This window comes from Lagenorhynchus albirostris, chromosome 7 (genome assembly GCF_949774975.1).
Source record: "Lagenorhynchus albirostris chromosome 7, mLagAlb1.1, whole genome shotgun sequence".
NCBI lineage: Eukaryota > Metazoa > Chordata > Mammalia > Artiodactyla > Delphinidae > Lagenorhynchus > Lagenorhynchus albirostris.
This window is the reverse complement of record NC_083101.1, coordinates 12682844-12789576: the sequence shown is the minus strand read 5'-3', so window position 1 is coordinate 12789576 and position 106733 is coordinate 12682844. Positions and strand designations below refer to the sequence as shown.

At 51.2% G+C, this 106733-nt stretch overlaps 3 protein-coding genes and 1 long non-coding RNA gene across 11 annotated transcripts; 1 reads left to right on the top strand and 3 right to left on the bottom strand.

Annotated features, from left to right (window-relative positions):
* Positions 1–22548: 22548 nt before the first annotated feature.
* Positions 22549–37077, bottom strand: NDUFA8 (NADH:ubiquinone oxidoreductase subunit A8). Its single transcript, XM_060154431.1, has 4 exons — positions 36921–37077; positions 30900–31063; positions 26767–26932; positions 22549–22867 (listed from the first exon to the last, which is right to left on the bottom strand). The coding sequence occupies exons 1-4, from the start codon at positions 37071–37073 to the stop codon at positions 22730–22732; spliced, it is 621 nt and encodes a 206-aa protein (XP_060010414.1). The 5' UTR covers positions 37074–37077; the 3' UTR covers positions 22549–22729.
* Positions 37078–37243: 166 nt separating this feature from the next.
* On the top strand, positions 37244–70664 carry MORN5 (MORN repeat containing 5). The gene is made up of 5 exons (XM_060154430.1): positions 37244–37312; positions 40978–41125; positions 42749–42860; positions 46761–46892; positions 70477–70664. The coding sequence occupies exons 1-5, from the start codon at positions 37266–37268 to the stop codon at positions 70554–70556; spliced, it is 519 nt and encodes a 172-aa protein (XP_060010413.1). The 5' UTR covers positions 37244–37265; the 3' UTR covers positions 70557–70664.
* On the bottom strand, positions 70475–98364 carry LHX6 (LIM homeobox 6). Of its 8 annotated transcripts, XM_060154422.1 has the most exons (11): positions 97590–97768; positions 96367–96519; positions 95793–95975; positions 95316–95437; positions 86218–86438; positions 83956–84056; positions 83644–83739; positions 83252–83426; positions 79359–79454; positions 71937–71979; positions 70475–70519 (listed from the first exon to the last, which is right to left on the bottom strand). In XM_060154422.1, exons 1-11 carry the CDS (start codon positions 97671–97673, stop codon positions 70498–70500), a joined length of 1296 nt encoding a protein of 431 aa, XP_060010405.1. In that variant the 5' UTR covers positions 97674–97768; the 3' UTR covers positions 70475–70497. The 8 variants fall into 8 exon arrangements, with proteins under 8 accessions (XP_060010405.1, XP_060010410.1, XP_060010406.1 ...); XM_060154427.1 differs by lacking the exons at positions 70475–70519; positions 71937–71979; positions 97590–97768 and adding exons at positions 74524–75170; positions 98298–98364 and having other exon boundaries at positions 96367–96438; XM_060154423.1 differs by lacking the exons at positions 70475–70519; positions 71937–71979 and adding an exon at positions 74524–75170 and having other exon boundaries at positions 79351–79454.
* On the bottom strand, positions 72926–74480 carry LOC132522761 (uncharacterized). Its single transcript, XR_009541323.1, has 2 exons — positions 74112–74480; positions 72926–74035 (listed from the first exon to the last, which is right to left on the bottom strand). It is a non-coding gene; the product is annotated as an uncharacterized LOC132522761 (long non-coding RNA).
* Positions 98365–106733: the final 8369 nt, after the last annotated feature.

Below are 106733 nucleotides of genomic sequence, written 5' to 3'. Positions count from 1 at the left end.
ACTACATGGGAAAATGCTTACAAATCACTTCTTTAGAACCACCCTAGGAATTCCCTGGTTCCTAAGACTTGGTGCTTTCACTGCTGGGGCCCAAGTTAGAGCCCTGGTGGGGGAACTAAGATCCCACAAGCCATGTGGTGTGGCAAAAAAAAAAAAAAAAAAAGAACAGCAGGACTTCCCTGGCAGCGCAGTGGTTAAGAATCCGCCTACCAATGCAGGGGACACGGGTTCGAGCCCTGGTCCAGGAAGATCCCACGCCCGTGTGACGCCCGTGCATCACAACTACTGAGCCTGCGCTCTAGAGCCTTTGAGCCACAACTACTGAGCCCACGTGCCACACGTACTGAAGCCCGTGCGTCTAGAGCCCGTGCTCCACAGCAAAGAGAAGCCACCGCAATGAGAAGCCCGTGCACCACAACAGAGTAGCCCCCGCTCGCCGCAACTAGAGAAAGCCCACGCGCAGCAACGAAGACCCAACGCAGTGAAAAATAAATAAATAAATAAATAAAAGAACAGCCATAGACACAAAAGAAGCATTCAAAATGTTAGCTATTACTGTTTTTATCATTGTTTGCTAATGTTAGTGTCAGGCAATGCTGACCCCATATTCTCCCTCACACACGGTAGCAGAAACAGTCACAGCTGAGTTATGCCGCCCTTTAGATGGGGTATGGGCTCTTCCGTTATCCACAGCTCCTGGCACCACAAACCCCAGGCTGAGGCCCTTAAAAGGGCAACACTGTATAGGGGCCTGACTCCTGGTTGCCAAGAGACTTTGGGTGGTCACTCTGTCTGTCTGGGCCACAGTTTCCTCTTTTATAAACAGAAGCACAGAACCTTGAAAACTGAAAGAAGCCAGACACAGAAGGCCACACGTCATATGGTGCCCTTGGAGTGAAATGTCCTGGAAAGGCAAATCCACAGAAGACAGTTAGATGAGTGACTGCCAAGGGCTGGGGGAAGGGGAGTGACTGTTATGGACAGAGGGTTTCTCACGGGGTGATGAAAATGTTCTGAAACTAGACAGTGATGGTTGCACAACTCTGTGGATACACTAAAAAGCACTGAACTGTGTACTTTAAAATGGTGAGTTTTATGGTAGGCGAATTCTATCTCAATTTTTAAAATTCCCAAATGGGAGTGCCAGTACTCACCTGAGGTTTGATGGGATCAAATGAGAAATGGCTGCAAAGCGCCACCCCAAAGTGGGTTCCCAGAGAAGGGACATTCCAAGCACGCTGGCCACAGCTAGCTTGGCCCCCTTCTTGGAACTGGGGAAGCTTCTGGTCTTTTGCCTGGGTTTCTTCCCTCCTAGAACTCTCTGTGGCCAGGATCTGGCTGGACTCCTTGTACCTCTGGGGGCCAAGGCCAAGGCCAGGGCTGGCTCTGGTCAAGGACTATGTTTAGGGCAGGACTGGATGGCTTCCCTGCAGGTCACAGCTGCCCTAGTGCCCCGAGGAGGCCCCACTCCATGGTGAACTCAGGCACCCCCTAATGCCTCCTGCCCTCACTGCACTGGGGCTGGGGCTGTTCATTTCCTGTATGGGAGCCTGGGACCTCACAACCTTACCCCAGGGCATGGCCTGGCCCTTCTCATATCCCCCATCTCTCTGCAGAGGCCAGAGTTGCCGAGGGATGAGGGCTCAGCCCTAATGCTGCATGACCCCATCCACAGGTCAGGAGGCCCCAGCTCACCCTCAGCCCCTGGGTACCTGACCAGCTCAGGCCCAGCTCCCACCAGGCCTGGTGGCTGCTAGGTGTAGGTCAAGCTTTGTACCTCCTCCGCCTCCTCCAGAATCTTCTACGTGTGCCATGACTCTCTGGACCTGAAGGCATTTGTCTACATCACCCAAGATGGCGTCCAAGACATCCTCCATCGCCATGTCTTCCAGCCCAAGAAAAAGGTGAAGCTCCCTCCCCCAGGCCTTTACAGACCGACCAATGTCCACACTTTCATGTTCACTGATCTAGGCCTGTGTGCGTGTCTGCACACGCACGCGTGTGGCCAAGCGATTTACACTTGCTTCCACCTGAGGGGCTGTGCTCATGCCTCCCTGCCCCCACGTCGGTACACATGGTCTGTTCTGTGTGTGCGGAGCCCACGGCACAGCAGTGAGGACCGGCACCCACCGCGCCTGGAGGACCAGACAGTGACCCACCATGGATGGAACAGATGCCCAAAGACACAACTCCAGCACCACCATCACCAGCAAGGCCAGCGTTGCCACCAGACTCCAGGGACCCCAGATCCTGGAGGGCCCAGATAAACTGTTGGCTTCAGCTCCCTCAAGGTACTCAAGGCTGCCCCCGCAGGTGTGCAGGGACAGGTAGGAGGCTGCGCACGGGCGGGTGATGTATCAGAATAGGGATAAGGATGTACTTCTGGTCTGAATAGTCTCTAGCTCACACCCCTCCTACCTGAGCCTACCCCAGCACCTGCCTCTCTCCTCTCTTTGGGGCTCCCGCCGTGGCCCCAGCCCTGCAGGTCTGGTTCCAGCAGCAGCAGATGCAGAAGGCTGAGGTTTGGGTGAGAGTGGCTAGTGGGCACATGAGCTGGGTGGGTGCGTGCCATCCCGCTGGCTCAGGCCTGACTGGCCGCGGCCCCTGAGATGCAGTTCCTTGAGGCTCAGCTAGGCACCAAGACAGTGGCCTGCAGGGAGGCCCACGCTCGTGGGTCTTTGCTATGCCGACCTTGCACACACTCTCGTGGCTCGGTCAGGCCAGCACTCTGTGTCCCGCTCACATTCTGGTAATGCCCAACCGCCCCACTTTGCAGGGAAAGAAACTGAGACCCAGGGAGCCCAAGATCACCCCGCAGGATCTGGAAATGCTGTCCTTAGACGCAGAATGCTGGGCCAAGGCATGACCTGTTCTCATGCTGCCCCCTCGTGGTCATAGGAGGGACTGCCGCCAGGCGTTCAGCCACTCAGCTACCCCCTGCAACGGGTCCATAGATGTATTGGTCTACTTTTCTCCCTCCCAGGCCAGCTCCCCTCAACCCCTGCCCTGAGGTACCATCCACGCCCTACTTCTCAGTGTGGAGGAGCTTCAAGGTGAAAGGGCCCTCGAGTTTCCCCATCCCAGGCTGGCTCCCTTGGGCAGGGACCCCTGGAGGGGCGACCAGCTCTTTGTTGCTGAGTGAACGTTGCACCTGTGCCCACGTGACGGCCCTGCTGCCATGTCCGGGGCACGTCCTCAGTCCTCACCCCCTTGCCTTCTCTGATCACACTCTCTTGAATTCTCTCTCCTTTGCCCTGATGAAGAGAGACCCTCCTGCTTTTTCCCCCACCTCCCAGACTCTTCCCTCTCAGATCTTGTGGGCCTCTTGCTCCCCTCTGTCCCTGATGTTCCCTGAGCCTCCGACCTCCCAGCTCTTGCCTGGACTTGGAGCTGGATCACTTAGCAGGCAGGCAGGTAGGCAGATGGCCTCAGGGTGCCGTCAGACCAGCAGCGCCATAAAAGGAAGACCAGGAGGAAAATGTCTGTTTCTATGAACCCATCCATCTGGTGATGATGACAATTTTATAATACATGTAAGTGTTATGTTGTACAATTTACCATCCTTCTTTTTGACTAACGAACGGAGGTAGGGTGATGGCCCCGTCTGGGTGACCTCATCTATTTGTTACTTTATACCAGCTGTCAATAACCTTCCAATTCCTAGGATGTCACCAGACCTGATTCCAACTGCCTCCTGGATATCTTCCCCAAATGTCACCTGGGCTCTCGGGCTCCCCAGATCCCAATCGTTCTCATCACCTCTCCCCTAACCCACCGCCCAGCACTGATAACCACCAAGGTGACTCCACCATCACGCTCACCTCCTCCGGCTCTCTCCCACCATGGCCAATCCCTCACCAAAACCCATTTGATTCAGTCTCCTTAACAGCTCTGGAATTGCATCCTTCTCACCACCCCACTGCCGCCCCTGCCCTGGCCCAGGCCACCGCTGCACCTCCCAGCTGGCTCTCCCACCCCCAGCCTCTTCTCGTTAGCTGGCTCTCACATGCCCATCTGATCGTGTCGCTTCCTTGTCTGAGCCTGTCCCCAGATCCCTGATACCCCCCAAATAAAGTCCATGCTCCTAAGACTGGCCTTGAAGGTCCCCAAGAGGTAGCCCTGTGACTTCATGTCCCACCACCCGTGATCTCACATTGCTGCTCCGGGTGCTGAGAAGTTCTCAAAGTTTAATGGCTACTGAATAACTGAATGGGAGGGTGTTCAGACTGGGTGAGGGTGGGAGAAGGCTGGACATGTCATCCCAAGCTGGTGATGACTTCCAAAGTTGTCCACTCTGCCACTAGGGCCACCGTAAGGCCACCAATCTGCAGGTGGCTCCAGCTCAGCTTGTATACCTCCCACAATGGGGAACTCGCTCCCTCTCGCCATCACTGGACAGGCCCTATGTTAGCAAGTTCCGCTCCTGGATAGGGGTGGGGAACCAGAACTGAAAAAACCCTCATCCTCAGGGACACTTAAGTGCTTTTTCCTCCCTGGGAGTCCCAGTACCTTGGGTCTGGGTGCCCCCGATTATGGCTCAGCTGTGGCTCTAGGAAGCCGATCTGGGCCTGACAGAGAGATTATCAGAATGGCCACCAGAGGGCGGTGCTACCCCATACACGGCCCCTGGGACCAGCCTATCTCCGTGTGTCAGATGGTGTGGGTTTTTCAGGGAGTGTGTGTGCGCGTGTGGTGTGTGTGTGTGTGTGTGTGTGTGTGTGTGTGTGTGTGAGAGAGAGTGAGTGTGTTACTTTGTGTGTCTCTGAGGGGGTTGTTTGTCCAGGCCAGTTTGTATGCGGTTGTCCATTTTTGCTCACATCTGGGTCCCCCAATTCCCACCCCAGAAAAGAGCGTGTTTGTCACTGCAGGGGGCCCAGGAAAGGACAGCAAGGAGCACAGCCTCACCCTGTGCAGTCCTCACCCTCTGAAAAGCCCCCGCCACCATCACCATCATCATGAGACTCACTGGCCACACCTGGGCCTCAGGCACTTGTCAACAAGGGCAATGACCCTAGTCAGTGAGAAGGGTAAACGTGCCTGTTGCTGGCTTGAGGCCCAGGGCTTTGAGACACAGCGGATCCTGGCCTGTGGGGCCCATGTGGGCCCAGAGCTCCCCAGGCCCTCCCTCCTAGCCTCACATCCACTCCTGCCCGCTAACACCCTACAAGGATGAGTGACTATATGTCCATATTACAGAGGAGGTATGTTAGTTTGGTCGGCCCTGAACTGGGCACTAGGGTACCAGGAAGACCCAGCCCCGGTCCCCAGGACTCACAAGTCAGGCACCTGGAGAATGACATATGAGTACCCCTGCCCACTGCCATAACAGAGGGACATGCCTGGAAACGAGGGTACCCAGGGGAGGAAGCTGTCCCGTTGCCTAGGGTGGCGGGGAGAAGGAAGACTTCTTAGGACCATACTTGGGATGGGTCTTGGAGGACAAGACAGTGTGTCAGCAAGAGAACAGCATGTGCAAAGGCACTGAGGTGTGACAGCAGAGCCTGGCTGGGCTAGGTGCCTGGACTGCAGATCGTGTGCAGGTGATACTCTGGGGGAAGCACGCAGCACAGAGACGAACCTTCCTCCCAAGCAGGCCGGTTTTGGAGACTGACCAAGCCAGCCCATCCTCAAAGCCAAGGCCGAGTGGGCTCCACTTCATACCTCCAGGGCCTCCACAGAGCAGACAGGTCCCCCTAACTGCCCCCATTGTTCCCAAGGACCCAGGAACCCTGGGAATTTCTGCAGCTGAAGGGGGAAGAGTGACAGGGCTGAAAAAAGTCCATGGGATTCGCGCACACGGAGTTAGAGGCTTAGACAGAGTCCAAGAAAGTGTGTCGGGCGCACGGCGAAGGAAGAGAGAAGAGAGGCAGAGACTCAGGGAGAGAGAAATAGAGATGGGTAGAGAGAAGAGGAGAGACTGAGAGACGGGGAGACAGAGGAAGGCAGGGAGAGGACAGAGAGAGGGGTGCAAGGAGGAGGGGGCAGGGCGAACTTTCTGGGCCTCCCTCCTCGTGCCTCCGGGGCGGGCGCGCGTGGCCGGCAATCAGGCCGGCAGGAGGCAGGTGGTCGGGGCAGACAATGGCGCAGAGGAGTGCGGAACCTGGGACTAAATTTGGCGCCGCCTTTGCAGGGCGCGGGGCCGCCCGTTCATCTCGATGCAAAGGAGACACGAAATGAATATGCAGCGCGGGCTGTAATTGGGCCGCCGTGGCCGCCGCCGCCGCCGCCGCACTATAATTTTCCAAACAGGATCTTGCAATCAGGGCCTTATTCATTAGCGCATAAACAATTTTGTTTCTCGGCACTCGAGCCTGTCAATCACGCGGAGAGGGAACATCTTGGCCGGAGGCGCGGGCCCCCGCACGCACTCCCACGCGCGCCCCCTCGAGCGGCACCACGTGGCTTTGTGCCCGGAGGCCCTAGGGTGCTGGAGTTGGAGGGCACGGAGCCCACTGCGGAGTCCCCGGCCCGGCAGATTGGGGAGTGGGCGGTGAGGGAGAGCATGGGTTTGGGGAGCCCATCGCCCCGGGTTCGAATCCTGTCCTCCCAGCCTCTGCTTGCTCCCCTGAGGAGGCGCTAACTGTACCCCGCACAACAAGATGGGGCGTCAGTTGAGAGAAAGGATGCCTAGTGCTTTGGATGCTGAGGCTGGAGGTGCTGGGGAGTGCCGAGGGAGGGGCCGCTGAGCTCCTTTTTTTAAAGAGGGGATCAGGGGCCCACAGAAGGCTCCTTATCGCCCCAGGCCCCACCCAGAGTGGGCTCCTGTGACAGTGTGTCTCTGAGGATTCAAAGCGCTTCTCCAAAGAGCTGGCCACCGCCCTGGGCTCACCCACAACGGGGCCTGCGTGCCTGTATGAACTTGCACGCGCCTGGGTTTGCGGGCCCCAGGGCACGCGGGATTCTGCAAGTCAGCGTGTGACTGTACGGGCTTCGCGCCTGTGCGGTTGGGTCTGTGTGTGTGTGTATGAGCGTGTGTGTACAGGTCCATCCGCAGATACACCTGCATGAGTGCGACGGGCTGTGGTCGTGTACGTGGTTGCTTGGCTCCCTGTGAGACCGTGGAGCTGAGTGTGTCTGCCCAGCGATGGCTAAGTGACAGGGACTGAGTGTGGCTGTGTGGCTGAGGGGAGGCTGTGTGTGTAGAGCTGTGTGACACTTGTGTGTGTGTCTGTCTGTCTGTCTGTGGATGGGCCCTTTGGGGCCGGGTGACCTGGCAGGATAGTGTGTGGGGGTGGCCCAAGCACAGGGTGGGGTCTCTTTCTTTCAGGACAGATGACAACTTCTGTCTGTCCCCTCCTCCCTGGCCACCCCTCCATCAGCTCCACTTCCCCTGCACAGTGGGCCAGGGTGCCCAGACCGGGGAGAAGGCAGCTTCTGCCTTCCTGGAAGCCCCTGTGGAACTGGGGGTTCACCTGCTCAGCCCCCAATGCCTCCCTCAGGCAGTTCTGAGACTCAGCCTCTGCTGCTCCCTCCACCGGGAGAACCCCAAGGCCTCCAGAATTTCAGGTCCAAAGCGCTAATCAGCTCAGCTTTACATAGGTAACGGCATGTCGGAGCTGGACAGACGCGTTGCATTGATGGAGAAACAGAGACCCGGGACAGGAAATGGAAAAGAGACAGCAGGCCGCAGAGATGTCCCACCCGCCACTCGCCACTCCACCCCCACCCCCTCCTCTTCTGCACACAAAGAATCTGAGGATGTGCCGGCAGCCAACTGACAGGCCATCAGTCTGCGTAGACACCCTCTTCACAGCTCTAGACCCGGCACCCGGATACCACCCCACCCACTGGTCACCCCCGCGCCAGGCCAGGAAGGGAGGCGGCCGGGGAAGGGGCAGCGGGGAAGGCACGAAGTCAGGAAGCCCGGAGGAACAGTCTTCAACCTGCGGATCCGGCCGCACCCTCCCTGCAGCCTCCCTGCTCCTGTGTGTCTTGCTGCAGGGCTGACCCCAGTCCGCGGGGACCTGGGCTCTCCGTGAGGCAGCTGCCGTGAGCGGCTCTCGGGGACAGCCAATGGGCACCTCGGTGTGCTGGGCAGTGGCCAGAGGCAGTGGCTTTGAATGAGGAGGCCAAGGTTTAAAGTCCAGCCCTGCGGCTTCCTGGCTGGGAGACCTCGGGCAACGCGCCAAGCCTTCCTGTGCCTCGGTTTCCTCATCTCTAAAGAAGAGTTATTTAACCTCCTCGGCATCCACCTGGCACTTGGTGCTCAGTAAACGACAGGGTGAAGGAGAGCTCAGAGGAGAAGACCCCTTGGACCAGACTCATCCCCGGAGTCCCCATGCCAGACTCATTTCAGAGCTTTCACTTGTGGAACCCCTGCCAGGCCCCCAGCTGCTGAAGGCAACCCAGGCAGGGTGTCTAAGCGAAACTCAAACGCGTTGGTCTTTTTTGAAAAACCGTCCCTCTCAAAGCCCTGGTGACCATTATTTGGGACCATGTGTTTTCAGGGCCATTGTGTGGTCTCATCCTGGAGGACAGGCTACTCTGTTCGTGTATGGAGGCAGAACCCAAAGACACTTGAGGGTCAAAGTCTCTTCCCCAAGGTCACCAGCTGGTAAAGGAGGAGTCCAGCCTTGAACCCACTAAGAGCAATGCTTGTCCATCCCTGCTGCTGCCTGGGTACGAGATGGACCTTCAGGCTGGGGACATCCAGGCTGGCCCCAGCCCAGCCTCTGGAGCCAGCAGGTCAGCAGTGGTCACCAGTCACTATCACTTTGGCCAGGTTGCTGGACAAAGTATGACCCAGAAAGAAGACGGCCTGAATGCAGGTTCATCAGGAAATACTGGTTCCGAGGTCCAGGGCATCAGAGCTCAGGTGGTTGGGGGAGAGGGATCAAGGAGGAGGGAGAGGAAGCACATCTCCAGGGAGGTGTAGAGCCCAGAGGCCTGGGTTTCCTTGGGGAAGTCCCTCCGTAGACACCACCTATACCTCCACCTCCTCCCCCCTGGGTCTTGACTTGCATCTATGACTTGCATCAAGGTGACCCATGCAACACGGGCCCAGGGGAAAGGGCTCGGAGGGTTCCTAGCTTACTACTCCGTGCCCGTCTCACTCATTCTAGCCCTGGCACCTAGCCCAATGCCTCACATATAGTAAGTGCTCAATAAAATTCTGTCACGTGAGCCAGTGAGTGAGAAGGGCTGAACCCAAAGAAAGCAACAGAAAAAGGCTGGGAAGGGCTTCCCTGGTGGCGCAGTGGTTGAGAGTCTGCCTGCCGATGCAGGGGACACGGGTTCGTGCCCCGGTCCGGGAAGATCTCACATGCCGCCGAGCGGCTAGGCCCGTGAGCCATGGCCGCTGAGCCTGTGCGTCCGGAGCCTGTGCTCCGCAACGGGAGAGGCCACAACAGTGAGAGGCCCGCGTACCGCAAAAAAAAAAGAAAAAAGAAAAAGACTGGGCATTGACCTCTGTGGTTCCCTCCTCCCCGCCCCAGCCCCAATCAGCTGGTGTCCCCGGAGGTGCCTCTACAGACTCAGCCCCACCCAGAACCTCACTTCCAGTGGGTGGGCTCCAGGACCCAGAGCTGTGCTGTCCAAGGCAGTAGCCACTGGCCACATATGGCTACTGAGCTCTTGACAAGTGGCTAGTCCAAACTGCGGTGCGCTGTCAGCGTGGAACACACACCGGTTTTCAAAGACTTTATACCAGAAAAGAACATCAAATATCTCATGAATATTTTTTATATTGAAAACTTGTTGAAATGATAATATTGTGGAAATATTGAAACAACTTCACCTTTTCCTTTGGGAACGTGTTATTAGAACATTTAAAGTGACATACGTGGCCCACACGTGTGGCCTGTGTTGTATTTCTGTTGCGAAGCAGTGGTCTGGAAGAGGCTGCAGGTCCCAGCCCCAGAGGAGTCAGGGGCAGACCCCAGACGTTCAGTTACTGTGACCCTAAGTCTCCCAGGGCTCTCGGGCCAGTGCATAGCATGTGGGATCTACCTCAGTTTCCCCATCTGGTGCTCCAGGTTTCTGTGGCCCCAGCATCCTGCATCCCATGTGGAATCATGCCACGGTCTCATTCCTGAGCTAGAACAGCACTTGCATGGGCCGCACCCACCAACTCAGAAGGGGTCTCAGGTATACGGCTACCAACTGACCAACTCAACCTTAACCCAGCCAACCCTTTTAGCTTTTACATCTCTCTGAGTTCTTATACTTCTCTCCATCCCTCTGCCACTCCTCCTGTCCAGATCCCCATTCATTCATTCATTCATTCAGCCAGTGTTTACTGAGCATCTATGTACCAGGCGCTTTTCTTGGTGCTCGATATATATCAGTGAACAAAGCGGATAAACCTCTCTGCTCTTGGGAGCTGACACCCTAGTGGGAAGACGGACAGTAAAGAACAGACATTGTAAATAAGTAAATGGTATGTGTTAGAAAGTATAAATGCTAATTTAAAAAAATAGAGTCAGTAAGGAGGATCAGCCTCCACATTGCTCTCCCTGGCTTTCTTCTTGCCCCTTGACTCATCCTCCATGGGCTGCTGGAGGGATCTCGGGCCCAACCGTGCTACTTTCTGGCTGCCAAGCCCTCTCTGGCTCCCCAGTACCTCCAGGTGAAGGTCCAAGCTCCCTAGCAGGCATGCAAAGCCCCACGTGGCCTGGCCCTGCCAACCTCATCCTCCCCCAGCCGCTCACTGGCGTGCTCTCTAGAGCCTCCCTGTCGTTCCCTCTGCCAAGAGATCCTTCCCAGATTTCTCTGTTCCTCTGCTCGTTCTCATCACTAGAGGCTCCACTCACTGCCAGGAAGGTTTGCAGTCGGCCACACGTGGGTCTCGGCATCCTAGGCCCGTGCGTGTGCTACGGCTACACGCCTGCTGCTGCCATGGCTCACGTGCATGTGTGGATTCTATGTGAGCAGACATGCCACATGCCCATGTGTCCTCCCCCTCAGAGAGGCCCAGCGGGGTCAGGGGCTTCCCAGGTATGTCTCGACTTCCCAAAGCCTCAGCGGGAACAAGCCCTGCAATTCAGGAAGTTGCCATGGCAACCGACGGGCCCTCGTGCCATCTTCTGCAATCAGTGCTGGGACCTGGCCCCCCGCTGGGCTTCCTGGAGATTTGTTCCCTATGACAGGAGGCTAGGGAGGGGGCTCCTAACCCGCCTTCCTCTCTTCTCCTGTCCTCCCCTCCCCCACCCCCAGGGTGGCAGGGCTGCCAGGACGGGACAGAGAGGATTTGAGAAAGGGCTCCCCTGAACTGGAAGCAGGGACTGGAATTCTGGTCTCAAATAAGCCACTGGTCCCTTATGTGATCCTTCCTTTCTCTACACCTCTGTCTCTTCATCCGTGAGATGCCTCCCTTACAGGGTCTCTGTGGGGTTTGGGGCAATAATATGGCACATGTTAGGTGCTCAACTAATGCTGTTATCAAAATTAAAGGTCTAAAACAACCCCTCGCCTTTCAAGGTGCTTCCTATCTGTTGGTTCACAGCAGCCCCTGAGGAGGGTTTTTAATGTCTGTTTCACAGAAGAGGAGCCTGAGGTCAGAGTGGTGGAGCGGAGGGCCAAAGTCACCAGGCTCAGCTGGATGGGGCAGGTCAGGAATGCTGGGGATTCCCAGCAGAAAGGCTCTCTGGGAGGGATGGGGCCCGGGACCATCCTTTCTCTGCCAGCACAAACAGGTGACCCTGCCTTACCTCTACTTCCTGACAAGAGCCCGGCTCTCATCTCCTGGGCTGCTGCTGGGGAGTAAAGCGAGGCCTCTCCGATCCCAGAACCCTGCTCAGTGGACAGAACCCTGAGGCAGGAGGCCTGGGTTCCAGTACTGACTGGCCCTGTGACCTCAGAAGAGAGGGAGTCTCTTGTCATCTCTGGGCCTCATTTAACAGGTGCTCTAGATTGTAAGATGAACTAGATGACCCCAAGGGCACGTCCCACTCATACAGCCTGTGGTTTCCATTCTATAGCAAGACGAGCTCAAGGGACCTTGCAACCCTGGGCAACACTGACCGGTGAGTTTGCCAAATGCCAGGCACAGACCTCCCTGACCAACCGAGGGGCCTGGCTTCACACACACTCCAGGAAAGTCAGGTAACAGAACAGCGTCTTTGTCCTCCCAGCTCCACCAGGGCCTCGAGTTTCTTAATTAGGAGGCTGCAGTGTCTGTTGCTCCATTTCACTCCAATTCCTGCCAGAGAAGTCACTGAAGTGAGGGAAAAGGCACCACGCGCTTGCCCCATGCCCCTTTTACGCCCATGACCCCGTTTTATTCCCACAACCACTCTGCAAAGTAGGTCTTACTGCGTGCATTTCACGGGTGAGGCGACAGAGGCTCAGAGAGGTGGAGTGACTTACTCAAGGTCACACGGCCAGGAAGTAGCAGAACTGGCATTTGAACCCAGGCCCATCTGATTCCAGAGCCCAGTAGAAAGACCATCCTCGATGTCCACTCTACTCGGCTGCCTCGTCCCTCTCTCAGTGACAGCTCTGCTCCCTAGAACTCTTCTTCCTCCTCTTTCTGGGGCCCCTGGTGCTGCCCACAGCACCCCTTCCTCCTCATCCAGGCAGGAAAGATGCTTAGACTCAGAATTCCAGAGCATCAGGGATGAAAGAGCCCTTTGAGGTGAACCACACCCTACCTGACCAGTTCTGCCTCCATACGATGGGGAAACTGAGGCCCTGTGAGGCAGAGCCAGGCCTGGACCCAGAATTAAAGGCACAGACTCCTATCCCGCAGGGGGTGTGGTGGAAGATGTCCCGTCCAGCAGGACTCAGGGGCATTGGTGGAGCTCTGGGGATGCCGCCTAAGGCAGGCGGGTCTGCTGGTCGGGGCTTGAAGGGTTTGGATTTGGATTAACAGAGAGCGGAGGGAGCCTGCCCGACACGAGGGTGGGGGCTGGGCGTCCTGGCTGAGCTGAGGGGTCAGGCAGCCTTGGCCAGGCTCCCACCTCCAGCCCCAGGGCCAGCGCACGAGGTGGAGCTGAAACATTCAAGCAGCTTCCTCTCCTTTGTTGGGAGTGATGTCGCCCATTTCCTGGATGTCCAAGAACCGGCTTCAAACAATAGCGCTGTCAGGAAGCCAGGAAGGGGCTGCTGCCCTGTGCCTGGCCCTGCCCCATCCCTCCCCACCTCCTGAGACCTGGCCGGGCCATCCTTTATGCTTATCTCTGGGAGTCTTATGCCTCACTCTGTCACCAGCCGGCTGTGTTTCTTGGGGCCAGTCACCTAACTTCTCTGGGCCTCAGCTCCCCATCTAAAACTTGGGGATCCGATGCTCACCCAGCAGAACTAGCACACAGGTCAGACGAGGTAGTAACGATGGTAGTGGGAGCTGCAGTAGCAGCGAATACACTGTACCGAGACAGTACTGCAGGAAGTGCTCGGTACTTAGTAGGCATTTGAAAATGTGACTTTGGCTCTGAATCCCGGACACGGTCGACTCACATTCTTCAAGCCTACTGAGTGCCAAGCATTTCCGTGGGCCTTATCTGGGTACCATGTGTGAAGACCTACAGTTTTGGAGTCAGACAAAATTACGTTTAAATCCCAGTTCTGCCAATGATGGGCTGTGTGACCTGGGACAACATCGTGGCCTTTCTGAGCTCCAGTTTCTTCTGAAATAAAGGAAAATAGGAATAAACAAACAAAGTAAATAGCAATAACAAGAATCCCTATTTTGTGGCATCAAATGAGGAATAAATAGGCCAACAGATGTCAAGCACTGGGCACAGTGCCTGGCAGAGTAGACAGACACCCAGTAGATGTTAGCTCCTGTTCCTACTGGTGCCACCATGGGCCTCCCCATCTCCTCCTGTGTTCGCTCACATTGCTGCCCCTGCCTACGAGCCCTTCCTCTCTGCTGTCCACACCTCCGGCTCTGCACAACTCTTTAGCATCCAGTTGCCACCCCACAGGTAGTCCAGGGCGGGGACATCAGAAGTCTAGGCTCCATCCTAACTTTGCCCTGAGCTCTTCCCTTCTGCAGGCCTCAGTTTCCCCATCTGTAAGGTAAAGGGAAATTGGTCTCTAAGCTCCTCCCGATTCTGATGCTCTGGGAGGTGGCCCAGCATCCCAGCTCCATTCCCGGCACTGGACCTGACACTGAGTTGGAGCCCAGACCTGGCGTCCCCCGTTCACCAGCAGGCTGGACTCCTCCGCAGGAGATGAAAGCCACACAACTGGTTCAAGCTGTTTGCAGGCCTGGGAGCTGGGTAGGCGCTTCTGTCCAGGAACATGGCTTTTTCATTAGCGCCATCGTCCGCCCATTAGCCCAAAGCTGACTCACAGGGAACGCGGCGCAGGGGGCTGGTTTCAGTGGGCGCTGTGTTCCCTCAGCCCTCCTCCTCCTGTTCTAGGAAACCTCAGCTCCACTGCCTGTCCAGCTTGCCCCACAGCCCACGGCCGGGTGCACCTGTCAACTTGAGAGGGTCACGTTCACTGCGCACCGACATGGCGCCAGGGGAAGCACAGTCATCTTGTCACCCAACCAACGAAACCACCCCAGAAGAGAAGCACTGTTGTCATCCGCAGTTCTCAGAGAAGTGACGTGTGTCTCTCTGTCCCACTAGGAGTGAACCATCTCGTTAGTCACCAGACTCTAGAGCAGCCTTTGGGATCCTGTTTGTCAAGTAAGCGTAGAGCAGTGTGGCCTTGGGCAAGTCACTTCCCTCTGCATTTTCTCTCCTGTCCCTAGTCAGACCTCCATTTCCCATCGTCCGATTCACCCACTCCAAGCTGACAGCTCAGAGTGGAGGAGAGCAAAGACTCCGGGTTCTGGAGCCCATCAGGCCCAGGTTGTAATTCTGCTTCTGTCAGAGATAAAATAGCAATCTTCCTGGGCCAATGGAGAGCCTCTTCATCTTTTTACTGGCTGCCAGGACTGCAATGTGGGGGTCTACTGCATCTCATTCAACTGCCCTGCTACTACTGATGTAGGCCGTTCCTCTCTCTCTGTCCATTTCTACAAGCAATGCCATAGTGAACATCCTTGTATACATCTTACAATACTTGAATCAACACTTCTGTAGTACGAATGTTTACAGGTGTGGAATAGTACACACACTTTATATTTTGATCCTCCAAGCATAATATATCAATGTACCAGTTTATACTCCTACGGGATCAGTAGGACAGTACCCATCTCCTCACATCTGGATCAATTCTTTTTTTTTTTTAATTCTTATTTTATTTTATTTTATTTATTTATTTATGGTGGAGTTGGGTCTTTGTTGCTGGGTGTGGGCTTTCTCTAGTTGCGGCGAGCGGGGGCTACTCTTTGTTGTGGTGTGCCGGCTTCTCATTGCGGTGGCTTCTCTTGTTGCCGAGCACGGGCTCTAGACATGCGGGCTTCAGTAGTTGTGGCTCACCGGCTCTAGAGCGCAGGCTCAGTAGTTGCGGCACACAGGCTTAGGTGCTCCGCAGCATATGGGATCTTCCCGGACCAGGGATCAAACCCATGTCCCCTGCAGTGGCAGGTGGATTCTTAACCACTGCGCCACCAGGGAAGCCCTGGGTCAATTCTTGACATCATCAACCTTTTACATTTTTGCTAATAAAATGGCATCTCACTGTGGCTTTAATGTGCATTGTTCTGCCTATTAGGGAGGTTAAACATCTTTTCACAGTTGATTGGCCATTCTGATGTTTTCTTCTGCAAACTGCCTGTTCACGAATTTTGCAGAGGTTTCTATTAGGGTGTCTGTCTCCCAACCACTCTTTGACTCCGTGCTCCCTGTTTATCCCAGTCCTGCCCTTTTGGCATCCGATGCTCAGGTCCCCTCTCGTACTCCAAGTGCTGCTGTCTATTTCCACAGGTGAGCTGTGCCCCCAGGCCCTCCACGCAGCCAGCCTCCGTGTCAGCCAGCCTGAACCCACGACGGCAGAGGGCTTCAGACTGGGCTTGGCCCAATCAGAAGGCAGTTCAAGTAGAAGATGATCTCCAAAGGTTTCCTCCTTTAACTTTTAAGACCAAAGCCTTCTTTTTTTTTTTTTTTTTAATAAATTTATTTATTTATGGCTGCGTTGGGTCTTCGTTGCTGCGCGCAGCCTTTCTCTAGTTGTGATGAGCGGGGGCTACTCTTCGTTGCGGTGCGCGGGCTTCTCTTGTTGCGGAGCATGGGCTCTACACACTTGGGCTTCAGTAGTTGTGGCTCACGGGCTTAGGTGCTCCGCAGCATGTGGGATCTTCCCAGACCAGGGATCGAAGCCGTGCCCCCTGCATTGGCAGGCGGATTCTTAACCACTGCGCCACCAGGGAAGTCCCAAGATCAAAGCCTTCTTAATCATCCTCTGAACAAACTCAGCCTCAATTAACAAGAAAGCTACATGAAACAATTTCGAAGTGGATGACAAAACCCCGGAATCTCTTCTGTATTGTGTCCTTCAAAAGGCAGAGTGGGTGATCTATTTAAAACCAAGGCCTGAAATGCCCTTCTCATTTTAATGATATGTCCAGAATGAACTGCCCAGGGGATTAGATCTACCTCAAGAAAATCACCAAAACGCCACCATCTCCCCCAACAAATTGGCTAGCGGAGAAACTGCGTTTTATGTAATTCTTGGTATGGAAAAGAGCCCAGATACCATCTTAGTCTGTGACTTCATTTCATAGCTAAAGAAACTGGCTCAGAGGGGCAAGTGTTTTGCCAAGATCACACAGCAAGGCCAGAGGTAGCACGGGAGCGGCACCGCGGGCACCTCCTCCAACTAGCTTGCTGCCCATCACACTGAGAGGGAAGAAAAGAGGCCAAGGGATTTTCTTGAAAGTTCTTTGGTTTGAGGTCACCACTGGGAAGCTCAGCTTCTTGGAACCCAGCAACATAAAGGTACTGCATGTTCCACAGACAATAAAACACACATAAAGCCTGTACCTCAAACTACTGTCACATCACGTAATACCCTAGTTTCAGGTGGCAAGTGAAAGAAACATTATCATCATTTTCTTTTGAGCTTCAACTCTTCCACCAGAGCAGCAGAATTGATTAAAACACGGCTTCCAGAAAGGGCATCCTGCTTAATTTGCTTTCAACCCTCAAATTAAAGGCATACCGGCACGCAATTATCATTCTTATTACCATAGCCTAACCTGACCTTTTATGGCTCTTCCTCCCTTTAGTTCACAGACAGCACTTTTTACTGCCACCGTGACAGGGATTGCTGGGCTCTTTTTGAAAAATAAAAACAAAAAAAACAGAGCATTCCCTTCTTTCTCCAGTGGCGCTAATCATTGTGGCAGAACCCTGAGCCTCTCTTGGAATACAGAATGCCCTCCTGTTTACTCTACATAGAGGGGTACACGGTTAAGGAGTAACTAGGCTACTCCCTTTCAGAGAGGCCAATGGCTGTGCACCATTCATTCAGCAATCGGGCACTGACGATCTGCCAGGAGATTTGCCTGAAGGGGTAGCTGCGGTGTTAAACAAGATGGACTTCTCGCTCCCAAAGAGCACAGCAGCTGAAGTGCAGGAGATGCGCCCGACACAGAGGGAGATGTGAGTCACTCTGGAGGGACCTGAGGGACGCTTCCCCAAGGAGGCACGTTTGAGCTGTGTCTTGAGGGAAAGGTGCACCGAGGAGAGGTGGAGGAGGACTCTGGGGCAGAGCACACAGCAGGAGGAAAGGCGCAAGATGTCTGAGAAGGCGCGGATCCAGTGTGTGGCAGGGATGATGGTGGGAGACGAAGCTGGAGAGCTCTGAGTCAGACTCTGGAATGACCGGCTGTCACGCTGAGGAGTGTGGACTTTCTGCAGCAGACTGTGGAGACACCGAGGACAGGGACTGTCCCCGGCATGTTAAAGGTTGAGGTAGGAAGCTGCAACTGCATTGCGCTGGTACCCACAAAACCACACTGCGGGCAGACTGTTCCTGAAGCGCACAGAGCCCTGTCCTGCCTCAGGGGTTTGCTCCTGTGGTTCCCTGAGGCTGGGACACGCTTCCATCAGCCCTCTAACTGGCTGTTCCTTGAGGGGGAAGCTCAAATGCCACTTCCTCTGAGAGACCCTCCATGGCCTCTCTTTCTAAGTATATCCTCACCCTCCAGCTACTCGTTGTCACACTGACCCTTCACACTGTTTACCTGTTTATTGCCTCCCCCCTGGAATGGAAGCCCCATGACATCAGGGCCCGTCTGTCTTGCTCATCATTCCTGCCTAGAATGGTAAGTAGCACGAAGCAAGACGTCAAACATTTGCCGAATGAATTAAAGAATTAATGAATGTATTTCCAGGTTCTAGCTGCAAATACCCCTTCCCTCCCATTGAAGAAAGTATGGTTGAGCATAAGTGAGCAGGTGCGATATTATTGATTACAAAATCTGTATGCCCATGCCACACCGCACACCAGTGAAACCGGAAGATCTGGGGGTGGGATCTGAACATCAGTATTTAAAGGTCTCCAGGTGATTCCAATGTACATCCAAGGGTAAGATTCAATGACCCTGAAGAATAAGAGTGTGGCCTTGGAACCAGACAACCCACATGTGTTTCTCAGATCTACCACCCAGATCTACTCCTCAGATAAAGTCTGGGGTCCCCTCTCCCTCATCTCTTGACTCTGTTCTAATTTATTTTTGTTAAGCAAATACATTTATGAATTTTAGTATCTTAGTAAAATTACCCGTGACACATGTGACAAATGCTCAAGACACAAAGAGATGTCACAACCCCGAACAGAGACTTCCTATGTGGTAGAAGCAACTGGTATATTTAAAGCCGAAGTATGCCCTGATCCATTTCAGAGCATAAGAGTACATCTTTGATTATACCAAAGAGCATTTCAGCTAGGACCTGATGCCTACAAAGGGGGCAATTTAATCTCAAAGATTTACTCCTGGGCTTCCCTGGTGGCGCAGTGGTGGAGAGTCCACCTGCCGATGCAGGGGACACGGGTTCGTGACCCGGTCCGGGAAGATCCCACATGCCGCGGAGCGGCTGGGCCCGTGAGCCACGGCCGCTGAGCCTGCGCGTCCGGAGCCTGTGCTCCGCAACGGGAGAGGCCACAACAGTGAGAGGCCCGCGTACCGCAAAAAAAAAAAAAAAAAAAGATTTACTCCTATCTCTACATAATTAATGTGTTGGTTTGTTGCTCTATAGCAAGGAGGGGGGTTGGAAGTTCTTCAGAAAGATAAACATGGGGTATAGTTTAATCATTTTCTGATGTCTTCCATGTATTGGGCACTAGAATATAGACATATAAATAAGACAGAAGGCCAGATCTTACAGTACTAAGACCAGGGGAAACAAGATAACACCCAGTGCCATGACAAGCATTACTCAAATAGAGTGCTGTGACAATTGCTACCATTTGCCAGCACTGTACAAAGCATTTCATGTGTAAACCTCATTAAATCCTCAGAGCCATCCCAGGATGTAGGTACTATCATTGTTCCCCCCATTTTACAGATGAGGAAAAGAAAGTACAGAAAGGTTAAGTAACTTGCCTGGGGTCACACAGCTATGAAACAACAGAGCCTGGATTCAGATCCAGACAGCCCAACTCCAGAGTCCTTGTGCTTAACCCTCATGCCATACTGTGTCATGGGAACAAAGGGGCAGGAAAGAGCACTTGTGGCTGTAGGAAGGGACGTTTCCTGGGGAAGACAGCATTAGTGTTTGCCTTGAGAGATGGGTCGACTTTCAAGAGGCAGAGATGGGGGCAGGATTGTTTCCCAGCAAGTGGATGGTGGCGGCATTAGTGAAGAGTTGGAAGTTGGAAAACACTCTTGAGGGATGGCATTTGGGCGACTGTAGGGTCTGTGACAAGGAGTCAGATACTGGTACAGGAAATGGGCCAGGCTGAGGGCAGATCACAGCGTGTCAGGATGCCGGTAAGGATCTGGGCTTTAGTTAACAGCCATTCAGGGGCCACTGAAGGTTTTCGAGGGGCAGAGGCACGGCAGCAAGTTGGGGCGTGGTCTGGATGGCGAGATGGCGGTGGGAGACCAGTTAGGCAGTGGTGTTGATAATCCAAGCAAGGGGAACAAAACCAGGCTAGGACAGTGACAGTTGAGATAAAAGAGGAAGTAACAGACGTGAAAGGTTATAGAAGGAACTCAACAGGACTTGCTGTGGGACTGGAACACGGAGAGCAGTGCGCGGGAGTCACGGGAGCATCTCATGTTTTGACACTGGAAGGATGGAGACGCCATTCCCTCCGATAGGGAAGACAGGAACAGGCCTGGCGGAGGAAAGGGGACAGATAACTTTCCTTTGGGAATGTGAGGAGTCAGCCTCATTATTCTTAAGCCAAACCAGCAGGAAGACTTTCTATTATTTGACGCCCTGCTCAGAGATTCTTCGCACCGACTGCTTTCAAATTGTGCTGTGACCTTTTTACCTACTGAAATTGTGAACCCGTCTGGGGTGAGAGATTTTAGGAATTCTGTCTTTACTTAAGACTCTTCAGTCCTAGAAGGCTATGATGTGGTGTGATTCCATCAAGAACACAGGAAAGCCAAAGTGAATTTCTTCGTTCAAGGAATTCAAAGCAAGGAGGAGGCAAGGCAAGAACTTCTGTCCAACTTGGGCAAAAGTTAAAACATCCTAGAGTCAAATTTGAAGCCATTAACAGTTCAAGACTTGTTGCTCTGATTCTAAAGAAGTGAATTAACTTCCAGGGAGGGCCTGGCGCTAGACACTGCAGCCAGATAGATTAATCATAGATCCTGCGCTCAGATACGGTGGTTTATTCCCTCATTACCCAAAGTGTGGTCCACGGACCAGCAACATCAGCACCAACAACTTACTAGAAATCTCAGATGTCACTCCAGACCTATCGAATTAGAATCATTTAATAAGACCTCAGGTGATGTGTATGCATCAAAACAAAGGAAGACTAAGGGCTTTGGAATCAGGCGTATCTGGGTTTAAATCTCAGCCACGTACCTACTAGCACTTAACCTCTTGGACCTGCTTCAATCAATTAGGGGCCCTAGACCTTGGTTTCCACCTTAGAGCAACCTGGGGAGCTTTCAAAACCTCCACGGCCTGGCCATAGTGCAGACAAATTACATCAGAATCTCTCCGGGGTAGGATCCCAACATCAGTATTTCAGGGCCTCCCAGTAATTCCAACGTGCAGACAAGACTGAGAACCACTGATGACTCTGAAGGACAAGGATGCGGCCATTGGAACCAGACGATTTTCATTTGTATCCCACATCCACTATTTCATATAGGAAGGAGGAATGGGGCTTCTTAACCTCTCCCTAGGCGTTAGCTCCTCCACCTGTGAAATGACATATCAGAAACTCTTTCAAAGGGCTCTGAGCATTGAAGGGGTTGACACATGTAAAGCACTGGGCACAAGGCACAGGGCTCAATGAATATTTGTTATTACTGATGCAAGTCCCAGCTTCCTTTGCAGAAAGAACCTAGGAAGCAACACATAGTCTGAGGTTATCATAAGAACAAATCTGCAGGCCTGCTTGTACTTTCCCCACCAGGGATGACTTCCAATGACTGGGCCCGCAAGGGGTTAACGGGTGTTGCCTTAGCTGTTTTAAAAATTTAAGAATCTATTCTTTTTCTTCTGAAATTGGAGAATAAGGCAACGGTGGCTGGCAAGCTTTTGCAGACGAGTAAGGTTTACCCAAAATGCTCCCAAATGAGGGGTCAGAACTGGGTGGGGGGGAAGGCTCATCTTCCAATGCTTTTGTGTTCTGTCCTAACACTTTGGGCAACAGACTAATGCCTCACTGCAATCTCCCCACTTCGAGTGTCTAGGAGTTGGAAAGGCCTTTATAAAGACTCCATACAACTCTGCTTTCCAGGGCTCTGCAAATGGGAAAGCAAGGCCCAGGGAGCTGAGACTTACGCAGGGTCATATGCAATATAAGGCCACGACCAGAAGGTGTAAAGTGACCCCCAGTCAGATGGAGAGGAAATAGCCTAGTAGTGAAAAAGGAATTGAATGAAAGGGAAAAGAAAGACATAACAGTGCTTTGAACCAAAGGGCTTTATAAATACTTGCGGCTTTAACCTGCCCAGGAGGTAGATAAGCACGTTCCCTTTAGTTTGTCCTCAAATTCAACCTCTCACAAGAGGTTAAGAAACACACCCAAGGCTGGAACTGACACTCAGACCTCCCGACTTCCTGGCTTTGGAGCTGGGAGCTCAGTCTCCAACTCCCTTGTCTATCAGGAAAAACATCTGGGTTATAATGCTTGAGGATGGGATATCAAGGGGAAGTGGTGGAAGTTTGGTTCTTTAAGAAACTTTGAGCGAGACTGCAGAAGACCACGCCAGGAGCCCCGCCCATGGCCTGAGTCACGAGGCTCGTGTTTCTGTACTTCTCCTATCCTGGATGCTTCCCTTGTGTGACCTTCAGGGAACTCTATTTGTCAGAGAGGTTGGATGGGAAGAAAGAAAGTTGAGACTTCAAAATGTGTGAACCCACACTGGCCCCGAGGCGCTGTCTCAGGTAACAAAGGCTTTCCTTTACACAGCCATTTGTCTGTGATCCCACACGGCTCCCCTGCCACACTGGCAAATGCCTACTTGAAGCAAAGAGAACGGAACAGGCAGGACCACAAGCAGAAAAAGCAAGGGGAAGTCATCTTTAAAGGCCAAAAGGTTATATAAAACATAATAAAATACAACTGTTTCCTTTAAAATTTTTAATGGGCAGGAAACGGTATAGAATAACTGCCAAGTCACATAAATTAATGTTTTTGTTAATGTTTGTGATTCTGGAAAGAGCCCTCTATCGGCTGATGAAACTACAGGAGAGTTTTCATCACCGCTGCCTGGGTGCATGACTGGGTGTGGGCCACGGACCCATCTTCACATGGTCCAGAAAAAGAGGCGGCTGCCATGTCTGGCGGGCTTCAGATCTCCTTCCGTCTCAGGGCTGGGCTCTGGCCTTGCTCTTGAGTCATAGGGATTCTCTGGTAAAGGCCGATCTGTTTTCACTTTGGTGACCTGCAGCGGGTAAAAGAGGAGAAGCAGAGCTGAGGGGCAGGTGGAGAAGCTGTGAGCATGAACCCACCTCCTGGGGTCTCCTCTCCGCCCTGGCTGCCTCAGTCACTCCCCATCCATAGAGCCCTAGCAAATCACACTTACCCTGAATAAACATCGAAGAAGGCCTACTTTGTGTCATTCCACATGGAAGAAGTTAGGGGTACGGAAGAGAGCACGATTCACACTGTCCTCATTGAAGGAGTCAGCCCGGAAAAGCACCCAGGCCTTCCTAAGCGGGTCACGGTGACCGAGAGACGAATGAGCGCTAGGACAGCAAGGCCTCCTCCACACGGCCACGGTCCTCGGCCTGGCTCTGAGGGGGCAACGTTTACTTTCCTCTTGAAGGGTGAGCAGGAGCCAACCAGGAAGATTGGAGAGGAAAAGACCTTCCAGGAAGCCCACAGTGCACACCGAGACAGGGACGCGGCCTTGGGGCAGCCGAAGCACGGGCCGCGCGCAGAGCGCAGGGAGAGGCGGCCCCTCACCAAGCACATCCTGTTGTTAGACGTGACGCCAAGCGCGTTACTCCAGTTCACTCTCACACTCCTCGGAGGTCAACCTGCAGGTTCACTGGGACCCCCCAGCTAACGGTGGATGGACCTGAAGTGAGATCTGCCTGCTCCGAAGCCCGTGCTCTCACAGAATGCTCGACACTGAGATATGGAAGCCAGGTGATGAACGACACACAAAGATGCTTGAATTTTAACCCAAGGGCAACAGGTGCCACTGGAGCAGGGAAGTAACTTACTCACGTCTGCAGGCCAGGCCGGAAGGAGCAGACGCTAGACGGGGGCGCTGAGCCAATGGGCCAGGCGAGAGAGGGAGCCAACTGGGGTCCCAGGGAGAGAGGAGGATGGCGTTTTACACCCACTGAAACCCACAGAAGTCTCCATCAGAAACCCAGCAGAAATTGTTCTCATTTTAAAGGTGAGGAAACAGGCCCAGAGAGGCAGAAAGACAGAAGGCCGTGGTTATCAGTAGTCTTGTTATCTGGTGGCCTCCTAAGCCACTCCACATACTGTGACCAGATCAGTCTTCCCAGATGTACAAATGCAAACACCATCTATTGTGAACAGAGCTTTCATGGACACAGTCACATAATTCTTATTATAACCACCCTCTGAGGCATAATTATCTCGAGTTCACGGAAGAGGAGCAGAGATGGCTGGCTTGTCTAAGATCAAGACACAGCAAATGTCAAGAGTTGGAGCTGGAACCCCAGTCTTCTGACTACAAGTCCAGAATAGTTTTTTATTTGCTTTTAAAACAGTTTTCTCATCTCTCTGCTATAATTAGAGATCACTAATGGTTCCTTACTGCTTGACAGAGTATTCCAAATGCCTCCAGCTGGCATCTGAAGCTCCTTTAAGGAATTCAAGATGTCTATGCAATAAATCTAGAAAAAATAAAAGGACCCCTTTAAAGGACAAATTACTGGGGAAAGGACAATAAAGCAACTTCCTCTTCTGCACCACACTCAAAACAGAAAAGGAGCAGAAGCATGTGGTCAAACTAATTACTAGGTAAATGACCTTGGGCACCTGACTTAACCTTCAATTTCCTATCTGTAAAACGGAGCTAGTAGTAGCTCCTAGGGTTATTAGAGTAATATACATGAAGCACCTGATGTATGGAACAGGTGCTCCATTAGTTATTTTCAATATTAATATTATTAGGACAATGGAATTATGGGTGAGAGAGAGCAATCCTGCCTAGGAGAGCCAGAAACTTCAAAGACAGACCTGACACCTGAGCTGAGACTGGACGAGTGAGTATGAATTCACTGGGGGCAAACGGGAGGGAAGCGCAAGCCAGTGGAACCAGAATGCACAAGTGAATGACGCTAAAATGGAGGCTTTGTGCAGCCAATTATGACCCTTCTTAGAAAGAGACTGAATACTGAACTTAAGTATAACTAACGCTGAGAATCCTCTTAAGGAAATACACTTTTGAAGAGAGTTCAGATAACAGTACGTTTTCCTTTTATAGGTTTTTAAAAATGTTATTACGAAGATTCAGGAATAAAAATGCTTTCTTAACAACATGATTTGTAAATTCTCCTTTCGTGAGACAGAAATGAGAAACGGTAGTTTTCTCGATTCTATGTAAAAGTTCCACCACTTTCCAGCTTAGAATTATCAACTATTGAAAATAATCTGTTCATCTGGAATTAAAATATACACACTACTATATACATAAAATAAATAACCAACAAGGACCTACTGTATAGCACAAGGAACTATACTCAGTATCTTGTAATAACCTATAATGAAGTGAATGTAAAAAATATATATATATGTGTATATATATACACATATATATATCTCTGAATCACTTTACTGTACACCTGAAAGTAACACAACATTGTAAATCAACTATATTTCAATAATTTTTTTTTTTTTTTTTGCGGTACGCGGGCCTCTCACTGTTGTGGCCTCTCCCGTTGCGGAGCACAGGCTCCGGACGCGCAGGCTCAGCGACCATGGCTCACGGGCCTAGCCACTCCGCGGCATGTGGGATCTTCCCGGACGGGGGCATGAACCCGTGTCCCCTGCGTCGGCAGGTGGACTCCCAACCACTGCGCCACCAGGGAAGCCCAATAAAAATTTATTTTAAATAAAAATAAATAAAATAATGTGTTTGGTGCAGCAAAGAAGATATCCGAAGTAAAGATATGCCAGATACACACACAAAAAAATTGCTTAACCATTCCTCTACTTATGGCAAAAAGCTTAAGAACCAACTATCCACAGATGCCACACACAAAGGGAGGGAACGAACATTAACTGTGGACCTATGTGCCAGGTGCTATGCTGGGGATTCACACAGGCTCCGTAGCTTAATCCTCACAGAAAAACAGGAATTAAGACTGGTCCCATCTTATAAATGGGGTAGGATAGGAAATGTTAAGAAATCTGCTTAAGGACCCACAGCAATTAAGTCAGGAAACTACCATTCAAATCCACTCTCAGTCTCCATTCAAACCAGAGTTCTTCCCTCCATGCCTTGCTACCTATGCTTCCCAGAGGGCATGGAGGGTGACAATGCTTAAGCAGCCAGGGATGGGTCAGATCACAAAGGGCTGTGGCGAGTCAGGATATGCAGGGGATGCTTTGTTTTGCAAGCAAATAGGAGTCCCCTTGAAAAGTTTTTTTTTTTTAAAGGAAAGTGATATTTGACTTATTTTCCACACAGATCACGCCTATAGTGATCCATCCTCCCCTCCCAGAAATGCATGTAGCCCAGTTAAGAACTCCTGTCCAGGAAGTGGGGGACAGTGAGGGGATTCAAAACAATATTCCAGGAGATGCTACAGGGATTGAGGACTGGATAAAGGAAGAAAGAGTGCAAAGTGAAGAAACAAGACATTCAGGTTTCTCCCTCTGAGGGTTCAACAGATGGTGGTGTCACAACTGAGACAGGAAATATGGGAGAAAGAACAGAAAAACAAGCTTTTTAAACTATAGGCATTACTTTTTTTTTTTTTAATCTCAGGTATGTTCCTGAAAAATGTGGCATCACCTCAAACCTATTTCCCCACAATAAACTCAATGTTTTCAACTGACGGTGCCCCTAACATCTTGTTTATCCTCATCTACTCCCTTCTGTTCTTGAGTTAGCTAATTAATCCAAAACTAATCTGCACATGCTGGGCGAGCTATTTAAAGGAACACTTCTATTAAATAAACTCCCTCTGGACTGTGTATAACCACTCCCTAATGAAGCTGACTGGTCAGTCTGGATTTCTCACATCAAAAGAGAGAGAGAGAGAGAGAGAGAGAGAGAGAGAGAGAGAGGGAGGGAGGGAGGGAGGGAGGGAGGGAGGGAGGGAGGGAGGGAGCAGCAGGAAACTGTGTTACCTTTGACAGCTCCCCCAAGTCGGGTCGCACCCAGCCCAGTTTGTCCAACACACACTCGTCAAACTTCGCCTGCTGTTTGCGACACCGACGAAATAACTGCAAGCCGGAGTAATCGATGCAGGTCCAGTATTCTGTAAAAGGCTCTGAACAGTGCTGCTTTATCTGCCTGGAAAAGAGGGCTTGATCAGGGGCAGCTCTTTGCAAAACGATGAAAAACAAAAAAGTGGGGAAAAATTTGGTGCAGACCTCATACACACAGCCTTGCTTTTTGAAAGGTACGGGAGTACGCTTACCTCACTTACAAGACCACTTGGAGAGCCTCAGGCTGAGAAACAATATGTAAAAAAAGATTTCTGAGGAATAAGACCTAATTTCTTTGTGTAGCAAAAACAAATGAATAGAAATGTCAAAAGACTGTGGTCTAAGGCGTATATATTTCACTTAGAACTCCTCACTTGGGACCTATTTATTCTTCTTAGATCCAATCTAAAGATTACCCACTTCGCAAATTTAGAAGAGAAGGAGGCACACTCAGAGATGGGCATGCTGACAGAAGTCAGAGGTGACATTGACAAAGGAGGAGACAGACTATAAAAAGCAAATTCACAAACTAACAAGGATCTTCTGATCCTGGGGCCGATCAGCATAGAGGCAACCTGCCCTACACGCCTCCAAAGCTCAAAAGACTTCATTCTATTCAGGCACTGAACAAGAACAGAGATTAATCCTTGTCATTAGGAAGAAAGTTAAATTATATTTGCTCTCTGTTAAGAAGCAACATAGCATATAATTCATTTTGTGGTAACCAGAAATGGCTGAAGAAAAACTAACTTTTGTGTATAAAAGGGATAAGCCTCCATTATTTTGCGAAATTCCCCTTCTCTCACCATTCAGCTTTGCTAGTAATCAAATAAATGCAAAGTCAAACGAGAATAAAATACTGGTATTTTATGTTAAAGCCATATTTGAGGCAGTGGAAGAAGCGTGGAGCACCTCCTTCCCCCGGTGGAATAATAATGAAGTATTTGCTTGTCACACTCCAAGAATCTAGCTACACTCAACACAGGAATCGTATTTAACACGTCTCGGGAAGAACCTCGGAGGTGGCCGAAGGAAATACATAAAGAAAAACTGGCTTTCCATTCCTGCTCGGTTCCCCTCCTGGGAGGCAACCAAGGGGCACCAGTTTCTTATACCTTTGCAGGTATTTTTTTTGCGGTACGCGGGCCTCTCACTGTTGTGACCTCTCCCGTTGCGGAGCACAGGCTCCGGACGGACACGCAGGCTCAGCGGCCATGGTTCACGGGCCCAGCCGCTCCGCGGCATGTGGGATCTTCCCAGACCGGGGCACGAACCCGCGTCCCCTGCAACGGCAGGCGGACTCTCAACCACTGTGCCACCAGGGAAACCCCCTTTGCAGGTATTTTGAGTATAGCCTTGGGGGTGATGGGATGTGTTAAGAGGAAGGAAGAAGGAATGTCAAAGCCTCGGGAGCTTTTCTGGGTTACCTCTAGCCTCAACGACCTGCATTTCTACGGTACACAAAACTGCACCCCCCTAGCTTCGACTTAAGAATCGCGATGGTGGTGAGCAACCGTGTCCAGTTGGAGTTTTGGACTCCTCCAATATGCTGCAGCGGAAGAAAGGCTGCAAACCATCACTCTGGTACTTAGGTCTATGTTCTGGGCTCTGTTACCCTGGCACCCACACTAATAGACAATTACCTACTAGTGCTTACAGCAAGCTAGTTCAGCACCTCAGGAGCTTGTGAAATCCAAACATTTCCCACTTAAACATGCTCCCTCTGAGTCAAAGGAAAAATACTTTGCCAAAGTTCTCTTAGAAAATAAAAAAATTTTAAAGGAACACACATTCCACCTTATTAGCAATCAAATCAATGCAAATTCAAGCAAGAGTAAAACACCACTTTGTACCTATCAAGTATTTAAATAATATGCAATGCTGGAGACGGATACCAGGATACAGGCTGAGGACAGCATAAACTGACCCAACTTCCAACTGTAATTCAAGAGCCATAAATCATGTTCAAAGCCTTTTAAAGAATAATCTCACTGCTGGGAAATTTATGCCAAGGAATTAATTATAAAATGAAAATGATCTCTACACAAATGTAATCACTGCAGATTTATCCAAAACAATCAATAATGATGTTTAATAACAAAATTATGGCTGGTTTATCTACTGATGGAATATTACACAGCCATGAAAAATGATGATCATGAAGACAGAGCAACTTGAAAGAATGTTTCCAATAGTTTCAAGTGAAAAAATGAATTTTCAAATGTACACACACCATGACTTTAAGCACAAAAATATCTCTGCGTGTGGACAAAGACAGCAGAAGCAAGAAAGAAGGAAAGCAGCTATTGTGTGAAGCAATTTTTTTTTCCTCTAGCGTCATTGTAAGGTTTTGCCTAGCCAGCAGTCATTCTCTATTCTTCTGGAACATCCTTCAAATTTTCCTTTGGGGAACAACCCCTCCCTATCGCTCGGCAATGTGATTTAGATGAATCTAAGTCTACTCCCCACTTTAGGCCTGACCACTCACAGCATTTTATCTCCTGAAACACAACTGATTCAAAGATATGCACATGAAGTTGACCAGCCAGGCCAATGAGACTCAGTCCAGGGACCACTGCTCATGCTACTGGGTGGCACTCTTTGTCTGGGTCTGCTAAGCAAGGAGCACAGCAGCTTGGACTGGCTGGTGGCCATTGCTGCTAAAGCAAGGAGAGGGTCTCTTTGAAAATGAATTTGACAGAGAAAGCAGGACTAAGAAACTGGCGGTGGGGGATAAGAGGTGAAGCCAAAAGATACCAAGTAGGTGTGAAATTATTTAAGCCCTTGAATCCAGTCCTGCCAGTCCTATTTCTGGACTTTACAGTGACATGAGCCAATTCCCTCTGAGTTGAGTTTCTGTCCTTTTTAATAGAGTTCTGACTAATGTGGTTAAAACATTTTTCCACAATTATAATTTGGATTTTTTTTACTTATATCAAGTACAGTGGCCTACCTCAACACTTGACTCTGAACACCTTTCCTTTCCATCATAACTGTGTGTTCTGTAGTAATGATAATGATAACAATCTAGTAAATGCCTATAAGCAAGCCCTGTGCTAAGCTGTTTTTATGTGCCTTTTCAAATTTCTCACAACAATCTTATGATAGGTATTACTCTACAATTTGGAAGTTGGGGTTCATGGAGATTAAAGAACTTGCCACTATTTACAATAGCCAAGACATGGAAGTGACCTAAATGTCCATTGACAGAGGAATGAATAAGGAAGATGTGGTCTACACACACACACACACACACACACACACACACACACACAATAGAATAGTACTCAGCCATAAAAAAGAATAAACTAATGCCATTTGCAGCTACATGGATGGACCTAGAGATTATCATACTGAGTAAGTCAGGAAGAGAAAGACAAATACCATATGATATCACTTATATGTAGAATCTAAAATATGACACAAATGAGCTTATCTACAAAATAGAAACAGACTCACAGATATAGAGAACCAACTTATAGTTGCCAAGCGGGATGGGGGAGGGAAAGATTGGGAGTTTGGGATTAGCAGATGCAAACTATTATATATAGAATGTATAAACAACAAGGTCCTACTGTATAGCACAGGGAACTATATTTAATATCATGTGATAAACCATATGGAAAAGAATATGAAAAAGAATATATATGTGTATAACTGAATCACTTTGCTGTACAGCAGAAATTAACACATTGTAATTTTATTTATTTATTTAGGCCACATGGCATGTGGGATCTTAGCTTCCCGACCAGGGATGGAACTCATGCCCCCTGCATTGGAAGCATGGAGTCTTAACCCCTGGACCGCCAGGGAAGTCCCAACACAACACTGTATATCAACTATACTTTAAAAAAAAAAGAAAGTGCCAAGTAATAAAGAACAAAAAGAACTCTCCTTTATTGTGTGCTCTACTTTGGTCTATGTGACTGCAAAGCCTTCCATTCCCTACTAAAATTAGTAAACTTATCCTTCCATTTAATTAGCTGGATGTTCACCGAGATACATATACCTTGATGTTGCAACCAGCGGGCACTGACGTGAAAAGATCTTACCTAAAGAAGTCCAGGGCACACTGGTTGACAAGCTTGCTTTCCTCTAAACACCGCCTCGGGTCCTTCTCTTCCCACCGGCAGAGCATGAACTCCTTGTTGGGCTTATCGCACTGAGCTCCGTAGTGATGGGCCGCAGCTTTCAGCACAGAAGAACTGACTTTCACCTGGGGAGAGGAACAGAGGAGAAGGACCAGATTTGTACCAGGACACCACTTCTTTAACCTCACCTCATGCTGGTCAAGATAGAGGGAACATGAAGGTAGCCCTGTTCTGACTTTGCCAAGAACACTAAAGACAAGGGACTCTGTAATAATCCCTTATGATCTATGGTGCTTCAGAGATCACAGAGCTCTTTCACATGGATGATTTTCCACACCTTCGTAATAATCTCATCAGGCTGATATTACCATCCCCATCCCCATTTTACACATAAGGAAATGGCAGCCCGAATGGAATCCTTAGATCTTTATGAGAGAGAAAGTGGAGCTCTGAAGGAAGATGGAGGCTTCTGGGATGTACGGGGAGGAACCAACCCTGAGGAGCACTGACAAGTCTCCTCTCCAGGAATAAAAGTAACAGTGGAGGATATATAAGATTCCCAGAAGATGACAGACTCACAGAAGATTAGAGACTGGAAGGGATGAGTAAGAGCATCTAGCTTAGCAAGTTATTATTAATAATAAAGAACCAAATCTGTGAACTTTTTAAAATTATAGAGTATATCCAAGGCAGCCATCCCTACGACAGTGTCAGTCTCACTCACTTGCACCCCAGCACATTTTCTTGAGAAGCACAGTGTAGCTACAGCCAGCTCACGGTACAGTCCAGAGCCTGTCTAGCAGCTGCTGCAGCAGGGGTCCTGCTAGCCTCTTTTCTGTACCACCTCTTCCTGTGCCGATACCACAATGTTTGAATTACTGTTCGTTGTCTGGGAAGACCATCCTCCTCACTATTCATCCTTTTCAAAACCGTTCTGGCTGTTCTTACACATGAACACCCTTGCTCCAATAATCCCATTGGAATTGTACTAAGTCTAGTTATACAACAAATTAGAAAGGAAAGGGCACTGTTACACTATTGGGTCTCTGCTCACATTTTATCTCAGCCGTTCCCTAATCATCTTAGATAAGCTAGCACCAGTGGTCACTCTGCGACCACTGGAACGTAAGCTCCAAGAGGGTAGGCATTTTGGGTTTTTTTGTTTGTTTTTTTTTCCGGTACGCGGGCCTCTCACTGCTGTGGCCCCTCCCGTTGCGGAGCACAGGCTCCGGACGCGCAGGCTCAGCGGCCATGGCTCACGGGCCCAGCCGCTCCGCGGCATGTGGGATCTTCCCGGACCGGGGCACGAACCCGTGTCCCCTGCATCGGCAGGCGGACTCTCAACCACTGCGCCACCAGGGAAGCCCTGGCATTTTGTTTTTAACAGAGGTCGACTACTGTAAAGATGTCCATTCTCCCTAAGTTAAACTAATTAAGGTGGTGTTTACCATGGTCCACCAAGCACCCAGAACGGCGCCCCAGCACAAGTAGCTGCCAAGCACTCACTCTGTGCCAGCAGCAGGGGGTAACAGTTACAAGAGAGTTACGAATACATGCATGATGCCTTCTCATCCAGAACCCAGTATGTCTCTCCATTTATTTAGCTCATTCTCACTTTCTTTGGGCAAAATTACAGTTTCCTTCATACAGGAAACTTGCATATTTCTTGTTTATTCCTCAGTATTCTCACATTTTGGATACTATCTAAATGGGACATTTTCCCCTTAGATTTTCAAGTTGGTTACTGCTTGTTTTTACACTGTATCTTCTCTGTAACCACAGTCTACTGAACTCTTCTCAGTTCTAATAGGAAACTCAAGAGGATTAAGAGAAAAGCTTCCATTTACAAATAAAAACTGCCTCCCTTCCTCTCTGATACTTATATCTTTTTTTCCTTCTTCTTCTCTTTCCCTATGTTAATGCTCTGACCAAAACTTCCCAGGATGATACAGACAAACAGCAATGGCAGTAGGCGTCCTTGCCTTGTTCTAAACTTTAAAGTAGTTTGGTATGATATTGGCTGTTGGTGTCTGGGATATACTTGTTGGACGTTCCTCATTAGGGAAGTTTCTTTCTAACCATAAATGGCTTTGTTGCACTGTTGTTTCCTCCACCAGGAAAGACTGAAATTTTCAGGTTTCTTTTTCATTCATCTATAAATGTAATGTAGAGTATTAACAGATTTTCTAAAACTGACCCATTGTACCTAGAATAAAATCTAGTTTGTCCTAGTGCATTATGCCTTAAGATACCCCTGGATTTGATCTGCAAATATGTATTAAGAACTTTTACATGAGAATAATTTTATAATTATTATTTTTATAACAATAAAAATTTTATAATTTCATTTTTCAGGAATTTCACACAGCTTAGGTTAAATTATTAATATTTTTAATAAGATAAAAGGCAAGGAAAGATGAAGAGATAATTCATCTACACACTATAGGAAGAGAAGAATAAAGTTATGACTATGACTACTAATATTACAACTGTTCTAATTATCAAAGCAAAGGTAAACTTAGGATGTAAGTGAAATTTGCCATGACAATTCTAATATGCTCATTTAAAAATCTGTAAAATTTTGTATTCGAGTTTTTGATAATAGTTTACTTACGTTAATTGAGTGGTACACGTTTGCTTGCTATATTACTTGTAAAGAGCTGGGAGACTGAAAAATCAAGACGCAAACTTTTTTTAAAGCTTAATATATTTAAAAAATTAAGTTAGCTGCATTTATTTCCTTGTCAAATGTCTTAAAACATCTTTAAATGGCTGATTTAATTACTCCGATGCCTTCACAGCTATCACACCCCCAAAAGCCTATGGCTTTCTTTGCTTTACTTCCCCACAAGTGTAGAGGTCTTATCCCAATCTAGGTTATGCCCATGTTGTTGAGCACATAAAACACGCCCTGTCACAGGGAAATCAAGGTTGAGAACCACTCACTGAATTTATTTCCTAAGGAAAAGGAGCAATGTGCTCGAGATGGCACAGCAAGTCAGTGGCAAGTGCAGAACTAGCACCAGAAAGTGTGACCTCCAATCAGGCCTCTCCCCATTGCATCACTGAGGAGGCAAAGAACTTCAGATGTCACCACCACCCCTCACCTGCTTCTCCACTAATACTGACAAGTTCCAACAGAAGCCACAGCCTTTCACAGCTGCTTACTGTGAATACCCTCTCAGATTCATTCAGCTCCCTTTGTCTCAAAGAACACAGAATTTCAATGCCCTTCCTCATCTGTCCTCATAACAGCCTCACTGCACAGCAGGTTTAGATGGTCTGCAGGTGCGGAAACAGAGGCAGAAAAAGTCCCACAATCTACGAGCAGTCTTCTAGTCCTGTTCTCTCTTCCTTAAACCAGATCTGCACCTTTTTTTTTGTAGTACTTAATTTATACTAGGTTTTGTATTTTGCTTAATTTATGTAAAATGGGGGATGATAGTACTTAGTTGATAGAACTGTTGTCAGGGTTAACACACATTAAAGATATGAAGAACAGTGCCTAGCACATAGAAGCACATCATAAATATTGGCCATTATTTTTACTCAAAATCGTTAATGTGTACAAGGATTTTCCTGCCCAAAGCTTCTGACTATTTTTCCATAGGCATGTGTCATATAACTCGAAGGTCAATGAGGTCCAAAATGGGTTTAACTTGCTTCTCAAACCCACTCCTTCTGGCTTCCCCAGTTCTGTCAAGTTGCAAATCTGACACCGATTCCTCAACCTTTGCTGCCTCTGATATCTAAGTCATTGCTAAGTCGGATCAATTCTAGATAAATGCATTCTTTCCTCTCTGTAAGCACAGTCACCAATCATGCTGGGGTCAATAATATCTTCCTCAGTTATTGGTATCCTGCTTTTCTTATTCCTCTCTTCCAACCATTCTTCACCGAGCTGCTGTCCTAAAAGACAATTCTTATTTTACTCTGTTATTAAAACAAATTAGCAACAAAACCCTTGAAGGATTCAGGCTTAACCGCAGAATAAGGCCTAAGTTTCTACTTAAGTATTCAAACCCTTCGGATCCCAACTATCCTTCCGGCCTTCTCACCCACCAGACTTTAAAAAGGTACTGGCTGTCCCCTAGGACACTGAACTCACTTTCCTGGAACCCATTTTTGGCCTCACCTGCTTACCTTTGCTCAGATCCTGCTTTGTTTAGAAAGTTCTTCTCTCCATCTCTGCCTGTAAATGCCATTCTTCAAATGACATTTAGCCAAGTCTTACATTATACCCAAGAAGTGCTTTCTCTGTTCCCTTCATAGCCTCAGAGAACTTACAGATAAAATAACTGTGTCTGCAAATGGGAAAAGTGACTCATTGAGGTAACCGGTTAGGCCTAGAATTTAGATACAACTTCAAATCCTACCCTTTTTTCTTAAACCACGTCTGCCCCTCTTCTGTAGCATTTAATCATACTTGGTTTTGTATTTTAGCTATTTATGTAATTATCTGTTCCTCAGTTCAACTGTGTAAACTCTAAAGGCAAATTTATTCCAGAAATAGAACACGTGCAAGAAGCAGAACCTCAGATGACTGCTGAACCAAATTAAAGCGCCAGTGAAAAACACAGCAGCTCAAAGTCTTAACCCAGCTTCAGTCGGGCAAGAAACAAACTGTCTGTTGGCAGTACCCACACGTCCCCACCCCCAACTTTTGGTACATGTCACTTTATTATAATAATTAAAATAATATAATAATAGTTGCCATTCTCACAGGCATATAAGATGAAGTGAAATAATGCAGGTAAAACACTTAACGCAGGGCCTGGGATATAATTTTTGGCATGTAATTTTTCATCTTCCCCTCCCTCTCCTCCAGTGTAGCCTCATTATCCAGTCCTGTCCTGGCACTTTTTTTGCCTTAAAATCTTCCACCTCTCCCCACCACCTCACTTACAGGATGAAGTCCAAACTGCTCAGTCTGGCCTTGTGAAAGTCACTTCCAGCCCTGCCTCAGCCCAAGGTACCTCTCCCAGCTCAGCAACTGTTGCTTTCCACCAACAAAAGAGTCATGTCAAAAAGCAAAACACAAAATACAAAAGGTTCTGCTAAGCCTTCTCGCTCTTTTGAGCTTTTGCCCATAATATGGTAGTTTAAAAGCATGGGTTTTAAAATCAGACCTGGGTTCACATGCCAGCTTTACCATGTGACCTTGGACAAATCACTTCTCTCAGGACCTGTTTCCTTATCTTGTAACATGGAGAGATCGATTATACCCTTCCTTACAGTGTTGCTGGAAGGATGAATTAATGTCTGTAATTAGCAACCTGCCTGACATCTAGAAAAGGCCTGATCATGTCTGCTGTAATTAGTATTATCGGTCTTCACTTCTCATAGCACTAACTACACTGTACTGTAATTGCCTCTTTATGTTTCTGTCTCCCTATTAGATTATAAACTCTATGAGGACAGGGACTATCTCTCTCATTTTCCAGTGTGTGGGTAATTATTCAAATGAGAGCTCTTGAATAAATGAATGCTTTAAATGTCCTATTACCAAACACTTTCCCAGGCTGTTAGCAAATTCACTCTCCAATATCATCTCCTTTTTCTGCGGCTTCCTAGCTCCACTCCAATGCACTCTGCACCGACGATGCTACTTTAAGGTGACTCTCTCTCCCTCGACTGGAGCACCCGGGGCTGTACACTCACTTAGCAAGGAGGTTTGAGTATTAAGTGACATGAAGTAAGTAAAGTGACCCTGGTTGGTGCTTAATAAAAAGTACTATTATTCACGTAAAGGAGACGCAGGTTGCTGCGGGGAAGGGGAGGAAAGTTCTCGAGCTACTTAGGGATGGGTCTCCCCGAGCTGACCAGGAGGCCTCCGAGGGTCAACCTGTGTAAGTGTTGGGGGCATGGGGTGGGGATGGGGGATCCGGGGCCCAGGGTCCGCGGAGTGCAAGCAGGGCTGGGCCCAGGCCCGGGAAGCTGTAGCCCTGTGCCCCGCTTGCCTATCCTCCGGACAAGCCTCACCTCCTGCACTTTCAGGTCCTCCAGAGTGGGCAGCTCCACTATCCCGGGCATGACGGCGGTAGCCCCGACCCCGAGGAGGTGCCCGCTGCCGCGTCGCCCACGTCTCCTTGAACTCCCCTTCCGACTGCCGTGGGCCACGTAGCGTCTGCACATGCGCAGCGGCGGCACGCAGGCGCACTGCTCTGCCCAACAGCGAGCCACAGAGCATGCGCAGAGCCAGGAAGTTCCGCGGACCCTGGGGGTGGGGCTTCGCCTCGGTTCCGCCTATCGCTTCTGGTTGTCATAGTGAGGCGGGAAACACCGAGACTCTGGGCTCCCAACGGCTGGAAACTAGAGGCAGGCGCCATGGAGTACACTGGGAGTCAATATATTGGGGAATTTGTAGATGGGAGGTAAGGACCTCGTTTGATTCACTATGTCTTGAACATCCGTGACTGGGAAAAGCCGGCGGTCTTTTTGCCTCTGCAAAGGACTTTGTACCAGACACGTTCACAAACTTTATGCCTTTTAAACTTCAGGACAACCCTTTCAGATAGGAACGTTTATTCCCATTTTACAGTTCAGGAAAATGAGATCCAGAGAAGTGAAGTAACTTGCTCAAGGACGCATATCTAATAAACAGCAGAGCTGAGATACATCCATTCCATGTATACCCGTATATATGTGTGTTTGCTAAATGCCAGTCTTAGATATAGGGATAAGAATATTAAAAATGTCAAGATTCTTGCTCTTGTGAAGCGTATCGTCTAGTTGGTATACTGCCAACAAACAGATAAATGAGAAGATAATTTCAGATAGTGGCTTTGCTTGAATATTTCCCTCCTCGTAGCAACCCTATGAGATAGATATAATCATCCCCATTATACGGATGGGAAAAGTGAGGCACAAGGTAATTATATAATGTGCTCAAAGTCACCTAGTTGGCATTTGACAGAGCAGAGATGAAAACCAGATCTGACTTCAGAGCCCATGTGCTTTCTACTATAGACCCCTGCTGCTGAGCCCCTGTAGAGGATGCATCTAGTTGGAGCAGTCCTGGAAGACTTCATGGAGGAGACAATATTTGAAATGGGCCCTGAAGGTTGAGTAGGATCTAGGTGGGTGGAGATGCAAGGTGAAGAATGCTTCCAGGCAAAGGGAACAGCATGAGCAATAGCTCAGAGGGCTTATAAGGGAAAGAGCAGGCAGTTCAGTTTGGGTGGAGTGTAGAATGTGCCTGGAGGAGAGTGGGAGCCCAAGCTAGACAGGGGGGCTGTGCTCTTACTTAGAGAGATTTGAACACAATGCACAATTCTGTGGGTGGGAAGAGCCACTGTTAGACCCTTGGTAGTGCTGGGCATTAGGAAATCTAATTTATTTCATCTCTGTATCCCTCCTCATAGTACATCTGTCTAGCACACACTCAGTTAATGTTAGCCACATGAATGAATAAGAGAATGAATGAATGAATAATATTTGAGATATGGTCATATATCCTTGTTAAGGATTGATGTCTTCATTATAAAGTAGCTCTCTTTGTTCTTTCTAATTTACTTTGAATTTAAAATGAAGGCATTTCAGGACTTCCCTGGTGGTCCAGTGGTTAAGACTCCGCACTCCCATGCAGGGGGCGTGGGTTCGATCCCTGGTGGGGCAACTAAGATCCCACTTGCTGCATGGTATGGCCAAAAAAATACATATAAAAAATGAAGGCTTTTCACCTTGAATGAATAAAAGAAAAAACGGAAGGGAAGGAGAGGGAGAGGAGGAAGGGAAGGATGGAAAGAGGGACGGAAGGAAGCAGAACGGAGGTGGGGAGATCAGGTCAGAGCCCATTGCCACTGTCTCGGTAAGAGGCACCAGGTCTCTGGTCCAAGGCAGAGGCAGTGGGGCTGCAGGAAAGAGAAAAATTTAGAAGTTGGGCGATTTCATTGCCAGGAGTTGGCAACTGGTTGGCTCCTGGTCCCACTCAGAGACTGCTTCCAATCCCAGCCCAGAGCCCACCTCCAGGCTTTGAACTTGGAAGATTCGGCTGCTTTGGGGGCGGAGAGGATGAGTTCTATTTGGGGTGGGCTGGAGATGTCTGTAGGTGGTCTGAATAATAGTGTCCAAGTTGCAGTAAAAAAAAATAATAAGAGGGGAGATGCCAAATCTCAGAGAAGGGCTTAGATGGAGACTATGTTTAGAAATGACAGATGTGATCTCAAGCAAAGAGGTAGAGGAAAGAAGAAGAGGAGGGACTTCCCTGGTGGCCCAGTGGTAAAGAATCGCCTTACAACGCAGGGGACGTGGGTTCAATTCCTGGTCAGGGAACTAAGATCCCACGTGCCGCGGGGCAACTAAGCCCGCGTGCCACAACTACTGAGCTGCACGCCTCAACTAGAGAGCCTGCGCGGTACAAACTACAGAGCCCACGCACTCTGGAACCGGGTGCCACAACTACAGTGCCCACGCGCCCTGGAGCCCGCACACCGCAACTAGAGAGAAGCCCGCACGCTAGTAACGAAAGATCTCGCATGCCTCAACGAAGATCCCACGTGCCACAACTAAGACCCAATGCAGCCAAAAAAAAATTTTAAAGAAATAAAAAAGAAGAACAGGAGTTCTCTTTCCTTCTGTGTCTTGCAGCAAAGTAAAAGCAAAATAGTTTTTAAGCTCTTCTATACGTCAGGCATTCTATGATAGCTTCATAGCCATTAGCGCAACAACTTGGCAGGGGTGTCATCATTATCCCTATTTTACAGATGAGGAACTCAGGCTTAGAAAGGTGGAGGTCACACAAGGTCACACGGGCATGGAGAGGTGGAGCCAGGTCTGGACTCCAGGCCTGCCCGGCTCAGAAGCTGTGACTTAACCACAGCGCTCTCCTGCTTGGGGCCTCTGTCACAGCGGCAACTTCTGTCATCCACTCAGGAAGTCCACTGGCCCTTCTGTTTCCTTCGTTCCTTACTTAGTAGATGCTCACGAGCACCTATTTAAAAAAACATAATTCTGGGAGCTGAGGATACCAAGGTCTTCCTCTCAAGAAGCTTTGATTAAATAGGGGAGATGAGGTATGTAATTACGATGCAACGCAGAAAGTACAAGGCATCCAACGGAGGTACAAACAAAACCACAAAGAAGTTCAGAGCTAGGAGAGGTAAATTCCAGCTAGTGGGGAAGAATGGAGAAGGAATGAAGGAATGAATGAAAGCATATTTCTTAAGCACTCACTATATGTCAGGCCCTTTACTAGGAAAACTGTTACCAGTATCTGGGTTAATCTTGGGCATTAATCTCAGCCATTTCACACGTGAAGTAAGTGGTCCAGCTGGTTCCCTGCCCCGTGCTCAGGTGGGGGCCTGTCTTCTACATGGCACTGACCACGCATTATATAACTGCTAAACTGTGTCCCCCACTGACCTGTGAGCTCCCCGAGGACAAGGACTGCATCTACCTTGGTCACTGTTGTGTCTGTAGTATTGTATCCAACAGACTAGACTCAGCAAGGCACCTGGAATATAGCAGGTGTTCTGTAAATATTTCTTGGAAAAAAGGAAGGAACAAAGGAAGGAGGGAAAACAGAGAGATTTAGGAAAGTCTCCAAGATGATACATCTAGAGCATGGTGAAGTAGGATTCGAATTCCTGTTTCCTATCTAAATTTCGCACTTTTCCCAGTTTCCTACTTACGGCGCAATGGGCAGGGGTAGGCTGGTTGTGGGGGACGGGGAAGACCCAGCATCAGCTACCAGGAAACCTGGCCCCCATCTCTGCTTCACAGTGCTTACTGTGTGGCTTTGGACACATTGTTCCCCTCTCTGGGCCTCCCAAGGGGGGCTTCCAGGGGCAGTGTAAACTCCAGGACAGTCCCTACCTGAGAGAGAGGGAGAACAAATAGACCAAACCCTGCATCCCCTTGGACACACAGCCCCTCTTACTTTTGAGCTTTGAGGGAAACAAACATTTTGTTTCTGAACAGAATATTGCTGGGACAGTAATGTCCAAGGACCCTGAGGTTCCTGCTGGCTCTCCTGCACCCGCCTGCTCTGATCCTCCAGCTGCCATGAGGGCTCAGTGACTTCCCTTTGTCCTTACAGGATGGAGGGTGAAGCCGAATACATCCTCCCTACCGAAACAAAGTATGTTGGGGAAATGAAGGACGGCATGTTTCATGGCCAAGGAACCTTGTACTTCCCCGGTGGGAGCCGATATGATGCCATTTGGGAGAAAGGATTGGTTGTAAAGGTAATCAGCTGGGGAGGGAGTCTGCAGAGGGGAAAGCCTCGGACAGGAAGAGCCCCCCTGACACGCACCCTGCCCTCCCCCTCTGCTGCCCTTTTCTCCCTCCTCTTGATCTTCAGGGCTCTGGAATCCTCTCCCTCTGGATCCAGAAGGGCTCCTGGACAGGCCGTGATGAATTTGAATCCTATTATGCCACCAACTGTGTGACCTTGGGCCCATGACCTCCCCTTTCTGAGACTCATGTTTCTTGTCTATAAACTGGAACAATGGTTGTATTAGTATCATATTGCTGCTGTAACAAATTACTATAAACTCAGTGCCTTCAAACAACAGAAACTTATTATCTTATGGTTCTGGACAGCAGAAGTCTACAATAGGTCAGCAGTGCTGCATTCCTTCTGGAGGCTCTGTGGGAGGATCCACTTCCTTGCCTTTTCCAGCTTCTAGAAGTTGCCTGCATTCCTTGGCTCGTGGCCATGCATCCCTCTGACCTTCACTTCCATCATCACATCTCCTCTCCCTCTGCTTTTATCATCACCTCGTCTTCTCTCACTCTGACCCTCTTGCCTCCCTCTTATAAGGACCCCTGTGATTACACTGGGCCCACCTAGATAATCCAGGATAATCTCCCCACTTCAAGATCCTTGACTTAATCACATCTTCAAAGTCCCTTTTGCCATGTAAAGTGAACACATTCATAGGTTCAATGATTAGACGTGGACATCTTTGGGGGACCATGATTCCACCGGCCATGAGAGTACTAGGCATCTCCTAGGGTGGTTATGAGAATAAATGAGGCAATATATGTGAGCACTCTGCTCAGTACCTGGCACACAGTAGGCACTCAATAAATGTTAACTCCACCATTACTATCATGATAAATCATCTAAGTCAGTTCTTAGCCTGGGATTTGTGGGCTACAAGTAGAATTCAGGGAGTCAATGAAATCTCCCAATTTATATACAAAAGCTTCTGTGTACATGTGACTATAATTTCTCCAGAGAAAGGATCTGTAACTTTCGTGGGATTATGGGTGTGTACAGGGGCTGGCTCATGACCTAAAAAAAGGTTAAGAAACACTCCTCGCTTTACAGCTTGGAGAATCTAAGCCCCAGGAAGGGGATGTGACTTACCCAAGGTCACCCAGTGAATTAATAGTATTGGAATTTCCACCCATGCTTCCTGATGCCCAGGCCAATGCGATGTCTACATCCTGAGGCTTCCTTTAGCACTAAGGCAGCAAAAGCTGAATGTACATGTTTGGACAAAGAGCCATGACTGAGGGCTCTGAACTTTCAAGCCGTGATAATAATAAAAGAATAATAGTAACGTTTATTGACTGTTTACCATATGCCAGCCCTATGGCAAATGCTTTTCATGTACTATCTCACCGACTTTCATTGAATCAACCCTATTAAATATACAGCATTGCATATTTTGAGTTGCATATTTTGGGTGCCAGGACTTCCTAACCACTCCTCCTAATCACCGCAGCTGTGATAGCTGTGATACTTATCACTTCTTTTCCACGGCAATGGAAAAGCCACCCCTTCCCTTGACTTTCGTCCTTCTTGGCAAGTGGGCTGTGGGCTCCTCAGACCTGTGCGTGTGCTCCTTACCTTCCAGGGCACATACACCTTCTCCGACGGGCTGCAGTATGACGCTGAGCACTGGCATTACTGCGACACCTACGATCGGAGGTTTTACACTGAGATCTGCTACGGCTTGAAGCCTGCAGGTACCCAGGCACCCTTCTTTCCCTTCACACCCAAACAGAGAGGAAGGTGAAAAACGGTTCTAAATAACTGGGCTGTGGCGCCACTGAAGTAACCCACCCAAAGGGGAGGAGTACGGAGCAGGGTCACAGAATGCAGAAGCGCCAGGTTCTAGGATCAGAGAGGCCAGTCCTCAAATCTCAGCTCGCCTGTACCAGCCGGGGACCAAGGGCCGTGCCTCCACCTTTCTGTGCCTCAGTTTTTCCCCTGCAAAATGGGACAATAGCATCATTTACCCCACGTGTCTCATAAATAAGATCACTCGTGTAAAGTGTTTACAGCAGTGTCTTGCACGCGCAGTAGGTGCACAGTACATCTCAGCTGCTGTCATTCATCAGATCAGCTGTAGCACCAACGTGGGCCAGCACCAGTGGAGCGTGTGCTCTGTGTATCGGGTGCCGGGTGAGGCCCTCTATAATCCCTGTCTCGTAGAATCTCCAGATGGCCCTGCCATGTCTGCCTTCCTAGTCCTTCCATGTCACAGAGGAGGAAGCTGAGTCCACGTAGTCCAAACATGTTTCCAGCGGCAGAGCTCCCATGGGAGCCCATGTCTTCCTCTCTGAGGTCCCCTGCCTCACGCTATATCCCTGCAAAAATCGAGTTCCGTCACAGAGGGCGACAGCGGGGCTAGAGTCTGGATTCTAGCAGCTTAAGGGGCTCATCCTGTGTTTCTGAGACTCGGGTGAGGTCAGCTGAACCTCAAAAGGCTAGATTTCGGCACAGCCCAGACGACATATCCAAATGTGGGAAAATGATGTTGCAAACTGTAAAAAAAAAAAAAAAAAATCCTACCATGAGATAATGTGGTGTAGTTGACAGAGCAGAGAGCTGGAAGGTCAGGGTTGGAGTCCTAGCATTCCCACTCAGTAGCTGGATGAGCCTGGGCAGCTCAACCTCCCTGAGGACAGAAGCCTCCAGAAGGCGCTCAGGGTCGGAGTCAGTCAGTGCAAAGCCTGGCTTTGTGACCTGGATCGGAGAGCTGACCAGGTGAGACTCCTTCTCTCCCTTTGCTTTCCTGACACCTCACTCTCCCACTTTCTTTCTATCCCGTCTCCTTTGCAGCTTCTCCTCCCCTTGGTTATTAATTTTGGGGTTCCCCATGGCTCTCTGGCTTAGACCCTCTTCTGTCATCATTCTGTGCCTTCTCCCTACAAGGTGATTTCACTTTTAAGCCTTCATTTAATTGAAATCAAATTGAAATCAAAATCCCTGAGTCTCAGATTCCTGCATCCAGCTTCCCCAACACCTACGTTTGGTTGTCCCTCAATCTGCACTGAGTTCATTACCTTCCTCACCAGCCCCCTCTCCCCCAAGGATTGCTCCCCCAGAGACTGTCACTCCCCCCCACCCCCAGCCGAGATAAGCCTAATCCCGCCTCCTCATACCTCCGTGTGCAATCCATCACCTAGTCCTACGGATTCTGCCTCTAAAGTATATCCATTTGTTCATTAAACAAATATTTACCAAGCACCGCCATGTGCCAAGTTGAGTTTCTTCATCCTCTCTGCCGCTGCCCTATTCCAGACCTCCATCCTCTGCCCTTCTTTACCTGATCTCCTAAGATCCACGCTTGACCCCCTCTGGGCCATTCTCCACTCTGTGGTCACTTTCATCTTTGAAAACCGTGAATCTGATTGCCACCAGCCCTCCAGTGCTGCCCCGCTACCCTGAAGATGAGGTTCCACACTCTTAGAATGACCAGCGTGCTCTGGCTCTTGCGAGGTCCCCAGCCTCATCCCTCGCTCCCTACCCTTCTCGGATGTTCTCTCTGCTCCTCCAAGAGACCATGCTCTTGCCTTTCCCTCTGCCTGGAATGCTCTAACCCTCTCACTTCACCCAAATAACTCCTTCCCACCCTTCAGGTCTTAGCTTAATGCCCCTTTCCTGGGACCCTTCCCTGAATTCCCAGACTAGGCAAGTGCTCCCCGTGAGAAATCACAGCTCTGTCATGAGTGTCTCTCACGAGGAGCTGACTGTGAGCTCCTCGAAAGCAAAGGCTCTGTGTGTCCCCAGTGCTTAGCACATTGCCTGGCACGTAGGAGGTGCTCGATAAAGAGTTATTATCAAACAGGGACAATGATATTGACGTCACAGTAGGAGGTGAAGGGTGCACTCTGGGTAGTTACAGCAATGCTGTTCACAGACGTTCCCTGAGCACCTGCTCTGTGGCAGACATTGGCTGGGCCCTGGGGGACCGAGAGCTTCGAGGACACAGTCTCTGCCTTCACATAGCTGCCAGTCTGGATGCCACGGGAGAACCTTGTAAATGGCTCCCCCTGGCTTAGCGATGACGTTGTCATGAGCTCTTCACCCCAGCTGAGGCCTGCAGGCAAAGAGCTCCTGGCCTCAGGCCCTCAACTCTCACAAGGCTTAGGTTTTGCCAAAGCTGAGTGAGGCAGCGCACACCCTTCCCGCGGCCACGCCTTCTCCTCCAGCGGCACTTCCTTCCCAAGTCCCTCGGCACTCTGCTCACCTCTCCAAAAGCCCCCTCTCCGCCTCGGCAGCAGGCATTGTTAGGGCCGGGGCAAGGCATCCATGAGATGGGCTTTGGCAGGAGGCTTCGGGGAGAGAACTGGCTGTAAAGCGCTTGGCGTGGAGTGTAACCACCAGCCGATAGTGTACCTGCTTATCATCGTCAGCCAACCTCAGAGCCCCGCTGTGTGCGGGACCCTGAGCTGTGAGTGTGTGCTGCGCTCGGCAGGCATCCAGCCCTCAGTCCAGAGGACAGGGAATTACAGACCCACTCGTAGAAGGAAACCGAGAAGTTACTTATTCCAACCTTATCTCCTTTCCTCAGGCCTCAGCGTCCAAGAGAGACAACACACAGGGGTTATGACCTTCAAGGTACACCGACTCCTGGTGGTTCCAATGTCCCCGGTTCTGGGAGGCGGTGCCCAGACCCTCGCCTCCCCTGATATCAGCAGCTTAACGTATAGGCTACAGAGCTCAGTATCTAACCTTGGGCAAGTTATTTGACCTCTCTGAGCCTCAGTTTTCTTATCTGTAAAATGGGACCACAGGGTTGCTATGAGGAGTAAGCGAAATAGTAGGAGTCAAGCACTTAGCACAATGCCTGGCAGCTGTTTTGGTAGTTTGGGTCAGGGTTCTTCATCACCTGATCCTTGCCCACGTGACCCGTTTCTTTCCTGCTGTTTTCCTTACACACACCCTGTTCCACAAGGCTTCCTGAGCGAGGCATGAAGGCTCATATCTTGTGGCCTTTGCTCACACCTTGAATGCCATTCCTCTCCCAGACATGCCTTTCTAGCTATGTGGCCGACTCTGACACATCCTCAGGGTCTCTCTGATTCCAGAACCTGTGCCCTCTTCATGGTGTCCCTAGAAATAGAGGATGGGGTCAAGGGAAGAAGATAGGGGGCTGTCCATGTCTAATCATTGAACCTATGAATGTGTTAACTTTACATGGCAAAAGGGACTTTGCAGATGTGATTAAGTCAAGGACCCTGAAGTGGGGAGATTATCCTGGATTATCTAGGTGGGCCCAGTGTAATCACAGGGGTCCTTATAAGAGGGAGGCAAGAGGGTCAGAGTGAGAGAAGACGAGGTGATGATAAAAGCAGAGGGAGAGGAGATGTGATGATGGAAGTGAAGGTCAGAGGGATGCATGGCCACGAGCCAAGGAATGCAGGCAACTTAGTTTCCCAGAACCTACTCATGGAGCCATTTTCAGAAAGTTCCTCCGGGGCCCTGTTTGTGGTGCTTTTGCTGTGTACCCTGATAGGGAGTGTGTGGTCTAGAAATGGGGCCGGATTGTCACATGAGCAACCAGCCAAAAGTGGACTTTAGGTTGGGACTGGGTTTGGCCTTGGTGGTGAGTTAATGATCCATGATATCCTTTCAAGGCATCTCTCGACTCACCAATATGGACCCGCCCAGAAAAATCCCTCCAGGCTGTTATGACTGCGGAGATGGCTTCTATAACCCAACCACGAGGATTGTCAAGGACTATAAGAATCGCTTTCTGAGAAATGCAGGTATGTGGCACATGTTTTCTCTTCTCTCATCACACGTAGGTTTGGTCTATGGCCATACCACCCTGAACGTGCCCAGTCTCGTCTGATCACATGTAGGTCTGTGCACACGTGTGCACACACATGCATGCATTTAGCCAGAAAGAAGCTTTTGCCAATCATTGATTGTCCAAAAATTGATTGTCTGAATGTTTCACTCTTTGGAATTCTCATGGCTGACAAGTCTATACATGGTCACAGAGTAGGGCAGAGGACGTTAATGGTCTAACTGTGACAGCACATAAGTGTAGCATGGAAAGGATTCAAGTACTTATCTTTGCATGCTTCCCTGCAGCTAGTAAGTGCCTGCTGTATGCTAGACGCTCTGCTTGGTCTGGGCACCAAAGCTAGCCACGAACCCCTTCCTCGTGGAGCTTATGTTTGGCAAATAGCAGACAAGTACTATGAACGGTTAATTGCATCATGGAATAAGCATAATGAAAGGGAAAAACATGGCCCTAAATGGTGGTGGGGGGTAGTGGAGATGGGAATGGGGTCCCAGAGAGGTGGGAGTGATGCTGTGGGAACACAAAGAAGTGCTATCTAATCCAGAACTGGAAATTCCGAGAAGGATTCAAGAAGGAAATAGCTAACCTGAGACCCAAAAAATGATGCGGAGTTGACCCTAAGGTGTGGGGACAGATTTTTCAGCCAGAGGAACCAGCACAGGTAAAGGCCTGGAAAGTGAGTGATGCCATGTGGTCCAAGATGACTGCTGGTCCCTCAGCCTGGGGAGTACCTTGGAAGATCCAGAACCTCAGTTTGGTGACTGAACACAAGCTGATCAGACTGAGAAGGACTGACTTACAGTGACCAAACTTGCAAGAGGTCAATGTACAAATAAGAACAAGAACATTTTCCTTTAACACCGTGATTCCTAACCCTTCTCTCTTCTACAGCCATAGTCCCACTAGGAATAACCAAAACTATAGACCCTCTTCGTAGGAAAATTCCCACATATGCACACACACAAATATATATGTGTACACACACACACAAATATATATGTGTACACACACACACACACACACACACATACACACACACACACATATGCATTTTGCATATAGTCTTAAGGGGTTGATGGTTCCCCTAGAGACCCAGGTCAAGAAACCCTACTGTGTAATGAGAAAGAAACTGCCAGGTAGACCAGAAGGCCTGGGTTGGCTGCTGAGGGTTTCCACTCCCTGTAGGGAAATTTACTCAGTAATTCAATGATGATCAGAAAGTTGCCTTGTGGTGCTGGAATAAGCGCAAAGGGAATCGTCAGCTGATGTCGTGGCTGAATCCTGGAGCTGAGATACCCCTCGCCCACTGGGTGCTGCTGGGGGGACATGGCAAATGCTTGTATTCCAAGTCCTTGGCACTTTTCTCTGACTTCTCATCTTCCATTAACAGAATGTACCATATAGAACACTAATTCTGCTGGATATAAATAGGCTCCCATGAAGTTTCTTGATCAAATCAACTAAGGAGATACTGAGTTAGTAATACTAAACAGTTTTACTTACTGAAGGGCTTCTCAGGACCTTTTAGGTGCTGGTATACTTTGTAGTTTTCCTTCCCAGCACTTTTTCAACTGTAATTAAATACTCACTTGTGTAATGAATTGCTTACTGTCTGCCTCTCCCACTAAATGGTAAGGTCCCTGAGAGCAGGGACTCTGTCTTGTCTCCACTTGTACCTGTCCAGTGTCCAGTCAGAAAAACAAAGAATTTAATATCAGGAAATTGGTTAAGTAAGTATTGGAGAGCTGAAAAATCAAAAGGAAGACATTGAGGTGACAGAGAAAGTAACTGCAGGAAGCAACTACCACCTCAAAACTGGGGCGGGGGGGAAGCAAGAGATTGGGTTATTAGAATGTAGATTGATAGAGGCCCCCGCAACCAGGAGCTGCATCCCAGACTTGTGAGGAGGGGGCACTGCCCAGGAGGGCCTCTGGAGAGAGAGCACGATGACGCTGGTTCTAGGAGTGTGGGGAAAGCTGGAAACTGGAAGTGAAAGGCCACTGCTGAGACACCGACCAGAGCAGCAAGCAAAACAGGAAGGAGCGTGTCCCCTCCCCCTCTGTCTGCCTTGAAGCACCTGACTGGAGGCCAGCTGGCAAAGGAGAAGTGTCCTCCACGTGGTCCCAGTCCCAGCATCGCCAAGCAGAGTACAGAAAGGTGGGTTTGGAGTTGAGAGTCAGTAGCTTCATAACTGGCCCCATCAACTGCTTTTTGCTGCTCAGCATCCAAACACACTCTTCTCTGCTGCAGAGATAACGCATTTATGCTCTTTTGTATTACAAGTTGCAACTATCCTTCCTACTAATACAAAGATGCTCTCACCACCTCCTCGGAGAGGCGAGACCTTAAACCCAGTAGACGTCGCATCCATCTTTGAGTGATATTATCCCTTGACAGTCCTGCCTAATCTACAACCTCCACGCCACTGCCAAGAATCTTCCTATAAAATATTAAGGGGAAAAGAGGAAAGAAGAGAAAAAGAATTAGTTAATAAAAGCAAATATGTAGATAGATAAATGATATAGGTACCGTTATACATAAACATACAAGCAAGGAAGAAACACTGTATCATTGATACAGTCCTCTTTCTATAACTGGTCGTGAGGCTGTAGTTAATACTTATAAATTCCTTTTTCTATTATAAATTCCATGTTCCATTTGCTTTCTGCTCACATTTCAGTTGGTCTGGTTTTTTGACAGGTAGGGCGACCCAAACCTTCATTCTTGAGGGGTCTGAATCCTTACTGGTCCTGCCTTTTTTGGTTGTTTCGTTGGTTGGTTTAGTTTTGCATTCATTTTTACTATTGGCAGTGGAAGTACTAAGAAGTGCCCTAGAGAACCCCCTTGGGTTCCATACAGCGTCTCCCTTCCCCAGTAACAGCAACCCAATTTCCACCTGGCAGTCGAGATCCCTCACTCCAGTCAGCAATGTATTCCCCTACTTTGCCTGTTGTTTCAGTGGCATAAGGTGCGAAAATGGCTAGGTGGCTGTTTCCACTTCCAGTTCAATCGAACCATTGTTGTATCACTTGGTGGGACCATTTCTCCTTGAGAACTAAGGCCTCTGAACCAGTAAAGTTCAAAGTTACAGGAGAAAGGAAGCAAAACTTTTTCTTAAAAACAGGGACACTGCTGTAGCTCCAGCAGCAAGCACAGACCCAGGCACGTATTAGGCGCTTATTAGCTGTATATGAAAAAAATAAATTAAGGAATGAGTGTGGACTGTGAATCTCTACCAGAGAGATATAGTTACATCATTTCCTAAAATTATTTGACCATAAAATTAGTTGGGAGATGGGGCAGCAGGGAGAATTTTTATGGCACTAGTGTTTCGGGGAATTCTGTGTTAGCATAATCTTTCTTCAGTTGTTGTACAATACAACTGAGGCATTTTCAGTTTTCTACATTTGAATTGTATTCCAGTCTTGCCTCACTGAGAGGACATGCTGGTCCTGTGCAGGTTCACAGACTAGTGAAGAAGACAGATACAGAAAAATATAATCACAATATCATGTGATGTGGGCCCTGGTGGGGGGAAGCCCTGGAGAATGGGAGGGGGGGCATGGGGAGGGGGAATTGATCACCCGTCCGGGGTGGAGGGTGTCAGTCAGGAAAAAGGTCCCAGAAATGATAGGTCTTTTTTTTGGCCGCGCCACATGGCATGTGGGATCTTAGTTCCCCGACTAGGGTTCAAACCCGTGCCCCCTGCAGTGGACGTGCAGAGTCCTAACCACTGGACCACCAGGGAATTCCCTAAGTGATGGGTCTTAAAGGATGAGTAGGGGTTTCATAAACAGGCTCGTTGGGTAAGGGCATTCCAGGCACAGGGAACAGCATGGGCAAAGACACAGAGGCATGAATATGCATGGTGTGACTGGGGAATCAGAAATTGTGGTTCCCAGAATCCTGTGGGCAAAAGCCATGCTTGATGATAAACTTTAAAATGCATCTTGGGGATGCACAGAGGATTCTAGGGCAGTGAAAATACTATAGATGTTACTATGATGACGGATACATGTTATTATACGTCTGTCCAAACCCATAGAATATACAACACGAAGAGTGAACCCTAATGTCAACTAAGGACTTTGGGCGATTATGACGTGTCCATGTAGGTTCATTAATGGTAACAAATGTACCATCTGGTGGGAGATGTTCATAATGGGGGAGACCGTGCTTGTGTGGGGCAGGGAATATATGGGCAATCTCTGTACCTGCCTCTCAATTTTATTGTGAACCTAAAACTGCTCTAAAAAATTAAGTCTTTTAAAAAACTGCATCGGGGAAGGGAAGGCCATTCTTAGAAGGGCAGACACTGATTATTGTTTGGGCAACAAATATTTATTGACCGGTTGCTATGGGTCGGGCTCTGTGTTAGGCATGAAGGTGACAGTGGCATCCTAGGGGCTCTCAGGCAGCAAGAGAAAGTGACAGTGAAATGGATCGTGACAGTTCAGAGTTGCTGCAGAAGAACCTCGTGCGGATCCCAAAGCCTGGTGGCCAGCAGGCCAGGGAGGTTTTCTGGGAAAAGCAAGATCTAATGTGAAACCTAAATCAGGGCAGGCAAGTGCATCAGGGTTGGGAAGAGTGTTAAAGGCAGAGGGAACAGGATGTGCAAAGGATTAGAGATGGGGGAGAGCGCTGCACATCTAAGAGGCTACAGGTCGCTCAGGAGCGTGAGACACCAATACGTCAGGGGAAAAAGCAGGAGAGGAGGCCCAAGAGGGCCGGAGGAAAGATCACAGGTGCCTGTTCACCTGAGGGCCGTGGGGGAGTAAGGGAGGGTTTTAGGCGAGTGGAATAGTAACTGATTTGTCCATTAGAAAGATTTCTCTTGTTACATTAGAAAAGAGGCCACAGGATAGGAAATGGGAGATCCTTCCAGCAAGATGGCAAGAGAGGGGCAGCTGAAGGGCCACGGTCCCCAGGTTCCAGGCTGCCTGCTGGCTGGCCCTGGGCCAGTGCCTTCCCTCTCTGGGCCCCTTTCTCTCCATCTGCAAAATGAGACGGTTGAACTGGATGATTTCTAGGCCACTTCTAACCTTAAGAGCCTATGATGGAGGAGGAAGGGTATTTTGGTCCTGATACTATAGGGCAGATCAAGTTCGGAGTGTCCTGAAAACCACTAAAAAGGGGTCTCTGTTAGTAGCCACCTCGTCATTACCCTTGACTCATCTCACCCTGCCAGGGACTGATGTGGCCTTCTGTCCATCTTCTGTTTTCCCCCGGGGCCCTTTCTCCCCTGCATCCCAATCTGCCCCGTAAACGGTGCTTCCTGTCGGCATCCTGGAGGCTCAGGACTGCTGGCCGCGTGGGCCTGAGGCGGGTGACTGAGGCCATCCCAGAGTAAACACAGTGGCCTAAGCCACTGCTATTATGAGGCACGTGCCACCTGGGTGGGTCAGAGCCGGGAATGCTGCTTTATAGGCGGTCACAGGCTGGGGCACCAGCAGAAGGGTCGCCTTTCGCTCGGAACTGCCTCGGCCCCTCACCCACCTTGGGCTGGCTTCCTTTCCCCCTGGGCAGAGAGAAAGCCCTGGACGGCTAAGCTACAAATTGCTAGGCTGTGAGCACGCTTGACAGATCCAGGTTGCTAGACTTGGGTTTCCAAGTGTGCCTTTCTTAACTGGAAAGGACAGTACGTACTGCCGGATCATTGCGAGAGTTGAAATCCATCCGTCCGCTCATCCAGAAGCCTCTGAGTGCCTGCAGTGCGCTAGGCTTTGGGGAGCAGGGCAGGCAAGAATCCTCTCACACTGTGGCTCTCAAACCGTTGGACCTTGGCTCGTATCAGGAATGATTTACATCATGACCCAGAACACACACAGACTCACACTCACATATGTATTCTTACAGGAGATGTGCTATGATAGTTTCTATTCAGTTTTTTTTTTTTGTATTACATGCAGCATGTGGGATCTTAGTTCCCTAACCAGGGATCGAACCCGCACCCCCTGCATTGGAACCGTGGAGACTCAACCACTGGACACCCAGAGAAGTCCATATTTTCTATTCTGTTTTTTAAAATGATGGTTGCTATGCACTAAATTGATTTCACAGCCTTCTTAAGGGTCAGGACCGTTGTTCTAGGCAGCCTTCCCTGACCAACCCCTCCCTCCCCGCCCCCCGGCCTCCCTCCATCCTGTCTGTGTGAGATGTCCCTCCTCTGTGCTCCCACAAGCCTCACAGCACTTAGCCCATGACAGTAGAAGAATCTCTATTTGCCTGTCTTCCCCACTAGACTGAGAGCTTCTTGAGGGCGGGGACCGTGTGTCTGTGTCTGATTCAGCCCTGGGTGTTCTGCACCTCACACGGGTCCCACAAGTTGGAGGTGATTCATCGTTTGTGAAAGAAAAGCAGGCAGGCGGGCAGAGGACCTGCCTGCAAGTCCCTCAGATTCTTCAACAAATTATACAAAATTCAGTCCCCGGCACATAATAGACAACTTATTTTCAATAATAAATATAAGCCATTATATTTCTCTGCACCTCCAAGTTTGTATTTCTCTGCACCTCCAAGTTTGTAAAGCTTAAGCATTAGAGATCTCAAACCAGTGGCTCTCGAGCCAGAATTTTTGTTTGGCTGGCCCCTTGTTTGAAACGGCATGGGTTTGGGCACCAACAGGGGGCAAGCACTGCCCAGGTTTCCACCACTCCCTGCTGTCTGACCCCCATTAGCACCTGTCATTGTTTGTCCCGGTCGGGGGTGGGGATCACGCCATGCCGCACCTTGCAGGATCTTAGTTCCCCAACCAGAGACTGAACCCCGGCCCACGCAGTGAAAGCACCGAGTCCTAACCACTGGACCGCCAGGGAATTCCCAGCATCTGTCATTTCTTTAAGGTACCCCCCCTTAAAGCCTTTGAGCTTATGACCCCTGCATCTCCTGGGACTCTACATGCATCCTGTGAGCTGGGAATGGGTGTGTCCTGAGATGAGGAATCCAGGTCAGGGAGTGATGAATGACAGACTGGTGATGGTGAAGCTGGAATTCTAACCCACTCCCATCTTCCTACAAGTCCTGTGGTCTTTCCACTCCACTCTGATGCTGCCTCTGTTGGGACCATAAAACCATAAAAGACAGCAACTCAGTGTAGGCAATATTGCAATTAAGACAGCAGACACAAAACAAAACAGAGACTGAGTTAGGAGCTCCCTCCCGCAGGAGGCTTGAGAGCGGGAAGAGGTCAGAGAGACAGCGTGGTGTGGTGGAGAAATGCCCAGGACCTAGAATACACACATCCGGCTGTCCTCTGGTCCCGGATCCACCACTGGCCAGCTAGGTGGCCATGGGTAGCTTACTTCTTGTCTCCTCTTGGAGCTGTTTCCTCATCTGTAGAATGAGCGTTATAGTAGTACTTAATCTGGAGGAATTGTGGTTAGAAAAGATGGAGTTAAGTAAGCAAAGTACATAGCACAGCACCCAGCTCAAGGCACGTGTCCGGTGATCGGTAGTTGAGGCTGTTATCACTGTACTGATTACTGACTCAGGCTGGGGGAGAGAGAGGAGAGTAAGCCCTGGGGTTTGTTAAGATTTCTCTAGGTGTTTGAGAGAGGGGAAGGCTCTGAGGGGACATGTGATTGGACGTGCTAGGTCTCTCTGCCTCCTCAGGGTTTTGCTGGGGAAATGAAATCCTGCTGAAACTCCGGGGTCTGGAGACTTGATTACGGGGTTCAGAGTGCCAGTCTACCTTTCACCCCCCGGTCTCTTCCCACCCCATGGTCCAGCCCAAGCAGACTAGCTGCCCTCCATCGATCAACATGGCTCTATCCTCACATCGTATGTTCCCCCGCTGCTGAGAATGCCCTTCCCACTCTCCTCCCCCATCACAGTCCTCATCTCTCCATGCTCAGCACACAACAGAAGGCCATGGTTCACCTGCAAGCCCGGAAGAATGGTATGCAGCTTCACCTGCCCATCCACAGCTCAGGGTCACGAAGCTGGGGAGGCTCCTTACCAGACCCTCGCTAAGTGCCTTACCTGCTGATCTCTGCTCTTCCCAGCATCCCAAGTGGGGAATTTTCAGGAGCCAGAGTTTGCAATGAGAAGATCTGGACTCAAATAGGTTAATAACTTGCTCCCAGTCACACAGATGGCAACAGAGTCGAGTGGAACCCAACTCTGCCCAAACCCTCTTCTTTTCCTTCTTCTTGCCAACTTTGTGTCCTAGCTTATTCTTTCTTTTTGTATATATTTTTTAATTCATTTATTTATTTTTGGCTACGACTCTGCGTCGCGGTGCATGGGCTTCTCATCGCAGTGGCTCCTGTTGTTGCAGAGCACGGGCTCTAGGCGCGCGGGCTTCAGTAGCTGTGGCACATGGGCTCAGTAGTCATGGCTCGTGGGCTCTAGAGTGCAGTCTCAGTAGTTGTGGCACACGGACTCAGTACTTGTGGCTCGCGGGCTCTAGAGCACAGGCTCAGTAGCTGTGGCGCACGGGCTTAGTTGCTCCGCGGCATGTGGGATCTTCCCGGACCAGGGCTCGAACCCGTGTCCCCTGCATCAGCAGGTGGATTCTTAACCACTGCACCACCAGGGAAGTCCCTGTCCTAGCTTATTCTTTACTCGGCATCTCCGCTCCCAGACAGGGCTGTGTCTCATTCACAGGTGCTCCTGCACCAAGCGCAGTTCCTGGTACCAGCGGGGGAGCTCAGTGATGCTCTAAATGAATGAAAATGTCCATTTGAGAGTCTTGAGACAGGAACACCACAGCCCCCAAATGAGATGCTACCTTTTTTATAAAGGGTCCTTTACAGACTGTGGGCCAGTAGGGAAGCATTGGAAGACATTTGGGATAGTTACCTTTAACATAGTGGGAAATTGGGAGATTAACTCTAACCCTTAGCCCTCCTACTCTCCCCTTTCGTTCCTCTCAGGAGGGATGCGCCTGAGCCGTGCTGGCAGTGTGTACATCTCTTGGAGTAGCTGTTGCTTGCCTCAACGTTACTATCAGGAATCATTTGCAAAATAACTGCACCACTAAGCCTTCCTCCCTCCCCGCAATTAATGACACCCCATGCGCGTGTCTCAGATGAAAGGCACATTATTAATATTCAAAGGAAAAAACGCTCATAACCATTTTAACATATACAACTAACAATGAACTAAATTTGCTTTGTGGAAGACAGAGAGTGAGCATCCCAAATTAGTTTATGTAAAAGCTGAAATTCCTCCCCGAAAGGTCTCAGTACCATCCTCAAAGAATATCCTGATCATCAGAAATGCTGTCAAGATTCCCGCCAACATTATCCCCTTTGTTGTCTGAAATGTCGAATCAAGCACATCTGGCAAATGTCCTAGAGCTCACAAATCTTTCAAACAGCGTATAATTCCCAACGGTTAGAGAGAACGCCACCGCTTAATCGTGCTCCTCTTCAAAATAGCACCAACTTTCCTTCAATCAGAAACAATGGCTTGGGCTTCTTAAAAATATCGCATACCAGTTATTATTTGCAGAGAGGGCCCCTTTGCGTTTGAACCTGTAGGTTTCAGACAGAATTTAAAATCAAGATCACGAGCCTTGTTTGAATGTATGCTCGGGTAAATGGACGATGGGAAGAAGCAGGGGTGTGAATCGGGGTCCAAAGAGTGATCTGGCCTGGGTGATTCGGAGTCTTTTGGAGGTGACAGCTGGCTCCACCAGGAGAGGATGAAGATGATAGGGGGGTGGGGTGACAGGTGGCACTGACTGAGCCTTGACCCTGCACCGGGCACTCAACTACAGGGGAGGGGTGTATTCGCATGATCCCTGTTTGACAAATGAGGAAGCTGAGGCTCGGTGAAGTTAAAGAATATCCCCAGAAAATTTGGCAGGAACTGGGATCCACACTTGGGCTCATCTGCCTCCAGAGATTTGCCTCTTTCCACTTTGCCCAGCCAACTCCAAGACTGTCTGTCCACAGAGGCCTGGGCATGGAGCTCCCAGACATTGGTGTTTATCTGCTCCCCACCCAACTTTACAAAGCTGCAGAGTGAGCAGCTAGAAGTGAAAGACCACTTGGCCTTCTAAAGTTTTTCTGGTATTATTTAAACAGTTGAAAACTAAAAACATCCCAAATGTCCAGCAGGAGGGAACTCATTCAATAATATATGATATAGCCTCGGGAATTCTCTGGCGGTCCAGTGGTTAGGACTCAGTGCTTTCACTGCCGTGGGCCCGGGTTCGATCCCTGGTCGGGGAACTAAGGTCCTGCGAGCTGCGTGGTGCGGCCAAGTAAAAGATAATATATGATATAGGCTTACAATAAAATACAATGCAGCCATTAAAATGGCAGTGAAGGAATGGACCTATTGATATACAAAGGTAGCCATAGTTTATTTCAGGTGAAAAAGCAGGGTAATAATAATAACCACCATTTACTGAGTGCTTTCTATGTTCCAGGCGCTGGTTTGAGCACTTTACATAATTTATTTTCTTTTATCTAGGAAATAGTTGTCTTTATTATTTCCATTTTATAGATGATGAAACTGAGGTGAGGTGAAATGCTTTGCCCAAAGTTACCCGGGTAATAGGTGGCAGGGCTGGAATTTGAATCCAGGTCTAGCTGACTCAGAGGCAAAGATGACATTTGAGCTGGTTCTGAATGAGAAGCTGGAGTTTATTAGTGAAAGAAAGAAAGAACCAAGGGCCTTCCTTGTGGCCCAGAGACATAAAAATATCCAAGGAGTGTAAGATGGCAGTAGTGGTTCTTTTTCCCTAGATAGTTCTCTGCCCACTTTATTGCTCAAAAACTGGCCAAGGAACGCGAGTCTTTCAATGCCACCAACAAACCAAGACTCTTCTCATCTTGAAGCCTCTGCCTCCACCTGACAGGTGAGAAAGCTGAGACCCAGAGAGGGAGGATGACGTGCCGGACCCCACACAGCCTGTCTGTGTTAGGGCCGGGGCAGGACCCACCTTCCCACCGCCAGCCAGGGCTCCTTCGGCAAACCCAGGCTGCCCCCCACCCTGCTTCCCCCGTGGTTTCTGCAAAATGGCCGAGCAAGTCTCCTGCCCCGCCCCCTCCCGCTGTCATCTCTCCTCAAGACAAAAGGCAATTTACCCAAATGTTATAATCACCTGGAGGCTGGCACGCAGGGCCATGCCTGCCATATCTGCGGTACTGTTAGCAGCACCATAATGAAGGCTTTGTGGAGGGATAATATCACACTTGTAACTGCCAAAGAAAATGCCCACACGGATCACAGATCCCGGCATCTGCTTTAAGCAAAAGGGGTATGAAGGGAATTATAGTATCAAATGCCTTTACTGTGCCAGGGACTCGCCACATCCCAGCCCCCTGAGGAATGCATCATTATCCCTATTTGGCAGATGGGGAAACTGAGCCTCAGAGAACTTACTGACAGGAGCAGTTACTAAAGGGCGGAATCGGGACTTGAACCCAGGCGTCTCTGACACCAGAGGCCACACTGTGAACTGATAGGGACTTCTCTGAGGGTCTGGCAAAGCTGTGGACCTTCTTCTCCCCAGAGACATACACCAGAAGCCACCCCCCTCCCCTACAGAGGGTGGGATCGGCCCGTCAAGGCCCTTTTGCTCTAGGAATGACAGCCTGCCCTGCCTTGCGCCCCTCCCTGACCTGCGGGAACCGCCCCCTGCCTGACTCTTTTCCCAGTTCCAATTCCAAAGGCCCTGGAAATTCCCTTTCCAGCCATTGTGCCCACAGGACTCTGACAGCAATACATCCCCCACCCCCCACAGCAGCCTCCTGGAGGCATCCAAAGGATACAGCTTCCCCTTCCGTGGCTGGAGTCCACCCGAGCCAGCACCCCGTGGTTTGTTTCGTCTCCTTTAATAGAAGTGGATGCGAGGCCAGAGCCCAGGGGGCAGGAGCCTCATCTCGCTTCCTCAGCCCACACGCTGGAACCCAGGGCAGCTGGCTGAGAGCCCTGCTCAACCTCAGGTCCAGGAGAGGCAGGCAGGGTTACAGGCCGGCCCCAGGGACTCTGCCAGATCTGCCCTCAGACCCTGGCTCTGCCATTGGCCGGCTGTGTGATCTCAAGCTAGTCTCTTAACTTCTCTGAGCTTCGGTTTCCTCATCTGACAAGTGGGGGTGGAACTATGACCTTCCTTCCAGGATTGTGGTGAGTGTTATTGAGATGATGCAGGGGATGCAGTGAGAGCAGTGCCCAGCCCATGAGGAGCTTAAGGCCTGTCACAGATAACAGTTGGGATTATTTTATATCCCAGGGACTAGTGCTGGTCGAGATGCAGGGGCCTCCTTAACTCCGTGCCCCAAAGGGAGGAGCCAGAGTGACCTTGGCAAGCTGCCCTCTGGCCTCCTCCCACCTGCTTTTAATGCCAATTTCAAAACTGGGCTGGAGGCCTGCAGTCCCCTGATCTCTCTAGCCCGCCTTTGGCACTGTTCTGGATGTGTTCCCATCATCCTCAGCATTTCTTATTCATCTGGAGCCTCAGACCCTCTAGGATCCCTCCAGACGCGGGCCCTCACTGATCCCCTGCGGATACCAGGGTCTCACCTGGGGGCCACCTCAGTGCCTGCCACCTCCCCAAACCAGTGCAGGGTCGGGGGTGGGGAGAGATGCATAAACAGTCACAGGACCCGGGATGGGCACTCTCTGGACGGAAGCCTAGAGCCTAAGTGTTCAAAAGGCTGCAGAGAACCTGCAGAGAACCTGCCCCTCAAAATATAGGTCAGAAAGTAACATAACAGAAACCATAAAAAAAGTACATGGAAGGAAGTCCAACATAAGTCTATATTCTCCATGATGTTTATATTAATGTTTAATGTGGAATATCAGATTTGAGATTCTTTTTTTAAAAATAAATTTATTTTATTTATTTATTTGTGACTGGGTTGGGTCTTCATTCCTGCGCACGGGCTTTCTCTAGTTCCAGTGAGCAGGGGCTACTCTTCATTGCAGTGTGCGGGCTTCTCATTGCGGTGGCTTCTCCTGTTACGGAGCATGGGCTCTGGGCACGTGGGTTCAGTAGTCGTGGGTCACGAGCTCCAGAGTACAGGCTCAGTAGTTGTGGCGCATAGGCTTAGTTATTCTGCGGCACGTGGGATCTTCCCGGACCAGGGATCGAACCCATGTCCCCTGCATTGGCAGGCGGATTCTTAACCACTGCTCCACCAGGGAAGTCCCAGATATGAGATTCTTTCTCCAAAAAACCGGGAGTGCCCTGCTTTGCTGGTGCCAGGAGTCAGAAGCACAGTGTGCTGGGGGAGCACAGAGAAAACGGTAAGTGTGTCCCAAGTCAAGTTGATGTTCTGGAAAAGGTGGTGTTTGGCTAGGCTTTAAAGTTTGAGAGGTGGATTTTGCTGCCTGGAAAGGAAGGAAAACATGAGCAGAGGCACAGAGATGCAGGGGCCTGGGTACTCAAGATGGAGCACCTGAGACCCACTACTGTGTTGGGAGACAGAGGAGTAGTCAAGGAAGGCCTCCCTTAGGCAGTGATGGACAGAGTAGGCTTTGATGGGTGTGTAGGAGTGTGTCTGAGCTGGGCATTCAAAGCAGAGGGACACAGTGTGGGCTGGAGAGAGGCTTGAATGCCAGGTTAGGGAGCTTAGCTTCAATCCTTCAGACAGTAAAGACGTGGTAGTTGCAGAAAGATTTCTCAGGGAAGTCTGTAGTGGCTGAGGGCTGCAGCTCTGGAGATAGACTTGGGTATGAGCCTGTACCCCCTTATTAGCTGAGTGAGCTGGGACATATAATTCCATCTCTCTGAGCCTCAGAGCCCTCCCCTGTGAAACGGGATAATAACACTGACTTTGAGTCTTCCCTGGTGGTGCAGTGGTTGGGAGTCCGTCTGCCAGTGCAGGGGACACGGGTCTGAGCCCTGGTGTGGGAGGACCCCACGTGCCGCGGAGCAACTGAGCCCAAGCGCCACAACTGCTGAGCCTGCGCTCTAGAGTCCGTGTGCCGTGACTGCTGAAGCCCGCGCGCCTAGAGCCCGTGCTCCTCAACAAGAGAGGCCACCGCAACAGGAGGCCTCCACTCGACACAACTAAGGAAGGCCCACGTGTAGCAGCGGAGACCCAACCCAGCCAAAAATTAATTAATTAATTAATTTTTATTTTATTTTTTTTTTAATTAATTAATTTTTTAAAAAAATCTTTAAAAAATAATAACACTGACTTTGCAAGATTGCTGTGAGGATTAAGTGAGTTCTAGCCTGAGTTCCGTAGGTCCTTAACATCCTAACATCCCTCCTGGCCATCCCCACTGTCCCAGCCTTAATTCTGTCCCCAGCATCTGCCACCTGGAGGACAGGCCTGTCCCTGTCAGTCCATTGTCCACACGCAGCTGGAGAGCAGGGGCAGAAGGGAGCAGAGGGTTAGAGTAAGGGCCGACCGAGTGACCTTGGCCTCAGCACTTGGCTTCCCAGCGCTGCCTGTGTACAGCGGCCAGGCATCACAGACATCTTTAGTGAACACAAATGCAATTATGACTGCTTGAAAAATAGAAGTGGGAATCAGGGAAACAAGAAGAATAGCAATATAGATGGTGTTGGTGACTTTGCACCCTCCCCTACTTAGCACACACCTGCTCTGGAGTGAGTGTGGGAGATGTGAATCAGTTGGTCTGCGTCCCTGTGCACCTCCTGTTGTGTGAGCACCTTGCCACACACAGGCTGATGCTAGTATTTAAGGATGTGTATTTTTTTTTTTTTTACCAGTAGGGCCCATAAACACAGGCCAGCTATGCATCTGGACCTCAACAGCAGGAATAACTCTCTGTCCCAATAGTGTCAGAATCCCAATAGTACGACACTTAGTGAGACGTCCTTCTCCAGTCTGGGGCTTTCCTAAGAGATTCCCAAAGGTCATTATGACCGTGGGCACTTTTCCCTTTACCCACCAACTGGAGCATCTGCAATGCCACCTGAGACACCAACTGTGCATGTAACAAAGGTGGTATGAGAATTGCATGAGATCAGGCATGGAAAGTACCTGCATGTGCCCGGCACATGGACCTGATCCCAGCTCACCATGTTCGTTGCCCAGACTCACCCTCCCCCGGTCACAGCCCGATCCAGCCCTAGGTCTGACCTCGAAGGTCTCAACCCAATGGTTTCAACATATTAAAACAGAATGTAGCCACGCTCCCATATTAAATGTAATTTTTTGCTGTTAAAACTTCGAAAGGATTTTTCAGACTTTGCTTGGTAGATGGTGTGACTGCAAGACTTTAACAATTGGCTGTGATTTCTTGAGAGCCATGTACACACTGGAGAATTCTTGACAAATGAGGAAACCAAGCCTACGAATTGATTTCAAGTGTAATAACATTGTTTTGATTTCTAAATTTAATAATTAATTCAGGCTTTATGCATTAATTATAACATTTATTAATTTCAGTGTTGCAGTTTCTCTTTCTGTGTTTCAGAGTCAGTCATTTTTTCCCATGTCTCTTACAGTTGAATAGGCCTTGACAAGCTTGTGGGTGCTGGGCCCTGCCCCTCTAGTTCCCCCTGGGTGAAGCAGCCTGGCCTCACCACACCCACCCCTACCCCCTGGAGACCTCCACCCACCCAGCCCAGAAGATGCTCCTTTACAGGGAAAGCAAGAGCAGCCCCGGGCCTCCCTTCCTGCCCGATGGTGGGCTCTGCCTGGGCAGCCACCCGTCAGTCAATATTGGCGACGCTGTGGCCTTGGCCTCTGGCCACACCTCTGCCAGCAAAGTTCAAAGCCTCTTTGCAGGAGTTGGGACAGGGATGGCCCGGCATTGGGTGCCGCTCTCACCCCTGCATTTGCACAGAGGGTGTGGCCGGGCTTTGGGGACTGCACCTGCCCACAGCCTGGGGTGCCAGGTTTGCCATGCACCTCTCGCCCCAGCCACAGTTCACACAGGAGCCGTCTGAGAGCGCGCTGGCCTTGACCCCAGGAAGAGAGGGCAGCCCTCACGGCAGAGCTCCTGCCCTGGAGCCTGGCGTGGCCTGGCGTTCTGGGTGCGCGCCGGGCTGTCACTGCAAGCTGCACGCCTCCTCCCTTGACATCTGATCACACACGCACAGACTCAGACGCTCACACACCGCCTGCCACTCACCCAGCCACACACCGCGTGTCACACGCAGCCTGAGGGTCCCCATACGGGCGCACTCTCTCTTCACCCTGCGCCTCAGACAGAGCCACTTACACACTCACGGCACACCGATGCACACTTGCACACATTCACGCTCACACTTGGGTAGATTCCCACACTTCGACGGAAACACGCCCACTTGTGCCCGTGCACACACAGCCTCATCAAGTGTGACCTTCACACCAGCACTCTGTGCCCTTCCCCTCCCCGCTGCTGGAATGAGGTGGGGAGACGGTTCGCACCCCAAGCCTTGGTTTCCTCGTCCTGACTGGGGCCAATGCCTTTTACTCACTGAGAAGAGGATGGACGTGCCCCCTTTCCACAGAGCCCTGTGCTTCCCGGGTGCTCGGCCAGTGTGACCCTCATCCCCTCTCCCGAGGCTGGACACCTTGACTCACCTGGTCTCCTCCCTTTCCCTGTCCCCACCCGAGGCTCCCGCACACCAGGTGGGCGCTGCCGGTGTGCTTGGCCCAAAGGCGTGCCATGAGCCAGCAACATCTGGCCTGCGGGTGCCTGATGACCTGAATCAGCCCGTTTGCCCTCTCTGTGCTCGCCTGCCCCAAGCTGCCCCTCGCTCTGAATAAAAGCACTAGTTGAGCTGCGGCTCTTGATCCTTGTGTAAAGACCTCCACCTCCCCAGCGCCTCCCTCCGCCCCCACAGGGAACCAGAAGTTCCAGGGCTGCTGAGTTCCTTAAGAACACCCCCTTGAAGGTACCCAGTTTGGGAATTAAAGGCCCATCGAAATGATGATCCGAGCTCACACTTCCTGGGTACCCACCTAGGGCCGTTCAGCCCCGCCAGTCCCCAGTCTGCCCTCTGCCGGAGGTCTGGTTAAACCCACTAGACAGACAAGGAGCCGGCTCAGAGAGGGGCAGTGACTTGTCCAAGATCACCCAGCAAGATGGCGGCAGGGCTCACAAAGGACCCTGAACTCCCTCCAGCCTATGCTGTGCAGTCGCAGGGGCCCTTAAGTCCCATCTTGCAAAGACAGCTTCTGGCTTTCTTTGGTTTTGGGCATTTCCTGCGCCCCAGGCACTGTGCTAAGCACTTTTCGGGAATGACCTCAGTTGATCCTCCCAGGAAACCTTCCAGGCAGGCACCTCCGCAGATGAGGAAATGACACCCAGAGAGGTGCGAGGCCATCTGCCCAAGGTCTCTGAGCTAGTGGCGGCCGAGCTCCAAAGCTCGCGCCCTTAACAACTGCGCCACACCGCCTCCCTGCCAGCCATCAGGGGAGCCAACGTTGTGTTGCATGTGCCGTCCGACTTTCAGGACTCTTCTTCCGCCAGCACTGCACCGGCCTGCAGGCTGCACGAATGACACTCTCCGTGACCTGGGCCCTGCTTGGTGGCCTGTGCGGGCCTGCCCTTCCCACCCTCACCGTGGGGCCCCAGGCCAGCCAGGGCTTTGAGCTTCCGGAGCGTGGCTCGCGCCCAGGTGTGAGCCCAGACAACCCATCCTCCCCATGTGGTGGGGCTGCTCGGTCCTTGGCCTCGAGACAGGAAAGGAAACAGCGGCCGGTGGCCTTGGCGCCGCCCTTGGCCTTGGCGCCGCCCTTGGCCTTGGCCCCGCCCTTGGCATGTCTGCTTTGCCCTCTCAGCTCCGTTGGCTGAGGGTGGGGAAGAAATTCTTCCCCCTTTTTCTAAATCCCACAGAGCAAACTTATTACTTTTATGTCCCCAAAGTTACATTTCTTTATTCATTCATCCATATTAAATAAGTATATTTAATATACTTATTAAATACTTTTCAAGTGCTGGATCTGCGCCGGGCTCTGAAGAGTGAATTGATCATGGTGACCATGACCATGACCGCAGCCTGGGTCAGGGAAGGTGACATCCAGGCAGGGCCCATGGTGGCAGAGGACGGCCAGGGGGACACACATTCATCAGGTGCCTGAAGCTGGGGCTGTGATAGGCCTGAAAGGAAACCATGATCATGCAGGCAGCCCTGCTTCCTGACCACACCATCTTTAATGCGCTGTGTATTTCTACTTCTTTGACAGAAATCCTAGAAAAACTCATCCATGTTACATTGGGTGTGTTGAAAGAATTAATGTGTCAAACGTACACGTTTAAAATATATTGCAGTTGTTATACTCATGTTTAGGTCTTTCTTCACTTTTATATTCACTAAGGTCCAGAAATGGGAAGTACCCTGGGCCTCTCTTGAGCTCTGAGAGGCCCTGAACCTGAACCAGGTCCTGAAAGGAAGGGTGTCCCCCGCTCCCTGGAGCAGCTTGTACAAAGGCACGGGGGCACTGAACACATGCCTGTGGGCGACTGTGTTACGTCAGGGTAGCTGCATTTCACAGCCGGGGAGGGAGGCAGGCTGGAAAGTTCTTAAGGTCCAGGCGAAGGAGTGGGGAGCCTTCACAGGGAAAGCTTCTCAGTTGGGTGGCCTATGGTCAGATTCGGGGGTCTCTCTTGCTGCAAGTTCCTTTTCTTCTCTGTAAGAAGCCCAGCTCTCCTAGTGATGGGTGAGATTCATTGGGGGCAGCAGGGGAGGGGATGCAGGAAGCAGCGAGGTCACTTCCAAAGCTTGAGGACCAGAATAAAGAAATCTCTGTGCCCCAAGAGCAGACAGATTAAGCCACAGAGTGCCTGGGTCAACCCTCTGGGTCTCAGTCCCCTCTGTCCCCCAGGACCAGGCACAGGGCTGGCCACAGGATTGAGCTTGTTGACTTAATCGTTCATTCATTCATTCAACAGATGTGGGCTAAGCACTCCTGTGTGCTAGACACTGTGTGGTCTGATGGTGCCACAGTGAAGAAGCAGACAAGGCCCTGGTTTCATTGGAGCTTGTAGTGTGGATGGGGAGACAGACAACATGTAAATAGACAAGAAAATTGCAGCAAGAGGCATACGCCCTGAAGGAGATAAAATGAACACCGGATATCAGGGATCACTGAGAAGTGACATTTGAGATGAGACATGAATGCCAAGAAATAGGTGTCAGGAATGTTTGTTGATAGCAATCAAAGACAGATCAGAAGGCAACAGACTTATTCCAGACTTCAACTGGCAAAGCAGTTGTTGGTTGCCTACGGCACGCTGGGTCCAGTGGTCAACAGGCAGACATAGTCTCTGCATTAAGTTTACAGCCCAGTGGGAGAGAAAACTATGTAAGGAAATCTGCAAGTAAGTGTAGGCTCATAAATTTTTTTATTGAATGAAAGATTCTTTAAGTTCTATAGTGCTTTACAATTTTCAAGTTTCATACATATGATTTCATATAATCCCATAATAACCCCTTTCCCCACCCCCACCCCTGTATGGCCCCCTCCTCCCTTCCCTCTCCCCACTGGTAACCACTAGTTTGTTCTCCATATTTGTGTAGAATCATAAATTGTGAAGTGCAGGGCCCAGGACAGAGGAAAGGGCGTGAAGGACTTTATTTTGGATGGTTGGGTATGTGAAAAGGTTTCCACTCCTCTTGGAGAACATGATAATCTCACCTTTTACAGAGCACACTGGATTTTCAGGCATTTTTAAAAATAAACATTTTATTTTAGTACAATTTCAGATATACAGAATTATTGAAAAGATAGTACAGAGAGTTCCCACTATACCCCACATCCAGTGTCCCTATTATTAACATCTTATATTGTACCATGCATCTGTCACAATTAATGAACTAATATCAATACATTTTTATTAACTAAATAAAAATAACTAAAGCCCATACTTCATTCAGATTTCCTCCATCTTTCCTTAATGTCTCTTTTCTGTTCCAGGATCCCACCCATGACACCACATTATATTTAGTTGTCACTTCACCTTAGGATCCTCTTGGCTGTGAGAGTTTCTCAGACTTTCCTTGTTTTCGATGACACTTTTGAGGAGTACTGGGCAAGTGTTTTGTAAAATGTCCTTTGATTGGAATTTGTCTGATGGTTTTCACATGATTTGACTGGGGTTGTGGGTTTGGGGGAGGAAGACCACAGAGGTAAGGGCCATTTTCATCATATCAAGGCTATACACTATCCATAGGGCTTATCACTGCTGATGTTGACCTTGATCACTTGGATGAGGTGTGTTTGTCAGGTTTCTCCATTGAAAAGTTACTCTTTTTTTGGTTCTTTACCCCCTTCCTATACTGTCTTTTTTACGAGGAAATCCCTATGCAGCCCACATCTAAGGAATAGGGAGTTATGCCCCATCTCCTTGACGGCAGACTACCCACATAAATTGTTTGGAATTCTTCTGCGCAGGAGATCTGTCTATTCTCCAACTTTTATGCATTTTTACCAATATTTTTTTACTTTTTAGAAATTCAAGAACCCTATTGGTGTTTCTAGGAACCTAGAAACATTTTGCTTCATTTACTAAAATGCATGAAATTACCAAGGCAATAAATTAGAGGGTAGGAAAAAAGCCAATGATTATTTTTATTTTCTATTGCAGATACACATTAATGAAAGATTTGGGAAATAACAAAAACAGAAGAACCTCTGTAGCCCCACTGCTCAGAGCTGACCATGATTCACGTTCAATTTATTATTTTTAATTTTTCTTCTGTGCACAATTTTTACACAGATTATACTGTCTATGGAATTTTGTTTCTTACCTCCTTCCATCTCTTTTTTTTTTGCTTATTATAATATCAGAAACATTCCTCCTATGTTGCTATACAGACTTCCTAACCATATTTTTTCAGTGGCTGCTAAATTCTCATGTGGCACATGGTGTCTCCCACCCGCCCCCCAAACTTAGCAGTATGCCTGGCACATAGTCAGTGTTTAGAAATTATTTGTTAAATGAATGAATATACAACAAAGTAATCATCCTCTTGTTTTTAGAAGCATAGGTTATTTCAGTTTTCTTGATTCTAAATAGTACCGAGACAAACAGATTATTCCCATAACATCCCAGGGTGGAATTACTGGGCCAGTGGGGGCCAAAAGTTTTCAAGATAAATGCACCAAACCAGAAATCTCCCTCCCCTTCCTCTGAACCACCGGCAATTGTGCCGAGGGTAATAATTTACAATTGATTAAAGAGTTTGCAGGGTGTTTTTTTCCCCATCTTTTTTTCCCCTCCTCTCCCCCCTCGTCCTGCCGAAAAAGGGGGAAAATTATCCTAGAAGGTGAAGATGTTCTCAGACAATCATATTAACATATTCCAACAATCGCAATTTGCAAAATAGTAATCACAACTGCCGGGATCTGGGAGGCATTAATCAAAGCTGCAGGTTTAATTCCATTTTAAATATTGATGAAATGTGCTTGGGCAGCCTCACCCTGGCGTGGCAGGGACAGGGGAGCCGCCTCGCGGCACAGGGGAGGTGGAGGGGAGGGTTGGGAAGCAGCTGCTGGGAGGGGAGGCATCTGTCATTCAAACTGGTGACTGAGCGGCCAGGTAGAGAGTGAAAGGGGTAGTGAAGAGGGCTGTTAAGTCCATTGCTGTCAATTTGTAACCATCGGGGAGGGGCCTGAGGACTGGTTCAGCACAATAAACCCAGTTGGTCTGGTTTCAGGGTTACCACTGAAGAGGTTGCAGCTGCACTATTCGAACAGCCCGGAGACTTCGGAGCTGTAATTATCGACCAGGCTGCTCGCGTGTGGCACAAGTGGGCTTCACCAGCACTTAACTCCTTGTGTGCCGCCGCTCTCCCCGCCCACCATGCCCCCCACCCCCCGGGCTTGACAGCCAGGTGCGGATTCCCCCGCAGCCTCCTCGGGGAAACTGAGGCCCACCGGCTGCTGAGGGCAGTCCTCAAAGGCCAGAGCGTGCAGGCAGAGAGCCTTTCTCCTGAGGTCACAGACAAAGAACTAATGGGGGCGGTTACGGAGGAGGCCGGCTCTGTGGGGCAGCCTCGCCTTCTGCCACCGTCGGGCCTGCCCTGGGGTGAAAAGTCAGGCTTTGGGGTCTGATGAGCCTTGGCTTAAATTCCGCTGGCCGTGGACACGAGGTAAGGCTCGTCCTCTGTAAAGTGGAGGTAATCTTTCGTACCCTACTGGGCTCTCACAAAAAACTCAGATCGACGTTTGTAAATTACAGAGCACACAGTAGGCTGACAATAGCCTTGTCTCCCTGGGCCGGGGAGTGGTGCTGTCACAGAAGAGGAAAGGGCTCCTGGCAGGCGCCTCTGGTTCGGAGGGTAGGATATCTCAGGCCCTCTGCGTTTCAGCTCTCAAGGAGTGTCTTTTATGTCTAGCTTCTGCCATTTGGCACCCAAGGAGGATGAGTAATTCCATACTCCCACCTCTCGGGAGGGAGACACTGAGCTAGGCAGGGGGTGAGGGTAGGAATCAAGAGACTCTGGTGCTGCGCCCTGAGGACAGCTGCTCGAGGGCAGGGGTTTGGGCCGGGGCTCTTTATCCCCAGGAAGAGGGAAGGCAGGAACGAGGGAAGGACCGCAGGCAGGCATTGCGGCGCTGGGGAAAAAAACATGGGCTTCGCTGGGAGTCTTGGGGAATGAAGTCTGTGCACGGCTCCGCAACCCTCCTCCTGGAATATAATCCCAGAGAAATTCTCCCACGTATCCACGAAGGGCTGGACCCAAGAACGTTTGTCCCAGCGTCATTCCCGGTCACCGGAGGTGGAGGCAACCTGCGTGCCCACCCCTGGGAGGATGGGTAGTACAACATGACGGAAGCCCACCATGGAATATTAGGCAGCAGTCAGGAGCAAAGAACTAGATGTCCGCGTCGCAACAAGAATAGATCTTGAAAATGTAGTGTTGAGTGAAAAAAGTGAGGCACAATGAAATTCACAGCACGATGCCATCTATGTAAATTGAAACCACATTCGCACACAAAACAACCGTACACATTTTACAGAGCTACGTGCATTTTTAGGGGTATATATCCCGCCATTGGAATGGGTCTCTGTCGTGGTGGGGGGAGGGGCTGGGTGTGGCTTTGGAGGATAAAGGGGAAAAATGAAAATAGAGTCAGCCCTCAGAGGGGCCTGGCACAGAGAGTGTGCTGTGGACTAAGGGATGTGTCCCACTCAACTCTCTCTCTCTGAGGTTTAAAAACAGCACAGGCCTTGTACCCAGACAGCCCCGGGGCTCAAGTTCTGGGCTCTCCCACGTACCAACACTGTGGCTGTGGACTAGCGACTCATCCTCTGAGCCTGTTAGTCCGTCCACAGAAAGGTGGGCTTGCCGCCATCGGGTGGTCATGAGGATTAAGTTAAGGGAGATAAATGCATGTGGGCCTACAGGGCCCCCAGATCCTCCTCTCCTCTCCCCACCGAAAGGACCTGGGCAAACGGAGGGTGTCAGCCCCCTGGGAAACCACAGGTTCTCTGAAGCGTCCAGAATGGAAAGCCCAGAAAAGAAACGAAGGCCTCGACCGGCTGTCCCGGGGGTGACGTTGGTGGATGTCACACTGGGCACGGGCCCAGCTCAGAGCGGCCCATCCATGTTGTGCCTGGCTCCGTCAGCAAGGTCCACCTCCAACATGCACCCCAGCCCCAAGACCCCGCCTGGGGGCTCCCGGCGCAGGGCATGACCGCCTCTCCCTCTTCCTCTCTTGCAGATGATGACGAGCACGAGTGGATCATCCGGACGTGTCGGAAGGGCTGGGACGAGACCATGGGTCCTAAGCCCAAGCCGTGAGCGCTAAGCCCCCTCGGTCACAAGCTTCCTTCTGTGCCCCGGCATTGGCTGGCCCGGGGAGCAGGCTGTAGTTTTAGAACCTGGCTTTTGACTCAGGAATAAAAGCTTTCTGCCATCAGTGGCCCTAAGTGTACTTTCCTTAGACTATTTCTTGGAGCGGGACCCTCACTCCACCTGCATCACAATCACCTGGGCAAAATTGTGAACTAGCTCTTCCTGGGCCCCACCCTAGTACCTGCGAATCAGAATCGCTGAGACTGGGGTCTAGCAGTTTGCATTCTCAGGTATTTCTTACGCATATGGAAGTTTGAGAGCCATCAACTTATAATGACAGACAAATGTAATTGAATGAGCAACTCATGTGTGCGGGCAGTGTGGTTATGTTATCTCAGCTCCACACAACAGCCTTGTAAGAAAGGGCTTAGCATTACCTTTTAGAGATGGGAAATCTGAGGTTCAGAGAAACTAAGTGACCTGCCCTAGGTCACACGGCATTTGAATCCGAGTCTTCCTGAAGGTAAAGCCCAGCTGTTTTTTGTTTGTTTGTTTACTACAAGCTGCCTGCCTTACCAGTCTTGATTTCACAGGGCAGTAGGACAGGATGACTGTGCCCAGGCTCACAGCTGCTATCTTCCTGTAAGCCCAGAAACGATTACCCAGGACTGCCTCTTCCTCTCGGAAGCGTCCCTATCTGAGCTTCCTACCCTAAGCACGGAATCGGTGGGGTGCCACAGACAGAACGCAGCTTCGGCATCATACACACCTGGGTGTGAATCCCAGCTGCATCACAGGGTATCACACAACCTCGGGCAAGTCACTTCACTTCTCTGAGCTTCAGTCTCCTCATTTGTAAAATGTATGATGATGCTTAAACCCATAGGGTAGCTATGTGGATTGAATGAAACAATACAATAAAGGAGCTGGCTCTTAGCAGGTATTCAATACCGCTTGCTTTAAAAACTAATCCTGCTTTAAAAACTAATCCGTTAGCTGTGCATACAGAGTAATTATTCCTCAGAATCACCCCCAGGGATCTCACGTGTCAGCTGAAAACCAGCAGAGGAAGTGGTGACACGTTCCAGGGCTGTACCTGGGCCACAAGCAGCCTGGATCACCTGGATCTTTGCGTAGCTTTCCCTCCTTAGAGGCTGCGAACCCTGCAGCCCCCTGCGCCTTGTCCCCTGGCTCACCAAGGGCTGCTCAGGAGAGGGAGTCGGGCCTGGGAGGGCTTTGCCAAGGTCGCAAGGGCAGGAAGCTAGCCTTTGATGTAGGGCCCCATGAGCGGCCTGCTGAGCCAGGAGTCAAGGGAGACCTGGGCCCGCTCAGCTGCGACACAGGGATGGGGGATCACCTTTCCCCGCCAAGGCAACAGTCACTCACCTCAGTAGAATGACAGGACTGATGTCCACTGGGGGTTTCCAAACTGTGTTTTGAAAATAAAGTATATTCATGTAAAGGAACACACACACACAAACTTCCTTTTCAAAGATACACACATATCTAAATATCTAAATGATAAATGGATTGGAAGACAAGGATGGGGTCAAGGATGGAGAATGCAACAACTAACCGGGGGGCCCTGCAGGGGCGATGGCCACGTACACCCTGAGCTGAGGCTTCGGAGTGACTCTGTGCGGGGCCACGGGGTGGGGTTGGGGCGCCGGGGAAGCCTCTGCGCCAGGCAGAGCCATTCCACTCCCTTCCTGGTGGGCTCTGGTTTGCACAAAAGGTTCTGCTGCTACAAGAACATCTGGCGGCCGGCAGAAGGATGCGCTCTCCCACTCCCCAGATTACAGGGTGGCTCTGGAACCCGATGAGGCCAGTATGAGACCCAGACTCGTGTGGAAGCTGGAGCCCTGTGGCCCTGTCTCCCATCGCATATTCCCCTTCACTTCGCAGTATCAGATTCTCCCCCATCTCCCACTCAGGCTCCTCTGTGCCTCCCTCCCTGGTCCCCCAGCATCTCCTCCATTGAACTTATTTCCGTGAACTTCTCATCTAAGGGTACAGCTCAAATGCCCCCCTCCGTCCCGACAGCACGTCGGAGGGATCTGTCTGTCTCCAGCATTTGCTGGGCTGAGAGCCCCCCTTGGACCCTTTTGAGGCTGCAGGGCTGGCACGGGGCCCAGCAGAGCGCGGTCAGGAGTGGGACGGAGGACAGCAGCCAGCCTGATTTCCTACACAGCTCCGATTAGAGAAGAAACCCACCGCCATGCCTTTACAACGCTCAGTTTCCTAGCTGGGAAACAGAACCAGTGTTCCGGGAAGGGGTTTCACTGTCTAGCAGCCCAGATATTCTGGGGGCCAGGCCTGAGCCTGAGCCCTTAACCAGAGAGCAGGAAAGAAATGGAATTCCATCGTGCTCCGGATGTCAGTGCCAGCACTTCTACTTGCATTAACTTTATTTATTACACAAATAAGACATTTACAAAGCACAACATGAAAGGTATGTAACAAAACAGACATTGGTTTTACAAAAAAGTGCTTACAATTTTTTTCCGTGTGTGTGTGTTTTCCTCCTTTTGTTTTGTATTTAAATAAATAGTCTTGATGGCCTGTACGTTCCCAGGCTGTTCTAACAGGCTAGTGGAGACGTGTCTGAACCGCAGCATGCTACGACCATGTGATCCACGCAAGGAACAGACCCTGGGGGGAGGCTCAAGGCAGAGTGGGTACTGGGTGACCCTGGGCATGGCTCGGCTGGCCACTGACCACGTCAAAGGAAAGATTAGAGCTCCCCAGTCACCAGGAACTGGGCCCAAGCTGCTCCGGTTAACGTCAGCTCCAAGGGTAGGGCCAGGCACACTCTATTCACCGGGTGAGTTCTGAACCAAGCTGCACTGATCACATTCTGAGGGGTGTCTTTCCTTTGCCCTGAGTCAGCTGGAACTGTCTTTGAAAGGGAAAAGAAGCAAGTTCCCTTCTTGGGCTGCACCCGGGCCCAGCCCTCCTCCAGGTCCCAGAGTAAGAAGAGCATATCGTTTTTCACGTTAAGTGCCAACTTCAAGCATGTGGATTCCGAACCCTTATCCAGACTCGGCGAGATAGAGAGTGCTGCGATCGATTAGCGATGTCTGCCATGGGTGAAACCGGGGCAGCAGACACCTAGGTACCATGAACTTGCTTTCCCTGTCCTAGAGTCTCCTTCCGAAAGCAACATATCAGGTTAATCAAAGCAGGAAGGAGGACTTGGGCTGAAACATGCTTACTAGCAGCCTCTAGTGGGAAATGCATCAGGACACCCAAGTCATTCTAAAATTACAGGATTAGCCTGGGACAAACGGGGTCCCCTGAAAACATAAATCATGGTCTTGTGTAGCCCAAGCCCTTTTGTTTGGGGTGGAAGAGCTGCAGCGGGACAGGGTGGATGTGAGCACAGCTGTGTCTGGCCTGCGTTCTCAGGAGTGAGTGGGACTGGCTCTGGGCAGGGTTGGTGGGGAAGCCCAGAAGTGCTAGCTAGAATCCTGGGGTGCTACCACCTGCACCCTCTCTCTACTGAGCCAGGGGCTGAGCCAGGGCCTGCCCCGCCTGGTAGCACCCCAGAAGTACATTCACCTAGGCAGCAGGCACCCTCTTTCTACTCAGAGGTGGGTCTAGAATGAAAGCTCTGCCCTTTCCCTGGGCTCTGTTCCCCAGCTCCCCCATGAGAGGTCCCCCCAAAGAAGACGTGGCCCAAGCTCCCCCATCAGGAGTCAAGTAGCCAACAAGGGTCCCCAACTCTAACTTGCCCAAGCGTTCAGAAATGTCACCACACAGATCAAACACCACCTCTGCTATGTCTCCTGCAAATATGCTGGATAACTAGGTGAAAGCAGGGTCCCCGACACACACCCCGAGTTTCCTCTGTCCTCTCCTTAAAATGGCTAGTACTTCTCCCAGCCCAGTGTGCCGCATCCTTCTCCTGGGCCTCCAAACCCATGGGGGTCCTTGCCCCGCCCCCTCCCCCCGGCCCCCGCTTTTCCCCCTGCCTCTTGGTCTGGGCAGGCCTCCATCTGTGCCCTATTGGGCCTCTCAGGGTTGGTCAGTGTCTCTTCTCTCTCTGAATTAACTTGACATAACCAGACAGATGGAAATGATAAAATTAGAACATAGCTTTCCTTTGGGGACATCCCACAAACACTGTAGAGTTTTCCAAACAAAAGCAACAGAGTGGATAACATTGGGGGTTGTCCGCTATTCAGAATTCAGAGATGGTTCCAAGGAAGTAGTAAATAAAGGCCAATATGGGAGGAAAGAAAACCTGTAAATTGGAAGGCTGTTGGCGTCGTGCGATTCAATTCGGCCTTTTGCTATTGTAATCAGCTTAAGTTGAAGACGACTCCTGTCTAAATGGGAAACACAGGCTGTTGTTTTCACCCTGGCTCCAAATTTCAGGGAGCTCTGCCTTCAGGGAGGAGGTGCTCCTGGCAGGTTCTGGTTCTCGGCAGGAGAGGGGAAGGCCAGGCCCAGGGGCCCAGCTGGTGGTGGGCAGGATGGCGGATGAGGGGTGGAGGCAGAGCGGGTGGATCCCTGGCAGCGGCTCGGACTCCGGATTTCAGCGGCTGAGGGGCAGCTGCCGGGCGCCCATGCTCAGATGCGGAAGTGCCGGCAGCGTTAGTACTGAAAAAGGATGACCTGCAAGAGGAGGGCGTGGGAGGGGGCTGAGCCAGGGCCTGCCCCGCCTGGTAGCGCCCCAGAAGTCCTCGAAGGCATGGAGAAGGAGGCGGGCCCAGGGCCCACATCTAGGTTCAAATCCTGGCGCAGACACTTACTTGCTGCGGGGCCCTGGGCAACTCACTCCCCCTCTCTGAGCCTGTTTCCTCATCTGTAAAATGGGGATGACAACACCTCTCTCTCAGAATGGGGAGGATCTGGTGAAATCCAAGAGCAGCAGCAAGTGTCTCCTGGGCACTGTACCCGGCACTGGGTACAGTGCACACTTGCACGATTTCACAGAAGCCTCACCTCAGCCCCACGAGGGTGTCCCACCACCATCTCCTCTTTACAGGGGAGGCCGCCGAGGCTGGGGAGGTGAAAATCAGTGAGCCCGCAATCACACAGCCAGGAAGAGGTGGACCCAGCACTGCAACCCAGGCCTAGGCTCTAGAACAAGCTCTCTTCATTAGACCCACTGCCTCTTCCTCTCCAGGCCACCCTGACATTCACCCGCGGTGCCTACCAAGCACCAGGCAACAGGCCAAGCCCTTCATGCAGCCAAGCACCTCGACAGGCAGGTGGCTCAGACACGCCAGGTGCCCGACACACAGTGGGTGTGTTCCCAGGTCTCAAAGAGAAAAGGTGGCTGAGCTGGGGTCCGGTCTGCCTGACTCCAGAGCCCACATCACATGGCCTCGCCCACTCACCCCACCTTGGGCCGTGCTCCCCTCTGGTCTCTGGGATGTCTGCCTGACTTTGGACTCTTCCGAACAGAAGCTCTCTCAAGAGGGGTGACTCTGAAAGACGCTTCCCCTCCATAAGCCTCAGTCTCTCCATCTGATGGATGACGGCCGGGGCCTGATTTCTAAGAGCCTTCCAAGCTCTGAACTGTGGGATCTGGGCCCATGACCGGGAATAAATGTGGTCCTGGGGCTTCCCTGGTGGCGCAGTGGTTGAGAGTCTGCCTGCCGATGCAGGGGACTTGGGTTCGTGCCCCGGTCTGGGAGGATCCCACGTGCCACGGAGCGGCTGGGCCCGTGAGCCATGGCCGCTGAGCCTGCGCGTCCAGAGCCTGTGCTCAGCAACGGGAGAGGCCACAACAGTGAAAGGCCTGCGTACCAAAAAAAAAAAAAAAAAAAAAAATGTGGTCCTGGAAGCTCACAGGCAGGTGTGGCCAAATGATGCTGTGGTGGAGGCGGAGGGTGCTACCCCAGATGCTCACAGCGCTGTTCTCCCGGCCAGGCCAGTGCTGGTCTTGATGAGTGGGTTCAGGGGGCTGCCCTAGGGGGCCCTGAGTCTCCTCCTCGCTAGGCTGGCTCAGGCCCGGAGGGACTTGGGAGAAAGCCCATGAAGTTCTGCACTGACTGGCCACACACACAGCCCGCCAGGCTGGCAAGAGGTGGACAGAAAAGGTCCCCGGCCGCTGGCAGGAAGGTCTGGCAGTGAGAGGGCGGAAGGTCATGGAGGAGGCGGAGACATTTTTCTGCAGAGCCGCTGGACACGAAGTTGGGGATATGGCCCAGCAAGAGAAAAACTCTGGCTCAGCAGCCAAACCCAGGGGCCAGAAAACTTCCACGACCAAAGCTGCCAGACCCCAGACCGGCTCATCCTTCAGGCTGAACCAGACATAACCACAGGCTTAGCTGAGAAACCAGGAGACGAGGGCTCGCCTCCAAGAGCTGAGCCCAGCCCTAATCTGTTGCAAGGCTCCCCTCTCCCCTCCAGATAATAGCCGCTCCCAGGCCCCTTGCTTGAAGGTGCAAGGCCTTCATTATGTGACCCCCTGTCAGCTCCCACCCCACCCAAGGCCTCAGCCGCACTAAATCCCCCACCATCCCTCAAATCCAGGTCCCTCCAAGCCTCCTTGCCTCGGCACGGGCTCCTCGTGTCCCCTGCTTCTTCCCGAGAGCTGGCCACTCCCTCTTCTGAATCCTCGAAGGCCACGTGCATCCCTCACCGCAACTGCCCCGTCAAGCTGGGATGTGGCTGCCTGCCTCCTGCTCTGAGCCACCCACCCCCTCCCTGAGGACAGGGACCACGCCAGCTCGCCTCTGCAGTCCCGGTGCCAGGTCTGACAGGACAAACTCTCTCCCACAGGACGGGGGCAGCTCCGAGGCAGGCAGTCCTAGGATGGAGGCCAGCTGTACCCACGCTCACTGTGTGACCCTGGGCAAGCTGCTGCTCTGACTGAGACCCAGTTTCTGCAGTTATGAAATGGCATCAACCATAGCCATCCTCCTAGGGAGACAGTGAAGGGCGAGGTCAGAGAGAGTGCTGTGTAAACTATAAAGTGCGGCACAGAAGGAGGTCACTACTGAACCAGGCGGACTCCAGAGTCTGACAGACGTGCTGCATCCCCGGACAAATTGTGTCACCTCTCTGAGCCTCTGTTTCCTCAGCTTTACCATGACGATGCCATCCTCATATCCACAGGGTGACTGGGTGGCATCAGACAACACGTGTGAAGTGCTTCAACCAAAAGCAGCCCTTCCTGTATGACTATCTCGGAGGGGACGTTCCTGGGGCGTGCTCACCCGCCACTGGGGTCTGCGGGATGTGGGGCTGAAGATGTACTACCATTTACTTATAAACCTACTGGTCCTACTGGGCTGTCCGTACCTCCGCACCATCTACTTTCCCCACGGTACCCAGCACAGAGCCCAGCACAGAGCCTAGCACACAGTAGGTGTTTAATTAGGAGGCAGAGTAAGAGGGGCTGTCCTGGAGGAGTAGTCCCACCCCTGTCTGCCTGCCAAAATCACCGGGGCTGGGTATTACACCCGCAGATCCCGGGGTCCCGTCCCAGAACTCCCCACCAGCTCTCTAGGGGCGAGGCTGGGGAATCTGCATCTCTACACGCTGCCCAAATGATGCTGCGGCACATGAAGACTGCACTCAGCTCGAAGGCCTGGCCCTGCCTCCCTGGCCCAGCACACCCAATGACTCCCGGGGCTCCCTGCCTCTCCGAGGACCACTATAGTGATGCTTCTAAAAGAGGCCTCCAGGGCCCACCACGGTCCCCACGCCTTCACCTGGCAGCCCAAGGCCCCCGCCTCTCACTCTGTTTCCTCCCAAGCCTGTATGCCAGCAGCACTGAATTGCTCTGGGTTGCCTGAGAGCCGTGGCGGCTCGTGCCTTCCCGGCTGAACTCAGGTTCAGACGTGCCTGCGTCCAGGAAGCCTTCCTGTGTCTCTCCCGAGCTGCGCCCCACCCCCCAGCTCCCTTGGCCTCTGCGTCACAGTTTGATCACCCTTTGGTGTAACTGTTGGCCTCCTCGAGGGCAGGGACTATGCCTTACTCATCTCTGTGCTCCTGGCAACTGACTCGGGGCTCGCGGGCACAGTCAGTACATAGTGAATGTCGGCTGAATGAGTGAACGAACCAAGGCACAAGTTCTCATTCAGGCTCTGTGACCTTGAGCCACCTGGGCCTCAATTTCCCCGTCTCTAAAATGAGAGGGTGTCTGAGAGCAGTGGCTTTCAAGGCTCGCTGGGAAGTGTCTGGGAGCTGAGCCGGAGGTGAGGGCCCTACTCACTCCGCAGTTTCACCCAGAGCCGCTCCACCCCCTTTCATCTGCATCTTGTGTTATGGAAAAGAGTAAACAAACGGGTTCCTGGGCTTAAAACAAAGCTTTCAAGCCACTGGACTGGGCGATGTCCAAGCACCGTTCTGGGTGTCCAGTCCTAATGCTTGAGACAACTAGAGATCGGGTTCCACAAAGGAGGCCTTACCAGTTGACCACGGTCACTGGCTGGCCTGCTGTCCCCGGGCCCCACCAGCTCGGGATATTCACTTCCAACAGACAGGAATACAAAGGAGGAAGTAGGAGAAACCCGTGAGATGGTGGGAGGCGGGGTGGTGTGTGATATAAGCCCTCCTCGGGACCGCCAAGTTTGAGCAAAGTAACTAAATCCACAAATCTGAAAAAGAGAAGGCCAGCCATGGGCTGGCGCGCTGTGAGGAGGCTGGCCATGCGCACTGAACACACTAGCACCTGCTTGAGGGACTACTACCTCGGGGGCACAGTGGGGGCCTGCGTGTCTGGGCAGAGGGTCTGCCACAAAGTGGCATGGTGCCTGCTCAGCGATGAGAATCCTGCCAGGAAGCCATTCCTGGCAAGGTGGCTCTGACCCACCCAACCCAACCCAGCTCCGTTTACCTTCTCACCCCGGTTGGAGAGTGGCCCATCCATATCGGCTTTGAGGTGGACGGGGGGCGCGGTGTAAGGCAGCCGGCAGTGCACCTGTCCACACTGTACCTGACCTGTGGACGAGAGGATGCCTTGGAGCCCATCCCCCAGCCTCCATGCAGGATCCCACCAGCCCCAGGCTCGGTAGGCTGGAGCCCTGGGGCCAGTTTCACCTCTGCCACTTACCAGCTGGGTGGTCCTGGGCAAAATTTCAATAGGGTACCATTTTTCTACGTGAAATTCTTTATGAGCTATAAAGTGTTACACGATAACTGTCTAGCTCACTGATAAATAAACTCATAAATGAGTATGGACAGGCACCCCTATGTTCATAGCAGCACTATTCACAATAGCCAAGACATGGAAACTACCTAAATGTCCATCGACAGATGAATGGGTAAAGAAGATGTGGTACATACATACAATGGAATACTACTCAGCCATAAAAAAGCACGAAATAATGCCATTTGCAGCAACATGGATGGGCCTAGAGATTATCATACTAAGTAAAGTAAGTCAGAAAGAGAAAGACAAATACCATATGATATCACTTATATGTGGAATCTAAAATATCACACAAATGAACTTTTGTGCAACAGAAACACATTCATAGACATTGAGAACGGACTTGTGGTTGCCAAGGGGGACTGGGTGGGAGAGAGGTGGAGTGGGAATTTGGGGTTAGCAGATGCTAACTATCATATATAGAATGGATAAACAGCAAGGTCCTACTGTATAGCACAGGGAATTGTATTCAACATTCTCTGACAAATCATAATGGAAAACAATATAAAAAAAAGAATGTGTGTATGTATATATATATATATACATACACACATATATATGTATATATATACACACACACATATATGTATATATATACACATATATATATAACTGAATCACTTTGCTGTATAGCAGAAATTAACACAACATTGTGAATCAACATTGAAATTAAAAAAGTAAAAAAAGAAAAAGAAATGAATATGTACAGAACACCTCCTACACGCAAGGCTGTACCCCATTCATTAGAATCCTCCCTTGGTGCACTGTACCTTCTTATCTCCCAAGAATCACCAAGGCTTTACCCCCACACCCTAGAGGACTCTGCACTCATATGTCACCTTCTTTATGATGCTCTCCCTGACCATCCATTTACAACTGCAACCCAACACCAACCCTACCCTCCCTGTCATCCTTCTCAGCTTTATTTTTCCTCTTTAGCACTTACCATCATCTGACTTACTGTATATTTTTATTTTTTATTTGATATTATCTGTCTTTGCCAGCTATAATGCAAGCTCCAATGAGGGCAGGAATTTTTGTCTGTTTTCTAGATTCTAGATCTTTGTGGATTTCCAGGATCTAGAATGAGGCATGGCATCTAATCTGTTGAATGGGTCTCTGTACAACATCTAAAATGGCAGTGGTGGGGGTGGGGGGAGTCCATCCTTATGTCTGACCCAAATCTCTCATGCTTCAGCCTCTTTACCACTACAGTGGAGAAGTCTATGGCCTTGCTCTTTTCTGCACTTCATCCCTTTGGTCAGAGGCGAAAGAGCTCTGTACAGAGACTTACAATTGATATGTAACTTAGGACAAGTCACTGTTCCTTTCTGAGCCCCAGTTCCCTCGTTTGTAGAATATGGTGGTTGTATAAGATGGGGGATTCTTAACCTGGGGGGTTTTAGGGGTCCACAAACAGCCTGAGATTACATGGGAAACTGTGTGTGTGTGCACATTTCTGGAATCTGATTCCAAAGCTTTTGTATCATATTCCAAGTTTGAAGTCTCCGGGAAACTCAGGAACCTGTGAATTTAGTAAACGGCGAAGAAGAGTGCTAGCATGACCTTCAGTCATGCAGCAAGAGGCAGCAGGTCCACACACCCTTGATGCCTCCTGCCCTGAGCTGGGTTCGCCTTAAGGGGAAAAGGAAAGGTTACCTCAGCCCCTTCTCTAGGTGTCCAAGACAGTTCTAGACTTGGCCGACAAACTGTGTGGGCAGAGTCCTGGCACAGCTCCGAAGGCCATGGCCCCACTCTCCACGGGGCCACCTAGATCCATTACCAACTCCACAGCAAGTGCCGGCTGGTGGTCCAGACTCCTGGTACCTAGAGAGCCCCTGGTCCTTGGCTCCTTTAACAGATGAACTAGATCAACAATGGGCTCTCTGCAGCCTCAACATGTCATTGTTTCAAAAAGAAAGGGGGAAAAAAGTCCCTCCTACTAAGCAGATGGTTCAGAAATGGAACAGAACAAAGAGACACTGTTTCCAACTGACAGCCTGGCGCGGTGAGCAGGGCTCTACACTCTCAGCTCCACCAACCAGAGCCACTGCCACCACCACAAGGGCAGCTAGTACTCATCCAGCACTTACTAAATGCTGAGGACGTTAAGTCAATGATCTCATTTGATGCTCGCAACACTGCTTTGAGATACGTATTCTTTCCGTTTTTTAAAAGGGCTTGGATTCTTACTGTCCTCATTTTTTACAGATGAGGAAACTGGAATTCAGGGATGCTAAGAAGCTTACCCAATGTCACACAGCTAGTAAGTGACAGGGACGGGATCCGAAGCCCCACAGTCTGATGCTAAAGCCCACATTCAATCATTAAGGAACCTGGCTCCCACTAACTTACTGTTGGCCCTTGGTTTCCTCATCTGTACAATGGGATGGTGATGTTTAGAAACATGTGGTAGGACAGTGCCTGGCACATGGCAGGGACTCAGGACACAGCTGTGCTCTCCCTGACCTCCCTTCTCTTTCCCTTGGAGCCAGAGAGGGAGGGTTTGAGTTTGTGGGTATGTTGTCATCACTGCTATATTTCTGGTCATGCCCAGCTTTGAGGAAACAATCAATAGAAACAACCTCAAAGGGAAAGAAAATCTGTGATAAGCACCTGCTCAACAGCAGATTCACTGAATGTCCATCCCCCAGAAATGCACAAGCCTACTCTCTCTCTTTCCCCCAGGTTCCTGCTCGAAGGTCACTCCACCACAACCTGCCACCCCCTCTCCACCACAGTGCTCAGTCCCCACTGACATGCCTGCCCTCCATCCTTTATTCGTTTATTCTCTCTCCCCCCTCTCCCGTCCTGCAGCGTGAGCCTTGGGAGCACACAGGCTTTGGTCTGTTGTGTTTTCAGTTGTATCCCAGAAGGCACAGAAGGCACTCAAAAAATATTAACTGAACACATGAGTGGATCCTCATAACCCTGTGAAGTAGGCATTATTAATGTCCCAGTTTACAGATGAGGAAACTGAGGTTCAAAGAGGTCAGGTGATTTGCCCACGGCCTCACAACCTTGGGTACTCCTGCCACCCTGGCTTTCTTCTGCAACCCCAAACGCACCCATGCCACGCTTTCTGCCTACATTCGGTTCCTCTGCTGCCTGAACCCCTATTTCCCCACTCCTTGTGTCTCACTAATTCCTACCTATCCTTCTGGTCTCAGCCCACTGATAGGCAACATCTCCAGACACTCCCAGCCAGCATCTTGACTACAGGAATCACCACAATTAACACCACACGCTCTCGTATTGTTCCATGTCTCTCCCACCAGAACCCAGGCTCCCCAGGACAGGACTTTAGCCATCTTGTTCTCTCCCTAGTCCCCGGGGCCTGGCACCGAGTGGATGTTTGGAAAGTACCAATATTTTCTGAACGGCTTAATGGCTTGCCTCTACTAAGGGTCGAGGCCCTCTAAGGCAGAGCCGGGGCACTTAACTCCTCTCCACAACCACTAGGTCCGAGGGACTGCGGAACCCTCGTCTGCACGCACGAGGCTCCCCATGCCTCCGCCGCCCACGAGCGCTCATCTACACCCCCCTCTCCCACAGGCCGGGCGACCAGGCTGTGGCGGTCACTTACTCTCAATGTAGCCGTGCAGGGTGACCATGCGAGCCCGCTCGGGGCTGCTGAACGGGGAGTAGTGGATGTCGTCGGACAGGGCGGAGGGGAGGCGGGACGGCGGCGCCCCGGAGGGCGGCACGGGATGCTGTGGTGTGTGCTTTTTATGACGCGCCCGGCAGTTTTGAAACCACACCTGGAACGACAGCCTCAGCAGCCTCAGCCTCGCGGAAAAGAGTCGGACGCACCGCCGGGGGACCCCAGGAGGGACTGCCTCGTCGCCAACTCAGGAAGGGCGGCCACGTGCGCCCCGAACCCGCAGCTCCGCAGCCCAGCTACGCGCTCGAGGGCCCACCCCCAAGGTCCCTAGGCCCCGCCCCAGACCCGAAGGCCCCGCCCACCCCCGGCCCCACCTGGATGACCCTTCGGCTGAGGCCCGTCATGTCCGCAAGCTTCTGCAGCGTCTGCGCGTCGGGGTTGTTGTCCTGCGCGAACTGCGCCTGCATAACCTGCCAGGCGCCGCGGGGCGGTGAGGCACGAGCCCGCCGAGGTCGCCAAGGCCCCGGTCCAATCAGAGGCTCCGGCCCGGAGGCCACGCCCCAGACAGCTACAGCCCCTCCCCGCCACCCGCGGGTCGGGCAGAGGGGCGGAGTCAGGAGGCCCGTTCAGCCCCGCCCACTCCGAGGCCCGGCCCACACCCGGCCACTCGCGGCCCGCCAAGGTACCTGCAACTGCTCGGCGGTGAAGGACGTCCGCGCGCGCTTGGCCGGCTTGGGCTGACTGTCCTGTTCCGAGGGCACTGCCCCCTCCAGCGTGAGGCCGTTCCCTGAGGGCGACAGAAGTGGCTGACCACGCGTCCCCATCTCTTCTAGTGGCAGCCTGGAAAGGACGGGGGTGGGGGGAGCTGGTCCCTGGAAGTGTCGGGAGCGGAGTGGGCTGGGAGGGGGGATCCCAGGGTCCTAGTCCCTGAGCTCAGTCTTTGGGGAAGGGGCTTCCACTTCTGAGCGTCTGCTCAGTACCAGACGCTTCTCTTTCGGTGTGCCCTTTATGTCTCACAGCCCTGAGCACGGGCGACATTATCCTCGTGTTACAGCGGAGGAAACTGAGGTTCAGAGAGAAGAAAATCCCAGCTCTGGACCTTTCGACTGGTATTCTGACAGCTGGCTGACTCTAGCGCCCCAAATTGGGCTCCCTCCTTGATAAACTGGGGAAACCAAGGGCTGGCGGAGATGGGAAGCAGGCAGGTTACAGAACTGTGATCCTAATTTTGTAAAAACGGATGGGAGCAAAAAAGGTTGGAAGGATATACACCAAAGTGTTCGCAGGAGGGAGTGCAATTATGAGGACTCTACTTTCAATGTTTCTGCAACTTTTGAAGTTTTTTCAACAATCACGTGTCTCATCGCCTTATTTCTCTAAGGTTTAACTTTGTTAACTGGAGTATACATTAGTTATTCTCTTTCCATTTACATTACTTTTATAATCACACTAAATGTATTCCCATTTTAGTTTTTAGTACCTCATTTTTTGCAATGCAAAGGTAATAAGATGCTCCTTGCCAAAACCTCAGAAAATTCAGATAAGCACAAAGAAGAAAATAAAAATCTCCAGGAATTCCACCACTGTTCATAATTTTTTTAATTAGGAAAAACACTAAACAAACACTCCAACATACAGACAGAACGAAATCTGGGAAGATAGACACTAAAATATGAGGGGTGGTGGCATTCGAAGTGGTCTTTATTTTCTTCTTTTTGCTTAACCATCTTTTCTTAATTTTCTATAATGGGCATGTGTGTGTTTAAGATTAAAAAGTAAACCAGTAGCCAAAACTGAGGGCTGCTCAGTAAAGGAGTCCTGAGACCGTAAGCCTTCAGGTTCCCTGCGTGGTAGGAGTCTGGAGTCAGGCCTGACTGTGAGAGCTGGAGTGTAATTGGCAAGGTTGTGACTAGGGGTAGTCCTGGTTGGTCCAGGTATGGAAGGAGCCTGGAGTCACTCCTGAGCCATGGTGTGGGGGAACCTCTAACTCCTGGGCTTCCATCCCAGCTCCACAACTGACTTGCCCAGTTACTTGCAGGTAACTTCAGAGCACCCCAGCTTCACTTGCTCCCCACCTAGACCCACTCAGCCCTGATCCTGGCTGGAGAAAGTGATGGCTCTGCTGTGGCCATGGCCAAGAACACTCTGGGGACGTCTAGACTAGTTCCTCCTCAGAGGCACTGGGGACAGGGCAGACACTTTATGACTCAGCCCCCATGATCCCAGGAAGACCTGGACCCTGTCCCTGAGCCTAAGTGTCTTGGGAAATCACAGTATCAGAGCCAGAAGAGATTTAGGGATCTTTCTAGTCCAATATCCATCTTGAAACTAGGGAGACTGAGGCCCAGAGAGAAAAGGAAACTTTGTATGTCAGCACAACAAGCCAGAAGCAAACCTGAAGCTTGGGTCTCCAGACTCAAAGGCCTCTGTCCTTACAGTCCAGGATGAAAACCCCACCCCCAAATCTCCGGCCTGTAGCTGCTGCGGTGGGAGTTGGGAGAAGAGGGTCACTTCATCTCTCGCAGACGGGCCCAAGCCTGGTTCCAGGAAACTGGAGGGGATGAGCCTCCAGGCCAACCAGAGCTGTCCAAAGGTGGAGCAGGCTGCCCCATTATGAGAATCATCTCTAGGGTTCACTGAGCGCCTCTCGGCTTCACAGCACATCGGCTCATCTAGCTTTGAGGTGTCCTACCATCAGCCCCATTTTACAGATTAGGAAACATAATTTGCAGGGACCGGCTGTGACTTCCAACTTTCAAACAAATGGTGGAGCCAGAAGCGGCCAGATCTGTGTGCAGCCCCACCCCCATGCTGCCTGCAGGTGATAAAGGGGGCAACTGGCTCTAGCGAAGTGTGGGCAGTCCCTGGGGTGCTGGGGGGGGTGGTCAGGGAAGGCTGGGGAGCCGAGGGGCGGCCAGTTTCGGGGCGGGGCGGGGCAGATTGGGTACCGTTCTCGGCGGCCCGCTTGAGATTCTCAATCATGGTGTCGTAGTGGATGCGGCAGAGCACCTTCTCCTCGACCAGGCCAAACTCCTCGCCCGTGGACAGCTGGCGCTTGCACGAGAAGCAAGCGAAGCAGGCCAGGTGGTAGGCATTGCCGCGTGCCCGCCGGACCCAGTCGCTGGCGTAGATCTGTCGGCCGCACCTTGCGCACTTGGTCCCAAATCGGCTGAAGGACACGGGGTGGGGGTGGGGGGCGAAGGGGAGGGGGTGGCGAGGCTCAGACAGGCCATCCAAATCCTAGTGGCCCGGCCGTGCCCAGGTTCCTGAGGGCCTTCACGCGTGCATTTCCCTTTGCCTGGATTCACCACCCCCTGCAGCCAAGTCCCACCTAGAAGGCAAGCTGGTAGGTGGTTTTTATTTTCTTCCTGGTGCTTTTCTGAGTTTTCCAAATTTTCTTCAATGATCACTTAACATTTGTATATAGTATTAACCTGCTCATTAAAATATAAGTGTTAAGGAAAATTTAATAGTAGTAATAATATAGGCAGATTTATGAGCACTTAACCACTTGCCCAGCAAGATTCTAAGTGTTTTATGCTGATCGTCCCAAGTAATCTTCATTTTGCAGATGAGGAAAACGGGGACCAGAGAGGTAAAGTAACTTGCATAAGGTCACACAGCTTGCAAGGAGAGAACTCCTAGCCAGTATGACTCCAGAGGTGAATAAACTGTAACCCAGCTGTAGAGAAGCTCAGAGTTTCTTGGAAGCATAGACAGATATGCCCTTACTAGCTTTGTGACCCTGGGCACGTTGTTTAACCTCTCTGAGTTCTCATTTTCCTTGCCCTGAGCTGAACTAGGTGACAACAGCAGCTACGGCTATTTGTTTAGTGCTTTGTAGTCTATTAAGTAACCAGCTAGTCCCAGACTCTGGAGTCCTGTGTCATTCTAACAAGACAAAAAAGCCCAGATCAAATGCCCCACTCTCCCTTAAGCCTTCCTTGATTCTGCTTCTTCCCCTTCTCCCTCCCCCTTTGTGGTGTGGCTACTTGGGTGTGGCTGCCTCCACCACCAGACTGGGAGCCCCTCCAGGAAGCAGCAGTCTGATTTGCCCTGTCCCAGAAGTCAGCCCAAGGCCTGTCCCCAGAGCACCAGGGAGAATTTGTTCTTGAAGTGAATGACTCACTCTGTGACCCTGTCCGGACCCTCTGAGCCTCAGTTTCCACTGTTTCAGGGAATGGTGCTTTCACCCATCCAGCCTCTCAAGCTTAGACACCTAAATCGTACGCTCCTCCCTCTCCTCCATCCCCCATCCAACCAATCATCAGGCGCTGCTGGTTCCCTTTCCTAAGTATCTCTGGGACCCATCTCCTCCTCGCCACCGCCACCACCACCCTCCTAAACCAGGCTCCCACCATGCGCCCCTCGCTGCCAGTCTCCACACCCATCCTCCACGTAGTGGCTACAGGGAAGTTTCCAGCAGGCACACTTTACCCTGTCCGCTGCCCTGCTTAAAATCCTCTGGTGGCTCCACTCTACCCTCAGGATCTGGTCCAAGATCCTTGGGAGTTTACAAAGCTCAACAGACCACATCCTCTCTGGCTCCTCTCCTCCCTAACCTTCCCCAAGATCCCTCACCCTACACTCAAGCATGAGCCCCAGTCAGCTACAGTGGAAGGTTGGTTCCAGGTCTTATGGCCCCCTCTGAAGCACTTTCCCACCCCAGGCCTTCGCACAGGCTGTTCCCTCTTCCCACCCTCCCCCCACACTCCCAGTCCCACGGCTCCCAGCACCACCTTCTCAGCAATGATCACACCGGTTTGTAAATGTCAGGTTTCTTGGCTCTCCCTTCCACCCCTGGAATTCCTGGGAAAGGAGCTAGAAGATTTGCCTCTGTGTCCCCAGAGGCACATTTCCACCCAAAAGAGCACTCGGAAATGCCTTTGAGTGCGTGGAGGAACCAGCCCAGCAAATGCGCCCTGGTTACAGCCTCGCCTGCCTTGGCAAATGCAAGCAACTGCCGGTTGAATAAACGGTCTCGGGTTGAACTGAGTGCAGCAGAGCGGAGGCCTCTGCCAGCCCCGGCTCTAGAAGTACCCCCAGTGCCATGCCGCTCTGTCAGACAAGGAGCCCTAGGGGACCCTGTCGGCGGGCGGCGCGGTTCGCTCAGGCAGCGCTGCGCACCTTTGCGGGTTCGGTCAATTGCCTCCCAAACAGAAGTGGTTCCCGACCCCGGAAATTCGGCTTCCCCGGCACAGCCCGCCGTCTCCGTTCCCAATCTCTCAGTAAAAAGGAGAGGAAACCGCTTTGCCCACCGGAGCCTCCTCCCGCCGAGGGGCCGACCCCAAATTCCGAGGTCCGGCTCAGGATTGGGAGAACTTCCGGGCCTCTGAAGGGAGGAAGAAGGGCCAGCCGGGTGCAGAACCCTCGCTGCGCTCCAGCGTCCTGGGGCGCAACTCTTTCTTTGCATCCCCCTCGCCGCAACCACGTGAAATGGGGACTCTGGCACCCAATTTGCACACGTGGAATCGGAGGTTCAGGGTGGACAAGTGACTTCGCCAAGACCACACGGAGTGTGGGGCAGGGGTTGAGGTCCCCTCCGAAGTGCAAAAAGAACCCCTAGAACCTGCGAAAGCAGCCGGACGGGAGATGCGTAGAGTTGAATCCCGGTGTATGAAAAGGAAAGGGGCCTGGTCTGACCGAGTCGCAATCCCCACTCCGGGCCTTGGGACCTGGAAACTCCCGCGCGCAAGGCATTGGAACCCTCAGGCTCCGGTAAGCTGGGAGTGCGTTCCCAGGGAGTTGAAAGGGCCGGGAGGCGAAGGTCCGGGCCCTCAGAGGCCGGCAGGAGCCGTTGCGTCTCCAGCCTGTCGTGTTCCGGGATCAGTGCGCTGAGCCAGAGTGTAACATCTCGGATCCTGGCGCTTGGCTCTGCGGGATGCCTCGTTCTCGGCCAAGACGCATCCAAGACTTCCCGCGCATCCCTGATCTTCCCGCTCCACGAGCCCCGACGCCCGGGCGCGTTCTGCGCCTACGCTGGCGGCTCACAGTGCCCTCATCCCCTTGCTCTGAGGCGGGAGCCGCTAGCGACCTGTCAGCAACTTTCTCACCCTCCGCGTGTCACCCTAAATGCCAGGAGCTGTCCCCAGCTCTAGGAGCTCCCTGCGCTCGCCGTGTCTCCGCCCAGTCAACGAAATCATCCTCCCGCTGGATCCTTGGATGGAGTTGGGGGGTCGTTTTGCAGTTTTCGGGCCGCTCCTGAAGCGTGTCCCCCACCCGGGGAAGGGGTCAGTGGCACAAACAAGGGGCACGAGGAGGCTTACAGATCCAGGCTCTGACAAACCGACAGACTCCTTCCCAGGCGGGCTGCGAGGCCCGAGCCGCCGGATTCCGGAAGCAGCGAAATCGGCGGCGGAGACAACGAAACTTCAAGAAAGGGGTGTTCGGGAGCTGCGAAGGGAGCGCCAAAGCGATTAGGGGGCGCGGCCATCGCCCGCCACCCCCAGTCTTGTGCGCGCCCCTCCCTGGGTCCCCGCGCGCGCCACGGGGCAAAGGCTCAAAGCACAGAGGCGCTTTGAGGATGGAGAGATGTTGGACGGAGGCTGCGCATCCTGGCAACTGCTGGAAGGAGCGGAGTGGGCCACGCGCACCGCCTTGCCCAATCTCCCCGGAGCAGGGAACGGAGACATCTGGGTGCTAGTGGCTCCGCAGAGGGAGCTGTGCGCCACTGACCAAGTCAGGCTCGCTCCCCCGGCCTACCTCTCCTGGATACCGAGTAAGAGCTCGGAAGTCATTGGTTGGGCGAACGAGCCTCAACGAAAGAGCCCATCGGAATTTCACTGCGACCCCTGCCCATTACTAAGCTACCCCTTTTCTGCATGAGAAAACCGAAGCTCAGAGTGGGAAGGGCAATGTTAATTAAGAAGCTAGGGAGCCAAGGCGGTGCCACTCAAACCAGGCTTCCCTTGTTTTGCGTTCGGGACGCTCGCTTGAGGGCCTTAGAGCGAGTCTATGAAGCAAACTGGGGGGATCAGAGGTGGAGTCCTTCCTATTCCTTCTGCTCCTCCCCTTCCCGGCAAACCATTCGGAGAAGCAGCCAGAAACAACAGAACCAGCAACTAAGAGGTTAAAACGGCCCACTCCTCGGAGGTCCCAGCGCAAGGCCCCTCCCCGAACGCCTCTCTCAGCTCCCCCAACATCTGTCCCCCAACAGCTGGCGGACGCTGGGCTGCTCTCTGCCGCGGTGGGGGGCGGCTTCCCAGCTCTGAACCTCCCGGGGTACCCTAGCTCCGGGGGAGGGGGTGGGGTTCTCCCGCTGGAGTCCGAGGTCTGAGCGTGGGTTCGGGGCAGAAGGAGGGAAAGAAGGCTGCGGGCTTGTCCTAAGTGTCTCGTGCCAAGCTGGGGACAGCAGTAGGTAGGGCCCCTCCCAGGCCCAGCCCGGGGCACTCTCTGAACCCCACCCGCATAAACACAAGGAGAAGCAGTTAACCCGTTACTCCCCACTCCCATGGTCAGGAGGCAAGAGGGCTAGAGACCCTGGTGACCCGATCCTGGCAAAGTTGCTCCAGTCACTGGGACTCTGAGGTCACTTCACTCCAGCCCTAGTACTCCCAGGGCCCACCATGGAGAGTCACACAGCACAGCAGGTGCTCCCTGTGGGAGCCCTAGGGCCACGGGGGGGTGGGGTGGGGGGAGGTGGCCTTTGCCATTGCATGGGCCCCACCTTGCACAGGGTGTCTGCTGACATGTCTCGGCTATAAAAGAAAAGTATTGAGTATCTAGACCCAGGGATGGTGAGTCAGGCAGCCCCGGGGCTTATCGCAGTTCTGCCGCTTATTAGCTGTGTGACCTCACCACTCAGGGCCTCAGTTTCCCCTCCTATAATGTAGGGATTATGACAGTAGCCTACTCACAGGGGGAATCTGAGGAGTCAATGACATAAAACAATGAGATGTAAAGGGTTAACACAGCTCCTGGCTTAGAGAAGAGCTCCGTAAGGTCTCCTGACAGTGTCCTCGTCCCTGTCTGGTCCCTTCTTCCACTCTCTCGCTGGTGGGACCCGGGGCACAGCACTTTCCACTCTCTCAGGACATCACCTCCCCCACTCTACAATAGGCAAGACGCTTCAGGAGGCCAGGAGCTTGAAGGGCACTGCAGACCAGTCCGTGCCTGCCTTTGGGGGGCGGCAGCCACAGGTTGGTGGGCAGGAGGAAGCTGTCTGGGGTTTTGATTGCTGAGGGCAGTGGAGACATGAATGCCCCAGAAAGGAACGCTATTTTACCCCCAGGACTTTTTTTTTTTTTCACTTCTTGGAAGAAAATAAAAAACAGTCTTAAACCCAAAAAAGTGAAGAAATTAAAAGCAATACACATTTTCTTGGTGGTAGTTTTTTTTTTTTTCTGCTAGGACTCAGGGGGTTAGGGGAGGTGGGAATCTGGTTGAAGCCACAAAGGCTGGTGAGGTCCCTCTTTGGATGGCAAATGGAGAAACTGAGGCAGAGAGGTCCAGCGACCTCACACTGAGGACACACAGCCAGTGGAAAACCAATCCCTTCCAACAATGCAAAGCCAGGAGCAGCATTGGACCCCTGGACCACCTCCCCACCCAGGCTCTGCAGCCTCCTGCCCCGATGAGCTTGGAGTGCCTTCCTAACTTCTAGCTTCCTGAGTCCCCAACGCTGCCAGCTCTGCCAAAGGAGATGGAAGAGGGGTCTACAGGCCAGTGTCAAGGAGGAGCAAGATAGGGGATAGAACTGAGAGGAAACGTTTCCCTGGGGAATAAGACCAGAGCCAGAGGACCTCGGAAGCTACCAGTGCCCCCTCCAGGGGGTCTTGGCCACTTCCTCCCTCCCTGCATCCTGTCCAGAGATCTTGGCCTCTCTTTGGGGTGAGCGCTCCAGTCCACTTCCCATCAGACTCTCGACCTTGGGCTTCAGGAAACAGAGGGCTAGAGGATCTGAGCGCTCAGCCCTTCCCTGAGCCCCAGCTCTAGAGAGGGGCTCTGTCTCCCGTGCTCCCATTCCTGCTCTCTCCAGGAGGGGCTCCTTCACAGCAGCCGCCCAGAGCCTGGGCTGCCACGCGGGGCACTCAGTAGTCCCCGCCTGGCGCTCCGCCTGCTTTTTTCTCTCCCTTTCTGTGGGTTTTATTATTTTTGTTACAGGTGGGGCTGCCAGGGATGAGTTATGCCTGCAGGGAGACCTGGCTGGGGGAGAAATGATCAGAAGAGCCACAATTCTTCTCTCATCCCAAGGAATGTGAGCTTTTATTCTCTCCATTTTCTTAACCAAAAATCTGTTTTAGTTTTGCTTTGGGGGCTCTTGTCACTGCTGGAAAAGGATTAGCGTTCAGAACCTGCAGCCCAGAAATGGCCCATCCCCATCCTGGCTCCCCAGACTGCCTGAGGAAATGCCATTAGGGGATTATGTCTGGAATCCTGTCACCAATGGTGACAGTGGTGACATCCGTAGCACCTACACTTTAGGGAGCCTCTGCTGAGCCTTCCTCCCTTCACTGGCCTCCTTGGCAGCCCAGAGAGATAACCCTGGTAGGAGGACACTGAGGACAGAAAGATGCAGGGATTTGCCCAAGGTCACACAGTGATCAGGGCTGGCCTGGTGGAGCCTGGTCTCTGTGTCTCCACAACAGCTGGACATCCCATTCCCCACCCCACCGCAGTGGGAAGGGGGACTCCACAGCCGGTGAGGTGCTGAACAGTGAGATCAGGATCTGAGTTTTGACTAAGCCTTGAAGGTCTAGGAAAGCACGTCAACCACGGGGGCTTGGTCCACCCTGGGCATGAGCTGGGGCTGGAGCTGCAGCAAGGACATGTGGCTCACAGGGTGGCAGGTCTGTCCCCACCAGGAGAGCAAGGAGAGGGGGCCAGGCCTGCCTTACTCTACGAGAAGAGGCCTGCTGGGTTTCCCAGGCCTCAGCCATGTCCCTGGATAGCTGATGAACCCAAGGAGCCCTGAAAGAGTAGCTGGCTTGTTTTTCTTTTTCTTTTCTTTTCTTTTTTACCAACTGGAGTCAGGCCTAGAGTAGGGCACTGGCTACACAGGGACCCTAACCTCCCTCTCCTGCCCTGGCCAGCTAAGTGTCAGATGGGACAGTGGAGGGGAGACATCACACTCTGGTTACACACCACACAATGATAAGCCCGCTCTCACATACACACACACACCACAGCCCACATCCACATCCACAAATCCACATTCACCTCACACCGTTGAGCCCCCAATGCCTGGGTTAAGGCTGTAAGCAGAAATGCCCCCTCAGAGGAGGGCTGTGTGGCGGTATGGGGAATGAAGGGATTTCAGAACCCTCACCTGCTCACCTCCAGATCCCAGTCCAGATGTGAACTTGTCCTGACCACCTTGCACAACACATACACACACACACACGTGCACACGCGCACACACACACGGTCCCGACATTCACACAGCCACACACTCTCTACACTCACACATAAACTAAAAGACAAATGCTTGTTGTAAAGGAACACCTACGCTGTCCACACACCCCTCACCCTGCTCAGTGACACATTCCCCCAGCGCCACTGCACAGATCCGGACAAGACAGACACACAAGCATCCTTGAGTCCCATGAGTCCCAGGCCACCTGGCAGAGCCGCCCCTCCCCATGCATACCCCAGCTGCACTGCCACTCACAGCCATGCACCAGGAAGAGTCCGTTTTTTCGAACCAGGCTTCCTAAGGTTTCCTTAGAGTACCCCAGCCCCCAATGCTGCTAGCTTCTTCCTAGATTCAAGGTCCTCTCTTTCCAAGTTCCCAGAGACTCAATGCCGGGGAAGGGGGCGGCACTGCCTTCTACTGCATCCCCTGACTCAGGGGATCTTTCTGGGGCTGGGGTCTTCCCAGGGAGACTGAAGCCATGACCTCTCCCGAGGCAAGGATGGGAAGGATGTCGGCGGACTGGGGAAGGGGGTGGTGGTGGTTATAGGGGAGTAGCTTTCTCCACTTCCTGAGAAAGCCCTTGGGAACAGGCGTGCGGCCCAGGAACCAATCTCACTCTGCTCTCTTTGGACTCCGTAGGCCCGCTGGACGGGCTTCAGGCCTGCTTCACACTTCCCGCCGGGATCGAGCCGGCAGCCGCTGCTCCTCTGACCTCGCAGTGACCTCGACCCCGTGACCGGGTCAGGCCCGAGCTGCGCGGTGAGAAGCCAGGCGCAAGCGACGGAGAAGCGGCGGGAGGACTAGCCGGGCTGCTGTTGAGAGCTGAGCGGCGGGGACGCGGCACCGCGGCACAGAGAGCGCAGCCCAGGGTGATCCTACTCGGGGCCCTGGCTACGGCGCCCGACTCCCCCTTCCTGTGCCGGCGGCCCAAAGTCAGAGCCTAGACCCCAGAGAGGCTGAAGCCGGGGCCCGAAACGACGACGGAGCTGGGACTGGAACAGGCACCTGGGATGCAGGCAGAACCCAGACTCGAAACACTATACTCGAGCGATGCCGGGGTCTGAGTTGAGGCGGAGCCGGAGACCGAGGTCGGGAGTTAGATCGATGAGCTTGAATATGGGTTCGGATCCGAGACCGATGCGAGGCTAGTGCTTGGGGACGGACCAGACTCGAATCCAGCCTCGAACCCGGCCGGGGTAAAAGCCGAGACCAGAGCCAGGGCAAGAGTCTGGAGCCCAGCTCAGGGTCCTGCCCGGGAGAGACGCCGGCTTGGCTGGAGTAGGAGTAGGGTTGGAACCCAGAGCCGGAGCGCACCGGAGATGCAGCCAGGTCGGCTGGGATACGAGCGGATCGGGGCAAGACGGGGACATCAGAGCTCGACCAACGCGCTGGAAGTCGGAACTTGAGCCTGAGACTCGGGCAGGATCCGAGACCGAGCCAGAGACGCGACCAAACCCGAGTGGGCCACAGCAACCGGAGGCGGATCAGCGGCCCGAACCTGCGCTGGCACCCGCGCTCGGCCTGGAGCTCCTGGTTCGCGGCGCTGAGAGCCGGTGGGCTGGGCCCTCGCGGCGCGCCAGAGCATTCGGGACACGGGGGCTCCGGAGCCAGAGACAGCGCGTCGCAAAGGCGGCCTCCGCGCGCCGGTGGCCTGCCTGCGGCGACGTTGCTGGCCCAGCGGCCGCAGCCTACCTGAAGTAGTCCATCTTGCAGAAGATTTCCTTGTTCTTGATGTAGCAGCTGTTCTGCTGCCTCAGCGACGTGCGACACACGGAGCACTCGAGGCACCGCACGTGCCAGATGAGGTTGTTGACCTGGGGAGGGGGTGGAGATGGGGGGCGGCTCAGCGCGGGCCTCTTTTCACGCCCGGCCCCAGCCTCCCCGGCCCCATTTGCAGACAGATACGCCAGAGCTCTGAAGGTTCATGGGACTTCCACCAGTTTTCTTCTGTAACACAGACTCAGGGAGGTAGAAATCAACTCTGCCCATTTTTCAGACAGGAACCCGGGAACGCAGAGAGACGCTACGATTTGCCCGAAGCCACGCAGTCAGGCAGGGATGAGCCAGGTTTCGAATTTAGTGGACCTGGCGCCGGCATCGTTTCCCTACAGTCCTCTGGGTTGCAACCCACACCCCGCCAACACACGCAACACTCCGCCCCTGTCTCACCTTGAGCAGATATCGGTCCAGGATCTCGAGGCCGCAGCTGGAGCAGATGTTCTTGCCGGCAGACGGCACGGAGGAGGCGGCAGAGGGCGGTGAGCAGACAGATGGCGTGCTGGGCGTACAGGGAGAGGCCCGACCCTCGTCCTTGTCCAGAGGGCCTGCCAGGGCCTCAGCGTCCGACTGAGCCTGCAGTGGGGAAAGAGGGAGAGCCGCGCTCTGAGCTGAGGGCTAAGCCAGGTGCCCAGCGTTGCTGCTGCCTCGGAGACAAATCTGGGGCCTCAGCGAACCAACTAACAACGAAATGCCCCCGAAACGACAAGCCGCGGGCTACAGGACAGGAATGGAAGGGCCTACTGGAGAGGACAGGACGGCTCCAACTTTTAGCACGCGCTTCCTAGGTGCCAGGAGCGGTCAAAGCTCACATTCCCGGCCAGAAAACCGAGGCTCAGAGAGGGGCGGCGCCCTCCGGCAGTCCCCCAGCTCACGGGCAGCTGTTCGGGGCCGGAAAGCCGGGTCAGCTCCCCAGGGCCCGGCCGCCGGGAGACCGGGGACCGAAAGCAGGGCCGAACGAACTCACCATGGCGGGCGGCGCGGTCCCTTCAAGGCAGCGGGTGGTCGCTTTGCAGCCGGACCCTGGCTGGGCCATCACCTGGGGGAGGGGGGAGGGAACGCAGGCGGCGGCGGCTGCAGAACTGGCTCCGCGCAGCCTGAGCCCAGCGCCTCCCCGCGCCTGTTATATAAACCGGCGCGGAACAATGAGTCCTAACTTTGTAGTGGGCATTTAAAGCCCTTCCCCACAAAAGCGGTGTCTCTCTAATGAAGCAATTTGAATTTGGATTGGATTTTTTCCCTCTCTCTCCCCCTCTCCCTGCACTTAACCCGTGGCTCTTGAAGTAATCGCTTAGTTCCCTTGCAATACAAGCCTCTGAGGGGGAAAAAAAACACGCGCACACATACAAACTACCTGCAATTAGAAATTGTCGTGAATGCCCAAGATAAGAGGTAGCCAGAGTGTCAATTCCAACTGTCAATCAGTGAGATCCATCAGGCCGCCCAAAGAATTGCAAATTTGATTTTTTAATGGTAGTAATTAAAAATCGAATTTTTTCTCCCTCCACCCACCCCCTTCCTCGCTCCCTTCTCCTCCTCTCGACACAAAATGCAAAAAGCAGAAAAGAGAGAAAGAAAGAAAAGAAAGAGATGGGGGGTGGGCGCTTGAGGAAAATAAAACCGGGAGCGTTGGGAGTACCAGCCCGTCCACCCCGCGCGCGCGGCGAAATCGGTGCGGCGATACCGACTCGGATTCAGGCGCCTTTCGCGGGCCAGTCGGAGGGAAACCCAGAGCAAAACAGGGGCTAGATCGGGGCCGAAACGGGACCAAAAAGAGAAAACGGAGACGTCCAAGAAGGGGAAAAAGCACCCTCCAGCCCCTCGGAGCGCCCGGGGACCGGCCCCGCGCCGAGATTCTCAGCCTTGCGCCCGAACAACCCCCGGCGCATTGGCGCTATCAGCGCCTATTCAGACGGACAATACCCGCCTCGCCTCCTCTTGATTCGCCTGTGTCTTTGCTAAATCGCTTTTTGAGAAATTCCATCAAAATTTGCATAATGTGTTCCCGCTTTCCGCGACCCCCCCCTCGCGCTCCTGCATGCTCACACACTCACATACACACACTCCCAAGCGCACCCCGGCACCCCTCCGCTCTGCGGCCGCCCGCCACCCGGCCCGGCCCGGCTGGGTCTCGGCCCCTGTCCGACCCCGGTCCGGACAACTCACCCACTCGCTCTCTCGCTCGCTCACCTGGTCGGTGGCGGGGCCGCCCTCGGCCGGCAGCCGGCAGCCCTCGGGCAGCGCCGGGGCGGCGTTCTCATGCTTCCAGTACATGGGCCGGGGAGCGGCGGGCTCAGCGGACGCGCAGCGCGGAGAGCCGCGCCAAGGGGGGCCACGGCCGCAGCGGGAGCAAAGGCTGAAGCAGGAGCTGGAGGAGAGCGGAGGCGCCGGCCCCGCCGCCCCGGGCCCGGTCCCAGCCGCAGCCCCCGCCCCCGCCCCCGCCCCGAGCCCCGGCCGGTACGCAGCCCTGGCCTCCCTGGCTGCCTCCGCCGCGGTCTCGGAAGAAGGTCCCGACAAACTAGGAGAGGCCCCCGCCCCCTCCTTCTTCTCCTCCTCTCCCTCCTCCTCTCCCTCCTCCTCTCCCTCCTCCTCTCCCTCCTCCTCGTCCTCCTCCCCCTCCAGCTGCGGCGGCGGCTGCCCTGCCGCTGGAGCCCCGCTCGGTTCAAGATGAGTCATGCGTGACCAATCCCCTCCCCGCCAAGGGAGAGCGAGACACAGCGAGGCAGCGACCCAGAGACACACACAGACATATAGACACACAGAAACTCAGAGTTGCTGACGGAGAGACTCAGAGACACGCTGACATACAAAGGCACCCTCAGGCACACACGCACCCAGCTCTCACCACCGCCCCTCCCTCAAGGGGCACCCACAGACCTCAGGCACAGCCCCACTTACTGGTACAAGAGGGATGCATGGTCACACACCTCGGGCCGAGCTGGGTTTCATATAAAGTCACACATTATACTCCGTTGATGCAATCCATGCCTCCTACGTTTGTGTACATCTGATGCAAATGATGACCTGTTCGCATCATTTACAGGAGCACAAGACATCTACACATACTCACACACCTGCGCAGCTGCCTCTGCTCCATAACAACTAAAGAGCACACCAGTTCCTCAGGGCCTGGGCTACATCCCATCCTAAATGGGATTGGGCTGGGTTGGGGGGGTGCTCCCCTGAATTCTCCAGGGAGGGATTGCCTGGGACACCCCCTTCTTTGCAGAATTTGCTGAGCTATCCAGTCTAATGCCATCTCACCTTCTCTAGGGTTCTACTGATAGTGAGAGAGGTGGGGAAAGCAAGGAGGCCCAGGCATTTAGATAGGAGAGACACAGCCGCCAAAGACTCAGGCACAAAAGCCTCAAACTCAAAGACCAGGCCTTACACACACTAACATACTACACACACGCACAAGTGGACACTCACAGCCTCAATGCCCTTCCCACACAAACTGAGCTTAGGGAGACATGTAAATATACGTCATCTTCTGAAAACAAACACGCACACTTAGATCTGGCCCTACAGACACTACACACCCCACCTCCACCAAGTCGCACATACCACCTCCTCCCTAACTGCCCTCATTTACAAATGTAAACACCCCACACAACTATTCTTACATGTGTACACACATCCATAGTTAAGAGAGCACAGACTCCCATGGAGCTCCAAACCCATGGAAAACCCCGTGTCCTCGACTCAAACACCCTCAGATATACACACATATCCCTACAGATGGCAAGGTAACCATTTATAGTCAGAAACAGCCTACACACCTCTGCAAACAGAGGATTCCCAGTAGTCACGGCTTCAGTCATGCACACACATAGGCACATCCTAACAGACACAGGCAGACAAGGGTATCTTCCCTCCAGTGTAATACTAAAGACTCACACCTGCATCCTCGAAAGAGACAAATATCTGTTTTTTTACAGACACCAAGGTACACGGAAATGGCCCAGCCTCAGCCAATGGCATTTCCCACCCGCTGCATTTCCAGCCATTTATTGCTCTCAGATAGAGACATTCAGAGTGAAAAGTTTTTCTTGGGACCCTAATCTTTTTTTTAGTATATAAATTTATTTATTTTATTTATTTATTTTTGACTGCGTTGGGTCTTCATTGCTGCACACCAGCTTTCTCTAGTTGCGGCGAGCGGGGGCTACTCATGGTGGTGGCTTCTCTTGTTATGGAGCATGGGCCCTAGGCACGCCTGAGGCATGGTAGTTGTGGCGTGAGAGCTCAATAACTGTGTCTTGCGGGCTCTAGAGCGCAGGCTCAGTAGTTGTGGCACACAGGCTTAGCTGCTCCGGGGCATGTGGGATCTTCCCAGGCCAGGGATCGAACCTGTGTCCCCTGCATTGGCTGGTGGATTCTTAACCACTGTGCCGCCAGGGAAGTCCCTGGACCCTAATCTTTTCTACTAAGAGCACAGTTGCAATGTGAAAGCTGGTGCATATGCAAACACATACACACACATACACACGCACCCTCATACATCCACGTGACCACAGACGAACAACATCCTCTTCCTCAAATATCTTTTTTGAACATAATGAACCCAGCAGCCACTCCTTGGAACTTTACTCCAGGACAGGCTTCACATTTTACAATCATGACTTTATTATCTTTTTCACAATAACCCAATGAGGTAGTGTCTCTTCTTGTACCCATTTTACTGATGAAGAAACTGAGGTTCAGAGAGATCATGTGATACATCCAAGATGGTGCCACATGGCTAATAATTGTCAGGTCCAAGAGCTCAAAACCAGATTCATCTGACATCAGAGTGTATGCTCTTGATTTCTAGCCTACATACATGACCATGTCCACTCTATGCATACACACAGACACACGTGTGCCCCCCCCCACAGACACATTTTCCATATTATCCGTCAAAAGACCTGGATATGACTCCTGGCCTCATCATTTAAGGACTAAGCTTGTTTTGTCATCTTCAAAATGGAAATAATGGTCGGGCGACTTTATCTCCTTGTTCTCCTCCCCTCTGGGTAGCTGGGGGAAGCGGGAGGTCATTGAACATTATATGAAGCTGCACATATGTCAGATGTGTGAGTGCAGAAAGACTCCAGGAAAGAAGAGGCCATGAGGATGGTACTGGCTTTGCAGGCAAGAGGTGCGGAGGAGGCTTGAGCTAAAACGAAAGGGCAGATGAAATATGGGTGCATTCATGGGAGAGAAGAAAGTATTCCAGGTAGAGAGATGACGGCCAAGATTCAGAGGCTGGACAAACAAGCTGTTGTTGTCCTATGAGAAAGAACGTGAAGGATTCGCTCCCTAAGTGGTGGTGGTGGTAATGATAATAATAATAATAATAAAACTACTGTTTATTGAGCACTTATGTGCCAAGCACTGTTTTACATGCATTATCCTCTTGACCTCTTGCAATAACTCTGCATGGAGGTTATATTATTATACTTATTTCATAGTTGAGGAAACAAGCTTACAGAAGCCTCATTTCAAGCTCTAGCACTCAGACTCCAGAACCCAAACTCTTACCTACTATGCAATTCTGCTCCTGAATTCTGATATGGCACTCAGAAAGTCAAAACTAGAATAACAGGCATTAAACTCAGTAGGGAAGCACAAATACCCTGGAGTCGGACTGCCATGGTGCCAGTCTTGACATTGCCCCTTACTACCTGGAGGACCCTGGACAAGTTATTCAGCCACTCTTCAGCCTCAGCTTTCTCATCTGTAAAGTGGGAATGATAGCAGAGTGCACTTGTTATGCTTGTGAAAATTAAGCAAATGATTCATGTAGAAGGGCTCAGAACCGTGCGTAGCACACAGAAAGCAACCAATAAATATTAGCCATTGTTACTATGGACTGGCTGCCTTTTCCAGTTGTTATTCTAGTAGGTGCCACATCAAAGAAAATTTTTATGGAGGAAGGCAGGGCATAAGTCAACCAAAGAATCAAATATTCTCCTGAATAACTGCAGAACCATTATTCCAACCCAGGGCTTGCCTGACTTCAAAGAGGACAGAAGTGAAATTGATCTGAAAGAGAAATCTCTTCCAGCAACTCCTGACTCCAGCAGGAAAGAGAGTCCGGATAGGAGTGACCTTGGCGAAATCAGGATTAGCAAATTCAGTACATTCTATCAGAATCCTGGGGTTCTTCCTATGGGAGACGGTGGGCAGGTCACTTAGCTTCTCTGAGCCTCAGTTTCCTTACTTGCAAAAAGGGAATAACAGTACTTACCTCTCAGGATTGTGGTAACAATTAGCCGTATATTAAACACTAATATTTTAAAAGTGTTGCCTCTACTTCTGGCACAGTATAAGCACCTTCCGTGTATAACGCCATCAGTAGTCCACATATATAATGTCATCAGCATCCTACATGTACAACATCCTAAGCGCCCTGCATGTATAATGTCTTCTAGTTCTCACCTCAGTCTTTCTCCTGGTCATTAAATAGGATGCGGTCATCCCATCCCCTGGGGTGAGTTTTGCAATCCTCCTCCACCTGAGTCACAGTCCAAGATTTGGGTTTAAAAAGAGGCTTCATTAGTAACTGGTGAATTCTGTGGGAGCGCCCCCAGCAGCGGTTCCGCCCCACCGGGGAGTAATTCTAGGAAGGTAATGTGAGCTGGGGGAGGCTGGAGACCCAACTTCACATTTATTTACTGTGACAGCTAAATTGGTGAGCACGGGGGGACATCAGATGAAAGGCATTTCAGAGTAAATACTAAATACAATATTTAAACGTACAGGTTGTGACAAATGGGAGGAGGTGACAGGAGAAGACGCGGGCAGCGCTCCCCTCCCTGGCTCAGGACCCAGTCCTCACCTGTCACCTTCCTGAGCACTTCCTGTTTGAGTAGAGGAAAGAGCACAGGATGCAGTACGGACCACATGACCCTAGGCAAGCAATTGACCTCTCCTGGCCTCGGCGTCCTCATCGGTAAAATGTGTGTGTGTTATTTGAATCAGATGATGGTGGAAGTGATGGAGAGACCACTAGCCTTGGAGTCAGATAGACCTGAGGTCAAATCCCAGCCCAGTCACTTCCTGGCGGGGTGAACTTGGACTAGTCTCTTATCAGCGTCCTAAACTATGGGGATAATAACCTCAGAGGTTACATGAGATAATCAGTGTGCGAGGGCTTTTAGACTTCAAAGTATATTGCAGATGTGAGCAGCTGTGATCACAAAGTCGTTCAGTCCTCTTTCAGTTCTGACGTCCACTGTGTAAATTCAAGTCAGCAGACATTTATGAAGCACTGACTCTGTGCCAGGCTCCAGACGAAGCACAGGGAACAGTAAACCATGAGAAGCCCCGTCTACAGGGCGAGAAGAGAGCCAGCATTTGCAGTGTAGCAGGACAGGTGCTACACAGTGGGGAGCACAGGTGCTAGAGAAGCAAGGAGGAGGGGCATTGAAACTGGCTCCTGGGGTAGGGATTAGAAAAGTCGTCCTAGAGGGGGTGACCTTTCAGTGCAGTCCTAAGGGATGAGTAAGTCTGAGGCAGGCTAGGACTGGGAGGGGTTGGATCAGGATGGAGGGTGGGTGCCCAGTCAGTGGTTTGCTGGGGCAATGTTGGGAGATGAGCTTGGGGAGGTGGCTAGGAGCCAGATCGGGGAGGGCTGAGCGCTGAGCGGAGGAGCTGGGATTCCTCTTGAAAGCTATGGGTCTACGAGTCAACAGTTCTACAGGAAGCGGCATCCTGTCCCTGCAGACGCAGCATGGTGCAGTGGTTAGGGAATCTGGGTTTGGAGCCGGGTCGCCTGAGTTAACACCTGAGTCTATTACACACTGGCTGCAGGACCTAAGGTGGGTGACAAATTCCATGAGCCTGAGTTTCCTCAACCACAAAATAGGCCTTAACAGAGAACCGATTTACAAGTGCTGTGATGATTCCAAGAGAGCAAGATGAATCTCTGAGTTGAGAGGTTGGCACTGGCCTGGCATCCAGTAAGCACTCAGTCACCGAGTGCCATAGTCATTGTAAGAAGAGGGTGTAATGGGGCACAGGAGGCTCTAGCTAACTGGGGTGTCCTCAAGGGGCTAGATGTCCCCTCCTCAGAGAATTCTGCCCTGGCCACACTGTTTGAAATGAATCTCTCTTATTAATCTTTTTCCAGCAGAGGGTAGATGAGGCTTAAGTGTAGGCTAGCCTGGGATAAGTCTTGTATAGCCTGCTAAGGCATTTCAACTTCAAAATATCGACTGTGAAGGGCCACGGTCAAACTGTGGCCTTGGAAAGATGACTTAAGCAGTGGCTTGAGGATAGATTTGAAGGGGATGAGTCCTTCCCTGAGTCCTGAAGATACTGCAATAATCTAAGGGAGAGGTGATGAGGCAGCTTCAGGGACAAGGATGGAAAAAGGGCATATAATGCAAAGTTAATTATTATGTGTCACTTTATTATGTTATACATGATCATATATTATATACATTTATAACTATACATATAACAATAACACATCCAGTTTCCTAATCTTTATATATTTAAGCTGTATATGATATTCCATAGGATCATATATAAAATATTGATGTAATATATGATTCTATATAACATCATATATAATTTTAATATATAAAGTTGACTATTTAGGAGACTGGATTTGGGGAGTGAGGGAAAGGAAAATGTCAAAGAAAACTCACAGGTTTCTAATTTTTAATTTATTTTTAATAAACATTATGTTGTTCCCAAACACAAGGAACACAGGAGTAATTGGGGAGCGGCAAGGGGGAGTAACGAGCTCGGTTTTGGTTCGGGTACCAGGGGAATATTCAGGTGGAGGTGCCCAGGAGTGAACTGGACAGATAGGTCTGTAGCTCAGAAGAGAGGCTGGGACTAGCTCAGAAGAGAGAAAGGAACTTCAGAGACATCAGTGCAGGGATGGCAGTTGAAGTCAAAGGAGTTGAAAATTTCCAGCATCCAGGATTAACTCCACATACAGAAGAGAGTTGACTGGTGTACTTTCCGAGTTCACGGGGAAGCAGCTTGTCCTCAAGCTCGTCTATTTTCAGTGAGAATCATTTTTTAAATTATAAATAAATAAATCTCTATATAGATAGAGTGATGAGTCCTAAAGCAGAACCAGGCACTTAAGAAGCAGAAAGGCAGTGAACTTCCTTGGAGGGGGTGTGAGGATGGGTAGGGAGGTGTCTGATAGACAAATGGGGTCGAGGTGCACGGAAGAGACTGCAGGTAGAAGGAACATCTTGTACAAGGACACGGGGAACTGGGAAGTTGCATGGTGTTGGGGTGTACAATTCTCTGGTTAGGGGGAGAATGTACATTGGGGCACACTGCAGAAGGCCTCATACTCCTGGCTTATCCTGTGGGTAGAGGTATTCAGAAGTCTCTTAACTCCTCTTATGATTAGCTCTCGTGATCACTTCATTGGGCTTTGTTCTCCCTCTGACACTCTTCTTAAACCTTTTTGCCTGGCTAGTGTTTAAACACCCTTCAGCGCTCAGCTCACCTGCTGCTTCCCCTGGGAAGTCATCTCTGCCCTCACCTCCCTTTCCGGCTTGGTTAAGGGCCCACCTTCTGCGCTCCTGCAGCTCCCAAATCTTCCCTTTATCAAGGCACACGATAGTGCACAGGGACCATGCCTCCGCATCTTTACACCTTCCACGCCTGCCATGTGTAGATGTTTGAGGAATGAACCACTTTCCTTTTGCTGAGGTCGCTGGCCAGAATTTTTGAATGGGGAGAGGCCTGTTTTCAGCGAAGGTAAACTTAATTTTGTTTTTTAAGGTTAAATTATAGATTCTATTTCTACCTTAGAAAGGTCACAGGGCATATCAAAAATAAAATGCCATTCTGTATAGTCAGAAATCCTCGCCAAGTAAGACCGAAAGCAGAGGAAGGAAGATGCAGCCCCATGTCCTGGGAGAAATTCTGAGAGGTCTGTTTTTTTTTAACTTGGGATTCAAGTCTCTCTCCAGAGACCATTAAGGAGAGCCTGCCTGAGAACGAAACTAACCCGGAGGAAAACACACAATCAAGAGATAGACAGATTCCTGACCGTATCATTCGAACACCTGGTCTTTTTAGTTCCCTGAGCCAATAAATTTCCTACCAGAAGGTAGCTGGGGTAGGGTGTTTGTCACTTGAACTGAGTCCTGACTAACCTGCTTGCACAGCTGGGGCTAGAACACCAAAGCTCTTTGCGTCTTGTTTCCTCCTGCACAGCGAGGGAATTTAGCCTGCACTTGTATAGTTTTTTTCAGTAGTGATGCTACTAGACTTGGACAGCCAGTTAGGGGGCCAGAGATGTGATAAGGAACTGACACCATTCTCCCGCCTCTGTGCTGCTTTCATTCTCTGCTTTTAACACCGGAACTGTTGACACTGCAAAGGTTTAGAAAGACATTTCCACAAATGGAATATACTTTAGAGCAGCGGTTGGCAAATATTTTCCATGAAGGGCCAGATGGTAAATATTTCAGGCTCTGTGAGCCATACAGTCTTTGTTGCACTAAACTCTGTAACTGTAGTGGGAAAATAGCCATGGACAATATGTAAATGAATGGACATGGCTATGTTCCAATACAACTTGTGGATACTGAAATTCAAAATTCATCTAATTTTCCTATGTCACAGAATAGTATGCTTGACTTTTTCCTCAACCATTTAAAAACGTAAAACCCATTCTTAGCTCTGTGGGCTGTATGAAGAGGACACAGGCCAGTTTGCTGATGCAACGAACACCGGACTAGGATTCGACCTAACGTTCTTCCGTTAACTACATGATCCTGGCCAAGTCACTTTGTCTCTCTGGGTTTGTGTTTTTTCCATCTGGACGGTGAGGGGGCTACCTGGGATGGCCTTTCAAGGTCCTTCAGTTCTCAAGTACCACGATTCTGATTTTTCATCAACAAATATTTATTAAGCCTCTATGCATACCTAGCATTGTTTCCAATGTTGGGGACACAGCAGTGAAGAGAATCCTGCTTCCATAGAACTTACATTCTAACGGAAAAAAGAAAAAGAGAGAAAATGAGTTTATTTATGACGTTGGGTAGTGATAAGGCCTATTTAGAAAATAAAGAAGGAGAAAAGGATTAGGAAGTGACAGGGCTGTGATTTTAGAAAGGGAGGTCAAGTAGCCTCTTGGACATTGACCTTTTTTTTTTATTTCTTTTTTTATTTTATTTTTTTTAACATCTTTATTGAGGTATAATTGCTTTACAATGGTGTGTTAGTTTCTGCTTTATAACAAAGTGAATCAGTTATACATATACATATGTTCCCATATGTCTTCCCTCTTGCGTTGGACATTGACCTTTGAATGGAGACTTGAACAAATGAGGGAGTGTGGGCTCTGTGAGCAGCCAATGC

What these genes read in the sequence shown, in the direction of transcription:
- LHX6 (XM_060154421.1), bottom strand. Translation starts at nt 97,673, where the DNA reads ATGTACTGGAAGCATGAGAACGCCGCCCCGGCGCTGCCCGAGGGCTGC. An exon ending in GCGGCCCCGCCACCGACCAG is followed by an intron (nt 96,520 to 97,589) that starts GTGAGCGAGCGA and finishes TTTATATAACAG; the next exon opens with GCGCGGGGAGGCGCTGGGCT. An exon ending in CAAGCGGGCCGCCGAGAACG is followed by an intron (nt 84,057 to 86,217) that starts GTACCCAATCTG and finishes TGTCGCCCTCAG; the next exon opens with GGAACGGCCTCACGCTGGAG.
- MORN5 (XM_060154430.1), top strand. Translation starts at nt 37,266, where the DNA reads ATGGAGTACACTGGGAGTCAATATATTGGGGAATTTGTAGATGGGAG. An exon ending in GGGGAATTTGTAGATGGGAG is followed by an intron (nt 37,313 to 40,977) that starts GTAAGGACCTCG and finishes TTGTCCTTACAG; the next exon opens with GATGGAGGGTGAAGCCGAAT. An exon ending in AGAAAGGATTGGTTGTAAAG is followed by an intron (nt 41,126 to 42,748) that starts GTAATCAGCTGG and finishes CTTACCTTCCAG; the next exon opens with GGCACATACACCTTCTCCGA.
- NDUFA8 (XM_060154431.1), bottom strand. Translation starts at nt 37,073, where the DNA reads ATGTGCAGACGCTACGTGGCCCACGGCAGTCGGAAGGGGAGTTCAAGG. An exon ending in AGGACCTGAAAGTGCAGGAG is followed by an intron (nt 31,064 to 36,920) that starts GTGAGGCTTGTC and finishes TCCTCTCCCCAG; the next exon opens with GTGAAAGTCAGTTCTTCTGT. An exon ending in TGTGCCCTGGACTTCTTTAG is followed by an intron (nt 26,933 to 30,899) that starts GTAAGATCTTTT and finishes CCTCTTTTCCAG; the next exon opens with GCAGATAAAGCAGCACTGTT.